This window comes from Cyprinus carpio, chromosome B23 (genome assembly GCF_018340385.1).
Source record: "Cyprinus carpio isolate SPL01 chromosome B23, ASM1834038v1, whole genome shotgun sequence".
Lineage (NCBI taxonomy): Eukaryota > Metazoa > Chordata > Actinopteri > Cypriniformes > Cyprinidae > Cyprinus > Cyprinus carpio.
The window spans coordinates 14,514,067-14,658,245 of record NC_056619.1 but is presented as its reverse complement, the minus strand read 5'-3'; the positions used below and the strand labels follow the sequence as shown (position 1 = coordinate 14,658,245).

Genomic DNA, 144,179 nt, shown 5'->3' with positions numbered 1-144,179 from the left:
CGAACGTGGAACAATACATTTATTAATCTGTGTTAATGTTAGTTAATAAAAAAGACAATCGTTCAGTGTTTGTTCATGTTTTTGTTGCTATTACGTGACGTAGCGGTGTGTCTGATTAGGGCGAGACGTGGGCTGATGACTTCATCATTTCAGAAAATATACGGATTCGCCGTCCAGACGAAAAAACGCAGGCGCGGCATTTTCAAATTTATCCACTCTGGGACCCGGTTTCAAAAAACATCGGTTTCACTCTTCCAAAACGCCGGATATCGTGTGGACGAAACGCCTATCTGATAAAAAAAATTGTGTGCGATGGAAAAAAAAGAAAAATCTCTCGGAAATTTGTTGTTTCCCCTCTCAAACGTGAATGGTGTCCCTCAGAGCTGGTCAGTCAAAAGGGAAATAAACTCACTCCATACAATGTGCTGCCTCAATAAAGGCTTCTTTGTGACTGGAAAGAAGGGTCAGGCGCCACTGATTGGGACACAGCCTATCAGCAATCAGATTCAGCTATCCGCCAAAGACTTCATGACATCTGATTGAATTGAAGTACACTACACACACACAGAGAGAGAGAGAGTTGTCACACATAGATTGTGTGTGTGAGAATGGTGTTATTCAGCTGAAAGTATTTTCTCCCTGCCTTTGCCTGTATGTCTGTGAGAGGAAGGGGCTTAATACTGTCACTCAAATTAGCTGAATTTTATTTTTCCTTCTTTGTACGCTGACCTAAACACAGCTGATTAGCTGATTTTCTTTAATCATTATTATTTTCTCTTCTATGCTGCGTGTATAACACGGTCAGGTTCAGAGGTGTGTCAGAACATTGCTATAATGCCTTCTTTGCTGGTTTAGGTTTATAGATTTGATTGATGAAAAAACTGAAAAACTCACATGTACACACAATTGTTAATTGAATTTTCTTTTCTGATATTACACATTAATGTAAGCTGAGCATTTGCTTTGATGTTCTTGAGTATGCGGTGTGTTTAACACAGTCAGGTTCAAATGTGGGTGCAAAAATTCCATTAAAACTCTAGAAGAGGTTTGTCAGAGCGTTGCCATTGTGCACAAGTGAGAAATGTTAAATAAAGCAACATGGTAAAAAGATGAAAATGACTTGATTTTACTTTCAATTCCTTTTACATTCTCCAAGGTATTAACATTAAAATTTTTCATAACTCCATGTAGGACGTTTCTGTACATAAATGTAAGCACTGTGGCAGTAGTATGCAATATTTAGAAAATGTACTCTTGTACTCTTGATACTCAAGTACTTTTAAAAACAAGTACTTCAGTACTTTTACTTAAGTAGACATCTGACTGTAGTACTTTTACTTGTACTTGAGTAAAATTTAGCAAGGGGTATCTGTACTTTTACTCAAGTAATGAATCTGTCAACCCTGTGTTAGCAACAACTAAACTATATCTTATGATTTAAAATCTGTATTTAACCTCAGAGTGATCTCAAAGTAAGAAGAGGTGTTTATTTATGTTGATGAATAAAATGTGAAAATATGTCAAGCTTGTGTTAGCAACAGACCTTCTATTAGGCATTTAACCAAAACATTTTGGTTGACTAAAGGATGATGGAAAGTGCTAAAATTCTAACTTGTTTCTGGGTTTTGGCCTACAAAAATATATCATCCTCATGTAAGCGCAATAAACAACGCTAACGTTAACATTTTACAAAAAAATACCATAATATTAAATACCAGAGACCCTGATAACAGTACTACCCATCATCATCATCAAAACAACAATAGTCAGATGGCAGGTTATGGAGTTTGACATGATGTGGGAGGCTTCGACTGGAAACAAAATACAAAAGTTGAAACTGTTATAACGAGTTGCTCTCAGAACAGGGAAGAATGTGCAAGGAAAAAGCATCACAGGGATCATTAAAGTAATTGGCTGGAGCTACGCTGTGGAGGCATCCATGCTGTTGTGTTGTGTTGTCTTGGCTGGTCTGTTGGCTCCAATCGGACCTTGTGTCACAATGTTGCTCATAGCCCACAGATCAAGGGTCTGGACCCCGTAGGCTGCCCGCTGGGCTCCAGGTGGGCACACTAATGAGCCAAGGCCCCAGCTCGACTGCAGCCTCCCTGGGCTGGAGAGGCCAGAGGCCGAGGGGTGCGGGGTCAGCCATTCGCAGGGGGCTTGAGCTGGGGGAGAGTCAATGTAGATGACAGAGAGTCCATTTAGATTTGGGATGCAGACTGTAAGGCCACATGGAGGGGGGTGGAGTGACGATTTATCAGCAAAAAGGCTTATTTTGTGCATGTGCCGTCAATAAGTTCTCCAATGCTGATTGTTGATGTGTTTATGGAAATAGTGTTGAATTGTCTTCTTGTCGTCACCCCCACCCCTCAGGCTTTACAGTATTCCCAGTGTAAACACAACAGCAGTGATCTCTGCGCTGAAGCCCCTCAAAAGGAGAGAGGAACGACTAATGGGAGTGTTTGTCTCTTCTATCCAGCCGAGCCTTTGTTGCTCTGATCTTACAGGAGTTTATTTTATCCTATGAGTTCATGGTGTTTTGAAAGAAACAGCCCATCTCCTCCACCACTGTTTGGCCCAAAATAAGATGAAAGGCACTGTAAGACCCCACTTCCAAACCCAGGTACTGTCAATGAAGAATATAAATGCTTAGTCCTTCAATAATGGCTTTATAAGTTCAGTGTCTTCTGCTATCTTGTCTGTCATGGTGTCCTAGAGAGCACCAGATGAGAATGGGTCATGGCCATGGATTTTTTGGTTTGTTTAGCCTGCCTTTCATGGGGGTAAATAGTCCCGGTTTGGCTGAGGCACCAATAACACGTGGTGGGTGTCCCGCAGAGCTGGTCAGTCAAAAGGGAATAAACTCACTCCATACAATGTGCTGCCTCAATAAAGGCTTCTTTGTGACTGGAAAGAAGGGTCAACTCACTCCTCCAGCCAGCTGATAAATGCCCACATTCTCTACCTTTTTGATTTTGATTTGGCAAGTAGGCACAGACAAAAGTAGAAAGACATTTAATTATTCACAGGGAAATAGATAAAAGATTAATTTGCATCGATTTTGCTTTCTGACAAAGAGAGACGTTTTATGGACTCAAGGACCAGAATGCAGGCCATTTTCTCCAGCCAACCGAATGGAACAAAAAGATCAATGGCACTTTTAGCACGGTTATCAATGACCAAAACCTGGAAACGGTCCCTTTAAACAATATTGGTTTTGTGCATTCTGTGCATTGTCCGTGTCCATAGTTTGCGCCAAAACCTTCAGAGAAATGCGTGTGCTTCAGCACAAGAGAAAACCAGATAAATTTAAATAATTCCGTTTGTTATGTTTACAATGCAAGATTTCGGTAAAATCAGAGGATTGATGATCGCATTCAGAATGTTAAAGCAATGACAAATGCTATTTTTTCTGGTCTATTTTAAGCTTTTAGCTCTTCCAAATGCATTAACCAAAGCGTTTCAATGATTTGTCTTGCTTGTTTTTTGTGTGTGTTTTGTGTAGAAGGAAAATAGATTCAACACAATCTTGCTTATTCGCTTACATGAATCATTTGTGCTTGATGGCTTTATGTACAATTTCTATAAGTGAACCATGCAATATTCAGTATATTTATCTAATAACTTTAAAGAGCCATTTTTAGTCCCCCAAAGAAACATTAAAGAATCAGCTATACAGTATATATTTTAATAGAATAGAAATAAAATGTTTTGTTTTATTTTATTTAGTCAGATAAAATAAAATTATAATAATTCAATGTCCACATTCCAGCAAACTTTCAGCTAGACCTTTGAAAAGTGACTCAGCAGCTTTCAGTTTACACAGAACCAATTCTAACAAACCTAAGCTTATCTAAAACTTTAAATACTACTCTTTTGCAGTCTAGAATCCATTATCTTGTTACTTTTTTCTTTTCCTTCAGTGATTACACGTAACATCTCCCTCGTGAGATATTTTAAGCAGTCAAAGTTTATTAGCTTTAAGTTTTTCCATCCTCTTTGATGTATTGTTTTATCTGCGTCACTCCAAGTCTTCTAGGAATTTCCAGATGGGATGGGGAGGTTCCATACAGGGAAGGCCTTATCTGTCATGATGTGAAAGAAGTGTACAAGTGTGTCTCAGCTTAGTGTGCGGGACCCAAATCACAGCTGATTCCTCATAGTGTAATTAAAGTGGCAGGCCTCAAGATCTACGAGCTTGCCGTGTCCCTGTTGTCCCCATTTAAGCAGCATGCCTCCTTATGTAAAGGGAGGCTTCTTAAAACCATATGAAAAGGGCTCTTCTTCTCATTGTGCTCATTGTCTCTAAAGCCTGTTATTTGCAGGGAGTCAAAAAAAGTTGAGCTGCTGATGAGGACATCAGAGAACTTACAGGTGTAAGATCTGTTTTTAATTGGATATCTCCCTACCTTTCATACTGTATGACTGAATGGACGCAGTGGTGGGAGAGAGCAGGACTGTTAGGGGTGTGAGTTGCATCCAGATTTAAAATGAGATGTAATTATAAGCTTCTACTAAAGACACTGTTCTTGAGCTTGTTTAATGCCACCAAAATGACAGTCCTGCTAAAGTGAATAATTATATATGGGTGTGCCGGGTAACACCAGTATTTATCTCAGATCAGTTCTTAACAGAAGGAACAGATCCAAGAGGGCTCACCTAGGCTTTCATGCTCCTAAATTCCTCTATAACTGTAGTAGCGTGAGCTCATGGCAAATGTCCTAAAATAACGTGAGATGATATTCTGCATTCTGTATGTGTGTGTGTGTGTGTGTGTGTGTGTGTGTGTGTGTGTGTGTGTGTGTGTGTGAGTGTTTTTTTACTCAGCAGGGCTACTAATTATTTGATTAAAAATACAGTAAACAGTAATATTGTGAAATATTATTACTATTACAAAACTGTTTTGTTTTGTGGAAACAGTAATACATTTTTTTCAGTCCAAAAGAACAGCATTCATTTATTAAACAGAACCAAATGAAATTTATTAAATTGAATGTTAAATTGAGAAATTGGGGGGGGGGGGGGGGGGTTGTAACAATGTATTTAACGTATTTAATCTTTCTCTTTATCAACTTAATGCATCTTTTCTGAACAAAAGTATTTTTTTAAAAAGTAAAATCTTACTGACCCCAAAGCTTTGAACAGAATATTAGTTAACTAAAATATTAGAATTTTGAAAACCTCAAAAATGTTATCCACCAACCATGTTTATCTACAAGAATTTTTAAAGCATTTCTTGTGTCTTAGTTTCTTCTGCCAGCAATTCTATAACAATTTTAGAATTCTAATCAACCTAAATGAGCTGATAATCAACATCTCACTGTTTAATAGAACATTAGCGGCTTGATTGTAGTCGAACTGAGCTACAAGCAACCATAAAGGCACTGATGCCGTATCATTGTTTTAAAATGAGCGAAGATTGCATTAGCATTGTAGTCCCTGTAAACTCCTCCAAACATTTATTTAGGAATCAAATTAGAGGTTCCAGCGATTCTTAGAATTCAATTTGCCATTTTGTGTTTCCACAATCTGTCTCGGTCCACCCTTTTACATCGACATCAGCTAGAATGATCAAAAGTGTCATTGCACAGCTTTTATGCATTTGGTCCCAGCATTGCAGTGAAGTGACCCATTCCAAGTAACCCATATCAGTCTGGAACTGAGGTTTATGAAAGAGTCTATTGGAACTAGCTCTGAAAAGATTTTGGGGGGGAAGCCACGATGAAAAGTGCTCAAAGAAATAGTATTTGGAGATATCAGCAGGCTCTCTGAGGGAAAACAAACTAAACCGACCAATGTGAGTTGACTTAATCTGATTAGGCTAACCTCATCAACGGCCTCTTAAAAAAGAGAAGAAAGCCATGAATTGGTCAGAAAAGCTAGGGGATGGGGGATGCTCTCGCTTGCGCTAAGAGCACCAAAGAGTCTCAGTGAATACCACACAATGTAAAAGACATGCTGGTCCGCAGATGGTAAAATGACAACGACCCATTTGAAAGGCGAACAAACTGAATTGATCCAAGGTTTTTGCAGGTACTAGAACAATGAAATTGATGGCTACACTTTATATCACACCACTGCTAAAACTTTACTTTGAAGCCCTGAGGATTAAATGCAGCCACGCTGAAACACGCTGGAAGAAATATCTCAATATTTTAATTAATTAATGTGGGATTCCACCTCAAGACTCCCCACAGGGCCAATAATAAAGATGAAAGACTCGGACAACTTTATCCAACACATAGATGTATTAGAGCATTTTAATACAACAATGTTTGGTTTATAGAAATCCTTAGCAACAGTGTGTTTAAAATATCTTCCCTGCCAAGACTAACTCTTTAGATCTTTTGCCAATATTTTCTCTTATTGTGGATATGGTCAACTAAAGAACCCCAGAATACGTTCTGAAACCTATAGCACCAAATAATAAGTGAAGAGAACCTTATTCTATAACTGTATAAACATAAAGTTGAGAGGTTTTCAGTACTGAAAACATGATCTGTTATTGTTGAGCACAAGCCCTGTATGTTTTTTTTTATTATTACGTGATATACATTTCAAATGCTACCTAGAGAGATACAAAGTTCCACCAGAAGAACAACATACAGTAGTAAAACAAGAAGCCATGAGAGGAACTTGAAGCAATGTAGCAATTTTATTTATAAATGTGGATTGTTTCAGGATGTTTCATCAACAGAATGTATTGTAAGCCAGATTTTAAATGCTTCTGTATTTTTTTCTTCTTCTTCTTTTCTAGGCCAATAAACAAAAAACAAACCAAAAAAACTGAACAAAGACAGGTCTCGACTCGGTGGTCCTCCGGTTATTCTCATCATCTTTTTTTTTTTCAGCATCTCAGATTCTGAAAGAATTCATCATGGAAAAACTGAGGTCAGTGTGACTTTGAATTCTTAGATACTGTGTGGCTCATAATATAATAAAAAAAAGGCAAAATATTAAATTGAAGTCAAAAGTTTTTAAAAGGATATTAAAAAATACTCAAGTCAAATGCTCATTTATTTTTATGCTTTAAGCCAGATGCCGACCACGAGACTTTATAATCTAATACACTGTTTTCATCATAACATGATGACAATATTCAGGGGCTATCATTCAGTTCTTTGCATCAAAAATATATAAAGTCTTCCAGTCTGTTTTTAGGACTCTCTGCAAAACTCAAGACCAGAATTGAGCCAAGGGGCAGTGTGATCAAAGAGCATGTAAAGGGATTGGCCTGACAACAGCAGCAATAATTGACTGTTTTCGGGCGTTCTATGAACAGATTTGGATAGGGACTGAGACTCATTACCCAACAACAAATGAACTTTTCTTCAGTCCAAAGAAACTACTGTGCACGCTCTGATCTTGGACAACAGTGTGCTGGTCAGTGTTAAGTCTAATTACAAAACACACAATGCCTTGATCTTTTTCATCTCACTTTCCTTTTTCAGACTAAAAGTTTCTGAAGACAAAACACATCCCACAATTTTGGATTTAATCCAGTGATCTGAATTCCAAGAACAGTATTTTTAATACTTTTACTTTTTTATTTTAGTGTCTTTAGTTTACATACACTACCAGTCAAAAGTTTTTAAACAGTAAGATTTTTGCTCACCAAGCCTGCATTTATTTGATCCAAAATACAGCAAAAGCAGTAATATTGTGGAATATTTTTAATATTTAAATAACTGCTTTCTATTTGAATATGATCCTTCAGAAACCATTCAAAAAATCTAAAATTCCATCAAAAAAACACCATACTACAATGTTACATGATCCTTCAGAAAGTATTCTAATATGTTAATTTGCTGTTCAAGAAACATTTTATTATTATTTTCATTATCATCAATATTTAAAACACTTGAGTACATTTTTTTATGATTCTTTGATGAATAGAAAGATCCAAAGATCAGCATTTATCTTAAATAAAAAGCTTTCGTAACATTATACACTATTATACTATTATACTAGTCAGTATAATTCTTCATTTTTATTTTTATTTTTATTTTATTTTTTATTTATTTTTTATTTCTTATTATTTTTTTTGGGGGGGGGGGGGGTACTGTACTGAATTTCCTATTTATTCTTTAAAGAAGCCTGAAAAATTATGCTCAGCTGTTTTCAACATAATAATAATAATAATAATAATAATCATCATCATCATCATCATCATCATCATCATCATCATAATAATTTTTTTGAGCTGCAAATCAGAATATTAGAATGATTTTTGAAGGGTCATGGGACTGGAGAAATGATGTTAAAAATTCAGCTTTGAAATCACAGGAATAAGTTACATTTTAAAATATATTAAAATTGAAAACAGTTATTTTAAATAGTAAAAACATTTCAAAATGTTACTGTTTTGCTTTACTTTGGATCAAATAAATGCAGGCTTGGTGAGCAGAAGAGACTTCTTTAAAAACATCATATTCAATATATTGTTCAAAAACTTTTGACTGGTCGTGTATAGATTTTAACTCTAAAATATATATGTAAGAAATGTTTGGACAAAGAGTCTATAAAATGTGTGTCCTGGCCATCTAAACAATTCTCTGAGGAGGCATAACACATACAAAAAGCAGGATTAAGGGCTACATAATATACCTCAATCCCAAAGCAAATAGGGCAAATGTGAAGAGGTGAGCGCACAGCTGGCCCCAGACCTCAGGATCCTGGGCAAACAGGCTTCCAGCATGCCCCAGCTAGTCTCGGCAACAAATGACAAGAGTCCCTAAACAATGGTCAACAAGCAGCCAAACAAGACTTAATAAATTCTCATTGCTATGGGATTTCATTGCCTTATTAGATACATAAGTAGAAGACAGACTTAAATTAGATGAGTTTTTGCAGCACTGGTTACACTGGTAGTCCTGTTTTATGTTCACATCAATTGGTGTAATTAGAGAAATGAAATGTATATATCAGTGGTGATATCATTATTATTATTATTATTATTATTATTATATAATGTTTTGGAATGCAAAAATGTCATATTGCAAGAAAAAAAAAATGTTTTTTTTTTATAAATAATGTTTTGGAATGCAAAACTCTGGCAATGTTGTATTTACTCTAGGGAGTATGTCCTCTTTCTCAATATATCGACTCTCCAAAGTGAATAATATGAGATTTCAAAACAAAGTTGTCTGTTACTTACAAATCATTTGATGTGATTTTTAGTCATTTGTATCGAGGTATAGATTGTGTTACCTCTGTGCTCCGCCCCGTGGTCAGATATGATATCGCACTTGACTGTTTAAATTTCTAGTAAATCTTTCGATAGATGGCGCGCGAAACCTATAAATTAGTTCTCCCACTCAGTATCCCGTCAGAAAATATTCATTGCTCTTACACTAATTACACTAAATAATTTAGATTTTATTGTTTGTGTTTAAAGTGGTTGCAATTAATGTGGGCCAGTTACTTTTATCATTTTATTGTTTTGTTTTTTTCATTTTAATAAAAGAACTGAAGAACTCCAAATAATAATAATAATAATAATAATAATAATAATTACTAAAAAAATATTTTATAGAAGCAATTATAGTTGAGGGATGTATTTGGTGTTTCTTGTATTTCGTTCATTGCATTGCTTCTGCAAACATTTTTTTATAGATGCAATTCTAAAACTTTGTTTGTTTGTTTGTTTTTGCATTTTCCTAATCCTTTTGCAGCGCACCCACAAACATTAACAAAACTCCAACAAGTTTAAAAACAGCCCGGCAAAGAAAAACATGAGTTCATAATTCAGAAGCAATAAAAAGAAACTTGCTCTTTAAACCCCGCAGCCTGCGAGTTTAGCAGCGGCACGTGCTCAGGGGACGCAGCAGTGCAGTGAGCGGGCGCGCAGACTGGCTGGCACGCGGACAGATGTAGCAACACCTCCCCCGCGCGCTCTCTGCCTCCTGCACTGCTGGAATGATTGACGCGTAAGATGTTCACCCAGCCAATAAGACGAGACTCCGCTTAATTTGCATAAAGCAGCCGGCTTCCCATTGGTTTCCTGCGTGCTGCTTCGAACCGCCTCGCGTGCCTGTACAGCTGTTTTCTTCTTTGAAGCGCAACCAGATCCTCAAAGTTTTTTCGGTTTTATTTTCTTTCTGAAAGGACAGTTCCTCGTATTTCTTATATAATATGAAAGTATTCTCACGCGCAGATAAACAAATACATATAAAATGCTGATATTGTCAACTTTTATTTGTCATATACGCAATGTTACACGGTGCTACAAAGTCGGTGGAATGTTTTGTCTAATGCGTTTTATAGAGAACAAAAAGAAATATATACAGAACATTAATAAGAGTTTAATATTTAAAGAAGGATCATGCATATAGTAAAGTCCCTAAATAGTAGGCTATAAAAAGTGCAAGATTGTAAGAGTCCGTGTGCAAGTATGTCCAATGCAACTTTCCAGCAGAGCAATTACATATAGTCTTAATGATAGTTTGCAAGATAATATGCATGTAATAGCCTACTGTTAATGCTAGTGAAATGATAGTAATTCGAGGAAAACGCATCCTGATAAAGTACCTTATTTTGTCCCAGTATAAAATGATAGTTTTTGCAATGTTGATAAAATTAGATTATTTGTCAATTGAACCATTCCGAGAGCAAGTGTACAGGAATGTTGGTCGCGCAGCGCGTGAATGCAGAAATACGTGATTCGGCTATGAAAAAAAAAATAGGCGAAAATGAAGCACATATGAACGCATACTTTATAAACCGGTCATGTTGCCATTTTCATTTGAAAATTTAACTTTCAGTATAATACATATTCCAGTGCATGTGTCAAAGAGGTTTGTATACTTCAGCTAAGGAAAGAGGGTTGTACTAGAAATGCAAAAGAGTATTCCCCCAATTCCCCTTATCACTTCACAGCCAGGTCGACTCGACTGCACTCGCCTCTTTGTTGTTTGTCCCTCCAGGGCTGATTGAGCAGCGCGTGACTGACAGCCCGCGGGGGTGTTGTCCAATCAGCAGTCTGCCCGCGCCCAATGGGTGAGTCCTCGCGCCTATTGGCTGAAGCGAGTGTGGGAAAGAATGCAGAGAGGGTTTCACACGAACTGGGAGCATGCGATCTATCTATAAATACCGCTGGCGTGTGGCAGTGGGAGATTCGACTTGCCCTCTGAAGCGCTACGCCACACACGCTCGTGTCCTCATATGACAGCCTGCAGACTATAAGTCATATAACGTAGCTGATAAGAGGGACTCACACTCTCTCTCGTGACCATCCCGAGATCTTGGCTACGCTCCGCATCTAATCCTAACAGCCCGTCTCTGTGTTTTTAAAAATCCACCCACGGAATATAAACACTTTTCTTGGCTTATACCGGACCCAACTTTGGTTTTAACCATGCCAGCCGATAATATGGAGAAGCAGACCGCATCACCTATTGCTGGTGCCCCTGCCAGCGGATCTCATACTCCGGACAAACCAAAGAATGCCAGCGAGCACAGAAAGGTAAATGTCATTTAGTGTTTTGGCACTTTTTGCGTTTGTTGTTCGTTTTAGAGGAATGCCAGTTGTCATTTCCAACTTTATTATTATTATTATTATTATCAAGAAGTGTCTTAATTATATTAATTAATTATCTTTGCATTCCATCTGCAGTCTTCAAAGCCAATCATGGAGAAACGCCGCAGAGCGAGAATAAACGAGAGCCTAGGACAGCTGAAGACCCTGATTCTGGATGCTCTTAAAAAAGATGTAAGTTGTAGCTACAAATCTCTCTATTCTATTAATGTGTCAATAATCTAATAATCTTCATTTTGAAAACAAAATTCCTAATCGGTGCTTCTTATTCACAGAGCTCCAGACACTCTAAATTGGAGAAAGCTGATATTCTTGAGATGACTGTCAAACACCTGCGCAATTTGCAGCGTGTTCAGATGACTGGTAAGTTATAAGCCAGATTTATTAAAATGCGTTACTTTAGACATATAATTGAAAAACGTTAATTAATTTCCTAAATGCACAGTATTAATGAACGTTACCTTTGCTTTGCAGCGGCCCTGTCAGCTGACACAAACGTCCTGAGCAAGTATCGCGCGGGATTCAACGAGTGCATGAACGAGGTGACTCGATTTCTCTCTACCTGCGAAGGGGTGAACACGGAGGTCAGGTCGCGACTTCTCAACCACCTGTCCGGTTGTTTGGGACAGATGATGGCCATGAACTACCCTCAGCCCGTCCCAGCTCAGCAGGCGCATCTGGCTCAGTCTCTTCACGTGCAGCTTCCTTCAACTTTGCCCATCAACAGCGCCTCAATGGGCCCCAAACTCAGTCCATCGGAAGCGGTCTCACCCAAAGTCTTTGGAGGATTCCAGCTGGTGCCAGCCACCGACGGACAGTTTGCTTTTCTCATCCCCAACCCAGCTTTCGCTTCTGCTACAAACCCCGTCATTCCCTTGTACGCAAACGCAGGTGTTCCAATGACTGTCAACGCCAGTCCCGTCCAGACCAGCTCGGCTCCCACGGTGGCATCTCCTGTGCAGGGAATGACCTCCTTCGCGGGGGTTTCACAGGCCGTCAGTCCTGTTGGTGTTAGTGCCGGAGCAGAAAGCAATGAACCGGTGTGGAGACCTTGGTAGACTTGCTCATACCATGCGAACTTCTAAAACAGTTTTTCACGATGAAGAAAATACGTTCAGTTCCGTTTTAAGGGACTTTGTTGACCTGTTGGTCAAGCCGTATGTTTATTAGCTGATTCCGACATTTGGATGTTGTTAATGAATATGCTGTTGTTAATTCAACAGCATAACACTTAATGTTTATAAAGTACTTTTTAAATAAAAGAATTTAGTTTTGTACAAAGTTTGTAAAAGATTGTATTATGCCAAAGCTTTCTTGCTGTTTTTTTCATAAGTGTTTTATGTTTGATGCTGAATAAATCAAAATAGCGAAATATATCGTGTTTAAGACCTTTTTCTTTTAAGATCAGCACTTGATGTAAATCTATAATACCTATAATTGATAGAGTAATATAAGGCATAACATAATTTTTTTATTTTTATTTTTATATTACTTACATTATGATTCTTGCCTTACAATTTAAATGTGACAAGTGACAATATAGACTAGGCCTATACATGAAAATTTGCGATTTTACGCAAGCCTTATTAAACTTTTTTTTTTTTTTTTAACAGATAAGAGAGCAAAGAGTGTTTAAAGGCATAAAAAAAAATTCAATTACATCTGTTCATCTTTTTTAAATTTAAAGTCTCAATAAAGTTTTGTGGCTACCCCTATTGGTACTTCTGGCGGGAAGAGATCACCCTAAAGTGTCACAGGTTGAAATGACAAAGGCAATGAGAGGGTTTTTTCTTTTCTTTTGCAAAAAGGTAATTAAACATCTGAAAAGGGTCTCATCTTGTATGCAGCGGGATCTTTAAGAAGTCCTAAACCCCATTCATTGGTCTGGGAAATACGCTTTGGGTTAATGTCACTAACAGATTGCCTCAGTGAAAAGAGAATATGGAAGAATCCTCTCTTCCTTTTGTGTACCAGTCGCTTTACTTGTAGTGCTGCACCTGAATAGCGCGTGGGGTGTTTTCGCACCTCTATGAAGTAGTAGAAACCCCAGGCCATGTACCATGATGTAGTACGTGTTACAGAAAACCACAGTCACCATGGAGGCAAAGCCGAGTTCTAAAACAAACCGATGAGTTACCTCAACAACAAACATCTTTCTTATTTAAAAATGTGATAGAATTAAAATGAAAAGAAAGAAAAAAGAATGGCCTTTCCCAGGCGAGTAGCTATAACTCCAGCCGAGTCGTTTATGTTATCCCTGGATGTAAACTTATCTTCCCTTTGCGCGCAAGCTCTGGAACTGATAGACGTGTCTGTCGTGCGGACTGTCGGCATGGCTTTTGCGTGTGTCTGCCACTTGCAGTCAGCGGCCCACTTCGTTTTCGGATTAGGTTACACACACCCTGGTGACCGATGGCCACAGGGTTTCCCACTTAACAACTCCATCGTGTTAAACTCAGTGCTGAGACGGGCTTGTAAAGTTATTTATTAACACGTCACTATAATTTCAATATTCTATTAATTGTTCTGCTTTATTTTGTGATTTAGGCTACCTAATTCACTCTAATCCATCGAGTGTTCATACATTTGTCCGTTAAGTGAAAAAATAAATAAATAAATAAATAAAATAAAATAAAATCACGAAATCAAAAAGGACGCCTAAACAGAAAGTTTAGTCTACATCAACCACAAAAGTCGCGTTTGGCCAACAGGTAGACTATAGCTTCGTAGGCTATCTCATATAGACTATCACAAAAATCTTTACACTTAGTTTAAGTCTAAACACAAAATTAGTTAAAGAATTTTTCACAGGAAAAAGAGTAGACCCCCCTGAAAGTCACTGAAAGATTCGTACACTGTTCTAAACCCTCGGGGCTAATCTAAATCGCACAGAAAAGCTTGTTTTCGCACATGTGCATTGCTGAAGCACCAGTTGGCAGTGTGTGGGCTCCGTGGCTTCTCTCTCTGCATGCGTGTCTGAGTTAATAGTTCAGAGATGCCGTTGTGGTGCTGAGGTCGTGAGAACCGAGCGAACTAGACTGCCTGTGGCCGGGCAGAGCGCCAATCCGTAAATCCCCGCTGGCAGGCCGGGTCGTGCTTTGGCCGCACTGCCTCTCTGGAGGTGAAGAGGCGCACACGCGTGACCGCCAAGATGCGCGTTTTGAGCCAGAGTATAATAATTACAAGAGCCACTGGCCAGATCCAAAACACGGAGACTTTTAAAGCAACATGGAGAAGGCTACTCCTCATAGATGCAATTGTTTCATACAAAAAGTGTTATTTGTAAATCCATAAACTTGTTGACACTATCGCTTTTGAATCAAAAACATGATTTGGCTGATTTATTATTATTTAGAATAGCCTATTGAGGACATGTTTTCTGTGGAGTTTAGGGCATTTATTTATATTTGTAGCCTTTTATATAGTCTAAAATATAATCTTTATGTAATATTTTATTATTTTATATAATATTTTAAAGTTTTCCTCTATAGTCACACGTGGTACAGAGGCTGTTCTACTGATATAGAGTTGAGAGTTGAAGATCAGCTTCTGAGTGTTTATATTAACAGCCATAACAAGCATTCCTCTCGGGTCTCAAGATAAAATACCCCAATCTAAAAGAAATAACAATAACCCCCCTCTTTTTAATCAGCTTACCCGGAGAGATACAATCAGCTCTTATATTTCAGGTCCCAAACTCAAACTGGACAGTACCATTCATCAAAGAAAGGAAAGTGAACAAAGAGTGTACTCTGAAAGTATCTGAAAGGATGCACTACAACCATGATAAAAGTGTTAAAAACATGAGTAACACATTTTATAAAGCAGAAAACTGCTATTTTGACCAGTTCCATTCATGGAATGTTTTTGTGGACTGTGAGTTTTTGTTTGATCTGTTCATTCAGAAGAAATTTCTCCAACACCTAACATATTATATACCAACAGAATACTTTAGCATTATGATTCTATGACTAGACAGTACAGGTCAACAAAGTGGTGAATGTAGCGTCCAAATGTACTGTCCGTTTTGACCACAAGGAGGAACATAACGTCTTGTGTTGTCCTACAGATCTACTCACATAATTTAAAGATTTGAAAATTATGTAAGAGATGTTGGGATCACAGAGAACACATTAATTTTTAATCCACATATTCCATCTAGTCTATGTTTTATGCACATGTGTGTGCATATGTTTTTTCAACAAAACCAGCTAGGCCTAACACACATAAGTAACCCTGTCTAAATTTATTCGAGTTCAAAGTCATACTAACACGGACAAGGGGGAAATGCTCAGCATGCTTGGATATGGACGCTGTGGGAGAAAGGTGGGGGGCAAGAAGCACTGTGCTCCAGAAAAGAACCAGATGAGGCTGACATTCCTTCTTTCTCCTTCAGCACCTGTTGCCCAAGAAGTCATGGAAGACACAGTCATCAGCAAAATTGTTCTGGAGACCCAAACTAAGATCCTCATCCCAGAACATCTCCACACATGAATGTCATGAACTCATTTAGAAAGACTTTAAAGGAACAGTTCACCCAAAAACTGTTTTTTGACCATACAATGAAAACCAATAAAATGTTTATGTGTTCTGCAGAGGAAAGAAAGTCATACATGTTTGGAACAACATGAGGTTTAGTAAAACTTTTGGGTGAACTATCCCATTAAAAACATCTCCTGGACCTTTGTCAATCAAGAAATGTTGACAGTTGTGCTTCAATTTTATTTATTTATTTTTTTACAGGGATTATCTGTTCTTCCACTGATATTAATAGCAAGCGGCCCATCTTTCCCTAGTAGCAGGAGTCGTGTGGTGGGGAGGGAGGACACTCGTAGGGACGCATTGCCGGCCCTTATCAGATATCACAGCTCAAGGAGCCACAAGGTCCTTGTCACTTGTCTGCAGGACATATTTCTGAGTCCAGGTTTTGCTTTTCAGCACAATCTATGGTTTCAAGTCATGGTGTCTTGGCAGTCTTTGAAGCCTTTACAAATAGTATAGATGCCAATGGAGAAAGTTAAGGACCACCCCCTGACAGTCAGGAGGTCATTCCAAGTATTTATAATCCCATCTCCTTGGTGGCCTTGAAGAAGACCGACTTTATATTTGGACATGCTTTTTATTTATGTTTTTGCATCTTGAGGACCATTTATTTATGAGGATCTGACTGGTCAGCTGTTGGGCTATTTTAAGTGAAGTTCTTATATTACAAACAGACTTTTTTTATTTATTTTTTTCAAGATTTTATGTAGTTAATGATCACACACACACACACACACACACACACACACACATGCTACTATAGGCTCCTGTGTGTAGGCTCAGTAATTTCACTTTAATGCCAATGAATAGGTTTTTTGATTGCCATTAAAGTGAAATAACATAAACATAGAAGCCTGAGAAAAATGCAAAATGACATTTAGAGGCTTTTGCATTCGAACTCTTCATATATAAAACTGTGGCATATATATAACTGTCTTATGTTTGGAGGTTTGAACATTAAAACTCCCTCTCATTAGTCTTTAAATATGATTGACATGGACTGAATGATCAAATGTAACACTCTTATGGAAATAATATTCTGTATTTATTTAAATCTTACAAAATTTCAAATTGTTTGTTATAAATAAACATCTCAGTGAAAATTTTATTGAGTTTCAAATTAAAGTTTTATTTTATTTTATTTATTTATTATTATTATTATTATTATTTTGGTTCTCAGGAGGATATATTGCATTGAATACTGTGAAATATTATTACACTTTAAAAAAGTTTTCTATTTGAATATATTTTATATGGCAAAGCTAAATCCTTTATATAACACTTTAATATTATAAATTATACAGTGATCATCAACCATTTTCTAAAAAAATTGTTGATATTCGCTGTATAATTAACTGTATTAAAGTGTCAAATAACTATAAGTTACATTCACCTGGCTCTATATTTAATATTTAACAGTTTCAGGTAAAGGATTTGAGGATACAAAAGACCTTTACTTCTTTTATAACATGTTTTGAGTAGATCCTTTGACATTATTTTATTAAAATTCTGGCACAAACCTATACATAACTCTAATTTCTTATTAGTGTGGATGACAAGTGGTTAACTGAAAAGTCAAACAGAGGGCATGATCTGTGGGTTCTCTTGCAATGAGTGCACTGAAGACTTGCATGTCTGTAGGATGTAGTTCTGAGGTAGTGAAATCAGTCCTCTCAGCATGGCATTTCCCGTGCTCGCTGAACTCAGTAATACATTAGGGCAAACTCTTTATTGCAGTTAAGTTTCAGGAAGCCTAGTGAGTCATGTTCACATTAGGTGCTTACGTGCCAAATGATAACCATGGGGTCAAGTTTTTTATTTGCATGTTTGTCCCAGTTGTGCTTTTTGCAAACTTTGTTGACGATTGGGATGTTGCCATACATTTTCACATCCTCTTAATATTTGAGAAAAAAAAGCAGTTCTCATGTTTTTGTCAGGCTGGTAACGTGTCCGTAAGGGTCACAGTGAGGGCACAGTTAGTGGGAGTGGGAAAGCTGCCCACTGCATGGGTGGTGAATCAGCCGCTGTCTCACCACAAGACCAGACATGCCCTAGATAGACACCTGAGAGTAACTGCTCACAGCTCTGACTCATGTCAACCCTTTCAAACCATCTGTGAGAATGTGTGTGTGTGTATGTGCTCATGTCAAACACAGGATCTTCACTGCCCTTTTAATGCACAGCCAAGAAACAAAATGACAAAAAACAGAACAATACGTTAACACAAATGGCATAGTATGTTTCCTCTGGGTGGTTTGATGATGACCTGGAAACAAGATAAATACAACATCAGTCTTCTATTCTGTTTTTTTTGTTTGTTTGTTTGTTTGTTTTTTTCTTCCCTATTTAAAAGTCTTCTGTATTTTTAAGGGTTATATATTTATTTATATATTGAGATGTGTTTTTATTATTTCTTGGTGAGACATTCATTCATTCATTCATTTGTGGGTTTAAGATATGTAGGATTTTTATTTCTTGGTGGGACACATTCATTCATTTATAAGCCTCCTTTTTGGAGAAAGTAATCATTCATGCATTCATTCATTCATCCATCCATCCATTCATTCATTCATTCATTCACTCACTCACTCAAGAGTTTAGGATGTCTGGGTTTTTATTATTATTCCTAGTTGGGATAGATTTATTCATTAATTCATGCATTTATTTATGGGCCACCTTTTTGGAAAAAGTGGCAATCAATTCATTAATATGTTTAATATTTGTGTATTATTATGATTTATTGGTGGGACACAATCATTCATTCATAAGCCTCCTTTTTGGAGAAAGTAATCATTCATTCATTCATTCATTCATTCATTCATTCATTCATTCACTCACTCACTCAAGAGTTTAGGATGTCTGGGTTTTTATTATTATTCCTAGTTGGGATAGATTTATTCATTAATTCATGCATTTATTTATTGGCCACCTTTTTGGAAAAAGTGATCATTCATTCATTCATGGGTTTAAGATGTGTGTTTTTTTATGATTTATTGGTGGGACACAATCATTCATTCATTCATTCATTTGGAAAAAGTAATCATTCATTCATGAAGTTTCATGAAGATGTGTGGGGCACATTCATTATTTCATTTATGGGCCTCCTTTTTGGAAGAAAGTATTTATTTATTTGTTTATTTATTCATACATACATTTTTAAAAAAGCCATTTTTTTGTCTTTTAAAAGTGGTGTTTGCATTTATTGATTTGTTTGTTTGCTATTAAAATATTGTTATAAATATTGTTATTAAATAAATAAAAAATTTTGGGAGCAATAAATTATATATATATATATATAATGTGTGTGTGTGTGTGTGTGTGTGTGTGTGTGTGTGTGTGTGTGTAAAGGTGAAGTGTGCATATAAGTAATACCTTATACAAACCCGTTATTTTCATTATTTTTTATTTATTTTCTTTGAAAGGTGATGCATGTTTCCATTGGTTGTCACTAGTGACACAAAAATGACACACTTCCCTTTTTAAAGACCAATCTGTTGATGTTATCTGTGTTCAGATCAAAAGGAGTAGGTGTGTGTTTATGATAGCTCGCTGACAGGCAGTCTAATCTCTCCACTTATGTATAGCAATACACAATAATGTGCTATATAAATGCCTCATTCATTCACTTATCCAGTCGTGTGGCTCATTGTCCTCATACAGGATGTCCTGGTATCTGGCAGGGCACTATCAGGCGCAGGGTTGCTAGGGTGCGTGTGACAAAGAAAGTAAAAGAGAAACTACAAGACAAATCCCCTCACCAGATGTTACCAGCTTTTCAAAAGGTGCCTGGGAGCTTTCTCGTCCTGCACTTTCCCTCCCCTCATCTTGTCAAAAGATCAAATTGTTTTTCTTCATCTCTTTATCATGCAGCCTCATGTGGGTCTGCCTTTTTAAAGGCTCTTGACTCAGACTGTGACAGGTCTCTGTCCGGATGGGGCTGCTCACAGTTATGAGTGCTTGTCTTCTTTTTTTGATCTCTGTTTTGTCTTTCCTTCTGACGGGAAGGTAAAGTTTACTCGTCTTGTTTGCCTTTCACTTCTTATGGTAAATGCAGAGCAGTGTGCTTCCACTTGGAGATTTTATGGTGTTGATTCTCATGCATGAAACAGTCGAGTCAAGTGTCAATAAGAGAAAGGCTTCACTCCAAACAAAAGCAGCTAGTGAATGGCAGGGTGAAATGAGAGCACAGCTGGGCACACATGCACACAAACAATACAGGGTGATACTCTTCACATAATGTTTCCTTGGTGAATTAATCCTTACTAGTGACCTAGTGAATGTTGATTCAGCTCTTAAGGTTTTTTTTCATATATATTGTAATGCAAATTTTGAGATGTTACATTTATTAAAGAATGCTGGCTAGTGAGTAAAGTTTTTCATATGTACATTAAAAAACTGGTGAATACATTTTTAGTATTTAAAATGCTTTCATGTGCATCAAAAGTCATGTGACTGAATTCAGTCAGATGGTTGGCTACTATTACACACTGTCTCTCTCAGACATTTGTGCTGCATCCAAAAACTGGAAAGTGCTGCCTTAAGGCACATCCGAATTTAAAGTTAGCTTCACTTCCTGTCTCATGATACCTTCATCTGATTGATTTTTGAAGGCAGCATAGATGTATCCTTTGCTGCCTTTGATATCCCACATGCCTGTGTATTCCATCCCGTGATGGTTGAGCTAAAAAAAAAAAGATTAAATATGAAATCTGAAATTGGCGATCTGTTTTCAAATTTAAAATTCAAACTAACAACTAACTTTTTGCACTTCTGATGTTATTTCTAACGAGAAATCAGTATTATGGTAATTAAATATTCCTGTCAGTTATCACCAAAATTTATTCTGTTTTGTTGTAGATCATTAAACAGTTAAGCTGCCTCAGAATCCTGTCCGAAATCAGTTTAATGAGGTGCCTCTGTGCAAAACCGCCATCTGCAAAGTCACTGCGAGGCAGCAAGTCAGCTGCCTAGGTTTTTGGATGCAGCCAAAGATTCTGCCAAGGAGCGTGACCAAATTTCCCCAGCTCCAACTGTATAAATCTGATACGGTGTGCAGCAGCAGTATGTATTAAATACTCACAGCACTGTATCGCTATGTATTGGCAGTAGCAAGTTCCTGTACTTTCTTACATTTACATTTAGTCATTTAGCAGACACTTTTGCAATAATCTACAGCAGCAGCAATTCAGCAGATCTTGCAGATCTATCCCACCTAGACCAAAATACATTGATCTACTTCAGGCATGTTATAATAATCTCTTAACTATTGTGTATCATGATGGACATATATATATATATATATATATATATATATATATATATATATATATATATCTTAACTAGTTGATGATCTACTTCAAGCATGTTATAATAATCTCTTAACTATTGTGTATCTGCCTGAACTTCAATATTGCAATATTATTGGACAAACCCATGACAAATGTAACAAGATTAGTATTAGCAAACATGGCAACATCCATTAATTAAGGCATCTGCATGAGAAGGCAGATCTTTTTAAAGTATCTCATATTTTATATTCAAAGTTTCATATATCATCTCAAATTTACTCCTAGAATAACACAACGTTTAACAAGCTAAAGATGCTTGTTTTCACTTGCAGTCAGTTTCTTCCCCAAAGGGCATGAACTGCATGGTGTTAGTCATAACTAAGAAAAAAAAACAAATCAGAGCATAAGACATGAGTGCAAATGTGAGATTTTGAGGCACGATAGTGCTTTTAGAATTGAAAAAGGCTCATGCGAAAGCTTGTTTGCGTTTGTGGTTAGGAGACAGTTTGTTTGCGTTGCATGGGAGTGGATGTGGGTATGAGAACACAAGTTACCAGGGTTTCCGCTCTGAGCATCAGTATTCGTGTGCTGCTAGTTTGTTCCTGCCTCACTGTATGCTCTGATGACGAGGTCCCTGGAGCACAACCACAGAATTGATTGTTTCACCTATCCTGCAGACTACCACATTGTATCCTCCCTTTTCCCCCCAGCCAATCAATACCTCTTTGTGTCCATCTCTGTCCATTGACAAATCAGGTCAAATGCTTTTTTGTGCTGCTGTCAGTCAAAGCGAAGGTATGACTTCGTCTTTTCCTCATTTGACAATAGCATTGCTTTTAACACGCACTCATTGTTCACGGTCAGGCCACATTTAGGGGTCTTTATCAGCGTAAAGTTGATTTGCCTCTTTCTAAACTACAGTATCTGATCCAATCTTGGGTTTAAATGTAAGATTACTTCCTCTAAGTGCTGTTTTGGAGGTGAACCAGTACATCCACTGTCTGCCTGGCCACACTCTTTCTTAGTAGATCTATGGCTTCCGTCCACTGACATCAGCACTTGTTATATCTTTCACAGGTTCAGCTCTCCAATATCTGTTTATCACATTTAACATCCTATTCTTTTGATGTGGCCACTTGCCACGGCCTCCATGTTTCCATGGCCAGCTCCAAACAAGCTTAGACACAACAGTTCAGCAGAGGAAGACAGCCCTCTGCAGCCTCTCACTTCCTATAATGTCTGAGATGATTCCGATTTAGGGAAAGTTTATTGTTCGCATGCTGCTTTGTACCGCTGGGCCTATCAGTCTGGAATGTCGCACTTCCCATGGAATATTTTTAGACCAGACATTAAATTCAAGACAGTCTTTGATGCACTTTTATTTATACAAAAGGTGTGAGTTGGAAGCAGACAAAAGCGTGTTTGAACAGCCTATTGTCTTCCATGACATTTTATGACAAATCAATACATAAACTGTCAGACTGCAGCATTGGGTCACTTCCTGAGGGACTGTTTGCTCCCAGTGGGGTGTGTGGCAAGGGGACAGTGGGGGCATTTTGGTGTCCCTGACCCTGCTTATTTAGGCTGGTTGAGAGTCGACTGGGACTGGGGCCATTGAGAAGCCATCAATGGAGGCGGCCATCCAGTAGACAGGAGCACTGATAACCAAAGGGATGGAATAGGGTTAACAAGACATATTTAGAGAGCATTGTCATTTCTGGTGAATGAGTGGACTTTAAAAAAAGAAATCTTGGAAGACGCTTCTTTCAGCCTCACACCATGAAACCTAGAAAAACGTTGACTTTCTGTCCAGCAGAGGAAACATCTGGGGATAGACAATAAAGAATGTGTATGTATGAATAAGCAGAAGAGACCACCAGCTATTCTGCTTCACCTCAGTTTTCCGTTCTGGTGTCTGCTAAATTAAGATTTCTTACCCTCACAGGTCTGATTATATTAAAACTTATTTCAGATTTTATTTACATGTATCTTTCTGACATTTAGACAGTTATCTTGCTGTCTAAAGGATTCTTGAGACTCAAAACACAAATTTTTTGAACCATTCGTTAAAAGAACCGACTCACTGGTTCAGAAATCAGATGATTACATATACACTGGAAACTAAAAAGCTGTTTAAGAGCAGAGAGCGGCGTTCACATTACAGTTTTTCTGAATTGCTAAAACACATTTCTTGAAACCATCACTCACTTTCTCAAAACCTTAAACACAGATTCACATACTTAAACTAAATTCAAGAAACCTCTGACTCTTCCATTAAAATCAAACAATCACTGCACAAGCTTGCACTCAAAATCAAACTGTGCTCTCAGATCACAGACACGAGTCAATAAAATAAGCACTACAGAACATCCATTAGACACTACAGAGAAAAAAAAAAAAAAAAAAAAAAAAAAAAAAAAAAAAAAACAAGAGAGCACTGCATCCAGAACATTACAGAAAAAATATTTTAAGCAATTTTGCAAAAAAAAAGCAAAAAAAAAAAAGTATAGTAATTGCAACTGAGTAAGGTGAATATATTGTATAGGCCTACTGAAGAACAGTATTTTGCTGAATATTGAATAGTACTGAGTGTTTGTATATAGTCAGCACTTGGATACTGCAAAAATACTGCAGTCCAACTGCAAAGGCCAAAAAGGTCAAATAAAACTCTTAATGAACAGCATGTTACAGTACACATACAGTTTTTCCCGATTGCTTAAACACATTTGCCCACTCTGACATCACATTTTCAAAACCGTTAACACACAGGATAAAACTGAAGCTCAATGGCCAAAATGACTCATTTTGTTATCAAAAATCTCCAACATTCACTCAAAACATTAAAACCATGCAACAAACAAATATTTCCAAACACCAAGACTTGTGTTCAAATTAATTTATTATTTCAATCAATCATTACACAATGGACAAAAAAATACAAAATGCAGCCATCAATATGAAATATGACACTTTACAAACTCAAATGGATACTGGAAAAAAAAAAAAGCTACCAAAGGAAACTTATGGGTGGAAATACCTTTTTTTAAAAAAAAAAAAAAAATAATATATATATATATATATATATATATATATATATATATATATATATATATATATATATATATATTATATATATATATATATATATATATATATATATATATATATATATATAATACACACACACACATTTTATTTCACATTTAGTCCATTCATTCTTGACGATTATGCCACAGGTTCTCATCAACATCGCACTGAATGTTTTCCCTTGCAATGCACCAAGGGAAATACCTCCTTGCATGGCGTAGCCATCCCTGGCAGTCCTCTGCACCTATTGCCAGGCAACCAGCATTCATTGCCTCCAGGAGGGGCATCTGCTCACATGGCCGGTGATCATACACCTTCCACCTCCAAGCAGAGAAAAAACTCCTCGATTGGGTTTCAGAAAAGGCGAGTATGCAGGGAGGAATTGTATCATAATACGAGGCTGTGCTGCAAACCATTCATTCACAAGGCGAGAGTGGTGGAAAGCCACATTGTCCCAAATTATGACATACAGAGTCATGCCAGGCCTCAACAGCCCTCTCTCTCTTCGGGTGGAATCAGTAATTCTTTCAATGCATCCAGAAATGTGATGAGGCATTCTGTATTGTATGGGCCAATAGTAGGTATGTGGCAAAGGACTCCATCATTGGAGATGGCAGCACACATGGTGATATTGGCACCCCTCTGACCTGGCACTGTGACAGTGGCCCTCTGCCCAATGATGTTCCTCCCGCGTCGCCTCACTTTACAGAGGTTGAAGCCGGCTTCATCCACAAAAATGAATTTGGTGATGTGCCCCTTCAGCTTCAAGCTCCATTATTCTCTAAGAGAAAAGAGCAAATTCATAAAGCAAATTATTCCAGTCGCATGTAACTATGGTAAACAAGATATTACAAAAAAAATCTGTACCTGCACATACTGGAATCGTGCCTCCTTTACAATGTCAGAGTTTCTTTGAAATGGAACTGTACAGCTGCTTCATTCTGACATGGTTTTGTTTAAGGACTCGATCTATAGTTGCCAAACTCACACTGTTTATATTTCTAAATGCTCCCTGATCTGCAATTACTGCTGCCTGGATTTCACGCAGTCTGATTGCATTGTTTGCCACTACCATATCTACAATGGCAGACTCCTGTTCAATACTAAATATCTTTCCTCTGCCACCAGTGTGTGGCAATGTGTGGATTCTATAAAGTAAAAGCAAAAAGCATGTCAAAATTGACATTACTGTATGACAGTCACATAAATGGGATTGATAAAACATCTGCATTACTGTAGACACAGTTTGTTCTGCTAACAGGGCAATACAGTAAAGCTGAAATACACAGTGGGTATACATTACAGTAACACTGTGAATTACCTGTTTTCATTCCGAAAAAGCCTGACAATAGATGCCACAGTGCTCCGACTCAGAATGGGCTGGACCCTTTCTCCAGCCTTTCTAAAGGACAAGCCATGATTGATGACATGGTCAATAATTGTTGCCCGAATTTCATTTGAAACTTGAGCTCGATTTTGTCCTCTTGCTGCTGCTCCTCCACCACGCATACAAACTCCTCTTCCTCGGGCCCCCTCTGCCATGGCCTCTTACTGTCCTTCCATGCCTATGGCCTCTTTGATCCATGCTTGCAAATAGCAACACAGAGGTGGCATCTTTTATAAATGGATGAGGACTGATTGCTGATTGAAGAGTTGTGCAAATGAGTTTCACACAGGTGCATAGAGATTTATAATTATGCAAGTACTTTCTATCAGCTGTGAATAGATTTTTTTCTTTTGTTCAACACAGTGAATCCAATAGAGTTTGCGGCCTTTCAATGAGATCTGTGGTAACTGTTTTTGAAAAAGGGTGTGAAAAATGTGTGAAACAAATGAAAAAGTGTTAAAACATTTGCAAGAGAAGACTTCTGCTGTGCTAATAATGTGATGATGAAGCTCAAGCGGATCCCAGTTTCATTTAGTGTGTCTTAGCAAATGAGAAAAACTGTAAATACTGTAAGTTGTGCAATTGTAAAATCAGGGTCAGTGAGAGATTCATTCTGTCTCAGCATCATGTCTTTGTGCTTGAGTCCTGCCTGAGGACTTTGTCCACATCACAAATAATGTTGCCTTTTTGCTAGACAAAGAGAAAAAACCCTCCGGTCTGACAGGTCCAGCCTTGATAACACTCTCTAAGCCTTACTCTTTCTCTCCTCATCCTCTTCCTCCTCATCTTTCACTTCTTACGTGTACTCTTCCTCCTCTCCTTCTCAGATTGTTTCCATCTATTGTTCGTATCATCATTCTGTCACCTGTGCCACTTTTGCATTGGCTCATATTTTGTAAAGTTTGTTTTGATCAAATCATTAGAAAAAAGTGTGAACAATTTTGAATCGTTGTGTGTAAACAAAGACAATTGTGCTTTAACTTTTGCCTTGTGTTTAGCATTTTGCAGCAGAAATGCATCACAGTGTGATAAGTGTTTAAGTGAAAGAGAATTTGTTTAAGGTTTGGCAGAAAGAGTGCTTTATTCGACAAATTGGTTTTAGTTTGGCTCAGAGAGTCTGGTTCAGAGAATGGGGTTTAGTGTTCTAGCAATTCAGAAAAACTGTAACATAGACTGTGTTACTTTTCTAAACTTAGGCACCGTCGGTAAGATGCTTTCTCCGCACCTTTCCCTTACTTTACTTTGATAATCTCACGCACATGCGCAGTGTTTTAAAACCTGTAAAATTGCCTCGTATGCATTTACATGATCATTATCTGGCAGAAATCGAGGTGTGCTAAATCTCTTTCTCTAAATCCCTTAAAAAAATGGGGACAATGATTTGCGCGTTCACATGTTTCAGAACTTGGCCGATTTGATTCACTAGAAATAATCAACTCATTAGAGTTCTCACTTCACTTCATTTAATTTAATTTATTGGTTTATTAATTAATTTGTGCAATATTAAGTTACTTTGGGTTTAGGAAGATGTACAGAGCAAAAATAGTTAGTCTGCATGCCAGTATTTTTTTTCTTTCCTTTCCTTTCCTTTTCATTCATTCATTTTTTATCCATTGTGTCATGTGGAGTTTAAGAAGAGGGCTCTTATCCCTTTTCAGAGTTCACTCCCAGCCCCCCATGAGACAAAAGTCTGTGATGACATCACCTAGTTTTCTCAATGAGTAATCCACAGGGACAGCTCATGAGATGTCTTATTCAAACTCAGATTATCTCCGCAAATCCAGTTAGCAAAACTGTGCCACTTCCTCACAATACTTTTACTTTTGCTTCATTTCCATCCTTTTTCTTCTTTTCACATGTGTTTTTCTCTAGTTGCTGTTTGTGTCTTTGGGAAAAAAATGTTGCAAAATGCAAATAAGTTTTTGGTCAATAACTATTAACTGTTTGTCTTTGAGCCAGCTAATTTATTCAGACATTGTTGTTTTCCCATTCAGCTCTGGGTGAGTGTGCAACCACAGTTACCTTGTCACTCATTCATTTGCTTGTCCAATTCAGAGGATTAATTATGCTAATCAAAGTTAATGCCACACGTGAGCACTTAAAGGAGCAGTTCACAGAAAAATACTACATAAATTATTTTTAATAAGTCTAATAAGGTAAGTGGTTGCTAAATAGTTCGACAATACTGAAAAGACTAGCAAGTATCAATGAGTGTGAGTATTAATGAGAAAACAAAATTAAATAATCTGTGTGATTTGTTGTTTCAGATTTAATAACTTTCTTTAAAAAATATATATATATTATATATATCTTCTTCCATATATATATATATATATATATATATAGGTCCTTCTAAAAAAATTAGCATTTTGTGATAAAAGTTCATTATTTTCCATAATGTAATGATAAAAAATTAAACTTTCATATATTTTAGATTCATTGCACACCAACTGAAATATTTCAGGTCTTTTTATTGTTTTAATACTGATGATTTTGGCATACAGCTCATGAAAACTGAGCTCATGAAAATTCCTATCTCAAAATGAAAATTCCTATCTCAAAAAAATTAGCATATCATGAAAAGGTTCTCTAAACGAGCTATTAACCTAATCATCTGAATCAACTAATTAACTCTAAACACCTGCAAAAGATTCCTGAGGCTTTTAAAAACTCCCAGCCTAGTTCATTACTCAAAACCGCAATCATGGGTAAGACTGCCGACCTGACTGGTGTCCAGAAGGCCATCATTGACACCCTCAAGCGAGAGGGTAAGACACAGAAAGAAATTTCTGAACGAATAGGCTGTTCCCAGAGTGCTGTATCAAGGCACCTCAGTGGGAAGTCTGTGGGAAGGAAAAAGTGTGGCAAAACGAACGCTGCACAACGAGAAGAGGTGACCGGACCCTGAGGAAGATTGTGGAGAAGGACCGATTCCAGACCTTGGGGGACCTGCGGAAGCAGTGGACTGAGTCTGGACTAGAAACATCCAGAGCCACCGTGCACAGGCGTGTGCTTTTGAACCAGAAACAGCGGCAGAAGCGCCTAACCTGGGCTACAGAGAAGCAGCACTGGACTGTTGCTCAGTGGTCCAAAGTACTTTTTTCGGATGAAAAGCAAATTTTGCATGTCATTCGGAAATCAAGGTGCCAGAGTCTGGAGGAAGACTGGGGAGAAGGAAATGCCAAAATGCCTGAAGTCCAGTGTCAAGTACCCACAGTCAGTGATGGTCTGGGGTGCCATGTCAGCTGCTGGTGTTGGTCCACTGTGTTTTATCAAGGGCAGGGTCAATGCAGCTAGCTATCAGGAGATTTTGGAGCACTTCATGCTTCCATCTGCTGAAAAGCTTTATGGAGATGAAGATTTCGTTTTTCAGCACGACCTGGCACCTGCTCACAGTGCCAAAACCACTGGTAAATGGTTTACTGACCATGGTATTACTGTGCTCAATTGGCCTGCCAGCTCTCCTGACCTGAACCCCATAGAGAATCTGTGGGATATTGTGAAGAGAAAGTTGAGAGACGCAAGACCCAACACTCTGGATGAGCTTAAGGCCGCTATCGAAGCATCCTGGGCCTCCATAACACCTCAGCAGTGCCACAGGCTGATTGCCTCCATGCCACGCCGCATTGAAGCAGTCATTTCTGCAAAAGGATTCCCGACCAAGTATTGAGTGCATAACTGAACATAATTATTTGAAGGTTGACTTTTTTTGTATTAAAAACACTCTTCTTTTATTGGTCGGATTAAATATGCTAATTTTTTGAGATAGGAATTTTAGGTTTTCATGAGCTGTATGCCAAAATCATCAGTATTAAAACAATAAAAGACCTGAAATATTTCAGTTGGTGTGGAATGAATCTAAAATATATGAAAGTTTAATTTTTATCATTACATTATGGAAAATAATGAACTTTTATCACAATATGCTAATTTTTTGAGAAGGACCTGTATATAGTTCAGTAAGTAACCACATCAAACCACGTCCATGTATTAAAATGTATTTTCTAATTTTAGTTGTTGTTATGCTCGTTTCCTTTTACAAATATGTTCACTTTCTCTCTGCGACCATTAAAGTATTGAGTTTCTGCACAAACACCGGGGGGTGAATCGTTCCACTTTAAACATCCGAAGAATTCAGATGCTTGGCACCCACTGCATTTAACTACATTGAAAGGCCCCACTACATTGGTCTCTGAGCATTTGTCTTATCATGCCATGGGAAAGACTGGTATAACTGTGACTGATCTGCACAAGCTGCACTTACTCGTTTAGGACAGAACTGAAACAGAAGAAGACATGTTTCAAGAACCTGAGCAGTTTATTACAGCAACAGAGAGTAGTTTCTTATACGAGAGTAGTTTCTTATTTCTTACATATGCTCGCAGTTTCAGTCAAATGTATGGAAGCTTGCTTCCACCACAGAATAAATAAATAAATAAAAGATTATTGCTACTTTTTATCTCTGACATTTTTCTTATAATTGTAAAATATAAAAACAGAATTACAAGACATAATCTCAGACTTTTTTCTTGCAATTCAAAGTTTACATACAATTCTGAGTATTTATATCACAGTTCCGACTCTTTTCTCTGAATTCTGAATTGTGAGATATAAAAACTGAATTAATCGCAATCCTGAGGGGAAAAAAAATCAGAATTGCGAGATATAAACACAATTGCAAGATATAAGTTCAGAATTCTGACTTTCCCCCTCTGAATTCTGAGTTTAAATCTCACAAATCTGAGTTTGTCTCTTGCAGTTCTGACTTTTTCTCATAATTCTGAGGGGGAAAATGATAAAATATAAACTTGGAATTCTGACTTTTTTGCAATTCTTCATTTACATTTCACAGTTGTCACTTTTTTTCTTAAAATTCTGAGACAAAAGTAAAATTTGTGACATAAAAACAGAATTGCAAGATATAAACTCAGAATTCTGACTTTTCACTTTTCTTTAAATTCAGTGTTTATATCTCACAATTCAAAGTTTATATCTTGGAGTTCTCAGTTTTTATATCTCGCAATTCTAAGTTTATATCTCACAATTCTGAAAAAAAAAATCCAATCTAATGGCTATGTATTCGTAGCATTTCAGACTTTCAATCTTTGCATATAGATAGATAGATAGATAGATAGATAGATAGATAGATAGATAGCATATTCGTAGCATTTCAGACTTTCAATCTTTGCATTGCTATTGCTATATACTCTAGAAAGGAACAAGCTGTCAGTAATGTCCGTATAAATGTAGGAGCAGGTGGTAAAGAAGCCTTTGTTAATCACTTAATGATGAATTCCTCACTTTACATGGTGGCTTTGGGGCCTCTGTTTTACTCCTTGTGCACAGGCTGTAGAAACTTTATAAAAAGTTTATTTTAGCATGAAATGAGTAGGCACAGATAAATGGCCTGCTCGAGGGTTTTGTCACCCAATGCAGTCAGGGCTATTGGGGGTCTTCTGACCAGGCAGGTTGAGACCATATGTCATCATTCCTTGGCTTTGTGTGGGCGTGTCTCTGTGGCAACCGCATCAGCTGTGGCCATTGTGTGGCTGGACTCAATAGCCCATATATTCATTGCTGAGCTATTGCAGGCCCTGCAACAGAAACAAATTGATACATACAAGCTCCTGCCCCAATGGGATCACATGACACATTTGAAATGAACAAAAAAGGAACATTTTGGCCTGTTGAAAATCTTGAGAAAAGATTGGTTTCCATGGAGACCAGGCAGCCGGCCCGCTACGGCCCATTAAACTCGAATCAGATGTAAATTTCCTTTGCCCCGACGTCACTGTCTCGCAGCCCCCTTTGCAGCGCAGAAACAAATTAAACAGTTTGTTTGCCAATTCACGTGTCATTTTAATGGCTTTTTATGCGTCTCCCCTTTGTTTAAATGAACAGAATAACAAACCGCCATTGATTTATAATATCTAGCCACTTATAGGGGTCTGTTCACAATGGCTTTCACACTAACAGGCTAATTAAAGAGGATTAGAGGTGCAAACAGAGCCTTTCATTCAGATACTTGTCATTTATAGATACATTTTACTCCTGAGGCTGAATATAATCATGTATAATTGTCACATAAATGTCAAAATATTTGGGAGGATCATTGCTGATGGTTAAATTTATTTTTGTGTCATTTTGTATTTATCTTCAAAATAAATAAATAAAAATTACATGCATACATAAATAAGCATACTTATAAAATAAAATGTTTAAAATATTTTTTCAATTAATAATTTAAAACAAAGATATATAAAAAAAACATATATATAAAATATTACAGTATTTTGTTAATGTTATAAATAGTCAGTTTGGAAAAGCTTTGAGACAGTAAAATATATAATAATTGTATTACATTTTAACAACCATGCTAACAACCATGGGGAAATGTAATGTCAGACGTTTGGACCATATTGCACACTACTGATTTTAACAAATATTTTTATTAAAAAGTTTATTAAAAATATTTTTATTTTTAAAATAAAATGTGAATATGAACATCTTTTGAAATCATCCACTTTACTTCTAAAATCCAGCCTTTACTTCAAGATGCCATGTGTTTGTGTATGTTAGAATTTATAGTGCTGTTTAGTTTGACACAGATTTCTAGTGCTCCTCTCTGTGCTTCTGTAGAAGGCCATAAATCCTGATCTCTTCAGTGTCTCATTAATGAGTTGGAGTCTGGGCGGCATTTTTTCATCCTCACAGAACTGGCTGATTTTACAGCTGTCTCTGTGCTTGTTTCTCTACTGTTGCTAAAGAGACTATTCCCGTCCCCTGGCTGCCCTGAGACCACTCTCACAATGGGCAGCTTTTCTGTTTCCCCTTTTGTGGACAACTTGTGAAGCTGGATGGCAGTTAGGAAGTTGTGGCATGGAAAACAGGCAGTTCTGAGCCACTGGTCGATGCCTCCTCCAGAACAGGAAGTGATGTGCCAGTCTGATTGAGCAGAGAAAATATTTTGCTTGACTTGTTGGCGGAAGATTTATTCAAGTACGCCGGGCTGTACTGTGTGTCTGTTTGTCTTGGGCCCAGTGCACTTTCTCTTTCCTCTTGTTGTTCTAATCATTAATGTCATTAAACAAGAAGGTTTATCCTGTGATGAGATGAGGTCGCTGGTGTTGCCTCAGCTTACAGGATGGCATACGCTCTTTATATCTGATCTGGCTCTCAAGCTATTAAAATAATCAGTCATAATAATTTTTAGTCAACATGTTTTGACTTTCAAGTTTTCTGCCATTTTGTTATATTTAATAATATATTTTATTTTATTATATGTATAGAAATTAAGCAGGGTTTCTGCCAGTTTCATTAAGGAATGAAGACTTTTAAAACACTTTTTCAAGACTAATTAAAGAGTGTGAATCGAAGGAAACATAATCATGTCAATATGCTCTGTAAAGGTAACTGTCTAAGGAACTAACAACTTAACAAGTTATATTAGTAGCACTTCAAAGTTTGAAAACTCAACTTCCAACTGACCTCCTTTGTTTTTAAATTTATTTGAATTAAAAAAAAAAAAAAATCATTTGGACACACCACAACAAAATGATGTTCTTCCTTAGTATTTTTGTCTTGTTTTACTGTGGAAATATCTAAAATAAATAAATCTAGATAGATGATGATTTAAATATGATAAGAAGTCTTGTTTTCTGAGATATTTATCAAAATATATTGAATTTATGATAAAAATGGGACCTGTATGTACCAGTGGACTCAGAAAAATCAACCTAATTCAAAGGGACAGATATTTGTTTATGTTTTAAGCATTAATTTACTAAATTTGGTTAAATTTCACAGAAAACAAGACTTCATATCTCCATTTTGCCTCTTAAGTAAATGTATCTTTATTGAAAAATGTTTATATATTTGTACACAAGACAAAAATGACAAAGAAATTCCATTTTGCAGTGCATGTAACATTTAATGTCATGACTTTAAGTCTTTCTGCTTCAATTTTAGACCTTTTAAGGCCTTTTTAGGAATTAAAAGTCTTTTTAGGATCCACAGAAACCCCAGATAAATTGAGGTGTGATTTCAAACACTGAGGATAAATCCTCCAATGTCAAAAAGTAATGCAACAAATAAATAACTAAATAAAAATGTAACTATAAACACAAAGATGAAATGTTATATGGTTGAAATCTTGTTTGGAAAGCTCTCACAGGTGTGGTCTGGCGGGTTGCCATGTCCACTGATATCCCACCACGTCTGGCTTGTCCCATATGGAGCTCAACCGATGTAAATTTGACAGTCCGATGACTGATTATAGTAACAGTAGCACCAGCGTTGCTAATTTTCATATTTTATTGTGTTCTGCATCAGCCCTCCCAGTGTGACAGAGGCTTCCATTAACGGATCATCCGTACTGCGGAGAGACAGACACGTAAAGCACAGCGGTAAGGAGGATCCAAGGCTCGCTTGCTCTCTCTGTGTCATCCATTCATGCACTGTGTGATTTAGTTGATAGAAAGGTCACTTTTCAAGTGTAAACAGTGTTGCTTTATCATTCTGTTTTGATCAGATTCATTTATCGATGCTACGGTTTTTAGCATGTGAATGTGACACTGATTCTCAGTCAAATTTTCAGTGAAATTATGAACATAAACACTTCATAGGGTTCGTTATAAATCATCTCTGTGACAGATTTCCCAGAGAGAGAGAGCGAAATGAAGATTTATTAGATGTTTGTGAAGAAGTGTTCATCAAAATGTCATGCATTGTCTGTGACATTTCAAAAGCTCTACAGTCCGTAGGTCATAATAGGAAACATCTCAGGAATGTTGCGACTCTTCAATGCTAATGAGAAGGAATGTGACCGTTTCAGTCATTTAATTGTTTGCGTTTTATTCATGTGAAGAGGAAAGAGAAATGGATTTGGATGGTAGACCATCGGCATGTCTGGTGCTGTTCTTTCACTTGTAGAGTGCTGGTGGCCCAGAAGAAGCCATGTTTACGCCCTCTCAGCCTGACTGACAACCCTCCACAGCCATTGAAAACCCTCTCAACAATTACTGGAAAATTATAATTGCCCATCTGGTTGTTCATTGAGGGTAACAAGGGTGTCCTCTTGGAAATAAGTCAGGGGTATTGAGGGAAAGTTAAGAAAAGGCAGAAGATCTCCAGGGTCCATAGGCTCCAATTATTCAGAGATTATCCTTTCACGTTGACTGATCTCGAATTGAATAAAGTTTGGGCTGCATTACTGACAGCTGGGTGCACCACTAAAGGGGCTGGAGGCGGATCAGGGCCCCGGGTTATGGCGTTAGTGTGGGTCTGACCCTGGAGGTTAGTGAGGTGACATTATGTAGTGACAGCACTGAGGCATCTCCTCTTAGCTTTCTTCAAAGCTGGGGGGATAAATGCAGAGGGCAATCACATTAGGCAACTCTTTCTGTGTCTTTTGCTCACCCTCTTTCGCCCTGAATTTTAAAGCAAAACTACAATATCCTGAAGTGCATGCAGGCTGTTGTCTTTTAAAGTTAGGTTAAGAGATGTGGGTCATGAGGCCGAGCTCAGGCTTCTGATGTCATCTAGCACTGACGTTTTTGCATCTTTTATGTCCATCCTTGCTTGTGAATTCAGATATAAGGTACAAAAATAATCATGTAGCCACAGGCTTTTTTTTTTTTATAAAAAATTAGAATCCTAGAGATATCAGAGCCAAGCTGGCCTTCAGTCAATAATACAGGATTTTTTTTTTTATGTTAATAATAGTCAGTTTGGAAAAGCTTGGAGTCAATAATTTTTTTTGGATTATTATTATTTTTTCTTTTTTTTAATTACTTTACTGAAATTAATACTTTTAATTTAGCAAGAGTGCATTAAATTGATCAAAAGTTCAAAATAATTTCTGATGTGACAGCGAAGACTGGAGTAATGATGCTGAAAATTCCGCTTTGCATTGCAGAAATAAATAATACATTTTAAAATATATTTAAATAGAAACAGTTATTTTAGATTGTAATGATATTTCAGAATATTACAGTTTCTATTATATATACATTTTTATATATATTATAAATAAACACAGCCTTGGTGAGCATAAGACACTGCTTTCATAAACAATAAAAAATCCTACCCTCCCCAAACTTTTCAATGGTAGTATATAAACTAATATCTGATTTATTTTCTGTGCATGCTCATTTTCTCTACTTTTACATGTAGATTACCTTGCTGTCATTTAAAGCTCACTAAAAAGTAATCATAAATTTAGCAGCTTCTCAAAAACAACATATTATTTAAAATTGATCATTGATTTTATTTTGTTTATTCTTTTTAGACAAAATAATTTGTATTTAATATTGACCATTTATGAATCATAACATTAAAATAATAACTGGCTTATCGGTATTTTGCAGAAAAATTTATATTGTTGTATTCCTACAGGGTTCCTGTAAATCTATCTGCTAAAATTGGATGGTCTTTATATAAAATGCTGCAATAAATGCTTCTGGCAACAGATTCCATATATAATAATTGTTGACCCAGGTCCTTAACATGTGGTCATATCTTAGTTAGACACTGATTACTGTGTGATTATGGAGCGTGGAACCAGTGCCCTAACACGCTGCTCCCAGCATTCCTTGGCGGGCACCTCTCCAGGTTGTGAAAAGGTGCTCCTGTGTGTCTCCTCCCGTGCCACCTTCCCTCTGGCTCTACAGTTTCACGCTCCGTTCGGAACGCTTAGATCTGCTGACAAGTGTTGCAGAGGCCTCTCGTTTTTATCATGGAAAAAGGCTGCGGGATTCTCATGCCATCGCACAATGCCTAAACAAGCGGGTATGTCTAATTCAATTAAGTACACGAGGCTGTGCCAAGCCTCTCCACTGCCAGTGTGACAGTAGTAATGAGCCTGGGCTTTGAGCCGTGCTGCTGGTGGGGCGGGGTGTGTGTAGGTGGGGTGGGCTTTGGTTGGGGAGGGGGGCATGCTCTCCTTAATTCAATGCTTCTGGCAGACAGTCTTTGAAATGCTGAAAACAGCTTGGAAACACTTATTTGGGCCTTTTTAAATGGAATATTCCACATTCCTGTACAACTGTATGAGAGAGGATTGAGAAGAGACACAAGCAGGCACTATATATTACACTGTGATTCTCGCTCTCTTTCTTTCCACTGTGTGCCATAACCACAGCTGGCCCCTCATCTTTGCATGCCAGGGGCCACGCTGATTCAGAGCGGATGTGAAAAACAGTGGCTTATAATCTGTGAAGGTTTCTTTGAAGACACATCAATGGAGTACAGAATAGTTATATAGTATGTCACAATCTGAATATAGCACACAATACTTTTAATAAGAAAGATGATATTAAATTGATAATCTGGGAAAATAATAAAATTAAATATAATATTAAATAATTAAAAAATAAAATAATTTAATAAAATGGGAAAAATTCATATATAATAATTAATTGTAAAATAAATCTGGAAAATTGGCATGTTATTGATTAGCACAGACAATAATTTTAACTCATTTAGAGTTCATATGTATGATTATTGATTATTTTAATTGTTACTCATTATCATTAAAGGAATACACAAACACAAAATCCTCCTTTGAAAGCATCTGTGGAATTTGCTGATTGTCAGACAATAATAAAAAAATAAATAATTAAAAAAGAAATGAAAATTGTGCTTTGTGTTGTAATGTAAGTTAACTGGTTTTCATCATCATGATACCTCATGCTTGTAAGGAACTGCCTGTTTTGACTTACACCAACAAAGAGTATTTGGGTAACATCAGGTAGATATATCTCCTAGGGTAAAGGAGATAATGATACCTCATGCTTGTAAGGAACGTTTATTTGAACATACCTCAATCATCAAAGTAACGCATAACATTACATCATGATACCTCATGCTTGTAAGGAACGTTTATTTGTACATCTCTCAATCATCATTGTGTGGCATTACATTATATTTTTCCCCTCAAAAATACAAACCACAGTGCTTTGATCATAAAAACAAGCATTCAAATGTAATCTTAGACATATTATTGGGAGATATAGGTTGATGAACTGATATTTACATGCATTTTATGTAAATAGTCTGTTATACTGTTGTAAAGATCTCATTGATTTACATTACAGGCTATTAGAATTTCATCTTACTTTATGACCATACAAATATCAGCAACTGCACCAAATTGCATATTTTTCACTATATTATTCTCACTATATTATGCTATATATGAGCCATAAATGTATTAAATATGATACTCAACAAAAAACAATTATGCAACTTAAATATATATAGCCTATATATATATATATATATATATATATATATATATATATATATATATATATATATATATATATATATATATATATATATATATATTATAGGCTATATATTTTATATATATATATTTATATATATATATTTTTTACTATTATTTCATATGTCATGCTTTATAGGGTATAGGTAAAAACTGCCCATTTTCAGTTTTTGCAGTACATTTTTAATATTATTTTAAGATTTTATTTTATTAAAGCTGCTGCATGCTGTTGATTACAGGCATTCCTTTAGTGTATAAAAGCAAAAGAGTTGACAGTGATGTGTAGTAAATGTTGTCAGTAAAGCTATTTTTTTTAATTTTACCCAGAATATTCCTTTATTGATAATAATTAATAATGAAATTATATTTATACATATATCATGCCATTGTTTCATGACTGGAGAACAAGACATGCTTTAAAATAAGTTGATAAATACTTTTATATAGATTCAATTAAATAATTCCAACTGGTTTGTCTGAGTGTATAAAATCTCACAAACCAGACTTTTTTCCTCTCTTAGACAGTGATGTTGACGTACTGACACCTCGTTGACTCAACTGATCCATCACTGCGATTAGTCCTCTTTAACCTGACTGTTCTAATTTGTATGTTAGGAACCCTTCGGCATAATTTTAAGAACAATAAATAAACAAACAAGACACTAACACTTCAAGGCAAAAGCAGAGGCCAAAGGAATACTTTGAATGAACACTAAGCGATAAAAGGAAGGAGCGGTCCAGTGCAAAAGTCCTAGAGGACAAACCATTACACATTGCTTAGAATAAACAGCATTCTTATGCATTCCGGCACTTTTGACTCCAGTTAGCAAACATCAGGGACCTGGACAGCCTTTAGTTTCAGGAAAACTCTCAGAAAAGGCCTCCCGCTGCTCCTGTGAAGCACCGATTCTCAGGCGCTTTCAAAAAAGCCTCTTAAACGTTTGACTTTCTCACAGAAACAGCTTGCTAAATGGCATTTCTGTAATGGACTCCTGCTAGGGTTCATATGCGTTGTATACCCACGCTGCCCAAAGTTGTGTCAACACCATTAACATGAGAATGCCCTAAAAGAAAGGCGAGAAAAGTTTTTTTCGGCGTAAAAAAAACTGAAACTATAGAATTCTTTGTTTTCCGGAGAAAAAAAGATTTGAATCAAAGACATTGATGGTCATTTTTTTTCTGCCTCGGATGGAAAAAGTGGTGCTGAATGAATGTCTTATTTACATGCCAATGGAAAGGGGATGTGGTTTTAAAGGATGGGAAAAGCAGGCCCTCTATTATAGAGGGTGCTGGTAGCAGGGGCCGGGGACAGAGCAGGAGCCTCCCTGCCAGGCAGCGGTTAACAAGGCGCTGGCTGAATTAGAGAATGGCAATGAGTTTTTAATTGGTGACACATTATATTTATCAAGCTGACAGCCAGAGTCCTGCACCGGGGCCTTTCTTGTTTTGTCCCATGCTGTGCATTACTTCCCCCTAGGTGCCCCTGCACGATACCCCCTGTCCGGCCGGTTCCCTCACGTGTGAAAAAAAGAATCAAAACATAATAACTGAGCGGCAAGTTGAATGATAACATTGAATTATTCATTAGGGCTGCTTAAAGTGTTGGATAAATCAAGGCCCCCTCAACCCTGACAAAAGCCTGCTCATTGTTATCGACCAAATCAGCACGGCAGTTTAAGGCCTCACATAAAGGCAAATCCTTTTCAGACCTGTTTAGCGAGGCTGACAGAGCTCTTTGCGCCACAGAGGCAAAAGTTATTAACAAGTGTTTAATATTTGTATGGGAGTGGTTTATCATCTTCTGCTGTAAGTCTATGATTGCGAAGCTGGCAAATGATAACTATCAGCAAACACTTTATTGGATGAGCATCAGAAAACTGAATAACTGAGATTTAGTACAGATTTTAAAAATTAAGTATGAATTATTAATAATTATATAAGGATATTATGTTTTTAATTTTTTAATTTTTTTATTTAAGTCAGTCTCTCAAGTTGTCTATAATATTAGTTATTAAAATGATTAATATTTGAGTCATAATAATGTGATTAATTTATTGATATTATGTTTTTAATTTTTTAATTTTTTTATTTTTAAACAGTATAATAATTTATTTTTTATTTTAAGCACAAATAAAGAAGAATTCACATTACAATTGATATTTAATGTTGAAATTAATAGATATAATGTTGCAGTGGATACATATATAAAGTTTTTTTTAGATCAATCCAATTAACTTTTGTCCAAGTCTATGTATTGTTCAAGTCATCTATTAAAAGTTGAAATGTTAATTCAGACATTAATAATCAAACAACAATTGTGAATTTTAAGCAGTTTTGGATCTCAAATTGCAAACTTTAAGTCACAGCTTGATTAAGATCCATCCATATATATTCAGGATATGAACGATCGACGTGAACACATAAAAGAGATCAAAGTAAGTTTAGCTCCTTTTTTCACAGTTTGAAACTTAAACATTGGCATGTTTGAGGAGCAACAGGATTGCATCAGAGCTCAAACAGATTTGGAGCAGTCTTTTGTTGACCCACAGAGGAATGGGTTTCAGGGTAAAGCGCAGTTCGCCTCTTCATAATAGACCTGAAGAATGGGAGCAGGCGAAGGGGGCCTAATGAAATATTTAAGATTTTGGCTAAAAAGGGCCTTGAAAGTCACAACAAAGGATTTGCTGAGGGCTCTCATTGTGCGGCGGACTTGCGGAAGACGCGGCCGGACCACTACAGATGTGATGAGGGCCCATATTGAGCGGGGCTGTGCAGGCTCTGTTCACAGCTGTGTCCTTGCGCTCCCGACTGGGCCACCAGCCCTCTGTCTTTGTGCCCCATTGTGGCCAGCACAGAGCACCAATTTTACACAGAGCTGATTGCACAGCAACGCCTTTGTGTCATGGCTAAAATAGAGCCCCACCCAACCTCACCAACGTTCCCTCCCCCCTTCTGTCCATCTCTGGCATCATTCTGCTCTCATATCTGTGTTCATTTAAAAGATGATAAGGTGATTTTTTGTGTATCATATGAACACTTTAGATAAGCAGAAGTGTCTACAGACTATTCTTGCCATGTCCCTCTTCAAAATCTGCCTATTTAGAGTTTAATGGTTGTTGATTAATGGACCCTCCATTCAATGGAACATATGCCATTTTGGGATTCTATAAGAGCTTTATGTTTGGTGTCATAAGGGTCAAGGCAAGCTTTTTAACACACTACACGTGAAAAGGAGGTGATGCATAATTTACTCAGAATGCAGCTATTCACTGGGTGATTTAAGCTCACAATAACAATTTCCCCCCAAACTAAGGAAGGTTGCAAAACATCATTTTAACCTCTCCAAATGCTTGTCAGGAGCATCTGCCCATGAGCCTGCTGTTCTTTCGAATTAAATTATGCTTTTATCATTGCCTGTTTTGCAGGAATTGCAGAAAAGAGCAATGTGCATTGAAAAAAAAAATCATTGCATGTTTTGTGACAAAGAGAGCTAAACTAAGCTATGGAAGCCTTTTTCTGCTTCAGAGCAGAAAATGCGGTGTACATTAAGACAGAAAACTGTAAATTATTGTGAAAAAAATTAAAGTGGCAATAGTGCGATATAAAGATATAAAGTGAGATATGCAATTTAAAGATGCATTTGTTGGATTTAATGTTGAAAATGAGAGATGTACTGTTGCTAAGGAGATATAGAAAGTTGCAATTGTGAGATCTAACATACAGTAGGGATATATAAAGTTGCTCTTGTGAGATAAAAACTTGCAACTGTCCAGAATAAATTTTCTATTCTGAGATTTAACGTATTTTAAGAGATTGTTGCAAATGAGATGTAAATGTGTAGTTGAAATAAGCAGTAGCGACTGTAATGTAAACATTTGCAAGTGAAATATGCAGCTGTGAAATTTAAATTAGCAATTGTGAAAAATAAAGTTGCAATTTAATTATATAAAGTTGTAAGATTTTACAATAAAATATTTTTTTTTCATCTTGCAAGTGAGATATATTAAGTTGCAATTGAAATAAACGGTTGCATTAATAAGATATATAGTTGCAGCTGTGATATAAAAAGTCACAATTGTGAGATATAAAATTATAATTGTGATACACTATAGTCACAATTATGAGAAATGTGTCAGCTGTGAGTTAAAAAGTCAATTGTGATAAAAAAGTTGCAATTATGAGAAATAGTCACTTGTGCAATATAAAGCTGCAGATGAGTTATTTAAAGTTGTAATTGTGAGATTTAACATTTAAGTGGAATGTTTTAAAGTTGCAACTGAAATTAACAGTTGCAACTGATAGATATACAGTATATATACAGTAGATATACAGCTGAAATAAGTCAACATGGGGCAGTCGCAATTATGAGAAATGTGTCAGTTGTAATAGATAAAAAGTTGCATTTGTGATATGTTGTAAATGAAATATATAAATTCACAACTGTAAGATATAGAACCAATAAAATCATAAAAGTGAATTAAGTTGCATTTATGAGAAACAATTAGTCAGTTCTGGATAAAGCTGGATAAAGCCACAGTTATAACAAATAAAGCTGAAATGAGGAAATTAAGTTGCAATTATGAAGCCGCAATTATTAGAAATATAATTGGGCTCTTATATGAAGTCATAAGCACTTTTCATTTTCATTCAGAAACTTAGCAGAAGAGGAATCATACTGGTTAGTTTTGTTCAAGTATTAATTAGTGATTACTAAGACAATAGTCTCTTGCATTCCACAGGTTAGAACCTACACTGCAACCTCTCAAAAACGCCTACATTACATTCCTCTCTGAAACAGTCCTATCTCCCGCTGGGGAATAACTCGAGTGGGATGAAGGTTTCTAGCAATATCCATAATAACGATAACGCTCACTATGGAGAATGCGACTGGGAAATGTAACCATTATACAGCAATTATGCTCTTTAGCATCCGTCTCGTTCGGGATACGCGTAGAATCGCAGTGTTGGCGGCAGCTGAGCGGGAGCCTATGGCAGACAGAGAATTATTCATGGTAGATATGGAGTGCTCCGTGTGGGCTGAGAGGATTGATGTAAACCAGAGCCTCTCGATGCCCTCCTCATGCACAACGGCCGAGCCTCATCTCTGCCGTGTGTTTCTCCTCTCTCCACAAAGACCTGTCACGTTTAATGGCCTGTTGGCTGAGTGGGCTGCTGTAGCCCTCTCCAAAAGAAAGGCCAGGAAAGAAAAGCTCATAGACAACTAATGCAGCTTAATATTCTTTAAAAAGGTCGAGGGACAATTAAAGGAGTGTTTCCCATGGTTCTCCCCCAGCGGTTTCTGCCCGCCTGCACAGCAGCTCGGCTGTTTGATGGAGTCTGAATACATCTTATTGATGGGGTCAGAGATTAGAGGCGATTGGGCCGGCTCTGAAAGGGGCCGTCCATGGCCTCTGAGAGAGGTTTTTCAGCTAGGCCTCTCCGCCGGCTTCACACACCAGCACATTTGCTCCACTTCTCTGCCTGCAAATGCCTTTCAACAGAGCTGGCCTATTCACAGAGGCAGTTTTTCCGGCTGCTCTGTGCGCTCGGAAATTGTGTGCATTTTTGTACTTTTTCTGTGTACATTCATCTTAAATTTTAAGGTGATCTCAGTCATTTGAATTTCACTTGGGTTACCAAAATCAAATGAGTAAGTAGTATTTGGCTGGTCATGTGATCTTAACATGGTGTCCCCCATGATGCGACCCACTCCATGTAAATAAATAGCTTAAGTGTCATGATATGACTGGACTCTTCATCTCATACACACTATGAATACACACTACAATCTCACTGTGCTGCCATTGCACTGGACTGTTAAACCATTTCCTCTTTCTCTAAAGGAAGTGGCATCCTAAATGTGGATGTGGGCAAAATACAATGTCTTGAAACCCCATTCTAAAGTATAAGAACGTAAAGTATGGTTTCAGTGTGTCCCTTAAAAAAAGGAGGGAAAATACTGAAGAAAGCTGTAAAAAATGTACACTGTAAAAAAAAAAAAAAAACAGTGACATTTATGGTAAAATACCAGCAGCTGTGGTTGCCAGAACGTCACCATAAAAAAATATGGTAGCGACATTTTAGGTTTTACAGGCTTAACTTAAATTCACAATAATAGACCGTATTTCTTTACCTGATGTAATGTTAATATGCCAACTTATTGAAGTACTAATGTTTGTTTTGAACTATTGTAAATACACTGATAACAAACAGCAGGTGATGATGAGAAAGTCACATGATCAGTCAGAGCTTATCACAAACTGATTTTCCACAAGCTGATTAAATGATAAAAAAAATAATGATATATAGCTGTAAAAATTGAACTCACAATTTAGATATTAGTAAAGTTAATATATATTATATATACACACACGTTATATATAATCTGCTGAAAATAGTACTAAAATTATGAACTGATTAAAATCAGGAATACTTGTATAACTAGTATTTTTATATAAAACAAATTGAAACAGAGACTGATAAATATAATAATAAAATATAACTATAATTATAAATAACAACATAAATATTAGCAGTGTTAAATACATTTTGTAACTTTTATAAAGTAATGAATATATTATAAAAATTGCATTGTTATTAATAGAAATGTAATGATAAACATATATAAATATAATAAATATATAAATACTTACAATATAAATATTACCAATGTTGTTATATATAAATATGATTAATGGTCATTTATGAATACAAATCCCTTCTGTAAGGCTGTTGTTCTAAGATGAAATGTTTTTCTCACATTGCAACGGTGTTTTCACTCCAAGACGTTTCAGTGATACTCACTGCCAGGTCACAGCAGACTGATGTGTTCTGTCCGTTCAGTCGCCTGCGAGGCTGGCCATCGTTCTGGCACATGTCTGCAATGTGGCCTGTGGAACAAGTGTGAACATGCAAGTACACTTTCACTGGAGTGCATCCTACAGTCCTTCTCACCCCACAGACCTCTGCACTTGAAAAAAGAACAACAAAATTGCCTTGTAATCAAACAGGCCAAACCATTAAATAATAAAATTGCAATTTTGTATATTGCACAAGCAAAATCTGTTCCTCATTTGTGATCCGAATATCTTGCTCAGATACTGGCCACTCTATTTAATCAGGTCATCTCTGATAGTCGGCTGTGTGCAAACTACCTTCCTGCGCGTCTGGAGAAATGCTTTGAAACGCTCCTCATTTGGGAGTGTGTAGATGCGACCCTAAGGGGAAGGGGCGCACAGCTGTATTATACAAAGCTGCTGTAATTAGGGGAAAGCTTTGGGTCAGTGAAAGCACTGGTTTTGTTTGGCTAGGTCCCTACATTCAATGGCATCTATAGACGCATCAAAGAAAAGAGCCCAATTACTGCACTGAGCGTTTTGATTTTGCTTTCCATTCGCTGTAATTAGGAGGCAGCTTTAAAATATTTAAAGAGTCTACTAGATTAATTTTTTGTTTAATGTATCATTAGGCCAAATGGCATGCCCTGCCCAGGTGCTCTATGGCTTAGTATAATAGAGGAACATTGTATTGCTCAGCGCTTGTTATGTATTGCTAGTGCATTGTTTTACCTTGTTATACGTATAGGTCTAGCTCCTTGGTTCCTGAAGGATTTGAAATTGTAGTTTAAAAAGGCCAGACCTTCTGTTTTGTGTACTTCCTAGTACGTGTAAGGGTCCATAAGATAAATACAAGCTTTTTAGTTTGCCATTTATCCTTCCAACAAAAAATATTCTTTCTTGCTTGCTTGCTTTCTTTATTTATTTATTTTGGAGTTTTATTCAATCATTTTAAATAAGATAGACACATTTCAAAAAACATCCACACTCAAAGAGTAACCTGAACATGTGATACAACACTAATAGGCTACATTATTATGTCTACAAAATCAATTTCTTCATCTATTCTCTTCTTCAACTATAGCCATTTTTGGACCTGTTGACTTTAAGAAAACACATAAAATACATTTTCATACTCTCATTTGTTGAATTTGTCCACAAACAATGTTTGACATTTTTGTCTCATTGGTAGATACACTAAGCACTCAAACTTTAGAGCGTTTCTATAACTTTTGAACAGAATAAAATCGAAATAAAAATGAACCCCTGAGACAAAAGTGTCCAAAGTCTAAAAAAAAATGTATTCCAGTACTAGTCTCCTGTGTCCATAGTAAATCCTGCTTGTTGACACTTGCCATTATCTGTGTAGATGCTCCTGGTGGAGTTTGAGAAGCACAGTTGCTGAGGGCATTTCTGACATTGGCATGAATGGGTGGGAGTTCATGGGAAGGATCTGTGTGAAATGTTAATATCTCACAAGTGGCCGAGGCTGGTGGTCACCACATTAATAATATGCTACTACACTGCTGGCATCCAACCCAAGGATACATTCCTGCTGTAATGGGCAGCAGCTGGGCCGGGGTTCCCGGGAGGACAGCTGAACGCTGGCGGACACAGAGGGACACCCCGACCTTCCCGACCTCCCTACTGACTCATCCAAGTTTTGCAGTTATTGCGGTTAAATTGCACTTTGTTTCATACCCATAACCCTCCGTCTTATAATTGCATGCTATTACGTCCAATATTACACATAATTTCAGAAATTAAAACATATTTTCTTGGCTTATGAACTGCCTTGTGTTGGAAGCAGTGCTTTTAAGTCTTTTGTCAGGTCCTGAAGTAGCAACATATGGTGCCATTATAGTGCACTGAACATACATTTCAACGTGCTGCTTTGCTGCTTAACAGCCCTCTGGGGACACAAAAGGTCACTCAGCTAAAGTCCTGCGATTACACTCTAATGAGTAAACTCTCAATGGGAATGGCTTATTAGGACATTATGGAAAGCTGTCAGCATGCAGCTAAAGAGGGGAAGTGTTTATGTTACTCAAATGGCTTTTTCTTTTCTTTTTTTTTTCTTTCTTTTCTTGTAAGCATAAGTATTAAACGTTTGTGATGAGACAGTGATTGCTAGCAGTGCATCCTTTTTTCTTTTTTTTTTCTTTGCAAGCTTCTTGTTTTTCTTTCACATAAAACTTTGGAAGCTCAATGGAATGTAAAATTAAAAAAATGAATTTAAAATGTTAAAAAATGGGAAGTTTATATTTATGAGTTAGAAAGTCATCAGGCCAGGTACATTCAGATTACTTTTTTTTTTTCAAAATGGCAATGTATGTTTTAAACAAAAAAATACAGCAAGATTTTTCTCTGCTCTACTTCTAAATGATGACTGAAGAATATGCATCAGGCATTTTTCCCCCAAATGTTTTTATTACATTTATTAAAGGTGCCATAAACTGAATCATTTTTCAGTGCATTAACTAATAATGAGCAATACTTTGTTATAGTATTTGTTCATCTTTGTTAAAAAATAGTTAGTAAAAATATGTCTATTAGTTCACGTTAGAGCAATTCCATGAACAGATACAACATTTGTTTTTATCAATTAGTAAATGTTTAAATTAAAAATAAGATTAATAAATGTTTTAGAAGTATATTTAATGTTTGTTCATGTTACTATAATGCAGTTAACTAACGTTAACGAAAAAAAGTATTTAACTGATTTTGCCAAGTTTTGAGATTCTGATTCATAATTACTACTTTGTGGTGGCATAATTATGACTCATAAATATGACTCATCACATTTAGGTGTGATTGCGTTAAGTCAAGCAGCAGTTTCAGAATTCGGTTTGATATGAAATTGCTTGCATTGCATCCTTTTAGGACACAGTGTGCGATTTACATTGAAAAGCCCACATATACAGATGTTTTGATTTGAGCCAGTCAGCAACCCTATAGCAAATGCACAGCAAAAGGCCCCAGCCATGTCTTGGCACTGGAACATTGTGGAAACATAGAACATGGTACAAAAAATCTGGTGATGAGTTTTGCACAGTCAGTTTGACTTGGTCTTGTCCACATTCAGTTACAAGCACGTCTTGTCAAAAGCACCTCTGTGAGCTGCGTTTTTGCAAGGTGACCTTGACATGGCATCACATTGCTGGGAATATATTTTGAAAAAGCACCTTCATTCTGACACATGGACTTCAGTCTTGGCTGGTGACCAGCGGTCGAGCAGCATTGGCAGCGGGACCGTGAGAAACAGGGGGGCGACACCCAAATGTCAGCACAGCTGCAGAACTGCTGAGCATAAAAGCCTAATTACAGAAATATGCAGCCAGAGGCCTCCCGACAGTGAAAACAGGGCTGCGTTTGACTGACCTCTGCCAGAGAGCAGTAGTGTAACGTGTTCTCCGATCAGTGACGTGAGATTTACTGCGTGAGGAGCTCCAGGATTCCTCAGCTGCCGTCTGACATCAACCCGCGCGTGCGTGGGTGTGTTTATAGGCTTCTTTTCTCCAAAACTTAAACATGAGAAGAAAAATAAATAATTTTAGGTATAATTAAAGTTACATAAACTAGCTACTACCTAGACCCTAATGAGTAACAGTGGCAACTGTGAAATGAACATATTCCACATTACATTATATAAATATGTAATCCATTTAGAATTTTATTTAAAATTTATTGCTAGAAAAATTGTTTAAAAAAAATAGATAATAACAAAGCTCATATGAAACCTCCTAAGGCTGACAATCGGCATTTTTAAAGGTTAAGCACCTCCTTTCACCTTTCACCTCCTTTTTTTTCTTCAACATTATTTGATATAATTTTTGTCATTTTATCATTTATCATTTCTTTTCTCTTCCCTTTTTGTTGCAGGCCTTATTTTGTAATCTAATTTTGTATTCTATTAATGTATTTATTTGTTTATTTATTTTTTAAAGGTTAGGCACCTTATTTCACCTTTCACCTCATTTTCTAAAGGTACTTTTGCAATCTAATGTTTGTTTATTCTTCTTTCATATATCTTCCATAACAGAATACTACTTGTGTTACTTATTTTCCATGCATTTCAGTTTAGAATTTCACAACATCTCATGTCTTGTCTTAAAGCAGAAAAATTCCATGGTTTCTCCAATTGTCCTCGCGTGTAAAAATAAATATATGACATTTTAAACCAGAGTCCCTTTTCTACAGAACAAGCCTAAACCATGAATAAATAGTTCTCGGTTATCAGCTGCTTTTCCTGTTAGCCCATATAACCCATTTCACGCCCGCTCCTATCGAATGTTCTACAACATGCTTAGTTGTGTTTTACCACCCAGTTTCTTACTTACCAATCATCAGATTGTCATACTCAGTGCTCTGCATTTTCCCCATAGGGGCCTGGCTTTGAAGCGTGCACATTATGCTTAGGTCATGGCAGCTTCAGATTTCCCCTTATTTATGTACTTTTTAAGCAGGGAGCTGCACTGTTAGTCGTATTCTGTTGTGACTGAAAACAAAACCTGAAATGATTGAACACAAAACAACAGGGTGATGACTAATACTTATTTAGAACCATTAAAAGGATACAAATGTACCAAGTTAATAGACTTCCTTAAAAACAGTTTAACTTGATATACCTTAATTTTGTTTCAAAGCAATATAGGCTATATTTTGTAATTAGTTTAGTTTAGTTTAGTTTAGTTTAGTTTAGTTTAGTTTAGTTTAGTTTAGATGTGTTTTAGTTGCTACCTTCATTTAGTTTTAATGCATTTCATGCAATATTTTGGAATCTACCATTATTATTTAGTTATTTAGATATGTATCAGTTGCTATCTTCATTTAGTTTCATTCCATTTCATGCTATATTTTGGAATCTACCATTATGATTTATTTATTTAGTTAGTTGCTACCTTCATTTAGTTTCGATGCATTTCATGCTATATTTTGAATCTACTTTCATTTTATTTCTATTTCTATTCCTAAAATATCCATATTAAAATATTATTTTTTTTTAAATTATAAGCATATTACATTGCACACTAATATTTGTCTAATAGTTGTTTTATATTTCTTTTTACCCTTTGCTACCTTAATTTTTTAAAAGTTTTATCTAAATTGATATATTCTTTTTTTGAATAATAAGCACAGACACATTACACAGCACTTTGATTTTGTCAAAATTTTCTGCAGCCTCAAAATCACCCTCATATTGTTCCAAACATTTATTTATTTATTTATTTATTTATTTATTTATTTATTTTCCTTTTGATTTTTTGCAGGACACACATAAACAAGATGTTTTGAAAGACTATTTTCATCTAGTTTAATAGACTAGATGGTAGTCTAAAACAACACTGGACCCCATTGACTTTCGTTGCATAATAAATAAATAAATAAATAAAAACACTGCAACATTTTTTAAAACATTTTCTTTTGTGTTCCACAGGGAAAAAACAGTTCATACAGATTTAGAGTATCATGAGGGTGGATAAATGATGATTGAATTTTCATTTAGGGTGAAAAGTCCCTTAAAATGTTCAAAATGATCATGTGTTGCTGTATTTGAGAGACAGAGACCCTCTGTAAGGCAGACTTTGTGATTTGTAGTATGTGTATCCGTGCTTACGTGCACCCGTATGCTAGACTCATGTTTACACGTCATTTCTTTGACAGACAAGTTTAAAGAGAGGCAGGAGGCAGCGTCTGCGGTCGGGAGGTGGTCAGAGGAGAGTTAAACAGTAAGCGAGGGAGAGGTGGGAGAGAGGGAGCGTGTGAGAGAGAATAAGAAAAGGGATAAAGAGCCTGTACTTGTGCCTTTCAAGGTGTGTTATTTGTTCAAGGCTGTCCAAACATTTACAGAGTGCTGGCAGCCTAGGAATGCAGAGGCAGGGCCGAGGCGGGCGAGCTTCAGCCGTGGGAAACCGCTGCTCTCCTCAACCTCTGCCGGCTCCTTCCCCCTCGGGCAGAGTGTCAACATACCCGGTGCCAGAGATTTGTGGGACTGATAGTGACAAGTCCCGTCAGCAGCCTTACACACACACACACACACACCCATAAGCACACGCACACACGCTCCCAGCGGCACACAGGCCAGCTTTCCACCTCCCTCTCACGCTGACACACTTTAACAGTAAGACGAGGAAGCACGAGGCACCCACTGACGAACACACACACACACACACTTAAAAACAACCAATACAAACACCCAAATAAACACACAAATACAAACAACTTTACAATTCAACCATCCTGAAACCATCCGGATTGGTTAACAATACATGTACAATACATGCAAATCACGTATGATCAAGGACAAACTCGAGGGTTGGCGATTTCGGCTATTTTTCATCCACTCCAGCTCATGTCATGGCTGAGGTCATATTAAGGAGATATTATTATAGGACTGAATGCTGCGCGTCCTCTGCTCCCTGTCATTTAGTTAATGGCTGAACGCATTGTGTTTTGTGTGAGGTATATAGTGGGATGGGTGTGGTTGGGACACAGCAGCTGACAGTGAATGGTGATAAAGCTCTTCAGACTGCAGTAAACACTCTCACATGCTGCCAGAGTAGGAGTGTCCACTAGCCGTCTCATGAGTGTTTGTTTGATACTATGTATGTGTGTGATTGTGAACAAAAAACTCATTTAAAACCAGATATGTCTATAAATGGATGGATGGATGGATGGATGGATGGATGGATGGATGGATGGATGGATGGATGGATGGATGGATGGATGGGTGGAATGCTGTATTGGGAATAGTTTTTTCTTCTTCTTTTAAGCATAAACCTCTTTACACTTTATTAGATTAATATTTCTATTTGTTTATAATAAAACATTTTTTCTGTACACTCTTAAAAATTAAAGTTGTCAAAGGGGATTTGCTATGCCACAGAAGAACCATTATTGATTGTCCAAATAACCTTTCAGTGACCAGTAATCCATATTTTAAAAGTTTGAAGAACATTTTAAAAATAAAAAATAAATAATAATAATAATAAAAAAAAACTTTTTCCACTAATTTTTTATTTTTATTTTTTTATGTGTGTATGGATAGATAGTGGAAATCCAATGGAGATAGAATCCAATGGAAAACTAAAAACTAGAAAATGTTTTAAGGATTGTGGACGGACGGACGGACAGACAGACAGACAGACAGACAGATAAATAGATAGATAGATAGATAGATAGATAGATAGATAGATAGATAGATAGATAGATCACGCATACGTCAATGTTACCACATCTGAGGGCTTCAGATGGTCACCACCTCAGATCAAAGTCCATTGCAAAGATAGCCACAGTCAACAGATTCAAAGTATTGCAGTTCAAATGAGTCTTCAAATGGTTAAATATTTGTCTACTACTCGTCATCAAGTTATATGAGCAGCAGCAATTCCATGCGTGCAAATTTTGTTAAGCATGAGAAACATGTCTGGTCGAAACCCAAAGCAGGAAGCCTGTGGTATCTGATGGCTCGGGGCAGGATGAATGTCACGTTGCTGGCTGGAGCAGAGGTGATATCAAAACAGTTTCAATATTATATTGTAATATGAATTTCATTATGAATGGCCAAATCATTATAGGAAAGGGGGTCATTATGGAAGATCTGAAGAGCACATAATAAACTATTGTAGCGTTGGTCTTAGTTGCATTCTATTCAGTATTTACTGGGTCATGTAGTGTTTGTTTTAGAGTGACAGAAGGAACAATATAAGGTGAAACTTGTTTTAACTTTCCCACGTCTCTGTCTGTACGTGTGCGCTGCTCCTCTTGTCTCCAGGCTGCAGACACCTGCCTTCATTGCTGGGTAGGTCAGGTTACAACGATGAGGCAAGATCTGGCCAATCGGCTCCTGTGAGAACGACGAATGAAGGTGGTGGGAACTCTCCTCCCTTCTTTCTCTTTCTCTCGCTCTCTTCCTCTATCTCCACTCTGACGGCTTTACACAGCCTTACCTGGGAAACTCGCACAAGTTAAGGGAGGGGCCAGCAACCTGCCCACCTAATGAATACAAAACAAAACCTTTTACCAACAGGTGAGTTACAGAAGTCAAGTGTGTTCAATTTACTCCTTTTTTTCTTCCCCTTATTTCATTCATGGCATTGGGCTTTACATCAGCCTATCTTGGCACTATTCAGAAAAGAAAGAAAGAAACAAAATAGAGGCAAAGTGTGGGAACTTTTTCTCCTTCCTTTATTCCAATCTGAGTGGTTTCATTGTTGTTAACCCTGTAGATGCTGGTTGGAATGCACCTGTGTCATGTCAGCGCAGCAATATTGTGGCACGTTCTACATGTCTCATGTCTATTTATATGTAAATATCTGTTCAGATTCTTTCTTTCTTTGTTTTATTTTTTAAGGATATTGCTGATTGTGTTTCATATATTGATTGATTCTTGTTTTAAGAATAAACCTCAAAAAACACAAAATAAATAAATAAATAAATGTAACACTTGACAATATGGTTCTATTTATTTACATTATTACATTTGTCATCATGAACTAACAATGAATTTTTTTAATTAATTTATTATATTTTATTGAGTTAATGCAGTAACTAAAAATAACTAGTTGGACCTTATTATAAAATGTTACTAAAAATAAATGTTTTGACAGATAAGAAAAATAAACTCAAACCTAATTTTACATATTGCACAAAAACATGTCTTATGCATTTTCAGCGTTATATTATATATTATTGAAAGTTTATTTTTCAGTTTGATTTTATTTATTATTTATTTGAAGTCTAGATTTTACATCTTGATTTCTCAAGGCATCACAGTTAGAGCTTCATTCATGTGCACTGCAAGAATTCTGGTTTTACACAATCACTGGGGTAGATCCAATACTGCCACCCTTAGGTCATAGAAAGTATTATGATATATGGTGATGTAAAAAAAAAAAAAAAAACCTTTTGGTTCACAGTCAAGGGCTCCAGAATTTTTTTCCCCCTGAGAGACCACAAAACCCATTACATTTTTATTGGTTTGCTGTCTGTGTCTTAAGTGACCTCTGCAATGTCTCGAAGCTAACTGCTACTGATGGACACTACATTATGACAGACATAATTAGATCCAGTATATGCATCAGAATCACAGACATCACATAATATGTCAAATAAATGAAGTTGTGTATGCGTTTGATGTATACGAATGGTTATGGTTTAAAACTGATGTGTGTGTGTGTGTGTGTGTGGATAAGATTATGTCTGTACGTGTATGTGTGCACATACCAACTTGAGTTGAGTATGAATGGAAAAGACAAGTACTGTATCTATCCATAACACCTTAGTGTGAAAATTGCTCCTCATTGCCTACATTTTACAACACTTCTCTCTTTCTGTTGCCCAGATGTATCACACTGCCTGTTAATGTGGAGAGGCTGGACACTGCCTGCACTATTGTGAAGCAGGGCTTTGTTTGAGGGGTCAGTTTTGCCAAGCTAGCTCAGTATAATTCAGTGCATTATTTTGGCCATGACAGTTTTCCCCCCTTTTATTGTTTAGTTAAATGTTTTTAACTTTTAAGCACTTTTTATACCTATATACTACAAACCTCATTACACTTCCTGACTAATGATCTTTGTTTTGCATTGATGCATCTCACACAGTCAGTGAAGGATTGTTAGGAATGTGTAGAGTGTGTTGTTCTGGCGGTTGATTAAGAGCAGGAAGGCTGAAGGTGTGGACAAAAGTGCTGTTGAGAGACTCAGAAAAACACTGAGAGCGTTTACATGCAAAACAATACGCTGATAACCATCAAAAAGCAGCTCATTATAAAAAACCTGACGATGCAAGAAAACAGGACAAAATTTGAAATGATTGTGCTTTTCTCTGGTTTTGACATCAAACCATAAACAAACGTGCACATGTTTAGTTGTTTACATGCATATATATACAGAACATACACACACACACATATATATATACTTATTACGTGCATACATACAGTGCATACATATTACATATGCACTTATAAGAAAAAGCTGTAAAAATATGGCCCAATGTACTGTGATAATATAAAGGAATTTTCTATTCTGATTGTGTTATACAGTCTTTTAAATTATGCATTATGTTATGTTTTTGGATTAACAACTGTTGAAAATTCACAGGAATAAATTACACTGAAAAAAAGCAGTTATTTAAAATTTAACTAACCCCAAACTTTTGAACTGTAGTGTATGTATGTGTATATACACAGAGGTTCTTTTACTGTCATGTTTAACAGTTCAGAGAGACAGACTATGCAAAACACCGCTATGGTTTGATTACAACTGCACATGTAAATATACTAGTGTAGTTAGTCTGTCTGCACCGGCTCCATCTCAGACTGACAAGCACAGCTCAAATCGTTTTTGTGGTCACTGCAAGAACACCCAGACACTTGTCAAACTGGATTTGGCTGACTCATGTCACCTGTAAGTTTCTCTTGAAAAGCACTACCTACACAAAAGGTGTGTCTGCTTTTGACAAACATGCTAATGGTAAAAATTACAGTGATGTAATCTTACAACTATAGTTCATAGATGAATTTCAAAGACACTTATGCATGGCAAACTCAGCACCAAAGCAAACTGTCCAGTCAGCAGAGCAGCAGTCGGGTAAAACAGTCTTCTGTTGAGCTACTAAATAGACAGAAACGCCCCAGACAAATCCAAATTGGGACTTTTTCTCAAACGCACATGTTAGTCACCAAAATCTGTCGTTTCTGATTCCGGTGGGAAACCAGAGCATGAGCTGAATGAACAGTGTCCAGTCACTGAGCCCCGTCCCCAGAGTGCAGCCCAGGATCAATTCCACCAATACGGATCTGTTCTCTCCACACCGCTCCATCCAGACTCATTTACATGTTGTTATTGTCCACCGTCTGCAACGTAATCTGATCCATTCTACAGCACACACAAAACCAACATGAGACACAGGCCCTGCGTCCCATTGTGAGGCCTTATTTCCCATGAACCATGGACAAAGGTGAGAAAGGAAGGCAAGGAGAGAGCAGAATCGACGTGAGAGAGCAGGTGGTGCCAAAACCGACTCTGTGTCTGAAGTTACTGAACCCAAACCTGTAGCCAGAGCAGCAGAGATCAAAGCAATGTATGCTTTAGTATTCTGTATGTCTCTGCCTTGCAATACAATGAATGCTGTAAAATTACCATTGGCGAGAAAATAAAACAACAAAGCCAGTTGGAACTGTAATGGTTTAAATCAAACTGCATGAATGGTTGCTGTTGTTTTGGAAATGGATGGATGGATGGATGGATGGATGCGTGACCTTTCCAACATGACTATGTAATGCGTGAAGTCGAGCTAGTGCAAGACGAGCATTTGTGGTTAAAAAGTGTATTTTGTTGTTGCTGTTGTTTTGGAAAATGACTGATCATTTCCCTACTTGAGATGCTTATTTCTCGGCTGGGACTGTGTAAAGCCCTTTGAAGCTGCATTGAAACTGCAATTTAGACCTTGAGCCTCTTGGCTCCCATTGATGTCCACTATATGGAGAAAAATCCTGCAATGTTTTCCTCAAAAATCTTAATTTATTTTCGACTGAAGAAAGAAAAACATATCTTGGATGACATGGGGGTGAGTAAACTATCAGGAAGTGAACTGATCCTTTAATACATACATTTAAATACAAAGGTAATGTGAATCCGATCATGGATGCCTAAATCAACTCTGTCTCTCTTCTGCTTCCCAACAGATGCAGAGATGTTGCTTTAAGAGTCAGTACAGACCACTGAAGGGAGTATGTGTGGTTAACATGACCTCAGTGGAACGGCTGCCCATGTAAATGTTATTTGTTTGTGGAGGGCCAGTGTGAGTAAACCTTGTAATGCTGATGTATGGTGCAGTTTATACAGAGGCGTCAGCTCGGCCCATGCCCGACACCTGAAGTGTGGGAGACCTAATCGCACATGGCCATAAATAACAACAACGTGTGAACGCAGTCTGAGATGTCAACTCAAGATGTTATTCAATTAAACCATCACAAAATAAACAAGCAAGGCAGGCAGCTAATGTTGTCTTTGGTATAGTTAATGTCTGACTACATCCTACAAAGCTAATACTGATCATTGTAAAAGTAATGTTGTATATAAATGCATATTTTATTTCAAAATACAAAATAACTCAAATGACTATTAGATGTGAGGGTAAGTGTATGCTAGTGTACTTCTAAACAATGACAAAATTTAGCGGATATTTCTATTTTGAAAAGTACATTCTTTCTCTTTCAGGAAAATTAACCAAAATATTGATGACTCATCCTGCACCACACAGATTTTTGTCCAATCATATGCTCTCTAGAAAGAAAAAGGCCCGCCCCCCAAATAGCTTCTGCATCTGACTAAATCATGATCCATGGCTGTCAAAATTCATGTTTCAATACGAAATATGTCAAACCCAAGAAAGAAAACTATGTTATCAGTAAATTTAAGGATTTATTCTTGAGGATATATGAGTCTTTTGTATATCATAACAGATGCTGTCAGTGTTATCAATGTTTTATCGTGTAGCTGTATTTACATCTCACTTCTCTTTAAAATGCAACTGTTTTCTTCCTCATTTCTAAGAAAAAGTCATCTAGATGTGACTAAGGCTACCTGGGCAATAAAAGGCAGAGCAGACAAATAAAAGAGCAGAATGTGATGAAAGCAAATAGAGGAGGAGGTGGAGAGGGAAAAGTTTTACTACTGCGTGTTTAATTGAAGTCATTGAGGGGAGAGTGGCACGTTCCCTCAGGGCCATGAGGAGAAAGGACAGCTCAAAGCGAGAGGAAGGGGCTGGACTGCAGTAAAACAGCTGCTTTCTCACAGTGTCATCCATTTCCAGTAGAAAGTTATATTGCAGAGTCAGATTTTCATGGCAATAAACGGGTCTGTTGGGCATTTTTCAGCCCTGATGTCCGAAACACCATTGTTTATCAGTCTGGAGAATATATACAGAAACATGTCAGATTTTAAACAACATTGTCAATGACCCACTGCAATTCCTTTGCAAAATGTGTAAAACGCCATCTTTAAGCTTTACTTCCATTGGTTTCAAAAGACGATCCTAAATGCAGAAAAACAGATGACCCACAACAAAAATGTTTAAAATCAGTAGGTGATCTAGATTTTCCTTAAGACATATTTATTTCAAATGGAGCCTGGAAGGTTTTGACCAAATCATGGAAAACAGGATTCTTCTGCCAGTTTGCTGCCTATCATAAACAGATTGAAGCTATTTGTCAAAATACCACTTTTGAAGTAGAAGATAAATAAACAAGTAAAATAATGTGATAAATGGAAACTCTGGCTAGCTTGAGAGTTGTTGTTTATGTTGGATTTTTGTGCTTAAACATGTCATTTGGATTGAATGGAAGTAAATTTAATGTTTTAAACATTTCTGTCATTGTGAAGAAGTGCTGGTGGCACCGTTTGGTCATTTGTCCACTCAGTATGTGGGAAGTGGACTCAGAATATAATAAATTACTGCATGTTATATTATACATTGTGGTTCACATTATTTACAGTCTATGTAGTGTCTTAACTATAACCTGCCTGATCATCAGTCTGCAGTCTTGTTCATTTCATTCCAGTGGTCTTTTACTTGTCAAGAAATTATATCATTAGTCATTCAAGTGTTTGGCTTAAGATATAAATGAACTCCAGGCTGTTGTGAAACGAATCTCTCCTGTCCACTGAATGACCTTTCCCACAAAAACATTATCAGATACAGTATACTTAAGTCTTGGAAACTTTTCTCCTTATCACCAAATCCAGACTTTCAATTTTTTAAATATGAAAATCCATTATAAAATATAAATTGTAGATTATGGCTGTCTGACAGGTGACATCATTCCAACAATTTAACACTAATACATTTTTCTCCAAAAATGCTGGTTATGAGTGATAGTTAAGAGAATGTATAGAAAATAATATTATACTGAATGAAATAAAGAGTGTCAGTGAGAGTGTCAAAAGAGCATTTTAAGGTTTAAGAGGGTTTGTTTTTTGCGTCCTCATTTTAAAAGTGCCTATAATTCAAACATCATTCTATTATTTGTGGCTAATTTGTTAAATGTAAATTAATTCATCCTGCATTTCAAACAAAGACTTTCACTTTCCCTCCATTTTCAGAGCCTAATGCTCTCCGACCTCAGACAGGGAGAGTGATTCTAAAGATGCACTGCATTTCATTCACCTGACAGCGGGATGATTACAGTTTGTTTTCTTTATCTCTCTTTTTTGTCATTTTAAGGTCTCTGTAAGTCCTGCTGTTTTGCCATTTTAAGGCCAGACTTTAATCTCTATATCTGTGTTTTGTTCTGTCCCCTCCTGCTGGAGACTGAGCTGTGAGACAAAGCGCTGTTTACACTAATGGCCCACTAGGCCTTTCACTGCAGAAACAAACAGCGCTGGGGAAAGTGAATAGAACTTAACATTTTGACATTTTTCCACATGCTCTCAAAACCAATATTGACCTAGCTCCCCTGCAAGGTGGGCTTTAGTCCAAGGATAAAATCAAACCCATGCATCTCAAGCAGCAGGCAGCAAGTCAAGGCGAGAGCCCAACAATGTCCTGCCCAGGATGGGGTTCTCCTGCTGGGTGGGCAGAGTGGACACTGTCTTGGGCTCAAGCTGGTACACAGAAACAGCCACAATGAAAGGCTTCGTGCCACCCCCCCACTTTAATGATTCCGTCTGCAAAGGCCGATTGTAGCTGAACCGTAGACCTCGCTGGCGCCCGATGCAGACAACAGGAAAGGGACAGCGGGCGACCCCGTAAGTGTAGTACCACCCCGTGGCAGGGAGTGCTTCTCAAAGGCCACATTACAATCAATTAGGGCTCTAATGAGCAGGATTTGGACTTGTAACCTGGGGCTTAGGGTCAGTATTTAGCAGAGTCTCAGCGGCACAGCTGGATGATGTCAATATGCTCCGAAATAGCTTCGGACTGGAAGAGTGACGCAGCAGGGAAGTGCGGCGTGCGTGGATGTGTCTGTTTCTGCTAGGGAAAACACACACACATAGACTCGCTCCTCTAAATGGAGAAGACATTAATGGTAAGGAGAACAAAAGGAACAAATCTCACTCAATAAAATCCATTCGTTTAGCACAGCTCTGGATGAATGTATTATAGATGTCGCAGGCAGTGAGGTGACACATGGGTAATGTGAAGAGAGCAAACAGAGAGCCTCGCAGAGAGCCTCGAGGCCGCAAGTTTACAGCATTTACATACATGGCCAGCAGCCGTTTCAGCAGGTTTGAGCTCACAGGGGGTCTGACAGAGAGAGTGTTGTGTATTTGGGGGTAACGTGGCCCCGGGGCCCTCAGAATGACTGCACAAGAGGGCTCTCAAATCGCAAGGTCCTTCACAGCTGAGGGGGAGGGATATCTGATGGTAAACTGTTGTCAGCAGGGGGAAAGGGCAAAAGGAGCAGGATAAATTGATCCGCGATCTCTAATTATGTTGTTTTTTAAATTATTTTTTGGCCTTTTTTCAACTTCTAATCAGTGTGTTTATTTTACCTCGCATAGATTATGCTTAACAACAAAACATTACAGCTAAAGGTTACACGTGGTTTAAAACTTAATCAGAACACATTTTACTATTGTTTTGGCAACGTATTCAATGTGCACATTTCTGTTCACATTTTGACGTAAAATTAGAAAAAAAAAAGATTTTTGAAATCTTTAAATCTTGCATTGTCAGGTTGTTATAAGAAGCTGATGTTTGGCAGTTATCAGCGCTTTGTTATACGTGTAAACAACACACTCATTCGAGATAGTGGAGAGAGGACAGGAAATGATATGGGAATGGGATCAGGAAAGAGTCTGGCTGCGTGATGTCTGTAATAGATCCGCAGGACCTGACGCAACAGAATGCACCACAGGACAAATTTTGACTTGCTGAGTACAGATATGAGAGGGAAGATATCGATGTGTGCGCAGGATGGAAGTGAGTGAAATAAGTGACCCAGGGGCTCCAGCAAAACATAAATATCTCAAGATAAACTAAAAGCTGCTAATGTATTTGATGTTTAAGGCTACAGAAAGTGTTATTTGTCTATTGAGCAACAAATATAAATGGTTTACATGTGCGTTATTAGATTTTCTCAATGTTTTTTGATTGTATGTAGCTGCAACAACCGATGGCACCGGAGCGAGACAGAATCTGTGGGCAAAATTTGGACCAAATATTTAATATTTGGTTCAAAATCCATTTTGCACACACCACTACTACATGAGTAATAGAGCACATCAATGAACAATATTTAAAGCCTGCAAAACAAAAAGTCTTAGTATCATTAAGCTTCACTGTATCAAACTTGGATTTGCCACCTTTTAACTTTATCGTGAAAGGGGTATTTTACTGTTTTGTCTTATAGAGTGAGAAGAACATCTTCATTTGTTCATCTACATCTAAAAGAACGAACATCTTGAGACAGTAAGATGTTAGTAGGCATTGAACATTAAGTAGCACCAATCAAAAACCACACCATAAAAGTAAAAAAACACCACACATCCACTAAAAAAATTAAAAAATTAGTAGTTACAAACCACTACAACTATTAATTCCAAACCACTTGTCCTATGTAGGGTCACAGGGATATTGTAGGCCAGCCCATCACAGTAAAACAAAATACTATAAAGGTCATTTATGAATGCCACAGTGCATACTGGGAACTTCTAAATATGTATCAAATTAGCAACATCATTCAGTATGACACTGATGTTCGTGATCCATTCTCTGCTGCCCTCAAAACTGATGTGTATATGTACAAATCAGTCTTTTGGGTTCACTACAGTTGTACCTCATATCTTCCCCATCATCTCAAAAGTTAAAAATCAGACATAACCCTGTGGAATGATTTGAATGCCACTAACAAATTATCATTTTCAGAGTCATAAACGGATATTGTGGGGCCTCACACCATCAAAAGTGATCATGAACACCAGACAGTGGAATGGCTATGAAGTTCTGCCTGAGAGTAATAAAAGTATAGCACATGCACCCATGAAGGGAGTTTTTAATCAAATGGAGTGTGCAGAGGAACCCCCGCCCCCCATGTGTTCACCTCAGCAACCCCACCCCAACAGTAAGAATTAAAGTATTTAATGTGATTTCGCTGTGTGAACCTCATAATGCATTAAAGGCCTAAATGTCTTGAAGTCCTGCTCCTGCCTCTCTTATCATATTGGCCTCAGTGGGAGCTTGGAGAGGGAATGAAGGAGCCGAGGTTTATTTTGAGTTTCCCATTGTTTAGGCAGGCCCGTGTTGTTCTTGGTGGCTAGGAGTGAACTTCATTCCCAGCATGCAGCTCACTCTGTTTGATTAAAACTGAGACTATCGTGGAAAGCTAACAGCTTGTGTTTTCGACCGACTGTCGCTCTCATCTCTTTGAAGCTTAAGCAAAGTCATATTTTGAGTTTTATATAAGCGCATTACATTATTTATCACACTTCTAGTAAGAAATCTGAGATGGTTCGGACTGAGGCGATGAAAAGCAAGTTTGTACTTCATCAAAAATCATTACTGGCACCCTTAAAGCTCTTAAAAAATTACTTGTCCAAACAGCAATCTTGAGAGCATCAGACAGACAGCCATCAGTCAGTTTTACACAAAAGCAGCACAGCTCTAAAAGCACCTGTTAATCACAAAGTAGAGGCTGAAAACTTGCAGTGTTTCATGTGACTGCGGTGACATCATGGGGATCGCTGTTGAGGATCTGTGGACCTTGAGAGCTGTTTGCTGTCTGGCAGGTGTTTCTTTCTCTTTATTTTACCTCTTTTTTATTTTTTTCTTCTCATGCGATGAATGAGAGAGTAAATATCACTTCAAAGAGCAGGGCAGCTCCACATTGAGCTGTGGGAGAGAGGGGCAGGGAGCTCCTGCGGAGAGGTATGAAAAAGTTCTTGTCTCTTGTTGGCAAGGTACACCATAGATTAACAGCTCTGAGGGCTATGTGGGCTTTTATTCACCATCATAAGTCTGGAACACCATGGTGTGATAACCTTGAGAAGTTTCGAGACATGTATTGAAGTATATTAAAGTCTCAGAGTGACGTTCGTGGCCTTTAAAGGGCTGAAAAGTGCTTAAAGCCCTGTCTGACCTTTGACCTATCCCCTGTTTGCATGCCTCATTAAACAAGGCAACACATCGGTTGCAACTACTTGTTATCCTACTGTTATGGCAACATTCAAGCGAATAAGCTCCAACCTCTTGCCTCAGAATGTGTCGTCATCTACATAAGGGCTATTACCCTTCAGAGAGCAGCACTTCTCCAGAACAGGGTCCTGTCAGCAGCACTTGCTTGGAATCCACCTCATTGTCCAGACAATGGGGCTGCCCAGACACAAATTCTTCCACACTCTTAATGAGAAAGAAAGAATTGACTCATTGGTTATGTTAATGTAGTTGTTTTCACCTCCAAATCTTATCTACAACCTCGCTGGTCTCATTTAGCTCTGGGTAATTTGACAGCACTGGTGAAGAATGTTGCCATTCAACAAGAGAACTAAACATCAGGACTCTTCAAAATCTTCATTTACACGTACAAACAAACTCACAATAGAAAAAAGTTCTTATAGAAAACAGAACATACGGAGGTGTTTTTTTTTTAATCTTTCAATAGTTACATGCAATAATATATATTTTTATAGGACCTCTTACGGGCTTCTTAATTGAGATGAATAGGTTTGTAGGGCTCAAAGGTTTACTGGGATTTCTACAGAAAGGAAACAAGTCCTTAGTTGTTTCTTCTACACAGCAGCAAATGGAGATTTTGTCTTCTACTTATCAGATGTTTCTCAAGAGAAAAATCCCTGAGTAATCTCAAAACCTGTATCAAAGATTCACAGAATTGTAAGTTAAGGTCCATTCACATCAAGAATAACTATATTAGTGTCCACATCACACAATTGCGTGAAAATTTCTAGTGATTCTGAAGACCTTGATCAGTCAGGTAAGGTGTTTAATTAGCAGGACAACTCGTTATTGTAATCATTATTGTTATAGTTGGTGGTGTGAACAGGCCTTCAGTAGTTATTGAGACTCACATAGTCAGTCAGTGAATCACGCAGAGTTGCTACTTAGCTCACAACTGACTCTCTCACTAACTGAGGTTACATCGAATCATTCATAATACACATTCACAACAGAATATTCTTTCTATTCTTTCAGAATAAATTTTTATTCCTTAAATGTTGCTCTCATATGAAAGAGCAACTTTTAAGTAATACAGCTTTCCACTGGGTTAGGCTGATGTCACCAGTGACTTATTAGCTAGTGATGTTTACCTAAATGGGAGAGAATTGCTTATCCAAATCAGAAGGACACAAACAGACTCCTCCGGAGAAGGAAACATTTGTGCACTCTGGGGCCATTTACCTGAAAAATAAGATAAGCTTTAGCCTTAACTCCTCTGAGACACTGCACTCCTGTAGGTCCCATTCTGAAGACTGAAGTGAGGAGGGTGAGTGTTGGTAATTCAGCGATTTAATTGGATGTTAAACACTCTACCTTCTGTAATGATCCCGACACAGCAATTACAAGTTTGGAAAGTTCTACCTTCTAAATTCCCCCTCGCTCAGGCTCCAGCCGAGGCACATTTTTCAAACAGCATCAGCCGCCAAAAACATTTCAAACCATATAAATGATAAAAGGCGCGTCTAGTATGATTTATTGGAAGCCCACAAGCACAAATAGCATCTCAGATGCTATTCAGGCCCCAGCCTGAAGCCTGGCATACTGCAGGGGGAAGTCCAGGGAAAGCACCGGACCTCACTCCTCTCAGCAGCAGGCTATTACTCTGTCTGTCCAGCCAATCCGTGAGCCACATAGTAAGGGAGTGAACCGAGAGAGGGAGTAGGAGTGAGTCCAGACGTGTCCTCCCCATGCCGAGCCGGGTGTGTTTGCGGTGAGAGAGTGGATGCCCTGTGATTTACTGTCTGATCCTGACTGCACTCCAGCCTTGACGTCATCTGCTCTCTACTCCTGCAGAGCAGAGCACTCAGGCACACAAAACACTCCCTAAAGCAGTAATGTCTCAACGCTCTGCTCGCCTGGCTGCTCTGCCAGGACCCGGCTCTACTGTACACACTCAGTGGGCTGGAGAGAACAGAAGAAGCAGTGTGCGAGCCGTGGAGCGTGGGATGAAGACACACCCAGATGAGTCTAAGAATGGGATTTAACCATCTAAAGACTGTGTGTTTATGGAGGTACATGAAAGAGAATCAGAGATGACGTCAAAAGTGCCAGTCAGAGCATAATGAATTATAAGTGCATGAAAGCACAACAAAAGCTCTATTTCTAAACACTTCACCTCAACAACAGGAAAACACATCAGTGATTTTGTATGTGCACCAATGTGCAAATCTGTCTCACACAGTTGTGAGTAAAAAGCCCTGTACAGACATTAAAAAATGTAGCAGAATACATATATAGTTTGCAGTAGATATCTGATATATCTTATATAAGAATAATATCCTATATTTATTGAAAGCTGTCTTTCAACCTCCAAAGGTATTTGCATAATTTAAAAATTTATTAAAATTATTTCTAACAAACAGAAAAACAAAAAGATAGATAGATAGATTGTGTGTGTGTGTGTGTGGATAGATAGATAGATAGATAGATAGATAGATAGATAGAGTGAGCCACGGTCTAGAGTGAGCCCGGGCCGGCTTGAGGCGGATTCTACGAAGGAGCGTACCTTGTGCGTGCGGCAACTGCATGTGACGACCCCGGGCTGGACGCCGCTTCGTCCACGGTGAAAGCCCATTCTCCAATCCACAGTGCGAAGTTGATGTATTTCCTCAGCGACCAGCACGGATCAGCTCCAGGATATCATCCTCTGGAAGGCCAAACAAAGTAGTCTCGCTTTCACAGTGAAACACACAGTGTCTATACGACATGGCGGCAGTGGCAACAACAAATACTGCAACGAGAATAAAAGCCTACGCCTTCTTTCTTTGCGTGAACATCTGGGTGGCGTTATGCAAATCTTTCCACATATTAACGTAGTTATGTGGGGGGCGTGGACTAGTGTTAACTTTTATAAAGAATATCTCTTTGGATTTGAGACTTTAGTATTTGCAACTTTACAGATCTTCTTTATTCACCAAGAGCTTGTAACACTCCAAAGAGAAAGGAAAATTTGAAATCGCTTTAATAAATAAAGTATTCCAAAATATTCAACACTGTTCCAACACAATCAGTCCTGAAAATGCTAAACAATCTTCATCTGCAAAATCAAGGCCTGGTTATAAGTACATACTTTGCTAATCTTGAGTAATATATAAGTAATATCTTTCATCAGTGCTATTCAGCACTTACAGAGGTTATTGTTGCTCTGCCCAGAGCTGATTGGGCTGTGTGGAGTAATAGCTGCAGACCTGAGAGGTCAGAGGGCAATTCTCAGTCCAATTACGGTGTGGCTAAATGAATGAGTAGTGACAGCCATGCTCTTGTTATCAGCCATGATGAGTGAAGAGGGCTGTGTGTCCAATGCTGGTTTGTATAGGTCTGTAGGCATGCAGCCTGTCAATGCTAGAGCTGGCCAGTGCCTGGCCCCTCCGGTTCCCATTGTTTCATGGCCACTGATAACCCGGGTGACCTCAGGGAAACAGGTTGAGCCATCAGTCTGTGTGTGGTAGAGGGCCTGTCAGACCTTTGTCATCAGATCACTCATTAACAAACACTTCCACAAACGGAGAATAGATCTGTGATCAGTCCTGGTATGTTTAACGCAGAGCAAACACACAAGCCATGAGGTTGAGAGGATGCAGTGCGTCTGTCTGGAAGGATTTTAATCACATTTCCTGTCACCCCCCTACCTGGGCTTGCCTGATATTAATGCATCCTACTTTCTGTACATTTATAATAACTTACCGCTCTGTAAAAAATGCTTTGTGGGATCTCCTAATAATTAATTTTGTTCAGTAACATCTGCATTAACTGGTTTTATTAAAGCAAAAAATATTATCAGAACCTGAGTGAATCATCCTGACCTCACACCAAAGTAATTTTAAGGGTTAAAAATGACTGTGTGTGTTGTTAACTTTACTAACTGACAAGCTTCCATACAGTGTGTGACATATGGAGGCCACATGTCTGTCTGAAAAGCTGATAAGGGACTAAACTGGTGTGTGAAGCCAAAAAAAGAGACACAGCCTTTCAGACAGACATAATGTAGTGTTTATTCAACACTAATCCTAAACTGCTGTGAAATTTCCATAAGTACTTTATCCAAAAGCATAATTTGTAGTAAAAGCTGAGTCCCTGATAAGAATAAATGGGATCATATTACACAGTCATCCAAAATCTTTGTAACAGGATAGGACAATGGAGGTGGGTTATTAAACTAAAAATAACACTCATCCTATTCCTGCCTGTATGACCTTTAATGCTTCAGAAATGACTCATTGTGAAGAGGAAGGCTGTGGTCTGAGACCCTTCCCTGATGATCCCTCCCAGGCTGCCCTCTGCTGAGTGAGATACATTGTGGACCACAGCCAGACTTATGAGTCAGAAAAAGTCAGCTGGATTTATCTTTTGTATTGTATACTTAACAGAGCTTTGTGTAAAAACACAAAATTAATGCTTAGACTAGACTTATACTGTAGGTAACTAGACTCTGTGTGGAGAGTTTTGCAAGACTGATGCCATAGGCCTAAACTTAAAATAAAAAAAAAAAAAAAAAAAAAAAAAAAACATCAACTGATATGTAACAACTCAGGCCTGCTGGCAATAAAATATAAAATTAGTTTATTTAATGTAATAATATATAATGTAATTCAGTGTATTTGGAATTAAAGTAGCAAACTAAAAGTAAATGGTAAATGTCTACACGAAATGCATAACTTTATAAAAACAAATAATTATTATATGTAGCCAACAAATACATTTTACACGATGAATGTTAACTGGGAACAGAAAACGCTAAACTTTGTGAACATTAAGCAATATTCTCTTCTGCTGTAATATTAATCTCGACTGCCACCTTGTGGCCAACAGTGGACAACATTTACAGAGCTATTTATTAAATGTTTAATTATTCAAGGAAAAAAAAAAACAAAATTTCCCAATTAAGACTGTTGAAGGACCTGAAAAATATGTTTTAAGTGTTCGCTTTAAGACTGTTGAAGGACCTGACTTGAAAAATTAAACAGAAAAAGCTACCAATTTTTTACATTAATAATAGTAATTGATTTATTTTGTTTCTTTGAGTGGCCTGTGTGTGCGTTTAGTTGGAACCTGACACTCGTGTCGCAAATCCAGTCAATCAACAAGTAAGCCTATAACTGAAACCCTCTGAGAATCTGGAATGAGCAGTTCCTATCCTCCTTAAAGGACATTCAAGCTTTTGTAAATAATGGGATTGAGTAATGGCTGAGGTCCTGGTGACCGCTATCGCAGCGCGCTCAGGTGCTTTCACGAGACAATGCGCATTTGTTGTTATCTGCTCCCGCGTGCAGCGATGAGCTCCGAGCACCAGCCCGTCATTGTCTGCAGTCAGTAAATGCTTTTTAGTGACTCCGGCTCACAGGTAAAGATAACGACAGGACAGAGTGGGGCGCATTCTCACAATACAGTACCTATGTTGACAGAATCTGTCGAACATGTAGCCTACGCTAACTTTTTAGGTCAGCTAACTGAGGATTAGTATTGGCCCACCTGAGGTAACTTGTCTCGTTGGTTGTGTAAATTAGGTTTTACCCACGCAACTGATGTGATGGCATCAGTTTGTTAATAAAATTTTCATTTAATGTTATTTATCAACTCTAAAAGAAAAAGAAACAAATTTAAAAGCAAAATATATTTAAAAAATGGCGTAAGATTGATTAAAAATACAAACAACATACAAACAATAATTTGTGGTTTTAGATTACAAACAATTTATCTAGCAGTTTGGGATTGATGACAAATTCGATCTCCATTCAACCATTAATTCATTCAGAGAGTGAAGCATTGCGAAACAAACTCTATATTCCATGTGGCAACAAATTTTTAGACCAGTGGTTGTCTCAACAAATTATATAAATTTAAACAGTGTTGGGGAAAGTTACTTTTAAAAGTAATGCATTACAATAATTCAAAATATCCAAAAAAAGTAACTGAAAGTAAAGTTAGTGATCGTTAGTGAAAGTTACATTACTACTGCGTTACATGTTACATGTTTGCTTGTAATATAAATGGCGTCTGTAAAGTAGAATGCAGAAGAAAAAAAACACAAAAATCCACAAACAGAAGGAAATATAAATTCATGTCTGTATAGTAGAACACAGAGGAAGAAAGTTCAACACTCTTTAGCAATAAAAAAAGAAGAAATGTTAGTTTATCTTGTGTAATGTTTTGCTTATTAGTATGGTTGAATTGGATCATCGAAGGTCAGCAGCAAATTGGTTAATAAAATGGGATTAAATACATGAAGGATATTTGTATTATTTAACATATTTAATTATTCCAGCTTTGAGTCATATTCTTAGTTGCTTTTAACTGTTTTTATTAATTTTGTGGAAAACTAAATCAGATTTTTTTTTTTTTTTGTGAGTGCATGGGATGAATTAATGCATGTTCACTTTTATTCTAGAACTAAAGTAACATCTTACTCCTGATTTTTCTCAACAAGGGGACAGGAGATCTTTCAATCAATAAATGGCAGAAAAAAAAAGTAACTGGCGTTACTTATTTGAAAAAGTAACTCAGATATTTTTGTAAATTAAAAAGTAATGCGTTACTTTACTAGTTACTTGACATAAGTAATCTGATTATGTTACTTGCGTTACCCCAACACTGAATTTAAATGATTTAAATGATTTAAATGTATTTATATTAAAATAATGTTGATTAAAATGCAAAGGAAAACTTTTATCATATATTGAATTGAATATTGTCATGAACAAAGGGGAGTAAAAAAAAGGTTGAGAACTACTTTTTTATTATATGCAGAGATGGAACAAGGATCTATAGCCTACTATAAACATTGATTTTTTTTATACTAATTAGTGTCTTAAATAGCCATTTTTACATTGCAAAGACACTATTGAACAACTCAAACAAAAATAAAATTGCTATAACATGAGTCCTGTGTACAAACTTCAGATGAGATTATTTATTTTTTCAATAAACTATTGGGAATACAGACTATGATGCCCAAATATTTCATTTAAACTCAAGACATTTTAGCTTTTGTAGCAATAATGGCACCCTTCTTTAAAACTTAACAAGGTTTCAGAGCAGGCAAGCATGAATTTTATTATCTTTTTCTCAAAGAAATACTGTAACAGTGTCTTTTGTTACATGCACAACTGAAAAGTAGATGCCATGCCATGCTTTGTTGAAAAACTGTCTCTTGACCTGGGTGTTTCTATTTACAAGGAATTGAAAAGTCAGGCAATGAATAGTTGCAGCTGAAACAGCAGTACAATTAGAAAAGAAACACCACTGTATTAGCAACTGCTAAGTAGTCCAAACAGATCCCAATCTTAATCCCAGAAACGGATTTATTGGGCTTAATCCTGTTGATGAAAACAGAATCCCACCTGCGTTCAGACAGCCCACCGCCCCAGGTGCAGTAAACTCACTAGACAAGGCCTTTCCCCCTCTGTCTCAGTAAAGCTCTGATGAATTGATAGTGTAGGACCTCTCTGGGCAACGTGCCCGGTCTGTGGTTGGTTAATTGGTGGGGGGAATGTTTTCCCACAGAAGCCAGAATCAAATGTATAAAGGTCATGAATAATTAAAAGAGTGAATGCAAAGTGGGTTTTGTTGGTCTGAATGTCAAGCAAACTTCTCACTTCAGAAAGACTTAAATAACATTCCTTCTGTGAAAGAAAAGGGACTCAAAGTGGTACTGACATGTTATTTGATACATAGTCTTTGGTTCTCACATTTAATATTTTTCAAATATTACATGTATGATAAACCTGCTACAGTTTGTCCTCTGATTCTCTATGGAGTTCACACACTTGTAAAGGAAGGAAGAGCAGAAGGCACAAGACACAGTTTAGATCTCTGTAAATGGTGGGATAAAGAGAGATCTATTATCTTAATATCATAATGATTTAATGGCAATTCGCAAATTGGCCAGATTAGGTAATCCTACTGTCTCCATTTATAATCTTGATGCCTCTAAACATGTCCTCGGACCCCATTTGCCATTCAGCCTTTTGCTGGACAGGAGCCAACATGAGCAACTTTGTACAAATGATACATGTGGTATTTGCTGAGTTTGAAATCAAAAAAATATGTAAGTTATTTATGAATTTGTTGCAAAATTACAGTTATGCATTTGCCAGATACCATCCAAAGCAACTAACATGGTATACTTACAAGTTGACATTTACATTGTCATTTCTTGCTTTCTTTGGGAATCGAACCCATGACCTTGACTACTGCCAAGCACTACTGTTTGAGTTTCAGTTCAGGAAAGCTACAATATAGCTTTTAAAATTATAATTCATGATCTGGTTTCCTAGCATCTCTGTCTTTAGATGTCCTTGTATAATATGCAGCATGTGTTTTAAGCACTGTGCTGAAGAGACCTGTCAGACCATCACGGCTGTGTCAAATGACCAAAATGTGAATGTGTTCTGACTGCGACATTAATACCTTGAGCGGCATTCACCATGACTTGTTTCTAAGCAGCTCGAAAGAACACCCTACATATGTTCACATGATATCACAGCAGAAATCTGGCAACAGACACAATCATATGACCTTTAGTTAGAGAGTCCTCCACTGTGTCAGCTGATGGAATCTTTTCGACTGCAGGCAATACAATTCTTTGCCTTCCTCACTAAACCTGCGCCGAAACATAGCTGCCAAATGGTATGTCATTGGAAGCTGAAATAAAAGTCTACAATATACCTACAGTATATACTGTAAAAGTTTTGTACAGTCTATATAATGTATGTGTTTTGTATGTCTGATGGTTTCTTTTTTTTTTTTTTTGGTATTGTACAATTGAATGTTTTGTTAGAACTTGCAGTGTAATTGGAAAATGAAAAGAAAGGCTTTCAAGGAACTATAACGTATGTGTATACATGCATTTCTTTTATAAAGAAAATACTGTAAAATGCTGTTTGTCAATGTACCACCTACAGTAATTATGGTATTTGGTTGCAGATGTCCTTCTTGTGATGACTGTGATTACAATGTGTTTTAATTCTCTTTTCATTTCTTTTCTTTTTAGCTGTAAGTGGTTCAAAGCTGAGAAGGGTGATGTTCTATAAAATAAAAAAATTAAGAATTTTTTTTTTTAAATAAAATGTAAAAAGAAAAATACATTAAAATTTATAATATTTTGAGAGGAATATTCTATTGCAGTATATTTTAAAATTTAATTTTTCAGTAATGACAAAGCAATTTTTTAGCAACCATTAATCCGATCTTCTGGTCTGTCACATGATCTTTCACCCTAGGTGCAATGTTGCTAAATTAAAAGTAATAAAATATTCACTTTTTCCAATATGTGAACATACATATTTTTGTTGTAAAAAAATGTATTTTTTAAAAATCATATAATTTTTTACAATGTAAACACTAATAAGACCTTCATTTTAAAGCTGCCACATCACTCATTAACTTTTTGTCACTAATATGTAATTTATATGCAACTGAAGCATGGTTTTTCATGGCCAGTCATTCTTCTGGAAGACTCTGCTGTGACTTCTGCAGTTTTGCAAACCATAATAATAAATTAACTAAGAGGCTATGGTGTTCACTTTGTACACATTTGTGTGGGGGGCTGGTGGAAGATGTCAGAGAGTGAGAGAGAAAGTGCTGCGTGTATTACGTGATGTGTAACACCGTTCTATTCATAGCAAATCATAGGGCCTGTGGTGTACCGGTCTTACTCGGAAGGACACACTTCAGAGGGCATTTACTATGCCTCAGCCTACTGAAGTGGTGTGCTGCTCTTGGACTTTTGCACTTTCACGCCATTGAACAGGTACTGTACAGATTTCTGTGAGTTTAATATTAGATTTATATCATTGTTCACACCCAACAAAAATAAATGTGAACAAAAGCAGTGGTTTCTGCATACTTGGTTCCCCATGCAGTTTTTCTCAAAGACTTCTGTTTGATTGTATGCATGATTTATTTTGATACTAAAAAAAGATGGATTCATTGAAAAGATAACTTTAGTAATATTTTGTAATGCAACATATTTAAAGCTTGAAATAATTGCAATTGTAGTTTATTCAATGTTTTTGAGCTCCTTGCTTCTAAAAAAATAAGTACAGTATGTTGTTTCCCAATTTGTGGTTGAAACGTGTTTATCAGAATAAGTTTAGATTAATTAGGTGTCAAATGATACTGGTTGTGCCATTCCTATGATGGCAATAAAAACATCTAAATTTTTTGCATTCTCTCTTTTTTTGTGTATTTTTTTCACAGACTATTTATTCATGTAATTCATTGATTAATTCTTATTTTATTTGTAGATTCAGAATATCCTGCTTATCGTCCATTCACGATGGACGACTTTGAATACAGTGTGCACATCTCCGACCAAGACTGGGACTGTTTTTTTCAGGAGTGTGAGGACTGTGACCTGCTCTCTCCAGTGCTCGCTAGCCGAGAGGACTCAGGTATGAGTGACATTGATGAGATGGGCTGCCTCCTTCTAAGCAGGACCCCGGCCATGGGTACAGCATCTATAGACCCTGATCCAGACCTTCAGATTGATGACCCGCCAGACTGTGAGGCTTCACCTGTCTGTAATTACCTCAGCAAGTATGGAATATGTAGTCCAGAGCAGGTTCTCTCTGGCAGTGAGGAGGACTTGCACATTCAGACTGTCAATCTATTCTTTGAGCAGTTAAAAAGTGTCACAGAAAATCAACAGCCCTCGGAACAAAGCCACGTTATCATCCGTGGAAGTGAGAAGACAGGCCACCTAGAGGGTTTGATTGATAAGCAGGATATTCTGTCTGCAGAAACAGGCCCATCTGGTCGAAATGAGGCCAATCTTAGAGGAGAAATAACTAAACAGGGTGTAGCTCATACCTGGGGCGATATAGTCTCAGAAAAGTTATTAGAGATTACACCTGCTAATGCACAAGAAGGTGCATCAAAGTCTGACACAGAGCTAGTCATTGGAAGAAAGCTATTGACAACACCCCTAATTACAGTAAGAATGAAGCAAGAGAAACAGGGAAGATGTAGCGGTCTCAGCAAAGATCTAGAGCTTACACCTGGAACAAAGCCACCTGACAAAGAGAAGATGATAGGGGTTAATAGAAAAGATGTGATTTACCCATATCCAGCGAGACAAAACATTGATCAACTGGATGCTATAAGTAGTTCTGACTCGAAAGGTTCAACAAACGGTCAGATCCCAGTGTCACCTTCCAGAAGAAAGAGGAGGAAGAAAAAGAGAATGAGTGTTGAACCAGTAGAACAAGGACATGAGGCTCATATCCACTACCAGCAAAGTGAATCAGAGGAAGAGAGATTTATTCAGCGGGAAGAGATAAGCAACGTTCCTGCAAATGTCTGGAAGACCGAGCAACTATCATTTCAAAGATTTAAAACACCTTCAACTGCACGTAATACTGATCATTTACAGCTAAGAAACACATTTGACTTGGAGGCCTCAGATGATTTTAAGTTTTCAAAAAGCTTGCCAGTATCTTTTACCAGTAATATAGGCACCGAACTTCCAAAGCCGGAAGTTGGACGCATAAGCTTTAATACTATCTCCAAAAGCATGCATGATACATCCCTTGTAAACAATGGACAATTGAAAGCAAAGATTTGTGAGCTGTCATTATTACCCCAGATAGATAAAGTTCTAAACGTAAAAGAAAGTGGATTAAATATAAACGAATCCCTTCAATTTGATCCTGCCGTGCACTTAAGAGAGAGCAGGAATGTTATTAGAGAGACCTTATCAGCACATCTAAGTGATAATTCTGATGCGGGATGTCAAAGGAAATCCTTATTATCTCCTAGCGTTTCTATTGCTGGTGATTTAACAGAGCCTCCTTCCTCTACAGTATCTTTTAAATTGACCGAGGACAAAGATTTACCCTGTTTAGGAAATGAAATTGACTGTTCTCCGTTAAAAAATGAACAAACAATTCCAAGCAATAGTTATATAGTAGAGATTTCAGCTACTGAAGAAAGAAGCTTGTCTTTTGACAACGTTGATAGAGCAGAATCTTCTTAAAACATAAAAGTTCCATAAAACACAACTCAACACCAGGAAGAATCTCAAAAATTGAAGGCATGTATTCACGAGAACATTTCAGAATTCCAAAGCCATTTGACTTCTGAAACCATTGAAATAAACACGAATATGCCTGTAAGTGAGACAAATTATCATGTGTCTGATCATATTAATCATGGAGCAGGTGAAGGTCTTATCAAAAGTGGAAATAAAACTAGTGAGGTATTAATTGCGAATGCCTCATCCATAAAGTCAATGAATTTAGATGAATCAGAAGATAAGAGAGACATTAGTGATAATGAAGTTGCTGTTTCAGCCAGGAATGGTAGTGAACAACATTTTTGTGGAAAGTCCATCATATCTAGCAGTCCTACAGAAGGAATGCTCACTGAAGATCCTACTCAGGATGTTTCAGATTTGCCTCAAAATATGGTTGCTGAAATTAAGGACACTTCCTCCAGTGAGTTGAAAAGTGGAACCAAAGATCTAGAGAGTGTTTCCCTTGATGCTTCAAATCAACTTCCATGTCCTGTGTTTGCTATCTCCTCCTTTTGGAATGAAATGGAGAAGCTAACCATCAATGACATACTGCGTCTGCGGTTGATCAGTAATGCTCAGCACCCCAGCATTTTGACCCAGCCCGAGGATGGTAGCATAGCAGACACTACAGATGCTGCAGACTCAGGCTACTTTACACAACCTGATGACTCTAAGCTGGACCGCTTAAGTGGAGACATGTCTTACATATCTGATCTGGAAGAAGACCTGCCACAGCTTCAAAACCCATTTCCTTCTAAGCAAGAAGACGAGTTGAGTGAGTTCCCTAGCTCTTGTGGTCTGATGTGGGAGAACGATCCAGATCCAGTGATTGTGGGTGATGAAATGGTGCACATAAGTTCTGAAACCGCTCTTCCTGAACATCTCTACCCAGCAAATGCTCAGCAGTGCTTCAGAAGAATGTGTAAAAACATGTCTGTGCAGAATCTGCAAGCTTTAGATACTCAACCAATCAGACAAATCCTGAGAAATGCCTCGATGCATTCAATCCATTCAGAGGTAGAAGATGATTTTATGGATCCTTTTTACCATGTGAACACTTCAGGCTCAAAGATCTTTTCTGATGATGAAGAAGAAATAGAAAGCAGTGGTATAGCGTTTTCTGAAATAATCCAGTATTTCTTTGGTGAGGATGAGCCTGAACGTTGTGCGTCTCGTGCAGATAATATAGCTGCCTCGTACCTTGATGGTACCGGCACCTCATTGCCTGAGACCTATGACCATTTTTTCTCTGAGTTTGATTCTGGAAGTTTTTTTTTTCCAATTGTGGAAGACTCAGGTGCTGATAAAATGGTTCCCATATTTTACTGCTCCCGCTCGGCTAACAGAAACCTTCAGTTCCCAGAAGCATACGACTATTTCTTCCCTGATTCCTCTGGGAATTCAGATGAAGATGATGAGAATGACACTGCAGCTATCAAGGTAGTGACACGGTATGACTATAAGTCTCCCAACCATGATCCTGTTGACATGTACGAGCACTTCTTGTCTGAAGATGAGGGTGACTTCCTCTGGACGAACCCTCTTTCACTTAGAAAAGTTAGACGCACAGGTTTTACTGTCCCAAAAGGGAACGCATGTTCCGGGGAACTTGTCCCTGTGAGGACATTTCCCAAAGGAATCATTCAACCTATTAATGCTATGAGCCCTGATGGGAGCCCCTTTCCAGATTCCTTGCTCCTCAAGCTGGAGAACCGTATCTTCCAGCAGCTGGCTGAACAACAGAAGAACTGTATGGAGATGCAGACAGTTGTTGCTGATCCAAGTAAGAACTTCTACCATGCAGTATTTTGCGGATACACACTGAAACTGCAAATTGCACACTAACACTTTCTTGAAGGGCATAAAATAAGAAAATACATTGGTTTATCAAAATTTTCTGGAAATATTTTTTGTATTAATCAGCTCTCACCTCCTTTCTCTCAATAGCTGTTGACTAAGAGTATCTAGTCACATGTAGAGCCATGCCCTGGCTGATGGAATGGTAGTACGTGCAAATTAGTCTTCACTCTTGCTGGGCAGCTTCTCAAATCGGCCATGTGCCAGAATTTAAGAACATGTTTCACTTTAAAGTACAAGTAAAAATAGAGAAAACTCCAGGAACATCAGGACACTTACTATCATCACTTCATCAATCACTTATCATTGGGGATTCAGCGATAGATTATCATTCAATGTCGAATCACTAACTGCCTACCGATATATTATTCTATTAAATTATATTAGAATTGAACAAATGTTTTTGTTAACACTTATTGATATATAAGAATTAATACTCAGCAAGGATACATTAAATTGATCAAAAGTGTCACTAAAGACTCTTACAAATGTCTCAAGTAAATGCTTTTCTTTTGCACTTTCTATTCATCATAGAATTCAAAGAAAAATATATATTAGTTTCCACAAAAATATTAAGCAGCACAGCTGTTTTCAGCACTGATAATAATTACAAATGTTTCTTGAGTATCAAATCAGCACATTAGAATGATTTCTGAAGGATCATGTGACACTAGACTGGAATAATGGCTGCTGAAAATTCAGCTTGGCCATAAAAACAAAAAATCACATTAAAAAATAAATAAAAATACAAAATATCAATGTTTTAAAATTTTAATAATAAAAAAAAAAATTAAAAATTATATCATATCTCAAAAAAAAAATGTTGAAATTATAGTATATCTCAGAGTGAGCTGGTTTCATTTATATTGATTTCATTGATTATATATTTGAATATGTTATTGTGTACAGTTAGTTGCTTGTTTTTTTTTTTTTTTTTTTTTTTGTTTTTTTTGACCATTAAATGATGCTGAACTGTTGTTCTGATTTTGGTGCTTCTTTTCTAGGGTTGGATGCTCCATTCTTGCCTCTTAAACAGGCAGACATGTGCTTGGTTTGTATTGCTTTTGCCTCGTGGGTGCTAAAATCAACTGGTTCAGGAGCAGACACCTGGAAAGCTGGTATGTGTTTTTATTTTCCTGGTTAGGGTTAATAAAGTGAGTCATTAATTTAGTCATTTGGTTACATTTTGACAGTATTTCTTTCAAATGTTATGCTTTTCAAAGAAGAAATAGGCAGGCTAAACCTTTTCCCTGGTAATAAGCTCTCCGTCACATCAAATTTAGCAAAATTTTTATTTAAACGAAAGTTTGATTAAGTAATACAAATTATAGTAATCCATAATGACGTATATCTGTTGTTGTTGTTTTTTTATTCAGCTCTTCTCGCAAACGTCAGTGCACTCTCTGCCATACGATATCTGCGCAGATACAAGAGGGAGGAGGTCTCTGGAAAAACTCCTTTACGTCAGATAGAGCCAGCATAACTCTGTAGCACAGCACAGCCCTCAGATCTGATTTCAGTCACATCTTCCTTTTTCCATGTAATCCAAAAGGGTGATTGTGAATGTCAGACATGTGCATGCATGACTTTTTCCACCATTCTCAGTACATATTATTATGATTAACACTCTGATGTGTGTTTAATTTGCTGATGAACTCAGTTGATATACAATAGATGTTGCAAAATATCAGAAACAACTGACTTCAGGCCAGTGGCATTTCAATAACCTGCATGTAGTTTGCAATGTAGTTTGTTTATGAAATGACCAAAGCTCTTTTTCTGATTCTGAGATATTGTGGATTCACTGTTTGCAGTGAATGCTGTTGTGCGTTGTGAGGAAAGCAGCAGTATGTTGATTAAAATTTGATAATGAGATGCTTATGAAGGTGTTATGATGGAAGATGGACATGTGTGTCTAAATAAGTGTAACTGTGGAGAGATTTTAATGGAAGAGCTGATGTCTATGCACAAATAGACAGTTTATCTTGATACTATGGGGATACTGGAATTTTTGCTGGGCCAAATTATTTTGGTGTATTTATAGACCATCTAAATATTCAATCATAAGCCCATGATAATGTCACTTCATATCTGAAAACACTATTTGATTCATTCAAATTCATTCATTCAAATGTCAAGCATATGGTGCTCCCAGTTTTCAATATCATGCTGGATAAATAAATCTTATGTTTATTTGAAAGCATTTAAACGAGTTTAAAGTGTGTTTTATTTATCAGTACACCTGTATGTTAATAGTAATGATTATTTTGGCCACTAGAGGGGACTATGCAGCCAATCGTACTATGATCCAGTCTAAGGTAAGAAACCTGATTTCTTTTTTACAAATTGTAAAATTAAACATTTATTATAATTGAGGGGGATTTATATACATTTTTTTATGGAAATAGAAACTGAGATTTGTTCTAATATGCTTTTTACCCCACTGAGACATTTAACGTATATTTCTAATAGTTACCAGCAGATGGCAACAGAAGACTGAGGTGAAGGTCTCCATAAAGGCCGCGCGGACAGTCTCTCTGACGTTCATTATTCAAATTCATAATTTCCAGCACACTGTTGAAGGTTAAATTTATTAACGTTTACAGCATTTGTCACCGTCCACCTTTACTGGATTAGGGTTAAGCGGGGTAAGAAGACCCACCCACTTAAGCCTACTTTTTCTCTTGACCATAGATGGCACAACATATCATCTCAACAATAATGCTGTTTTTAATCTTGTCATTTAATTTGAAAGCAACATGCGTTATTTATTCGGTCAATTGAAACAGTTTTGACGTTGTGTAATGTTTAAATAAAAATTTTAAATAAATGAGGGATCTGTGGACACATCAGTGTTATTATTTGTGGGGTAAAAGTTATATTTATTATTTTGAAATAAAAAGTTTTGGGGTAAGATGGGCCCACGATAATTGGTACAGAAGGCTCGAATGGCATGTTATTACTAGTGTTATTTACAAAAAAAGAAAAAAAAAAACCGGAATACTTATTACAATTAATGGGGTTATTGTGTAATATTTCCATGAATTAGATGTAGATTTCAGACACCTTCACTTTCTTTAAAACAAATAGGTCAAAACTGAGTTAAATCATTAAATTTGCATTCAAATAGCAATTAACATATCTTTAAATAAAATATTGGCAATTAAATATGTACATTTTCACTGGCCTGTATATAAGTCTTAGAATAATTTTATCTTTCAAAAACTAAATTGTCAAAATAACATTTTAAATAGAATAGCAGCTTTGGTATTTTATATTAATGACATTTTTAAAAATGTATTTAAATATTAGAATAAGAATTATATCAAAAGTCATTCATACATTCTGTAAATGTTTATCCAGGGGGCTTCTTACTGCAATAGGTGACAATAACTAATATAATAATAACTCATCCTGCACATGCAAACCTTACATCTAAATATGTTACAATTTAAAAGTATAAATTTTACACTCAAAAATGTAAAAATTTCCAACACATTCATATTTAAAGTAAACAGCTGAAGCGGTGTTACAATTGTTTTATCACTGTTTATTTTTCACCAAAAAAAATGTGAAAACAGTACAGACGTCTTTTCTAATGAATAACTTTGACCTCCACAGAACAAATAGATTTTTTTAACAAAAAGTAGAAGGCCATGATGAAAGAAGTATAAATAAAATGAAAATAATAATAATCAACAATAATACAAACTTACATTTAAAACTTAAATAGAAAAAATAACATATTTACACTTGGTATGTATTAAAAAAATATGCATATAATCAATTTCCAATAGTTTGTTGGACTCACAAACTAAATGCAAAAACTCCCAAATGCTACTTTTCTTATATTCATATATACATAAATGCATCGATCATTGTAATACACTTGTTCGTACCGAAAACATACAGCAGTCTGAAACCATCACCACAAAATTAAAGGGTATTACATGTGCAAAACATGTCATAGAGCCACTGAATAAACAAACTGGAATATCCAGATACTCGGGCATGCCAGCCCTCGGTGAAAACATGCCCAGTGTGCATGTGTGGCTTAGATTAGTCTGCTATGTGTGCAAGTCCGGACGGGCATAAGCCCATTGTTCTCTTTTATGACCATCTCTGCTGTGTTGTCATAGTGCCTTGAGCTCCAAAGTAAGCTGGTGTCCGGTGTGGTAAAGGTCCAGGCAGGGACTGAATCATCCCATTATCCGGGTCAAATTCCCATATGTTATCATAGTCCATTTCCTGGTCATCTGGATCCACTGGCTGAAGGTAAGAGTCATCTGTGAGAAGCAAAAGACGATGATTAATGTCTGCAAATACTTAAAATATTTAGTTTAAATCCATGAGAATTATCATGCCTGGAAATCACAGCTGTAAATTTCCGTTTTCAAGGATTGAAAGGTACCCTATTCTTATGAAATGAACTTCCGAAACTGGGATTTAGTATGTAAAAATGTATTATTTAAATCAAAATCCACATGCCAAGTTTAAGAAGTTCGTAAACTGAGCCATCTAAATGCTTCATGCCCTAATTTAAGATCTGACATATCGTTTGCTGTGTTCTTTTCCACAGAAGGGATCTAAATGTCTTGCAGGACATTTTGTCTTGTCTTGCACTTGTGAGCTTTAAATCACCCTCGGTGGTAATTCTGTCCATTCGCTGGTCTTTCCTTCATGTGCCACCTGCAGTGCTATCATTTAAAATACCCTGGGCCTGAGCCGTCTTACACACATAAACATACACACACATGCCCCTTCATCTGCACTCTTATTTCCACTGTCATGTGCAACCATACCCCATCAAACCCGGTGTGTGTGTGTTTGTGTGTGCTGCAGAAGGTCATTCTAAAACCATCCTATTAGCTGTGCCGTGAGAGTCTGCTCTATGCACGTGTCACCATGGATTATTTCCTCCTTATGGTGTTGTGTTTAAACCTGACAAGTGAGTGTGTATACATGTGGCCTAATTAGACAATTAAGCTATTCATATATATATTTTTTTTTCGATCAGCTGATCCAGTCTATAAAACATACTGATGATCTAGGTCACCATTTCACACGCTAAACAAAACCTGTCTCCACAAAACTGGTCGTGCAACTCGCTGTGTATATCTTGCGTTTCTATTTATCTATCTACATCTGTGAAACGTACATAACATCGTGCCATTGTGGTGCAGCAACTGCCTCATAACTTTATCATGTCAAAAATTCTCACCTGGCGAGTGACTGTAAGATATCTGCTGTGCCTCCATGACAGTGTGACCTGAGAAACCTCTCTGTAAAAGACAGGAGAACAGAAGATCACATACTGTTTTGAAGCTACATACATGTAGAGCAATATTTCTGTTTTTCCTAATTATTTTTTGTCCTATTAATTCATTACAATAAACATTTTGTATATTTTTTTAAAAGTTTGAGGACAGTACGATTTTTTTATTCAGCATAGGGGGAAATAAGCAAAAACATTAAGAAATCTTACCAACCACAAACTTTTGAACAGTAGTGTACATTGAAAAATACAATTCAAATGTACAATGACTTAACAAAAATTAATTTTGATATTTTTTGGGGGGGGATAAAGTCAAAAATGTCTGGGTGATACAACTATCCTGATATCATAATATAGCAAAAAGCCTCATTTAAAAAAATAAAAGTCTTGAAATCTACTACCATCCCATTACCTGAGAGACGGGTTTGTGTTCTGGCTGTCGGTTTGGGGTAGGTAGTAACTTCAGTTTGGAAACGGCCTGGGCTCTGGGACTGCTGACCAGCTCGTGCTCCAAGTCCTGGCCGTGTCTGATTTTCCGCCCAAGAGGAGGAGTGCGGAGTTGGAAGGAGGGAGGAAGGAGAGGAGGATACGACTGCTCCATGGAGCCCCGAGAAGAGTGCTGTGTAGCAGAAAAATATACACTTCATGAGATTTGCACTCACTCAAAAGGGTGATTAAAAAAATAGCATTGTGAACTAAACCTGATGCACTCTGCTGATTAAAGGATTTAGACCTAAACCAGTTATGTAATCCAGGTTTGAAAAACCAACAAGTGTAAACCTGCATTCCATGTAGAAATATTGTCTCAAATGTGCAAGTTAGAAGGGATCACACTTTGTCTCATTCGCTCAGCAGCCTTTTTCATTATGCATCTGGATGGATCAATAAGTAATGTAGGCTATGGGGACTTTCCATGGCCTTAGCTCGTCAAATCAGCGCCCCTGCTTTCGGGGGTGTTTGGTCACCACGGTGTCAAGTGTGAGAGCGGATCTGATATCCTGACCCACTTACCGACGCATGTGCAGAGCTCTCCTCCAGAGGGTACATACTGGGGGTGCTGGGGTCGTCATAAAGGGGCGAGAGAGGTTTGCTGTGGCCGATCAATTCTGAGTGGCGGTGTGAGACTAAGAGATGGTGTTTGACGTTTGTCTGCGGCGTGCTCCAGCTGTTTGACTGAATAGAGACAGATGGAAAAATATAAGTGATACTTGTTTTTATGCATTCCATTTCCCCCAGAAACCAAAATTCAAAACTGATGCAAATAATGCAAATGTCACCTGTCTTCAAAGTGAAAAAAACTGTTCTAAGTAGGGCATCAGATTATAGTCATGCTCTGCTACCTTGACTAGCGGGGCCTTCTTGATGCGTTGAACAGGGCCATTGCAGTGCACCGAACTGTACGGCGTGCTGTAAACCGGTGACATGGGCCCCTCTGAAGCGAGATAGGATGTCTGTGGAGGGGGGGAGTAGTGGAGTGAAACAGGATGGTGGTCAGGGACCGGTCGAACACGAGAGGAGAAGCTGCTGCTCCTGCTGCCCAGGTGAGCTGAGTACTGTGTGTCTGAAGAGTTAGGCCTGCTGGAAATGAACTGTACCAACACAACACAGAAACGGATTAACTGGACTGTTTTCACATTCAAACTTTGTACTCTGTTCGACAACTTTCTACTATCCAATCAATAAAATCTAGTGCTAAAAATTTAAATTTTTCTGTTTCAGTCAAAAATATTTAGCTTTAAAACAATGTGCTGCGAATCGCAGTTCATATTGACTAAGAGGAGTAAAAATGTTGTTGCAGCTTGTCACATTGTGGTTGAACATCAACACATGCTTCTATTAAGTAAATTGTTGGGTTGTGTTTGTGTAAGTCTCAAATGTGATTTACTCTCAGATGTGAGGTTTTTTTTAAGTTCTTTTAAAGCGTTTTTAAGAGTTTGAATAACTAGAATAAAGAAAATTTTATGGATACTTTAGGAGGATACTTGATAAATAGTGTTTAGTACTAATCCACAAGAATCTTGTAGGTGGTAACATGAAGGAAATGGATTGCACACGTTAATTATTAACAGCCCAACTGAAACACTGCTGATCTTGTTCACAACCACATGTGCTTCTCCTCCAAAATAAACATGAAAGTCATTCTTATGAATAATGCCCCATATTTTCAATCTGTGGATAACCACTGCATAACCCAATTTCATACTAGATATGAAATCAAACTGTGCAAGAGCAGTTCACCTGGAAACATAGGAAAACCTATTGCGGATGGGCAAATATGTTCACAGCTTGATGTTAATTGGTTTGGGTTGTTGAGATAGACACTTACACAGAGAGGCTCAGCATAACCAGGGGAAATAGTGTTGTCATCCGCACTGGGTAGCTGGAGCTCATGGGATCTGCGTTTGTCCTGGGACTGTCTTAGTGGGTCGGTAGCTCCATGGCTGGTGCCGCTCCACCTGTCAAACTCTGGAGCCTGAGAGTAATGGAGGAGAAAGTGAATATCTCAAAGCATTTACACTCAGTATCTAAGATATTCAACACCATGTCCAAGATGGAAGTGATCGCTCACCTGTTTCTGTGTTGGAGTGTAAATGATGTCATAGATAGGGGCAGGAGGGCTGAGAATGGGGACGTCAGCACTTTTGAAATTCTGGATCCAGTCATTGAACTCGCTCTTGTCCAGACAGGACACGATGATGGGGTTTATCAACTTCCCTAACAACAAAACCCACAAGAGTTAGAGTCACATGCATCTGTGCAGAAACAGGGCACAGCATGATAGGAAACCAGTCAGAGTTTACACTCATCTTTATGGCACATATCAGATCTTTGCCAAGAACTATAACATCCGGCAACTGAAGTTTGACTTGTTAACTCACCCTCAATCATAAATGTGTTGGGCTTGATGTCCTGGCAGGGAGTTGTAACTGTGATCATGTTCAGAGGAAGTTTGCCCTGCAATTGCAAAAACATTCAAGATTATTTTCCTCACTGGATTATGTAATGTTACAGCTGTATTCATTTGTGCAGATGAAATTATTTTGAGATACCTTGTAAAAGAGGCCATCACTCTCTTCTGACAGAATTATGAGATAGTTGGGATACAACACCAGCAGACGGTCATACTGCTCCTGCAGCCAAACAGAGGAATTGAATCAAATTCACTATTGCTTATATAGGCATACACTACAGTAAAATAGGCAATAAGCTAATATTGAGTAACTTGTTTTAGTCACTTTATGGTCCACCAACAAACTATTTCCAAATAAGCAGAGCTGGTGTGGTTCTGTAAGCAAGTTGTGTCCCCAAACGTTTCAGAGTTTTTGAACAAATCGATCGAAAGACCAATTAAATGACTCACTCATTAACTTGCTTCCTTCCCAAGTAAATCAGTGTTTGAACAAATCATGAGAGTGAATGATTCATAGCGATGGGAGAAATTAAGCTCTTCGAAAATCTGAATCAAAATGATTCTTTTGATTTGAAGCGCTGAAAAAATGCAACCTAGCATTACCTGCTGGTCAAAACGGTGTAAATGCAACAAGCTCAACCTTTTACAAACCAATTATAACTGCTTTTATGAAAGTGCAATCTATTAAATGTAATCTACAAATCATTAAATATCATTATATATGAAGTGTATGTACAATGTGTGTTCATTTATTAAAGGGCTTGGTTACTTGGCTAATTAGACCAATTAAAAACACTGTTCCTTTTTTAATCATAAGCATTTTATGGAAATTCAGTAAAACTGAACTAATATTATATAACTAACAAGAGATTAAATTAAAATCATAGACCCTATAGTTTACCAGTAATAGCCCTTTAGCTGAACCATAAGATTTCTAACAGTTTCGAAACAGTATGACTCGAAACAGAATGATTCGAAACAAAAGACTGACAAAGGCTTTGAAGAATTGTTTCGAAAGTGCTAATCACGCACAGCTTGTCTGGAACACGCAAATACGGACAAGCGGAGTGAAACAAACAGTGCTATTGGAGCAGAATATCTAAGAGGCTGACCAGAACTTTGCATAGCAGTGTGTGAAGCACAAATTTCCCAGAGGTCTTGCTCCGACCACGAGTGTGTGTTTTAACTCAGGGTGTGTTCAAAGACAGCTGTTGGGTGAGTCAAGTCAAGTGTGTGAGGCAAGCAACTGGTTTACACACCCTTTTTCACAAGCAGATCCTCTCCGCTCTCACAGTACACTTAAGAAGGACTATCAGTTGCTCACTCTCCGGGAAAGTTTTAGATATTTAGCCACAAGTACACCGGATATTGGGTTACACTACAGTCCCCATAGTATGAACTGGCGTGCTTTGTGTTTGTATGCTGTCAGTTCAAGGAGACTTGCAGAAACCAGGCAGACTCTGACTAATGAGGGTAGTGTGAAAGTGGCCAAGCCAAAACAGACCCTAAGTGTAAACTGAGGTTGCTTTGCACCTCTTAAGAAAGCATGGGAGTGAATTTAGACCCTCCTCATGCTAAGACCAAACAATTAATTCAAAGGCTTCTCAGAGTGAACGTCATTCTCAGTTGCGTAATGCTAATGCGCAAGTGTTCAAGTGAACTTCACTGTAACTGTATTTCCTTATATTTTGAGTAATAAATAAAATTTCATCTTTGGTGTATAATGTATGCTATTGTTTTATGCCATTATATTTATGCAAATATATTTATATATTTTTTTGTTTCCCATTTTTTTAAGGTTGTATAGATAATCAAACCAAAACAAAGGGCAAGATGATGAGAACATCCTGGAGAGCTCTTACCTGACAAGGCATGTGTTGCAGCCTGACTTTCGTGACGTAAGTGATAGACCCTAGACTCTCTCGTTGCGAGCCCTCCCACTCATAAATGGGCTCTTTACTGATGGAGTTCCTCAACTCCTCCTTTCCCACTTTGGTCTCTTCTGAGCACTGCACCTTTGGAGGCAATATTGGGTTTAAATCCATGTTCAAAAGTAAAAACTGACATGACATGTCTTATGATATGGGAAAGATAAGGGAGTGTCATCCGCATTGGGGATTTCAAAGAAATCCATTGCTTCTCGATTGCTAGTCCCTGCCAATTATGGGATGCGGATGTTTGGCTCAGTGAGCTCACTTGCTGCAATAGCATGTGTCAGAACAGGAAAGAAAACATGTCTTTTATAAAATCCAGCTAAGGTGACCACAAAAGAAACCACTCCCTTATTCAATCCCAGAGGACAATGGCCAACATTAGTCACTCTGACCTGAATTAACACTTTTTTTTTTTTACATGTTTATTGTCTTATACTTCAGTTTGGCAGCTAGCAAATACAGGTAATTCTGATTAAATGTAGATTTTCCAGTACCTTAATTCTTGTGTATGTCTCTGGTACAATTGCACTGCCACCATTGGCCTCAATTTGTTCTTTCAAAAGCCCAAACCAGTTGTTCATCTCCTCTTCTGTCGAGCAGTACACGATGATAGGATTTAAGCTGACCCCTACAAAGGCCAAAGACAAGGGGTCAGAGGTTAGGTCAGATGACTACAACCAGTGACCATCTGGATCTCTTTAAAACCTGCAACAGGTTGCTGAATATTTTGGTGAATCTCTTGTTTTTAAGTATAGATGCATTCGTCCAGATACTGTTGCCCTGTTTCATGTCACTGTTGACACTTCTGACCCTGAGAGCAAATAATCTGTTTCAAGCGCTCTTAACATTACAACATGCCATGCATTTGCAGTAAACCAGTCGTCCCTTCTTGAAAACAGCTATTCTGAAAGTATGCATCAAACCTGGAATCTCCCTTTTATCAGACCCACATTCCAACCATTATCAGTGTAGATATCAGCCACTCTGACCTGCCCTGTACAGTCATTTCCAGTTAGGTGTGATGTGTTTTTAGTAGAGGCACGTGTTCATGTGCAAGACTTGGTCATTTTTCCCCCCAGAATACATATTTAGTCAGGACTGGAAATGCTGCTGTGTGCCTCATAGATTTCCAAATCTCACCACCAACATAAAACAAAAACATCACAATCCAAAAATAAAAAAACAGTAGTGAGTCCTGTCTGATATAATGTTGTGGCAAATAAGAAGATTTATTCACTAATTTGAAGAGTGGGAATTAACATCACATAACGGTTAAGCTTTAATTATTTTTCAATCAATCACGGCCACATTGACTCATCTTCCGAGAACATTAATCATAGTTTGAAGCTTTTCGTTGATTGCTCAGTGTGACAAAGCAATAAAGTCAATATTTTCTTATGTGGTATATTCTCATAAAAATTTTATGAGCAAACTTGTGTGTTCAGGTCCAGTGCTCTGGAATGTGGAGTACTTTAACTGTGAAGGAGAGGTGAAGAGGGAAAGGGCCCTCGTAGCTCCACAGCTGAGCGAGTTCAGGCGCACCTGTCGTATAACAAGTGGGGGTCGAGGACAATTTATCTCTCTTCTGACTAGTGGCAAATGGAGGAGGGTTTGCTTTGTGTTAGTGCTTTTGAACCTCTGGAATGTCCAGATATGGGAAGTGGTTTTGCGCCTGCATAGTGCGGCTTTACAATGTATGCCTCACCCGTCTTTTGTTTTCTGGTTATTTTAGAGTCACAAATTCCACTCTTAAATATATCACTGAGAATGGGTTTAGAATTAAAGAAAGACCTAGAGAAACACAAAACTTTGTATTGGGCAATTTTATGTATAACTAAATCTCCCCATCACTTTATCTTTTTGTTTCATGCCTACCTTTTCCTGTTTGTTCAACCCTAGATTATCAAGCACACTCACCGTTTATCTGGAATGCAAATTCCTGCAGATCACCAAAGCTGTTTCTGTTCTCCACCTTGCAAATTGTGAGCTCTTTGAGAGGAAGCGTTCCCTGTATAACAAAAATAAATCATAGTGAGTTTAGTAGTCTGACTTTATAGTGAATTAAATAAACATCTTAATATAGAGAGCCATTAGAAAATCTACATTGGAAATATGGGATTCAAAATTATTTATATACTTATTTAATTTTTAAAACAGTAAAAAAATAAAAAAATAAAACTATTTGACAATAAAATTACATTTTATATTATATAATAACATTTTATATATATGAATAATTTTAATTTAAAACTTGGAAAGATTAGAAAGTTTTAGGATTTTATTTTAATTTAATTAAAAAAATAAATGTTACATTGTTATGAAAATTATGACACTTTAGATGTCTGTCACTTTGACACATTCAGTATTGCACAATACTCTTTACCGTCGCCTTCCAGTGACTCAAGTTAATGAATACAGACATAATAATACAGGTCATAACAGATAGAGCAAATTTTATGATTGAAGACAACTTAGTGTGGCACTTTTGGCATGGAGAGGTGACACATTTTACATTATCATAAAGCTTAGAAAATCTGTGATATCCGTTTCCGTTACTGCATGACTCAAACGACAGTTCGTGCCTAAGGCAGTGACACAAGCATGGACATTGTATAAGTATATGGAGCTCCTTTACATTTCGGCCTGTGGAATGCATTGTTTATTGTGTGTAACAAAATAAGTACAGTAGGTGCATCTTTTACCTGGTATGTGAGTCCAGTTGTGTTGTTGGAGACAAAATGAAGATGGGTTTGGAACAGGTCCAGATAGCAGTCATGCACATCCTGAAAGAACAGACACATTCCATCAGCTCAGCATCGACACAATCAGAGGATCATTCTGGGTAATGCTGCTTTATAGGTTTGAATTCAACAACACAGGCGGATTAAAAGATCTCACTCTCCCATAGTCTGAATAGCAAGATTTTCAAAGGTCATGTTGAAGGCAAACTCCAAACAAGATGCAACATTTCACCCAGACAATATACATTTTTTTTTTTTTTTTTTTAAATAGACATGGCATTAATATGTGGTAAATGTAGCAATCTTGTTCACAATCCCAGGAATGAATGGTTAAATCATCCTGTGTAAATCAAGTCTCTGTGAATACTTTCTGAGAAGTGTTTGTTTGCTTTAAAGACTTATCCCGAACAGCTGATTTCCTTTCATCTGATCTAGGTCTTTACCACATGTTACAGAATATGCCATTATCACAAATACTGTTAGGTAACATTTCCTTTCAACCGCTGTACAGTATGTTCCCCTTTGACCTCACCCTGTGTTGGGTTATTTTTCTTCCCTCACCTTCACACTCTTTTTTTTTCCCAGTATGACTACATGTTATCAAACCAAAGAGATTCCCACGCTTCAGAGCCAATGTGTAATATATCAGTAGTTTGATCAGTGCGCTCTGCCCCAGGTAAACTCTGCAACTCTGAGCCATTTCACAACACCTCACATCCTTGCGTGTTCCGACACGGCCTAAACTCCCCAAACCGAGTTGCATCAATTAATCAGTAAATGCACGTACGTCATTCCCACAGTGCTTCATACAACCACCATGTGACATCTTGTATTTTCCACCTGTTTGTTATGCATTACCTCATAGAGAGTGAGTAAGTGACAGTCACGGCTGCTTAGACCACCTTAATCATCATTTGAAAGTCTGTTTTGAAAGGTTTATTGAATGATTATTCTTGACGACTGCGTGTTTGTTTTGGAGTTTGATTGGATATGTGTTTTAGATGCGAGTTGGTGTGTCTTACCTGGCAGTGCAGGAAGCGGAAGCGGACTTTGGAGCTGTGGATCATTCTGCCGTAGTTCTTTACGTTGATGCTGCTCTTTTTCCATCCACTAGCTGGGTCGTAGGGGAACGGAGGGTCCCATTTGATGTTCTCGATCGCCTCAAGATCTTTGGGTGACATTTCCTATGTCAACACAGTGTTAAAAGTTAGTTCCTTTTCTCAGTAACATCTGATATGCAAATATGTACTCCTTAAATGTGAAAGCCTAGCTAATAGGGAATGTTTTCAAAACTTTGTCTAATGTTCTTTAACGGTTTTCTCAAAGTTGCAAGCAAAATATGTACTTAGAATGTTTTTAAGTTAACAGCTTGAAAAATATTCACAAAATGTTAGCATCAATATATTATCTATATGTTTACATTCTAAGATTGTTGTCGTAAGTTATGACAACACTATTTTCAAATATTCTGTGAACATTCAAAGCTTCCAATTTTGAATAAAGACTCTTAGAACATAGACTTGTTTTCTGGTAACATTCTACAAACATTTTTATGTTACTTTTTTCATTCTACAAACATGTTTACATTTTGTTAACCGTTAGTATAACAAAAGAAAACTTTCTTAAAACAAAAAAATGACGTTTTGAACCTTTTGGAAGCAATATTTTCATAAATTAAGCAAATTTTAGGAAAACGTTCTTAGAACAATGTCTGCTAATGTTTTCCGAAATGTTAGTATAACAAAAGAAAAACTTTTTTAAAACACAAGAAATTGACGTTTTGAAACTTCGCAACTTTTGGAAAATTTAAGAACTTTTTGTAATTTAAGAAAAATCTTAGTAAAAGAATCTTAGAACATTATCTGGTAACATTTCCAAAGTGTTAGCACAACCAAGGAAAAATTGTCTCAAAACATACAAAAAAATGTGATGTTTTGAACATTCACAGAACTTTTCATTTATTGATTTATTGAGAAGGTTAGAAAATCATTCGCTAGAAGGTTCCTCACCTTTCTTGGTGTTACGGTGCAGAGAATGTTGATGATGCTATTAGACTTCTCCTGACCCTCCTGTGGGTACTTTTTCCGGAACAAACGGCTGCTGCTCAGAAAACAGTGCACAGAAAAAGACCCTAGTTAGTCAAGTATAGGGTTGTGCAATAAGAAAAAATGAATGCAACCCCACACGGGGTTATCTTGACTCAGGATGATCAGTTAATCATGCTGAGTCAGGGTCAGTCTGTCTGTGAAGACTCTGGTGCTCAGTGTCCCACACGAAGGATTGCATCACCATTACACATGCCCATTCTTCCTTAGCTTGCACTAGTCAACATATCAGTTTTACATTTCTGTCTGCACCATTTAAAGAGAAAAAACAATAAAGCTTGTGTTACAAACCACAATGCCCCACTCATGAAATGTCTTTTGTTACCCATGACCCCCATTTATAATCATTAGCGTCAGATCTATATAATCAAGTCCTTCCTGCCCAACGATAAGCTAAGGAAGTCAAAGTCAGCGAGGAGATCATCCTCAGCAAGAGACACATCCTCAGTGACTCCCATGTTTTTCTTCTCTCTCTTTGTCAATCTGTCTCTGCTTTGAATGCAATTAGCATAACAACACTGTGCTCATTCATGCAGACAATAATGGGAAGTATCAGTGATTTACTAGGGCTCAGTGATGAACGTGTTTGGCATCCGGAGAATTCATCTGGGAGAAGAATGCAGGTTGTAGGCAGTTACACAGAACATGCTTGTAAAAGTGATGAAGGTTTGACAGCGACAACTTTGTAAATTTACGTAACTATTTCCAGCGGATCACCTTTTGTTTTCATCAAAAATGCAACCATTCAGTGGAGATATTTTAAATCTGATAGGGGTCCTGGGTTTTAAAGGGTCCGGGGTCCCGCTACACTGCACTCTGATCTGATATGTTCACAGTAAAAATACAAAGACTTTTTATGCTCTCAGACTCTGAACACTAACTGAACCCAGTAACTTACATTCAGAGCACATGCAAACCAGACATAACTGACAAACAGTCTGATTTTAAATAGGCCAACTGTCTATTTTATTGACAGGAAGTCAGAAGAGTTGTCCGAATTGGACAGCAGTAAATTACATGGATCGCTGTCGCTAGCAGTGCAAGCACAATAGGATTACTTTCTATGCAGGATAAACCCAATTCTCTCAAAAAAAACACAAAACCTGAGAAGTCTACCCTTCCCTGAAGGCTGCACTGGAAACAGAAATAGATCTAACTTCATTACACTAGTGAATTCTGTCAGCAGATGAATGTATCAGTCAGTGTGAAGTGAGATCCTGACGCTGAGCTAATGAGATTTACAGACAGCATCATTACACCGCTAAATTCAAATCACTAACCCATGTTCATCATTTTTCAATTAGTATTTTTGCCTTGTTTTCCATTCAAATATCATCATATATTAATAAACCTTTTAAGCAGCAAAATGGCAAAAGCTGTTTTTACCCGACTGGCAAATTTTCCTTCTTTTATATTAAAAAAATATACAATTTAAATAATATTTTAAGTAAATTAAAATAATAATAATAACTGTAATAATAAATATTTCCAAATTAAGAATGCTAGTGGGGAGAGGAGAAAAAAATTCAAAATATATTTTTTGAAAGCAAACCTTATAAATTAATATCTTATACATTTTAAAATAAAATGTTGTTGTTGTTGTTGTAAATAAAACATTAAATAGAATAGATACTATTTAGGGTTTTTTTCTGGTTTAAAATGTAATGTTTCATTAAATGCGTTATGTCCAGTTTGTGTGTATTTGTGAAATTTATCAGACAATAGTTTCTACGATTGTTTTAAATGTACACAAGTTTGCTTCTCAAGTAAATGTATCTGGTTTTAATGATGATTAGACATTTCTACTATAAATATATATATATATATATATTGATGTTTGAGCTAATATTCTTATTTATTTTCCAAACCTCTGGCATTTCAATTTAATCCAACCTCAAAACATTTCATGACATCCCTCTTGTTTGCATGACATGTCTTCATACTTTTAAAGCTTGATAGTTTTAAGGTAGTTTCTCGTGGTTCTTACCTGTTCCTCCGTATGAAGCTCTTGCTGGAGAACCTGAAGTTGTGTTGGGGGACGCATGACATACTACTCCCCATGTTGCTCCTGGGACAGTGTGTGTATCTCCTTGATGAGAGAGTGCTGGTGTATCTGCCTGCAAGATCAATATAGTTTAGTGATCCCTGTTGTAATCCAACCTCCCTGGAGTGAGTGAGTGTGTGTCTGTTCACCGGAGAGACGAGACTGATACTGAAGCAGCAGACAGGCGAGAGGGGAGTGTATGAGAGAGGGAGTGTGTCAGTGGGTGGAGAGAAAGTGAGGTGTGTGTGGGCAGAGTGAAGGAGGGGGACGAAGACGGGGGGACCAGAGCAATGAAGTTCACACCTTCTGCGTGAGATCCCTTCACTAAATAAAGCCTAAATGACAAAGGGGAACGTGTAGTTTTTCACACCTTTTAGTGGGCAAATGGCACTGATTTGAATGTTTGTACACTCTGATGAAAGAGTATTAAAGTCTGAATGGAGCCTGCTGGTGTCACTTAAGAGGTCACCACAAACATGTCTGGACAAGGGCATGCTCTGAATACTACAGCCTGATTATATTATTCACCAAAATAATTAATATATTTAAGATGTCTGGAAATCTGCATAATGAAAAAGTTCTAGAACACTTAAAAATCACTTAATGTCCACAATTTTCTTGTATTTGATTTGTGTTTATTATTGATATTTTTTTCTTACTCTTCCTGTCAGTGTTTTTGTTTTATAACAATAATATTAATAATTAAAAAAATTAGTGAGGTTAAAAAATGCTAATTGGGTAAGAAAAAAATGAAACGTAACAGAAATATTCTCTGCCATCTTATAATGTCTTAAACAATTTTTTTTTTCTCATTCTTGTTTTAAAGATGTTTAGACAGAAATATGTTATGCTCAGTTTTCTTATATTTTTTTTTTTTTTGTATATTGTTGTGTGTGTTTATGGTTTTATTACCATTCCTGCCAGTATTTTATTTTGTTAATAATATTTTTTATATTTAATATTTTTATATAATAATAATGATATTATAATTTATTATTTATAAGTATTTATAGTTTATTATTAATATGATTTTATTGCTATTACTGTATTTAGGTTTTATTTTATTATGTATAAGTATGTATGTATATATATATATATATATATATATATATATATATATATATATATATATATATATATATATATATATATATATACAAAATAAAAGTTTTTATTTGCATAATATATGTATATTTATGTATATATAAATACACACACACATACAACACACATACAGATATTTTTATATACATAAAATTACATGTATTTACATGTCTACATTTATATTCATATAATTTATATTATAAATAAATATATTTAATATATATGCATAACATATTTTTCTGAAATGTATAGATGCATGTGTGTATTTATATATACATAATAAATATACAAAGGACACATACATATATTATGTAAACAAAAACTTTTATTTTGGATGTGATTAATCGTTTGACAGCACTAATATATATATATATATATATATATATTATACATTTTCACAACTTTTTCATAACAAAGTATTGTTTTGTTGTTATTTACTTTTTCCGTTTTGTTGAAAATGGAGGTTACTGGCTTCTTTCTTTCTTTCATATATTTTTTAAATGCTATATCAGCATCAAAAGCTACATTAATGGCAAAAATATAATATCAAATAATAAAACATAAATAAAAAACTTTCTAACATTACAAAATCAACTATATCAAAGTAAATCTACTAAAATGTGATCATTTTAGGATCTATTTTTTAAGCAGGTTTTCACACTACACTCTTCTGTACTTGCTGTGACCATGGCGCTCGTGACTGCATGGTCTCTGCATGTTTGCAAATGTGTGAGATATGATCTAATCAAATTAAAAGTGCAACACTCCCCGTATGCAATCAAGGAAGCACAAGTAAATAATCTCATCCTGGTCAGGGTTTGGATCCCTGATATCTTCCAGCTGTCAGACATGCAGATTGCCTCAAGAATATTACATTATAACAAATGTAATTACGAGTTCTAGCCTCCCTCTTTGTATGTGTCTTAATGCTGATTAGCTATTGTACGAAGCATTCTGTGTTTGAATGCATTCTCTAAATGGTTCTTCTAATGACGTGTAAATGTATGTGTACATAAACTCCATGTATGCATTTCAGCTCTTGCCATTTATGGTTTCATTCCCATAGCATATTTTCAAACAAACCCTCAGAAATCAAATTTAAGAGGTTATTGTTCTAGTGTGGGTGGTTGCTGATTCAAACCAGCTGAACCAGGAAATGTAAGTGAGGCCACACCGGAGGCACTAAACTGACACATTCCAACTCAAGCATTCCTCAATTCACTATATTAAACAGCTCCAGCACGTTTATACTCTTATCATATACTATGCCATTGTTTATAGCTTACTGAGAAGTTTCATGGTTCAGACTAATAATAGCGGAATTTTGGAGTAATAAAAAACAAATCATAAAAAGCATTGCACAAATATGAGGACAGCATTACTCTGTTTTATTAACTCACAAAGTTTTTGAAATAATAAATATGGTGAAGGCAGTGGGTTATAAAAGAAATATTTTCTTGAAAGAGCTCTTTCATAGAGCTGTCATGGAAAAACAGAGATGATGTATCATTCCCCCGTTCCCGGTCTGAACACTGAAGAGCTACACTATGAGTCATGAGGTGCTCACTTTGTTTCAAGCTCGGAGTCTCCTAAAGGAAATTACAACGTAAGAAATAACTGGGAAACATCTGACATAGTCTGGGAAAATCTCACTTCCAGTCATATGGGTTTCTGTCTGCTCATTTGAGTTTCTGTTGCTTTTTAGAATACAGGTCAGATGTTAGGGAAGGGTTGGATCCAGGATTTTCAAACTTTACAAATCCCTCCATTCCAACTCTCAGTCAACTTACAGACCCCCTATAATTATAAGATCTTACACTTAAAATCATTTTCATTAATAACATTAACAAAAATTATTACTTTTTATTTTGCTTAATATTTAATTAGCACATTAACAAATATGTTTTGTATTTATTATTATTATTTTACATTTTATTTATTTATTTATTCATTTAAATTATATTTGTTTGTTTTTTGTTTTTTTGCACATTATTTGTCAGGGGGTGAGTGAGCATTTTTGAAAGAAATTAATACTTATAATCAGCAAGGGTGCATTACATCAAAGGATGATTTTTTTATGTTGTTACCACAAATATCAGTTTCTACAAAAATATTAAGGAGCACAACTGCTCTCAACACTGATAAATAAAAAGATATATTATTAATATAGCATTTTAGAATGATTTCTGAAGGATAATGTTTCAGAAATATTTTTTAAAAAGTTATTTTAAATTGTAAAATATTTAACAATATTGCTTTTTACTGTATTTTTGTTTTAATAAATGCAGACTTTCAAAAACATTAAAAAGGGAGATTTAAACATTTTTTTAAAAAGCTCTCAAACCTTTGACAAAATAAACTCCTGGGTTTTAGTACAAATAAGTTTTCTTATATTTATGGCATTATAAAGTAGTTGTATACTATGATGAACCACTATAATTATGATAATTTAACTAAATGATTTGTTTACACTAATGTTCTGTATGTAGAATAATCATTGTCTAGTAACAACAGCATACTACTGTGAATTTATATAATCCATAAAAACAGAAGGTTTACATTAGGCCCGTGTTTTTGAAAGTTGTCACAAAGGAGAAAAGACGGATGTGGAAGGAAGTGGAAAACCAAGCCAAACACAACAGTGTATCTGACTGCCCACAACATTTTATGTGCTTTTCTTCCGATCTTATTCAAAACAATCAGTGTTTCCTCATCTGAAAGAGATTTTCTGTTTGGATCCTATATGGGGTTAAATGCTTAGCCTGTGTGTGGATTATATCTGCAAACAAATGGAGGAAAAATATGTAATTCTCAGTCACCATTTACTTATGATTCATATCCCTAATATTCATTTTGACCACACTTTGACCTGCGTATTACACGCCTAATACTATGACAGTATCTATTACATAAATTCAAATAGACCGCTATTTGAAATAAAGATGTTTTAAAATAAGTTTACAGGAAAAATGATCTCAAACATCGTGATAAGATCGACTTTAGTTCGCAATGTACTATCAAAGCCATGAATCCTTCAGACAAAATCTCCCACACAAGTATCAGAGCTGTGCATTGAGCAAGGCTATCAGCACGAGCCTGTCTGGGAAGTACCTCTGCAATGTTTTTTCAGACTCTCTGGGTGCGTTAGAGGTGCTAACTTCACACCTCTGGCTGTTTTCAGTGGACCACGTGTGCAAGAGAGAACCATGGGTGTCAGAGCTCTCACAGTACAAAAAAAACAGGGTGTAATAGTTGGAATAAACAAGGCTTTGAAGGGCCACATCAAACAGGTGAAAGTGTTTTTGCTGAAATGCCTTTGTGAATTTTTTTGTAACATGTTCAACAGAAATGACTGATAAAGATGATGTTGAGATATATATAATGTGCTATAATGTTTTTTTTATTTCTTTTATTGCTGACAGAATTCAGTTGGAGAAAAAGGAGAAAGTAGAACTATGAGAAACCAAACCCTTCCTTGTTTCCTGGAATTCATGCAGGTGTTGAATAAATTTTCGAAGGATTGCTCAATATCCAACAACGTTTGTCTTTAAATATAGTCATAATTCTAGGGAATAGAACGTAGTACTTTTATATAAAGGTTTGGGGGCAGTGTGATTTTTCAACAGGGACACATTACATGACATTGCTCAAAAGTGACAGTAAAGACATTCATTTTAGAACAGATAAATGTATAAATGTTATTTTGAACTTTCTGTTTATCAAAGAATCCTGAAAATCAACCAGTTATGATAAACCTGTCATTTATGCTACTTTGAAAAAAAAAAAAACAGAAAAAAATCAAAAAAAAAAAAAAAAAAACAGTTACCACAAAAATATTAAGCAGCACAGTTGTATTCAATATTGATCATTTATTTATTTAACCAAATCAGCATATTAGAATGATTTCTGGAGGATCATGTGACACTGAAGATTGGAGTAAAGTCTGCTTGCCATCACAGGAATACAATATTAAAATACAAAAAAAAAAAAAAATAAAAATAAAATTCAAAAAAATAAACATAACAAAAAAAAAAACAAATAAATAAATAAATTCAAAAAAATAAACATAACATTTCACATCATAAATAAATATATAATTTGTAATAGTTATCATATTTAAGCTCACCATGCATTTATTTGCACAAAACTACAGTAAAACAGTAATACTCTGAAATATCACAATTTAAAATAACTTGTTTTTAAAAAGCTGTATTTTCAACAGCCATTACTCCAAAAAAAAATAATTTGCATTTATTGATCAATTTAATGCATGCTTGCTGAATAAAGTATTAATTTCTCAGGGGAAAAAACAACCTAACCCCAAACTTTTGAATGGTAATGAAAATTAAAAAAGTAAGAATTCTTATATAGTGTGTATCTAAAAAGTTAGCAGAGGTTGGTTTACGGTGACTGGGTAGCCGCTGGACAGACACTGGGGCCGTGTTAGCGTCTCCTCTGCTGTACAGCTATGCCTGCAGCTGCTTTTCCAGGCTGTAAACTCATCATGGTCCCTCATATCAGTGCGCTCCAGGGCTCGGGACATGCGCAGTGGCTTGCGACAGAGCCCCCAGCCCCCTACCCTCATTAACAGAGCTGCCTAACAACAGACGGCTACGAGGGGAATACACAAACACAGATGCTAAAATAACAGAGGACAATACTGCAGTCCTGAAATGAATCTTCTCCATGTACATCATATCAGATGTACTGCCCAAATGTGTCCGTACGTGTGCGTAAGCGTACAGCACAGGTGTTCGTGCCCTGAAGCTGAGGTCACAGTGGGTAAAGCGAGAGTGCTCAGCTGTTTGCTTACATCAGTCAGAGAGCAAAACTCTAATGGGCTCAGCTTTGAAGGGTCTTGCTCTTAATCCAAAAATCATTTTGTTTATTAAAGGGACAGATCACTTAGTAATTCAATTCTGTCATTATTTACTCACCCTCTTGTCGTCTTTATGATGTTTAAGCTAAAAAGATGTTTAGCATAATGTCCAAGCTGCTCTTTTCCATACAGTAAGTGGATGGCAACCAGAGATTAAGCAACATTAAACTACTCCATACAACTCATGCACTCCTGAAACCATTTGAGAACAAAACAAAACATTGAGAAAAAAAAAAAAATCCTGCTTGACAGCTTTGGTCACCATTCACTTTCATTGAAAGCAGCTTGAATATTCTGGTATGAATCCTTTACTTTCTACTGAAGTAAGTCATTCAGGTTTTATAACACATGAGGGTGAGTAAACAATGACAGAATTTTATTCTTTTAACTCTTTGCACCATTACGTGAAGTTTTTTAACATGTAACTTGCACAAATGCTAATAAATAAACCCTGTCTTCTAATATCTTCTGATATTAGCTTGTTCAAAAATGAAAATTATATCATAATTTACTCACGGTTGTTTCAAAACTTGTATTATTATTTATTTGTTTCATTTTTTTTTCTCCTGTGGAACATGAAATTATATTTTGAGAAACATCTCGGTATTTTTGTTTTTTCTTTTGTAAATGGGCACAAAAATTTTGGTTACCAACATTCTTCAAAATATCTTCTTTGTGTTCTGCCGAAGAAAGTCAGTCATACAGCTCTGGAATAGCATGAGGGCAACAGAATCTTTATTTTTGGATGAACGATTTCTTTATTAACGTGTCAAAATAATTGTTCAAATGAGATTTAACTCACATTCCACCTGAAAACAGCTTTATTTCATTTACAGTATATTGCTCCATTTGACATTAGTGCAAAAAATTCATGTTTGTTCTTAAATATAGCAAAACATAACCGGCACAATATAAATAACACATCCAACAACATTACAATCCAAAAAGAAAGCCACAGTTACATTGACATTGCACAAAGTTTCAGGATATTTGGTTATATACATATACTGTAATTCCTTTCTGTGGGCTTGTGGTCCTGTGGTGTTATGTATGTATGTATGGTCAAAGTGCAGGATGCTTCACCTCTACAGAAACACACATACACAGCACTCTGATTCCCTAGACACAAACTTATACTGTCCTTAAACAAGTTTCTCTGAATTAACAAAGTCCTTTAAAAAAAAAAAAAGGAAACAAAATCCTAACTTCTCAGAAGTTTTGAAATCATATACTACGACGCTACATTTTAAAACCTACATAAAATGGCAGAGAGCAGGACTGACTTATAGATTTATAGTTCCCCCAAAATTAAAATCATTTACTCACCCTTATGTAATTTCAAAACTTGTCTTCCAAAAGAAGATATTTAGCAGAATGTCCAAGCTGCTCTTTTCTCATACAAGTGTCTTCATTCCCATCTACTTAAAATTGTACAGACAAATCCTCTAAATATATTCCTTTGTGTTCTACCTTATAAAGAACGTCATACATGTTTGGGGTGATCTGTGCTCTCATCAGATAAACTAATTACTCAAAAAACTCACCCGTCTGAGGTAAGATGCATTGGTAGTGGCCGTTACCAAAGACATCACAACACAACACATACTAGCGATATCTATCAAGCTGTCAAATCTGACAGCCCTGGCAAATAAACAAAGTTTCGAAAATGCAATACACAATGACATGGTTTACAAACTAAAGACTTGCAACAAAATACAAATAAATGTGACATACAACATATAGGAGCTTATAATAGCTGAGTTACTCACATTGAAGGGCTTGATATTGAAGTGTCATTGTTACTGATTCCCCGTTGAATCAGAATTAGTTCTGAGCACCTTTCACCCTTTCAAAAACACGAGAAATGAGAAAGTGCAGCTTTAATGTCACAGCTAGTTTTAGGTATGGCTATTGTCTTTATTAAAAAAGACATTTCTCCTGGTTAGTGATATAGACTTGTCATATTAGTAAAGTCTGTACTCATGTAGAGCGCACGCTCTCAAAGGCTTGTAATACATGACTGTAGAAAACAAACCAAATATGTCCGTTAGATAAAACACTAAATAGCTGTTCTTCCTAAATCTCAACATTTCATACCAAACACCAGTGCTTCTATGATATGTAGTTACTATGTCCATTTGTACGTTAAAACTATATTTTTTCTCTTTAAGTCAGAGGTGGTCCTTCAAACATCTCTGAAATAGTGTCATGTGTTTTTATATTACATTTGATAAATAAATAGGAAAATAAGTGAAACATATATTATGTTGTCAACACGATCTGACACACTCAGGTGTATGTGGTGTAGAATCCAGCCACCGTTTTGTGTGAATTTTCTGCTTCTAAATGTCCATGCGCATCTGTGGTGAGACAGGGCAGCATTGCACATTACTGCCACCTAGTGTGGCACAGCAGCACTACAATATTATTTTCTGCCAGGACGAAATTTCTGTAAACATGCGTGGCAGAATCTGTCAAGAGCTACATTCCTAAAGTTTTTCATTCTTTTTTGTTTAATATATTATTTCTTTATATTTAAAAAAAAAACCGTAAACATAAATATACATTTAGATATACATCATACACAAAGTGACCGCAAAATGGCAGAGCAACATTATTTTGCACTTTTTTAAGCACTGGGGTTTATATGGTGAGAGTTGTGGAGGCCTAGAGTGTGTGAGAGTATGTGTTTTTTCTTTTCATCCTTTTTTTACCCTCATGATCTGCAGAATGCTGCAGTGTTCCTCCAGGCAGAAGGAGGGCACTGTGGCCCACGAAACACTCCTCGTCTGATGCTCAAACCGAACAGTTGCGCCTCTTGGCCACACAGGGCAGGCCGCTGGAGCTAAGCCTGAACTTTACCCTTTGTCAAAGACTGGTGGAGGAGACGGAAAGAGTGGGAGAGGACGGAGGAGGAAAGTTGAGGAGCTCCAGAACAGCGACTCCCACGCTGCTCCGGCGCGTGAACATACACGACGCCGCCACCCATTTGTTGCTACGAGGGTTGTACTTTTCTATGGAGTTGAGACTAGAGCTGCCATCATTGCCTCCAACCGCATATAGCCAGCCATCCATGGCGACCAGGTCATGGGTGCTCCTGAAGATCAAGAGAAGAGATGGTCCATTAGGAACCAAATGATTTTTTGCATTTAAAATGGTAGTTTCTTTCTTTAAAGGGATAGTTCACCCAAAAATTCTGTCATTAGTTACTCACCCTCATGTTGTTGCAAACCTGTTAAGACCTTTGTTCATCTTCTGAACACAAATTAAGGTATTTTTGATGAAATTCAAGAGCTTTCTAACCTTGCATAGACAGCAACACAAATACCACGTTCAAGGCCCAGAAAGGTAGTAAGGACATTGTTAAAACAGTCCATATGACATCAGTGATTTAACCATAATGTTATGAAGCTACTAGAATACTTTTTGCCAATTCAACAGTTTCTTCTCTTAGGTGTTAGTCTTCGAAGCTTATCGTAGCCTTATAACATTACAGCTGAACCACTGATGTAACATGGACTATTTTAACAATGTCCTTAGTACCTTTCTGGGCCTTGAATGTGGTGGTTGTGTTGCTGTCTATAAGATCAGAAAGCTCTTGGATTTCATCAAAAATATATAGTGTTCTGTAAATGAAGGGTCTTATGGGTTTGGAATGACATGAGGGTGAGTAATTAATGACATAATTTTCATTTTTGGGTGAACTGTCCGTTAAACAAACGCTTGAAGGTCACTGTCAAACCTGCGGATGTTCATGGGGGCCACTCCCTCCCAGGTGTTGGTTTTCGGATTATATCGTTCCACTGAATTTAGGCAGCTGGTACCATCATTGCCCCCCGCAACATAAAGCATGCCCTCCAACACAGCAACTCCTGCACTGCTCCTCCTGCTCAGCATGTTGGCAATGGCAGTCCAGGCATTACTCTAAAAATAAAATAACATCCTTCAACATTTATTTAACCATGGACAGAAAACATAAAACACACCCCAGAGATTTTTTCGACATGTCAGAGAGATGTATAACCTACCTGAGGGTCGTACTTTTCTACCGTTGCTAAGTGTGAAGAGCTGTCATACCCACCAACCGCGTACAAACTGCCATCTAATAAAAGAAATGGGAGAAATGGGTTCATGCTTGCTGTTCAATTTCAACTGCTTAAGATATAGAGGAAGTGCTTGCAGCTGAACTGATGACAATCCTTTTAGATTTATTAGTACATTTGCATTACATATTTCTACCTAATGTGGCCACTCTAACGTATCTCCTCCTGGTACTCATGGCAGCAATGGAAGTCCAGGTACTGGTCAGAGGGTCATACCTCTCTGCACTGCAGACAAAATCAAAAAGAGAGAGACTTATCAAAGAGATTTTTTTTTATAACAATAAAACCTTTTATTTTTAATATATACAAATATATTGTAGAAACTTTTTATTATTAAATTATATTTAATTTCACAGACATTTTAGATAACTTTCTCTATTATTACTTTTTACATTTGTTTGTCTAGATGGTACACCTGTTGAGACAAGAAGCACCATCGTATCCTCCTGCAGCATACAGCAGCCCATGCAGGACCGCCACACCTAAACAGCTCCTCCTGGTTCCCATAGACACCTCAGGTTGCCACGCATTAGTTACAGGGTCATACGACTCTACAGTAGCCAAATCAGAAGTGCCATCATATTGTTTGGGAAAAGCAAAGGAGAGACAAAGATGAATAATAATTTTTCCACTTTTTTGTATATATTGCATTTTTATTAAGCAAGTATAGACAAGACCGTCATCATTCACAGAAATGCATTAGTCAACAAGCTGACACATTTCCTAACTAATCTTAGGTAACTTCTTGATTGCTTCAGCAAGGTAATCTTAAGAAAATAAAGGGGTTTTCTGAACATTCTGTTCCTTTTGTAATGTAATAAATCAAATCTGGATGTGTGGCCTTGGCTGCTTTGTTGCATCTTGCTGTTTTTTCAGCATTGTGCATTATGGGTGCTGCATTTTAAAGATTCTGTATCAAGTTAAAGACTGTTCAACTTCTATGGAAGCCCATTTCTGCCACGTAAGAAAAAAACAAAACAGGTAAATGCCAAGTTTGACCATTTTTATGCTAAAGCAGGTAAGACACACACTTTGATGCCTCAAAACATAAAGGTCTGCAATACAAGGGTCTCTACCATTTTAGTTTGCTGGTATAAAAGGAAAAAACTGTTGATTCTCCAACAAAGATGAGGCTTTTGGGTCTGCGTACCCTCCAACAGCGTAGAGCTTGTTTCCAATAGCAGCCACTCCGACTCGTGCCCGCCGCGTCGACATGGATGCAACCATGTGCCAGCGATCTGTCCTAGTGTCATAGGCCTCACAGTCTCCGTGAATGGCAAAAAGACTGCCCCCACCTGAAAGACATTTAGCATTTAAATCAACCCACCAACCCACTGGCATATGTGCATGTGTTTTATGTGCTCTAGTCCTGATTTACAGACCTACAGCAAAGAGCACCGGACTGGCTCCCTCGCAGCGGCGCGGTCGGGTGCGGCTGTTACTGAGAACACCCCTCTGCTCGGGCATCAAGTGATACTTCAGTGCCTCGATCAGCAGGTCTTTGCACTCGGAGTGGTGACGCACCAGCAGCTCCGTATCCACATTACTCATCAGGAAGTCTCGTGTCAGCAGTGGCAGACGCACACACTTCATCAGCTGAACACATGGATGGAAAGAGTGAGAGGTAAGACGTGTGTGTAAAAAGGATTAAAGAAACCAAAGGGAGGGAATAGAGAACATGTATCGATTTGCAGAGGCATAATCCTTTATAAGCATTAATCATTGGGTTACTGGGATGTTGACAGGAGGAATCATACCCACCCGGGGCACATGCTGCCTCCGCCCATCAATATCATGCTTGACCCAGCTCAGCACAGCCCTGTACACCTCCTCCTCTGATATTAAATTCATCACAACAAAACAAATCAAACACATCAAAAAAAATAAAAAATAAAAATAAAAAATAAAAAAAATAAAAATCACAAGAAAGGGTTCAAACCGATCTTAAACCTAAAGAAGTGGTATGGTTTCAGATGGACTAAAGCGTTTGCACAACTAAAAGACAAATTGCTGTTTTAATCTGAATGACGAGCATTTAAACATCTTATGTAATATATTGTACAGGACAGATGTGCTCAGTTTGAGTCTGAGCGCATCGTGTTCTGCACAGAATGTCAAAAAAACAGATCTCTGTTTGAAAAAGAGCTTGTTTAATGTCATTATTACACAGATCAACACTGGATATACATGTTAAACGATTAATCCAAAATAAAAGTTCTTGTTTACATAATATGTGTGTGTACTGTGTATATTTATGTATATATAAATAGACACACATGTATGTATATATTTAAGAATTTTTTTTATACATTTAAAACATTAATATATAATATCAATTATATTAATATAAATATATACATGGTAATATTTTAAAAATATATACTATATGTGTGTGTATTTATATATACATAATAAATATACTATATATATATATATGTTAGCACACACACACACACATATATATATATATTAGTGCTGTCAAACGATTTATCGCATCCAAAATAAAAGTTTTTATTTATATGTGTGTATACTGTTTATATTTATTATGTATACTGCCTAGTTATAGTAAGACTTCTTTTCAAAACATTGCTGTGTTTGCTTGTGTTTACTTTACGCTAAGATGTCAACTTCTGGGTTAACCAATAGTGCTGAGTGAATGTTTAGATTAAGCAATGGCAGACGGGGAGGTGGGGGAGGAAAGGCCGCTGATAAAAGTGTTTGGGAAACAGTTATCACTGTTTTTCCAATTTCATTTACTGCTGTTAGTGATGCAAAAAATTGCACACATTAGCTTTGTTTTCTTTGTGTTGTGATATAAGACTTTAGCTTACCATCACACTATCATCTAATCTACACTTGCAAAAGCACTACAGTCACAGACTGCTTGTTTATTTGGGGCAAAGGCCACAGTTAACATGGCTACAAGAATTTCCCAGGTCTACTGGGTTAAATACGGGGCCAATGGGAGCGTCCAGCCTGCAACAGCTGTTAAGAGAGTCAGAGTCAGAGAGAGAGAGAGAGAGAGAGAGAGAGAGAACGGTGGTCTATGTCATCAGCAACCTCTTCCTAATGGTTCGCTCCAATCAGTGTCTAAACAGCAGGGGGATTTCATAGAATCACGCAACCTTTGAAAGCACAGACATACTAATACCAGCGGCACTCCATTTATTCAAAAGTTTTTTCTGCGAAGAGAGCAGTTTAGGGCTGATGAAATTAGTGTGGTATGAGAGCAGGAGCTGCTTTCTGCTGATTAGCTGTCTCAGCTTCTCACTGACGTACTGTTTTGGCCGTGTATTTGAGCGGATGATTGACACTGTATTGAAGGTGCTGATGCAGAGAGCACTTATATCAGTGTCACCATGGGGCAATGCGTTCTGACATTTTAGCTTTTGCGAGTCGAAGAAGAGGTCAAGGTTTGGCTGATTAGCATGGTCCAGTTAGCTCCTGCTGATAGATGCTATAACTATATTATCTGGGGCCAAAAACATCTCTTTGTTTTCACAGCCATGTTCCTGTGTATGCTGACTGAGTACATATTTTTTTTCCTCGAGCAATATGTAAAATGCTAATATTTCATTATGCTACTGTAATACTTATAATTTTGAGATATGTAATTATATATAAAATATGTACAGACACTACAGTTCAAAGATTTTTATGTTTTTGAAAGCTTATTATGCTGCATCTATTTGATCAAAAGACAGTAAAGACAGTAAAATTCTGAAATAATATTACAATTTAAATTTTTTTATTCCTGTGATGGCAAAGCTGAAATTACAGTAGCCATTACTCCAGTCGTCAGTCTCACATGATCCTTCAGAATTCATTTTAATATGATGATTTGGTGCTCATGAAACATTTCTGATTAATGTTTTTAATGTTCAAAACATTAATGTTTTTCAGGATTCCTAGGTTAATGAGAAATTCAAAAGAAAAAGAAATGTATGTTGTTAATATCCCTAAATAATATACTACAATTCAAATGTTTGGGGTTTGTTTTTTTATAATGTTACAATTTTTTTCTATTTCAAATAGAAACAAACAAACCCCAGATTTGTAGTATGTATTGTAATATGTTATTTAGGGACATTAATGAATTTCCTTTTCTGCCGCCTTTCACGTCACAGTTTCTGGTCACGTGGCTTTTACAGCTCTGATGATTAAAAACATCTGTTCCCAGAGCGCCTGTGAGAAAAGATGGCAGAATTTGAACAACATAATTCTGAGAGACACTGCACCAGCTGAGCAACTGACATTGAAATGAATGGAAATTCCATCTGACAGCTTTCTCCAAACCTTGGGAGGTTTTTTTTTCTTTCTTTTTTTTAAAGAGGGTGAGGGGTGTTTTAAAAGCCAGGATGTGACCAGCCTTTCCTGCACTGAAGGTCAAAATAGTACAGATCCTTTTTTTTCTCAGACCAAGTCAAAAGAATCAAGACTTCCCAGACGACAGGGAGGAGGATCAAGAGATTCTGTTTTTAAAAAGCTCAAGGCCAATGTGACAGGAAGTGGTGTCAGTGACATATATATAATTAGACATCCGTAGCCAAAACCGTTTTTCCTCTTAGGATTGTTATGGCTCAGCTCCCCAGCGCTCTCCATGCATCATTTAATGGATACACTTTACACCTCTCTTTTTACATCCTGAATAAATCTATTCTTGAATACCCTCTAGGATCAGAGTTTCTTCGTCAATAATTACGTTTGAATTTCTGATTACCCTGGGCATTTCATTTTTTTTTTAAACAGCATCAGTTGTGCTTCACATTTATTTAAGTGCTCAGGTTGTTAGCTAAATTTCAGTAATTAAAAATTAAAAATAAAACATATTCCGTGAATTTATATTATAAATATTACATATAAAATGTAAAACAAACTTACCTTAAAAATTAGACTAAAATAAATAATTTTAAGCACATATGTACTGAAATACTAAAATTGAAAAAAAAAAAAAAAATTGGAGCTAAGTAAAAATATTTTTTTAAATATCTAATAAAGATATAATAACACTGAAAAGGATGACAATGATTTTTTATTTTTGTGTGAACTATGCATTTAACTACATTACTGTCCTAAAGCAGATGGCTCACCTGTTTGAGAGGTAGCAGCATAAACTCCTCAGTCTTCGATACCTCTACAAAGTGCTGCAGGACATACTTATGGGCCGACTTGAGAAGGTCGCTGCAGGAGTGAGTGTCTGCAAAGCCACGGATGCCCAGGCAGTTCGAGGGGTCCAGCTGGCTGAGAAGGAATTTGCAGCAGGCATCTCTCACTCCGTTGAGCTGCAGGAGACTAGCTGCAGGTAACAGGGTCTGCTCGAGGTTTAGACAAGATACAGTGGGTGAAATGAAGGTAAACTAGAATAAAGTAAGTGAATCTTTATCATCATTAGGCTTTCTTAAGGTGCGGCGTTTCCTTACAAAATTTTGGCATTTCAATAATATCCCACACAATCGGGAGTTTCGCATGAGTGCAAAAATGTCCCTCATGCAGATTTCACAGATGCATTAACCAAGAGAAAGCTGCTTGATTCAAAAGTGACTTTTTTACATTGCTACACTACTGACAACAGACAACAGACTTTTTCACAAATTTTTATTGAACATTTTGCTTTTGTGACCACACCATAAGGTCAATTTCCTGTCAAATAACTGTCACATACACTACCAGTCAAAAGTTTTTAAACAGTAAGATTTTTGCTCACCAAGCCTGCATTTATTTGATCCAAAATACAGCAAAAGCAGTAATATTGTGAAACATTTTTACTATTTAAAATAACTGCTTTCTATTTGAATATATTTTAAAATGTAATTTATTCTTGTGATCAAAGCTCAATTTTTTGTATCATTACTCGTCTCTTAAGTGTTACATAATCCTTCAGAAATCTTTCTAATATGCTTATTTGATATTCAAGAAAAATTTTTTATTATTATTATCAATATTTTAAAACAGTTGAGTACATTTTTTCAGGATTCTTTGATGAATAGAAAGATCCAAAGATCAGCATTTATCTGAAATTAATATAGAAATTAATACTTTTATTTAGCAAGGATGCTTTAAATAGATCAAAAGTGATGATAAAGACATTTATAATACTGTTCTTCTGAACTTTTTATCCATCAAAGAAACCTGAAAAATTCAACTCAGCTGTTTTCAACGTAAGAATAATAATGATACATTTTTGAGTAGCAAATCAGAATATTAGAATGATTTCTGAAAGATTATGTGACTGGAGTAATGATGCTAAAAATTCAGCTTTGAAATCACAGGCATAAATGACATTTTAAATATATTCAAATAGAAAACAGTTATTTTAAATAGTAAAAAATATTTCAAAATTTGCTGTACTTTGGACCAAATAAATGCAGACTTGGTAAGCAGAAGAGACTTCTTTAAAAAAACATTAAAAGCCATAGTGTTTAAAATCTTTTGACTTGTAGTGTATGCGCATGCTCTTTTGAAACAGAACAAGTATCAGAAGATCTTCATTTGCAAAGATGCAAATTATAAGTTTGCACAAACCGTCTGAACATCCCATCCTGGTAGTACCTCACAAAGCAAACAGGATAACCCCACACAGGGTAATTCTGATTGTGATAAATACCTAACGCACTTCAAAAGACACTAAAGGTGACATACCTGCACATTCCCCTCTCCTACTACAATTTCGGCAGTGTAGGCGTACTGCACCAGCTGCTCCAGAGCCTGAGGGTCAATGTCATGCAGGGTCACATGGGTCTGACGGCTCTCCGACATCTCATCTGCACAGTCACAACACAAAGCAGTTTTTCTCAAACGGAGGCTTCTGCAGAACACTAGTAGATTTAGGCAGTTTCCGGGGGGTTCGACGATACCCTTATGGCCCATTCACACATACAGCTGAACTATGCAAAGCAGGTGCCCTAAAGTTATAATTTTGCATGAGCATTACTTGATTTTGATATGTTGCCAAAGACTGTTGTTAATCTACCTAAATGAAAAACAGAAATGTTGCCATGGCTACTAATTGAACTATTAAGTACTAAACTACATACACAACACAACACAAAAAACTTCCCAATAACTAACCAAATACAAACTCAATTTAAAAAAATAAAAAAAAATAAAATAGATCTACTCAATACACAACAATACACAATATTACCCACTTATTTTTCATCATTCTCTTGGCACACATGTAATGTTTTTACACAAATGTAAAAAAAAAAAAAAAAAAAAAAAAAAAACAGCATACCCTAGAAGAAGAATGTACAAACTGTGTGAGAACAGATTAGTCCAGAGGTTGTGATGTTAAGCAAGTAAGTTTCGATATGTATAATGGTGTTTAAATCAGTGTGTTGTTATTAGGTCTAGTGCATTGTAAGTTCAGAATAGTTCATGGCTCTGAAGAGCCCACACTGTCCTGACTCGTACCATCACACTCTAGTCTGAGGTTCAGTGGGACACACGAGCAGTAGGAAAAACCAGGCACCTGCTGATCTGAGACCAGGACAGGGAAGAAAATAAAGCATGGAAAAAACATTAGGCGATGACAAACAGCTGGAAGGAAGGAAAGGCTTGAAAAGGAAGCTGAGGTTATGTACACATCAGAAATAAACAATACACAATACACCTTAAAGACCATGTGAAGTCAAGATTTGTTTTTTGTGACTTTTAGTTCATGTGTGTTAGCTCTGAAACCATCTTAATGGTAACATGCTCCAAAAAATTGTAAAAAATTATCTTTAATAATTAAATGCTTTAAAAAAAAGACTTATAGTAAAATAGAATAAGACATACTTGTAAACATGGCATGGAAGTATGGACTGCAGGAGGCCAGCACCACCTTGTGTGCCTTGATCTCCTTGTTGGCCACATGGAGCACAATGTCGCAGAGCAGGCCACGCTGCCGCATGCGGTTCATGGACACAAAGGAGTCATGGTAGTGGCGCTTGGAGTTGTGCGAAATGCTGTGGCCATCCCGGTTCAGCAGCTGCATACCCCCCTCCATCATGCCGGTGCCCACCGAGGCCTGCTGCTGGAGCCTAGGCCTCACACTAAGACACTAAAGGAAGACAGAAACACATCCTATAAAACCGAGCATAGAGTTTTGTGGCTTTCAGTATACTTTGTCTATATGCTAATGCACTAGAACTTGACAATATTTTTTTAACAGATATACAAATTTGAAATCTACACTCTACAAAGAAAAACTAAACGTATTAATGACTCATCCTGCACTATTCAGATTTTTGTCCAATCAAATGCTCTCTAAAACTGACAATGCCACACCCCCTAATCGAATGTAACAGTGCTCAACTACTTTTCAGGGTGGCCTTGGTTCTTTAAGTATTTTCCCTATAAGGATTTTAATGGTCTATAAGCAATGAACCAAAATATAATATTACAAAATTTGATTTGCGGCAAAGGGATATTTAAAAATTAGACAAAAAAACACAACAGTGTACTTCCCTACACAACTATAGTCCCATGAAGCATTGTGAATGACATACAGTATACTATTTATTAACAACCTCACTCACAGTAAATTCCTCTATGGAGAAAATAAAATCGAAACCAGGCTGTTTTTCAATAGGAAATAAGTCAAGACTAAGTCAAGGAAATAAAAAATGATTTTACAAGGGTTTTTAAGAACTCTAATTCAAACTCAAGCTAATTATTAATTAGCTGTTAGACATGTTTACCGTCTGTGCATTACCTCTAACAATCTTCTATTCGCTCAGGCTGTAAATCCATCTTAATTTGTGCTTTCTTGGTTCACGTTTCTTTTCCATTCAGCATAATGTTTACTTCAAGGCATTTTGAACGACGAGTACAGAATCATAATGGGAGAAGCGATCCAGGCCGAAGCGCTCAAGCATTAAATATCATGAAAATGATCACTTCACAAATTCCCATTCATTTTACAGCTTATAGCTACATATGGTTTGCTCCTCGATAGTCAGTGGCCTTTTCTCACTGGCCCGAGGCCTTGAAAGCTTTTTAAATTTGGTCTCTTGTGCACAAAGACTCCTGCACACTCACTGAATAAATAAACCGGCTGGTTGATTATAAAAATGAAAGCGTGTTCCAGCTGAAAGGAGCAGTGGTATGGAAAGGTTGGGCCAGGACACGTCGTGATGAGGTGGCCAGCCATCTGCACACATTCAACTCTCCATCAAAAGCAACACTATAGAAACCAAGGTGCCCATAGTAGCATGTGCTGGTATCTGTCATACACTTCACTTTGAGTGGGATGGAGCTGCGTGAAACATTTTAAACAAGGGTGATAAATAGCATTCCAGTTGACAAAGGTGGGATGGCGAGATGCCACTTCTTCTATATTAGTTTTGAGGTGGATACTGTATTATAGAAAATCAAATACAGCACCCAGCAATGGGCTGTTCTGGTGAATAGAACGATTAAAAGGCACTGTTTTCCTAACAATACCACTCCAACTACAAAGCATTACTCATGTTACTCCAAATAACAGCCAACAAGTGAAAGAGCATGAAAAGTGCATGGAGTAATAGGCTCAGTATTACAGCCAGCAGTCATGTGGCTGCCCACAGAATGGCTGTGGGGTTTCAGATGTATAAATCCTTTAGTTATACAAAGCAAACACTGCGGTCTGAAACCCGAGGTCACTAATAAACTGTTTAAACATGCAGATGAGATAAAACTGTTGACAATAGCTTTTGGTAGGCACTCGGCATAGGGTTTCTAGTGTGGGCCTTAAAAACAGTAACAAATTGAGATACTCCAGCATTGCTGCTGAATAAAAGTTGTATTATGATGGTTCATTTCAGGCAATGATGCTTTAATCAAAAGATTATCTCCATTAAAACTAAACTCCCTTAACTGAAAATGACCGTTGTAACCATAGTGAGACCATTGCTACTAGAATAAAACTGTACTGTGTAAAATAAAAACAAAAGAAGAATAAAATAAATATATGACTATGATAATATGAGAAAGTTTTTGAAAGCTTCGTACACTGTTAGGAAAAGAAAGTATACTCATATTTTAAGATTTTACAGTAACTTAGTGGCTTTAGCTGTAGTAACTGGTATTTAGCAGAAATGTAAGGACCAGATTGCACTATACATATAGAAAATGCACCTTTCTTCCTACATTCTAGACAAGCTGTCCCTACAAACATCCCCAGTGTCATTAAATCTGACTCAGCACACAGTGTGCCATCCAGACAGAGCATCTCCCCTCCTCCTCTGTTCTACACAAGTCATGCAGCACAATAACTCTGAGTATAACCAGCACTACCTGATCCGATGGACGCCCTGTCCTTTAGTTTCGTTTCTCTGCTTTATGAAGAATATTTCGGATTGAATCCTAGAGTGCAGCAGATGAGTATCAAGAGTACATATGAAAAATGCATAAAGCCTCAGTTTGGGAGCTTGTGTGCTGTTGACGTAAATGAAAGCCGCATGAGTGCTGGAGGCTGACGTCACTTTTTAAGGTCGCGCAGGATGTTCGTTTTTTCTAATTATTTGGCTCTTAAATTGGGTTCTGATAAAACTGCTCACATCCAAACAGAACTGAACAAGGTGTCGTCGAGCAATTTGATAACGCCCCCTCTATAATCTGTAAAAGCTACAACACATTGCTTAAATCACACCTCCTTAACCACAGTTAGCTAGAGATGGAAAGCCCGAATCATTTTCACGAATCGGCTCCTTCTAACAGTTCGTTTCAAAGAACCGGTTCTTAAATAATTCAGCAGTTATTTTACGTCATGAACTTAGTAGGTTTATACAAGGTCGCTTTTAGGTTTTATGAACACATGTCTTCTCTAATTTATTTATTTATTTTGAATGCTTAATAAACTTCACTCATCATTTAACTAAAAAGGGGATTCGAGTTTCTGACGCGATTCGAATCGTTCAGAGCGGATTTGTCAATACGGTTGAACCGATTCATTAAAAAGATTCAAAACGTGGTCTCAAAACAACGATTCGTTCACGAATGGGAAATTGCTAAAACTCATTGTGCATGTATAGAAAATAAATGTTTGCTGTCCACGTATATACACTAACTACACGCAAAATCTTACAATAGAGGAATATGTTGCCTTATATAGCAGTATAATAAGAATCGCTTAGCTGATCCCATATTTTCTTTGTTCAAAGGGGACACAGTGCAGACGTATAGAGATCAGTTGCACTGACAGCTGACAAATGAAAAGCATCGTTGAGCCCTTATAACATTTCAAACGCTTTATTAAACTACAGCACCAGACACAGAGAAGTCAATGCATGAGCTTTAAACATGATCAACAGACAAACTGATGTCTGAAAAAAGAGCACAACAATACCATTGAGAAATGTCATAACACTGCAGCTTTGACACGATGAGCATGTGTTTGCATGACGTATATCTTTTAAACTATTTAATGATAATTAAATGTTGCTTAATTGTCAGCTGTCTGGATGAGATCAGAATGTACACTCACCTGCCGTCTGTGTCTGATTGACAAGACTCGTTTCTTTCTGTGTAGCGCTCTCTCCAGTTTTGTCCGCGTGTGATGATTAATTTTGATGCATATAGTGATTTATTTAGCCATGTGTGGTAATTGACATGCTACATCACATGTCGCATCAAAGCAGACGTCTGTCTCATCTCTGATCGGCATTACTAAAAATTTTAATGTTCTGTTGAATATGTCACGCCCACCACAAATTTGTCTGGCCTTTGTTGTTACAATGGTGCTAGTATGTGTGCTTTGTCTACCAACCTTTGTGGTGGGAGACCTGTATCGGTGGATTTTAGATATTTAGTGAGGTATTTTATATAATTTTTATGAATTTTATATATTTTATATAAGCTGGAAACCTTCTGTAATTGGCAAAATTCATCTATATGTAGAAACAAATAAAATCTGTTTATAATAATGTTACCAAAAACATAAGAAATAAAAAAAGTAGACATTATGACCTTTAGTTAAAACGACTGTAGGCTTTCGTTTTTGTTCTGTGTTTAACACAACGTCAACCAAGAGATCAACACGGTTTAGCTGCCGAAAGCGGTGCATTGTGGGTATTGCGTCCCTTGCACGTTTCTTATCCAGCATGGCAGGGAAAAACAAGAGGTATGTGCCATTCTTAGCTATTTAACCTCACATAAATCATCGTATATAGTTAAAGTACAGTGATCTTGACTGTATATGGAGGTGTCAGAACTCAATTCACTTCATATAATACTTATCTGATTGTATATTTGACGATAGCTAGCTAGCTTTAGCCACCGGTGAACTAAAATTCAGCTGTCTTTGGGAGATCAACATATATATTACTTAACATTAATTAACATAACATGGTCAAAAACACCGTAAAAATAAACTAAAAAATATATAAATTAAGTCTAAATTGATTTTTGCATTTTTCACCGTAATCAGCTCCAAAATGAGTTTAGGAAAAGTAATTTTCTGGTGTACTAAAACTACATGTGCTTATTAAGAGTTGGATGAATATTATTCTAATCTTGAGAAAATAAACTTTTGCTTTTTTTGTAACTTAAGTATTCAGTAACCTTCCAAATGAAAAAAAAAAAAAAAAAATGGAAGTTGTCTAACCATGCTATCTTCACTAAAAAACTTAAGTAATCTAACAACTATTAAAATAACAACAAACTTTAATAAATATTAAACTAATAAAAAACTCTAACTTTTGAGTGATATTACAGTCATGTTGAAGTTTTCTAGAACGGGTTTTCTGTCTTTTAGATGTCATGGATGGACCCCCAATTAAGATCATTTACATGCTAGGAACCCCCGTCCTAAATTTTAAAAGGCAGCTATATACTTTCATATATAAAGGTCATGTTAATATGTATTATTTCGAAATATTTAGTTTTTTATTACATCATAAAAAAAAAAAACTCACACTAACTGCAATTACTTTAAATTCATATACTTAAATTAAAATAAAATTTATAATAAGCATATCATTTCAAATTATTGATTATTTTTATCATCATGAATAAAAATAACTAAATTTGATTAAAACAAAAATAGATTAAAATAAATATATAAAATTGAATTTCATATATTTATTTTAGTCTATTTTTAAATTTAGTTATTTCAGTTTAGTTATTTTTATTGATGATGATATTTCTTATTATTTATTTTTTACGCTGTTTTTCTATAAACTTTTCCACAGACCCCCTAGCACTTTTTTGTGGCCCTTGGGGTCCCTGGACCCCAGTTTAAAATCCCCAGTTTATTTTTTTTACTAAAAGGGTGCTTTGTAAAGCATTATTGTACAAATAAATGTTAACAAAACAAACACAAAATACATACTTGGGACGCAACTAGCTGAACACGTAGTAAACAAAAACGTACCGAATGCTTTAGTGATGTGCCATCTATGTGCAGGAAACTGGAGGATCTCAGCGTGGATGAGTTCATGTTATCTGGGTTTGATTCTGGTGAGGAAGATGATTGTGAGGATGAGGAATCAACACAACAGAAAGGCAAGATGAAGAAACCTGCACCTCAGAAGACGTAAGTATGGCCATCGCATTTTAATAGTAATTCCACTGTCCCATTTTTATTCTCAATCTCTGATACATTCTACAAATGTTTGCTGAGTGAATGCTTTTGTTAGCACTAGAGGAAGCCTGTGAGATAATGTGATCTAACTCTAATCAACTGTGTCACAGGTCTGTCAAAAAGCAGGGCAAGGCATCTGAGCACAAGGACCACCTGTCAGCCCTCAAGAGCAAAGACCCAGAATTCTATGAGTTCTTACAAGAAAATGACCAGAAGCTCCTGAATTTTGATGACTCTGATAGCCTTGAAGATGAGGAGGAGGATGAAGAGGAGAGGATGTACCACAGACTCCCTTCTCAGCTGGAGGTCAGTCATTTAGTTCTTCCAATACAACAAATTATTAATTACTTTTTATACTATAAATCAGAAGTTTACAATTAGCGTGAATATGTGTGTTTTCCTTGGAATATGAAAAAGAGTTTTTATGTAACAATAGGAAGCTGATGATGACAATGATGAGGTGGAAACAGGAAAAAAGGATTTGAAAAAGCCTAAAGAAGGTACCAAAGTCACAGAAGCAATGATTGAGAACTGGAGAACTGGACTCAGGGTAACATGTTTATATTATCTTTTATTCACTCTGTTTTAGTTAGGAACTTTCAGATGATCAGTATGAGCTCTCATTCATTGTCAGAAGAGGATGAATAACTATACTGGATGTGTTTTTTCCTTTTCTTTCAAGCTGTTATATGGATTTATTTTTTATAGTAAATGAGTCATCCTAAATTTACACCAAAAAACCCTGAAATGTAAATTTTCCAGTGACATGGTTAGCTGTAGATTTTGAAACTGACACAAGGGGGAGATATTGGTATTTCTGGTAAAGAAGCACTAATCAGTGAAATGAATGTTGAGGTAAAGGTGTAGGACCCCATCACTACTGTTTAAAAGTTTAGGCTCAGTCATTTTTTGTTTGAATATGTTGTTACTTTTATTTAGCAAGGATGCATTAAATTGATCAAACATTACAGTATAGACATTTATAATGTAAAAAAAGCTTCAATTTTTAAATAAATACTGTTCATTTGAACATTCATCAAAGAATCCTAAATAGAACCACAAAACATTAAGTACAACTGTTTTCAACATTGATGAGAAATGTTATCTGAGCAGCAAATCAGCATATTAGAATGATTTCTTAAGGATCATGTGACACTGATAACTGGAGAAATGACTGCTGAAAATTTAGCTTAAACAATTAAATAAAAAAACTGCTTTTTAATTCTGAACAAATAAAAAAACCCTTATTTATCATAAAAAACCAAAAATAAAAACAAAAAACTTTAAAAAAATTTTTTTTGGAAAATAAGGTTTAAAAAAAAAAAAAAGTATAACTTTGGAGATTGAATAAATAAATAAGCTTTCCATTGATGTATGGTTTTGTTAGGATAGGACAATATTTGGCTGAGGAACATAATCATGGAACATAATCTTTACTTAATATCCTAATGATTTTTGGCATAAAAATAAAAATAATAATTTTGACCCATACAGTGTATTTTTGGATATTGCTACAAATATGCCCGCACTACTCAAGAATGGTTTTGTGGTCCAGGGTCATATATATTCTTTTTGTTTTCCTTCAAATCAAAGTTTGTAATGTTTGCGATGTAATCTGGAAGATTCATGGTTTAGAACTCTTTATTGAATGTTTCTCTTTCCAGAAAGAGCCCACGGCAAAGTTGATTAGGGACATCACACAAGCCTTCAAGGCTGCCGTGGCTACAACGAAGGGAGACTCCGAGGAGCTGTGTCGATATACCATCTCAGACAGCGCTGGTAACTAACCGGCTTTTTTAGAACACTTTAGAAACCCAAGCTGTTGAATGTGTTCACTGACAGCCTGTTTCCAATTACAGTGTTCAATTCCCTCATCCTGTTCTGCATAAAGGACATGCATGCAGCTCTGAACAAAATGCTGAAGCTGAAAGATCCAGAGAAAGGCCAGAAAAAGTAACAGCTCTGTTCCTCTTGCTGTATAGATAGATGCTTGAATCAGTCCGATTTCTTCACATAATATTGTGTTAATCTGTATTTTCAGATTAATACTTCCATCTTCAAGTCCCAGGTGGCAGAAAAATCAGATTGATATTAAGATGTATATTGCCGGTGTTGTTCAGGTAGATTTTTTTATTATTATTATTTCTTTTTAGCCAGTTCATGAATCCCAGTTTTAACATGATACTTTTCTTTTCAGCTCCTCTCCAGTTTAACCCAGTCCACAGTAGTAGCTGCAGTTCTCCGTCATGCCAACCAGATGGTGCCATACTACCTGTGTCTGCCAAAACAGTGCAGGCATTTTCTCAAAGTAAGCACTGTGAATCAATGACACTAACTTAAAGACAGAAATGGTGCTCAATGTTCAGTTTTTAATCAAACAACAAAAAAGGTCAGCATCCGTGGTGTTTTTTGTTTGTGACACTAGAGTCTCATCAAACACTGGAGCACAGGAGAGGAGACTGTGAGGGTCCTTGCCTTCCTGGCTCTCAACAAAATCTGCCGAAACAAACAGGACATCTACCTAAACCCTGTTCTGAGGGTAAGTTATCACAAGTTTATTTCCCATTTGATGAGATTTACACTAAATATTCCTGTCATATATTGTTGTTTTCTCAAATAAAATAAACAGCAAGAGAATATGAGTTGATAAAAATAATTGCTTGCATACTAAATTGAGTTGAATATTGCAATTGGTAACATTTTAAAAATGTTTTTAAAGCCTCTTATGCTCACCAAGGCTGCGTTTATTTGATCAGCAACAACATCATCATTACTCCAGTCTTCAGTGTCACATGATCTTTCAGAAATCATTCTAATATAACATTTATTATTACTATCAGTGTTGAATCAACTGTTTAATGTTTTGTAAAAGCAGTGATACTTTTTCAGGATTTTTTTGATTAATACAAAAGAATGAAATATAAATCTTTTGAATAATTCTAAATGGATTTGCTGTTACTTGTGGTCTATTTCATGTATATTTGCTGGATAAAATATAAAGAAATGCAAAATATGATGAAATACTAGTGAAGATATTCATTATTAACAGTGAGTTTTCTGTTTGCAGCAAATGTACATCGCCTACGTAAAGAACTGCAAGTTCACGTCACCCAACACTCTTCCCATGATTAATTTCATGCAGCGGACTCTTGCTGAGATGTACTCACTGGACACACAGGTGTCCTACCAGCATGCCTTTATTTATATCCGTCAGTTAGCCATCCACCTCAGGAACGCCATGAATTTGAAGAAGAAGGTAATTAGAAGTCTTGACCTGTATTCTTCTGCGTAAAAAAAAAAAAAAAAAAAAAAATGCTATTTGAAGTTAAAGTAAAAAAATACAATTGACCACATTTGTTTTCTTTATCCTGATCTTATTGTGAATGATTCATCTTTGCTTGTTATTACAAAGAAAATCTTCACTTTTAAATTTGTTTTTTTAAGAATTGTTTGGCATTGTTGCAACAAACTCTCATTCACACACTTTTCACAATCCAATCAATTCTTGATTAAAAAAAGACATATATTTTTCTTCTTTTGGAGATACTCTATCACTAAGAAATACGTCCAATATATTTTTTGCAGATGTCAGCTTATCTTGATCCATGTTTTTCTGTTTTGTGCATCTTCAGGAGACATATCAGTCGGTGTATAACTGGCAGTATATGCACTGTCTGTATCTGTGGTGTCGGGTGTTGAGCACCATATACCCCAGTGAGGTTTTGGAGCCGTTGATCTACCCACTGTGTCAAGTCATCATCGGCTGCATCAAGTATGACTGATTGTATTTTTTGTTTATTTGTTTGTTGTTGAAGTTTTTGCGTACTCGGCATCTTTAAAGAGATATTTCACCCACTTTGAGTATATTAATCGAGTAAAATGGGCCAGTGTGGTGCTTTTTTGTCATTTTTGGAGAGAAAGTCGTTAATGTAGGGCTGTATGATTAATCAAAATAAAATCAAAATTGCGATATAGTTTGGTGTGATTATCAAATAGAGTAAAGTGTGGCACTGTGTTCTTTAAGTACAATTATATTTCTCTCAAGTACTCTAATTTACAGTGAATAATACAATAGTGTTTATTTTTTTTGTAATTTTTAATTGTTTACTTGTAGTAATAATAATAATAGTAATTTTTTTTTTAGTCATTTTTAATTATTTATTTAGTAATGATAATAATAGTAATTATTATTATTATTTTATAGTTTTAAAGTATAGTAACAAAAATGGTGTAGCCCTACAAACAAAAACAGCAAGCTGAGATTTTTTTTTATCATTTTGAATCGCTATCACAATTTTTATTTATATCAGAAAAAATCACAATTTTATTTTTTTGGGGGTGAGCTACTCTTTACCAGCAAGTGGCGCCATTAACCACATTTAAATTTACAATTCTCAGCCTGTCGATTTGAGCTCAGAACTTCAGCTTTGAATATTGCATTACTTTTCTGCCTGCAAAAGTGAAGACCTAACAAAAGATCAATTCGGATATTAAAAAAATGATGCAAAAAAATCCACATTATTTGTTCGCTTACAGAACTTCTGTTTTCAGTTCATCTCTATCAAGTCATTGATGGCTCCATTATGTGTTTGTGTGTGTATTTTAGGCTTGTGCCCATCTCTCGGTATTACCCTCTGCGACTGCATTGTGTCCGAGCGATCATCCTGCTGTCTGCCAACACCAAGACATACGTGCCCGCCTTGCCCTTCCTGCTTGAGGTGAGACTGGCATATCATGCCGTCATCAACTGTTCTGATGTCTCCCAGGCTGCCTTGAATAAAGAGAAGTACCTGTAGAGTAGTATTGCATCTTTCATATCTCCAAATATGAAGTTTTATCAGATTTATAAAAGACAGGTAAAGCTGTAGTCGAGCTTTTTTTTTTTAGCATGAGAATGAGAGACGAGTCCTGTAAATAAATGCAACTGTCATTTTTAGCATGAGAATCTTGCTCTTTAGCAGTGTAAATAACTGGCATTAGAAATTAAGAAATGGCATTAGACATCCACTGTAAATAAATGCTGTTGTTTTTAATTGTGAAAAAATGTGTTACGATTTCCGCAAAAATATTGAGCAGCACAACTGTTTTTAATATTAGTAATAAAAATTGTTTCTTGAGCAACAAATCAACATATTAGAATGATTTCTGAAGGGTCATGTGACACTGAAGAATGAAGTAATGATTCAGAAAATGTAGCTTTGTCAGCACATAAATTACTTTTATACAGTACAGTGTGTGTGTGTGTGTGTGTGTGTGTGTGTGTGTGTGTGTGTGTGTGTGTGTACTGGCGTTCAAAAGTTTGGGATCAGTAAGACTTGTAACGTTTTTTAAAGAAGTCTCTTGTGCTTATCACGGCTGCATTTATTTGATAAAAAATACAGGGAAAAAAAACAGTAATCTTGCAAAATGTTATTACAATATAAAATAATGGTTTCTCTTTTAATAAACTTTAAAATATCATTTTCTGTGATGCAAAGCTGAATTTCCATCAGCCATTACTCCAGTAAAAAGTGTCACATGATCCTTCAGAAATCATTCTAATATGCTGAATTATTATTAGAATTATCAGTGTTGGCAACATTGATAATTCTTTTTTCAGGATTCTTTGATGAATAAAAAGTTCAAAAGAACAGCATTTATTCAAAATATAAATCTTTTCTAACAATATAAATCTTTATCACTTATCAGTTTAGCACATCCTTGCTGAATAAAAGTTTTAATTTCTTTAAAAGAATGAAAAGATAAAACATTAACTGACCCCAAAGTTTTGAATGGTAGTGTATATTGTTAGAAAATAATTCTATTTTAAATAAATGGTCTTCTTTTTAACTTTTTATTCATCAAAGAATCCAGAAAAAAGTGTCACAGGTTCCATAAAAATATTAAGCAGCACAACAGTTTCCAGCACTTATAATAAATCAGCATATTAGAATGATTTCTGAAGATCATGTGACACTGAAGACTGGAGTAATGATGCTGAAAATTCAGTTTTGCATCACCAGAATAAATTAGATTTTAATGTATATTAAAATAGAAAAATGTTATTTTAAATTGTAATAATATTTCACAATATAATTTTTTTTCCTGTATTTTTGATCAAATAACTGCAGCCTTGATGAGAATAAGAAACTCCTTTAAAAAACATAAAAAATCGTTTTGATCCCAAAACATTTGAACGGTAGTGTTTGTGTGTGTGTGTGTGTGTGTGTGTGTGTCTGTGTCTATATATATATATATATATATATATATTTGTGTGTGTGTATTTATATAATATTGTTTTGCTGTATTTTTAATCAAATTAAAGCAGCCCTCGTGAGCAAATACTTTTTATAAAAAAAATACTTCTTTCAAAAACATAAAATAAAACTTACTGGCCCCACACTTTTAAACAGTAGTTCAGCTATTTATGAAAACTCACATTTAACCACATTTCACAATCCAATTCATTCTTAATGGACAAAACCTCAAACTTGTAAATCTCTCAGGGGACAGTACTATCGTAGGTTTTTAAAAGGAATCTGAATTCATATGGTTTTTGAACATGAGAACTTGTACAATACAGGCGCTCCCTAACATCACATCTGCCTGGGGTCTGCTGGAGCCTAATTATACAGATTAGTCGTTCCGAAAACCCACCAACTAGTCACCATTGGAAAATTAAAAACCAAAAAGTAAGACGCGACAAGCTATCTAAACGGTCGACAAGCTTTGAATTAAAGACTAAAAGATAAAAGACACCAGAGATCAGAGTATGCGGTCTGCATGAATGCGCATCCTAATGTGTGCGAACGCTGCGCGTCTTCGTTTTTGGGAGAAGTAGAGGTCACAAACTGTCAACATTTTCCACAGTGTGAGGCGGGTGACAAAACGTGTGTGTTTGTGTGTGGCTGGCGTGGGCCCCTGCGGTGACAGCTGCTGTGAGAATAGAAGCGTGGAGGCGACAGCAGCCGAGTGGGGACAGGGGGACAGGATGGGTCCGGAGCTCGGCCTGTGCTCACACGTAGGGGGGGACGGGGGGAGGGGGTGGTCACTGCTTGGCTGCGATCTCCCACCAGTCCTGACCATACTGTGATAAAGCCTTGGGGGGGAAAGCGTACGTGTGTCCGTGTGTGTGTGTGTGTATGAAGGAGGTCTGTGGTTTTCACTCAGCTCTCAAACGTGTTGCGCAGACCACATCCTCTGTCAGTGTGGCGACTCCCACCGACCCCCTTCTTGCTCCCTGTGTTTATTTGTGATGCAGGCCACTTCCTGTTTTCGCGCTCATGTTAAAAAGTAGGCGTGCAGTGAAGTAGAGTAGGACATGTCTCTCTCTTTTATTTTTCTCTTTTCCCGCTCTTTCTCCCTCTCTCTCTTTATCTGTGCTCTATGATTTCAAGCTTCCTGTTGCAATAGCCCCTGAGCGTATCAGGTTGGGACCATGCGCCACCACTTCCTCCTGTGTCCCGCAGGCCGACACCACATCCGTTGTTTGCACAGACCGGCCGTCCATGAGCGCACACACACACACACACCTCACTGGTTCTAGATGACCTCGTCAGGCACTTTCAGCTGCTCTCAAATGCGGAAGCTCAGAGAGAGTTATGGGAGATTAGTTATGGAGAAAGTAAGTAATGTAGTAGTTATAATATCTAGTTATTTATGTAAATAGTTATGGTGAAATGCATTCATTCTCAAGGTCTTTGCACACTTAGTCCGAAATTCTTGTATGAAATTATTGCACATTAAAAAATAAATACAACCTCACGTTCTGTTAATCACGTTTACACACTGCCTCCGAAACTTTTGTTTGTCATAAAGAAAATAAATAAATTGGATCAGGTTTGATTCTCTGCTTTTCCACGTCCGTAGCAAGCATTTTGGTAGGAAAGGATGACGAATACAAGAAAAAAAAACGCATACGAAAATTTCGGACTCAGTGTTAAAAAAAACCTTTATAGGTTGCCGGCAAAAATGTGGATTATGAGAATTTTTTTTTATTATTAAAATCCGCCAAGTTACTTTTACTACACTGCGTATTTTTCATCATATAGTTTTGCACTTACAGCTTTAATAAAGTTAATAAACTGGGAAATGGGAAATATGATTCATTTTAATCAATGAATGAAGTTAATCAATTTTTTACAGTAAATCTCAAGAATAATCATTTATTTAATTATAAATACAGGAAAGACAGCAATATTGTGAGATACTGCTACAATTAAAGAGAACTATTTTCTGTTTCAGTATATTTAAAAGTAGAATCATTCCTGTGATGGCAAAGCTGAATTTTCAAGGAGCCATTACTCCAGTCTTCAGTGTCACATGATCTGTCATAAATCATTCTTACATGCCGATTTGGTGCTCAAGAAACATTTCTTATAATTATCAATGTTGAAAACAGTTGTGCTACTTATAATTTCTAGAAAGTTCAAGAGAACAGCATTTGTTTGAAATATACATTTTTGTAACTTTATAAATGGTTTTACTGTCACTTTTGATCAATTTAATGTCCTTGCTGAAAAAAGGTACTAATTTCTTTAAAACTGAATATATATATATATATATATATATATAAAACATTTCAATTGAACAGTACTATAAATCTAAAATAATTAAAAAAAACACAAAAAAAACAAATAAAAGATCGCCCCTCCTCCTGACCACAAACAGAATGGTAGTGTAAATTAAAAAAATAAAAAATAATTTAATATAAAAAAATCATTTCAGACTCTTTGTAGCAAACCATTTAAATCTTCCTCTCAGGTTTTTGATTTGGTTCTATAAATTTTAATATAGTGATATAGTTACCCAATTTGATAAATTGTACCCTATTTGTTTTAGGGCCATATAATATAGTTACCCAATTTGATAAATTGTACCCTATTTGTTTTAGGGCCATATAAATGCTGCTCATCTGATTTTATTTTATTAAAAATAAAAACATTTTGGCCCCCTGAAATAGATTCAGTTGTGGCTAAATTGATACAATCATATATATATATATATATATATATACTATGAAGAAGTATGTCATCTGTATGTTTCGTGTTATAGTTATCCTCAATACGATGGAAAAAGGGGTTAACTATTTGAGTGACTTGCATGGGAAGCTACAGTTTAAGAGAAGCTTCCCCAACACTTGTCTGTACACCTGAGTTAAAGTTACTATAAGCCCTTGAGTTATTCTCTGGTTTTTGTTTGTCTGAATAATCAGTGGGCTACTGCTGTAGTCTTATTGGTTTTATTTGTGTGTTTCTGTGCACGTATGTCTGTGATGTGGTGCTCTGATGTATCTGTTTGTTCACTCTGCTCCTCAGATCCTGCAGCAGGAAGACTTCAATAAGAAACCAGGCCGCATGAGTATAAAGCCCATCAATTTTGCAGTGATCCTCAAACTCAGCAAGACCAATCTCCAAGAGAAGGCTTATAAGGTGACACATCCTGTACTTCTTTGAGACCTTCATAAATTCTTCACGTTCTTTTGTTTATGACTATGTATGTGTAGTAAGCCTCCCAGAATTAATGCGTTACCACATGAGGTTAATTGAAAATAATTTAATGCATTTAAGACTTTAAACGGGTAGTATACCCAAAAATGTTAATTTTTTTATAAGCATTGGATTTTATTCCTTCATTCTTCTGAAGTTGTATGATAGCTTTATGTCACAAACTGACTAAAATATTACAGATTTTCTCAAAAAAAAAAAATCTTTACTTTCGTACTTGCTTTCTTGGTGCTTTCATGGGAGTTCATGAGAAAAGTGACAATGTATAATTTGCAGTAATTTAAAAATTGAAAAAGCTTTAAAAAATAAAAAGCTTAAATAACAGTCCTAAATCATACAAATCAATTTCAGATTTATAATATAAAAAATTTTCACCATCAAACTGTTTTGGAGCATGATTGAACTTTATTGTTGATTTATATTTTTAATAAGGTATACTAAAAATTTTTAATGTTAATCCAAAATAATCCCACACACATAGCATGCATTTTATTAAAAAAAAAATCCAGTAAAAAAAGTAACATTTTGAAATTACAATTCAAAATAACAATAATATTTTAAAATATAATTTATTCCTGTGATGGCAAACATGAATTTTCAGCAGGCATCACTCCAGTATTCAGTGTAATATGATCCTTCAGAAATCCTTCTAATATGCTGATTTGCTGCTCAAGAAACATTATTGTTACATTATTATTACTTCTTACTACAGATGTTGGAAACTGTTGTGCTGGTTAATATTTTTGTAGAAAACATTTTCATTCTTTGATGAATATAATGTTCAAAAGTTTTTTGTAACATTAGATATATTTTTACTGTAGCTGTTGATCAATTTAATGAGTCCTATCTGAATAAAACTGTTATTTCCTTAAAAAAAAAAAAAAAAACGTACTGACCCCAAGCTTTTGACAGGTAGTGCAAATCCAAAATAATGAGCAAAGAGTCGTATTAAAATGAAACAAAAGACAATCACTTAAATGCATCAGATAAAGTACTTGATAAAGATCAGCCCTCCTCCTGGGCCAGGAGCCTGTCGTGTCTTCATGCTGACTGGCTGTAACTGGATTGAGGTTAGGAGATGAAAGCCCGAACACGCTGCTACACAGGCTAAAGCGCCGCGCGCCTTGACGCTGCCAAGAGGATTGCCACACAAGCTGCAGGGATTATCCTGCTCTCCTGGTTGGCACGGGGAAGCATCCCACCATTATCACCACACAGGCCAAGACACCGCAGCCACAGGCCCCCCGAGACGCCGCTCCACCCTTGCTGTCTGGGATCTCTGTCTGTCTTACTAAATCTTAAATATTTCCTGACTAGTAAGGGCAGTTACGAGCAGGGTTTTCCCGTTTCCATTGCGGAGGAATGTGTTTGCGAAAGCTGCGGCTGTGAATTTTAGGTAGGGCAGAGGATTTAGGTCCGATCCCTGCACTAAACCGGGTCAGGATTAGTATGAATGCTTGAATGCCAGGTGTTGAGTAGAGATGTGAATACTCTGTGGGGGGCTGGGCAGCCATTTCTGTGTAGGGCATAAACTGATTGACTGCTGTTTTTTTCCATGTATGTTACCTCAGGAACAGGTGTCATTTGTAATGGACATTAGTGCTACTAGGACTCGCTTTTCTTTTTTATTTTTGTGTTAGACTGACACAAAAGTTTACTTGCAGGCTGTGAGTCAGAAGCGGCAGACTGTCCTTGCAAAGCTGGAACTGCCTCACTTTATAGAACAGGCTTTGAGCACAGACCCATTGTAGGCTACTCTGCAGGTTCAGGAAGCAGATTAAACGAAGGACACATGTGCAGTCATCGATAAAAAGCGTCACACACTGCGAGCTTGAGTGCCGATCCGGTGATTCACTAAACGAAGGACACATGTGATGACCCCGGGCAGGACTCCGCTTCGTCCACGATGAAAGCCGATCCGGTGATTCACGGCGCGAAGTTGATGTATTTCCTCAGCGACCAGCACGGATCAGCTCTATGCATGATGAAGCGGATATCATCCTCTTTTGGAAGGCCAAACAAAGTAGTTTTGCTTTCACAATGAAACATTGTCTCCACAACATTGTGGCAACAACAATACTACAGCAAGAATAAAAGTTAAGCCTTCTTTCTTTGCGTGAACGTTTTGGCGGTGTTATGCAAATCTCTTCATTTATAAACTTAAACAAGAATATCTATTTTTGAATGAGACATCTTATAAAAGAATATACAATTCTAAACTATAATAAAGAATATCCAACTTGAATTGACCTGATCTACTCACCAACATTAAAGATCTTCTTTATGCACTTTTAACACTCCAAAGAGAAAGAAAAAATTTAAATCACATCATATGACCCCTTTAATAACAATTTCCTTGAAATCTGCATTAACACATCCAGTTCTGTGGTGTAGAAATTTGAAGGTAACTCATCATTACATTTACATTTATGCATTTAGCAGATGCTTTTATCCAAAGCGACATAAACCCCATACAGCCTACGAACAAACCTTTTAACCAGTATATAACCGGGAATTGAACCCATTGCCTTTTGCGCTGCTAACTCAATGATCTACCACTGAGCCACAGGACCATCGTCCCCTGTTCACGTAGTATGTTTCTGGGCCGTGAATGCATCATATGTGCTGATTTGTGAATGTTTGTGTTTTCACTGTTTCAGGATGGTCTAGTGGAACAGTTGTATGACCTCATTCTGGAGTACTTCCACACACAGGCCTGCTCCATTGGCTTCCCTGAGCTGGCTTTGCCCACCATTGTTCAGGTACTGTTCTCACTCTTTCTGGAACAAGCTTTGACTTATTGACTTACCTTCCTAACATTTACTACATCGCCAACAGGTCATAATAAGTGGAAGTTATGGAGCGTGCTCAACAGTTGTATTTAATGGCTCCTTTTAGTCATCACACCTCAACATACACATCCCGACACTTACCCTAGCAACACAGCACACACATACACCACAATGTTCACACTAACAGAGCATGCAAACACACAGGCTATAGGGAAAAAGACAGTTTCTTTCACCATCACTTCTTTCAGCCCTGTCTCACACACACACTCTGGCCACATCCTCTGTTCTGGCCAAAACCGAGCTTTCCTCACTGCTGTTTAAAAATCCGGTTTTGAATATTTATTCTTTTGGCCCAGTCAGGTTTATTTATAATATCCACTCCCGTTTCTTCTGTACTTTTCATTGGCGGAATTAAAAAAAAATGGAAATTGAATCTGCACAGAGAGTTTCTAGAGATATATTAATGTTTCTCTTTGAGGATGGTTAAAAAAATGATTCCTGCATGTGGCTCTGTGTTCACATAATTTTTGTGATGTTCCATTTGTTTGCTCTTTCCTCTACTGTCTCTCATGCATGCTCTCTCATGTTGGTCTCCTCAGCTGAAAGCCTTCTTGAAGGAATGCAAAGTGGCCAATTACTGCAAGCAGATGCGCCAGCTGCTGGAGAAGATACAGGAGAACTGCAGCTACATCACAGGGCGAAGGCAGAAAGCTGCTTTTGGCGTGGGTGATGTCACAGCTGTGGTGAGTACATGAAATTGACTAGGTATTTTTTTTTTTTTTATAATATTTTTATTTATCTTATCTTTTATCAAAATGTAGGCCTTGTATTAAAAAGCCACACAGACACAGAACAATAACAATAACAATTAACAAAAAATACAACAAAAAACAAAAACAATCAAAACCAACCCCAACCACATCCACCCCATCTCCTATCTCAGTTTTATAATTCATGATGTTATATATAAATTTAATATTATTATTTATTGATTTTTATATGTATTTATAAATGTTTTTAAATGTCTTATATTTAATAAAACCAGTACAATTAATTCATACTTTCCATTCAAATAATTAAAATATTGTTATATATTATTTAAATTTATTTCTGCATTTGTAATTTTTGTACATTCACGCCATCTCTGTGCGTTTTTTTTGTTTTTTTTTTAGTGATTGGTCACGGTATCTCTTACAAATTAAAAAAACATACACACAGGTCACGGTAGCTCTTACATTGTTTGTCTTATTTGTAGCTCTTGTCTGAGTACAGCTGATGTGTTAACTGCTTTAGCACTCATTGAATGAGTTCTAACATTTTTATCTGTTTGTTTTGAGTCATTCCGTCAACCCAATGATGTTTTTTTTTTTTTCCTCTCTCCACTCTGAGTTTTTTTCCAATTACACAGTGACCATAACAGCACCTCTAGTCAGACACTTGTGAGCTTTGGGACCAGACATGGCAGTCAGATGTTTATTTTTGCTGTAAAGCAGACTGAAATCCCTGCAGTTCTCTCTTTCCACCCACCTCAAACACCACCCTGCCTTCCGTCCCCTCGCAGGTGACTGCTGGTCACCCACAGTCTTCGTCTGTGTTTGTGTGTTCAGAGCCCTGTGTGTTTACGTGTGAACACATCTGAGTGTGTGTTCCTGTGGTCAGTGTAAAACAGCATGTGGCGGTTGGCCTGGAGCCTAGTTGACCACACCACCTGCAGGTCAGGAAGTGCAGTCACAGGTCCTCAGACAGATACACATGGCCATCGTGGCACAGAACGCTATTACGACCGTAGCCTGACGCAGGGTCGGTGGCGGATGTGAGAGCAGATGAAAGTAATGGAGCGGAAAGCTTTCTAATGCTGTTTCTCTCAGCGAGAGACTCAGAGGAGGATGAGCAGACGTTAAGTGCTTCGTCTGCGAGCGTCTGGTAACATCAATCCAGTAGCAGACTGGACTGAAGCAGACTTTGTGCTTGCTGAACAGGATTATTGTAATTACAGAAAATCATCACCCATTTTCATTACCTTTGTTTTCATTTTAGTTTACTTTTAATTAGAGTTGGTGTAAATGTTTTAATATATATATATATATATATATATATATATTTAGAATTTATTTTACATTTATTTAAAAAAATTACGTTTTGATATATGAGTTTTGATATATGAGGAAATTTACAAAATATCTTCAAGGAACATGATTTTAATATCTTAATATCCTAATGATTTTTGGCATAAAAGAAAATTCCATAATTTTGACCCATACAATGTATATTATTACAAATATACTCATGCTACTTATGACTTGTTTTTGGTCCAGGGTCACATTTAGTTTAATTTAATTTAATTCAAAATGTATATTGGACTTTATATATGAATAATTATATAAATATGTAATTAATGTTTTATATATATATATATGTGTGTGTGTGTGTGTGTGTGTGTGTGTGTGTGTGTGTATATATATATATATATATATATATATTATATATATATATATATATATATATGCATTCATTTTATAATCAGTTTTCATCGTTTATTACTACTACTACTAATAAATATTAATACTAATATTAATACTAATTATTATTATTATTGTCACCCATTTCGAAATTCTAGAATTAAGATTTCTAAACATTGTATACAGAAAGTGAACTGTGTTGGTTGTTTTCTGTATCAATCAAAAAGGCCTCCCTTCTGTTTGATTGTGCATCTTTTTTTGGCAAAATAGCTTAAAATATATGTTAGTTTAATTAAAAATATATTATTAATTTTCTTTATAATTCTGCTTAGTTGTTGACCATATTGTAATGCACATTTATAATTCATTTTCTTTCTTTTTTTTAATGCAAATTTTGTCTTTATGGCAGTTTCAGTTAACAGTAATAACACTGGTGCTGACTGCGCTGATGATGAAATTAGTAGGAAGAAAAAAAATGAGGGAATGGCAGGGGTGAAGGTTGTGAGAGAAGGTGAGAAGTTGCTTCCTCTCTGGGGCGAGATCTCGGATCCATTCATCTCCATCTCCGCTCTCATTTGTCACCCCTGCCGACGCACAGCCCGTTCATCTCTGCTTCCCGCCCCTCGCTGTCTCTGGACCGACTTGAGCTTCTGATAAATATTTAAGGCAGTTTAAGACTGAAATGAAGGAGGGGTGGAAGGGTCTGTGTCTCTCCTCTGTGTAATGTTGAGCCGTAGGGAGAGATGCAGCAGGGCAGAGCATGCAGACAGCATGGCACCACGCCGGGGTGCGTCTGTCACTGGGCTCCGGCCAGCGGGAAAGATGTCCTTTAGTAACGAGGGTGGCATGGCAAACCTCTCACCCGGCACTGCTGCCAGCACAGCTGCATAAAGCCACATGCTCCAAGGATCAGTCCAACAAACAAATATCTGTCTCTGTGGGTTGTACCAGTGCCTCCATCAGCTCTTATACTAACCCTAACACTTCACACAGAGGGTAAATAAATATATTCCTAACTACCTAGTGTTGTTGTTTTTAATTAATATTTTGAATTAACTTTTATTTTTAGGTTTTAAATGTAATTTTTTTTGTAACAATTTCTTGTATTTTTTTTAATTTACATATTTCTAAATAGTTATAATTTATTTTATTTCCATTTTAATTCAAGTTTCATTTAATTTCATTTAGTTTAAATTTTAGTTTTATTTCAATTAAAAATATTTCTTAATAATAATAGTTTTAGTTTTAATCTATCTCTCTTTTTCTCTTTATATATTTACATATATTTACATAATACTTATATAAAAGTAAATAAAGTAAATAAACCAACCAATGCAATATTTATTATTTGCTTATAAGTTATTTATAGTAATTATATTGGTTATATGAAAAAATCAGCACTCTTCAACTTGAAATTCTGTCTCACCTGCTTGACAAGAAAGCCCAAATATGCATGTATACCAACCAATGCAATGGCTTAAACATTGAGTTGTAATTTCTTGCGGTTTATTTTAGCCTCAGCACCATAGTGCTGAGTGATCGCATCATGATTTCTTCCAGAATGTGCACAGCCGTAGTTGAACAGATGCTTCAAAGGATGAAGCCCCCAGTTTGCCAGGAAGCTCATCCTCGCTGGTCATGTACACATCTGTTAGCTTTGTTTGGTTCTATTGCATCAAGGAAGGAGCATATTGCGCCCTTTTCTAGCTTTGATCATTTTCACTATCCTACAAACCACTGCAAATTGTTATAAATAAGTTTAGCTAACTGTAGACTGAAGTTGAGATTTATTACGTCTATTGAATTTGGAGGTCAACTAATCTCATTTTACCTGATCAATATCATCCACAAAGACCTTTAAGGAAAGACTGGCAAAAATTCACTCACTTACACCTTCCCCTGCCCCTTTATCCTTCTGTTAGCCACTTATTTTTGCTGTTTCAGAGAAAAGGTGTGCACAAGAGGTTGCTTCTTGGTCCGCTACGATTGGCCTGATACTTCATTAATACACTTTAGAGTATAGTGATAGACCTTACAATCTTGTTGTTGATGTTCCAGACTTGCTTTGTATATGTGTGTGTGTGTGTGTGTGTGTGTGTGTGTGTGTGTGTGTGTGTGGTGTGTGTGTTTTTTTTTTTTTTTTTTGTGGGGGGGGGTATTGATTCATGATAACAGAGCAGGCCTGTGTGTGCACATGATGTCGAACAATTGTACTTTTTCAAGTAACTTTATGGCTTTATTTTGTTGAGAATGTGTAGCTTTTGTTTAGCTCTCCTATGGGTGAACATGCAGTAGCATTCGTTGTGTGTTTATTTTGGTGTGTTTACAGGCGGCCTGGGAGAAGCAAGTAGCAGAGGAAGGCACTCCACTCACTAAATATTACAGCCAGTGGAAGAAACTTCGTGAAAAGGAGATTCAGCTGGAGATCTCTGGAAAAGAAAGGGTAAACATGCCAAAACCACATCCACGATTACCATTAGACCCAAATAATCCAAACCACACCTTTCAGAGGAAGTTGGATTTAGACAGGTCCTTCATTTTTTTCCATTGGAAGTGTCATTACAATGCTATGGTTTGATCTTCAGAAAGAATCTTATTTTTTAGATTTTATATATATATACACATATGTGATCATCTTTGTAGTGCTGGTTCTGTGAAATATATATATATATCTCAAGATGGCTGTTAATCCAAATGTTATTTTAATGCCAGTCTTATATTAAATGCACATAATCTATCAACTTCTTATTCCTTGAAATCACAAACTGTGTGTGTTCGTGTATGTGTGTGGAGTTGGAGCGTGTCCATAGGGAGATAATGGAGATGACACCAGGCGGAGTGTTGGCGTCTAGGAAGCGGCAGATTGGCGGTTCGCATTGGCGGTACCACCACTGGAGGCGGCAAGGCCTAGTGCTACAGGAAGAGTATTATAGCGCTCAGGGCTGCGTCCCCACGCTTTGATCCACTGAGTCCCCACGCTCGGATCTGATTACCACTGGCCTCCCTCCTGCCTCTACTGTGCCTCTGCCACTTCCTACATAAATCACACACACACACAAACTTCCCAAATTATTTTAGTTTTGTATTATGTTATGTTATGTTATGTTATATGTTATGTTATGTTATGTTATGTTATGTTATTGAATATTATATTATATTATATATAGTATATTATATTATATTATATTATATTATATTATATTATATTATATTATATTATATTTATATTCTATATTACTATTAATATTATTGAAGCCTTTGTAATATTAAGGTGTATAAAAAAAAAAAAAAAAAATTGAACAAAAATCAAACAAGTGACTAAATTTTTGACATCTGATGTTAATGAGATGGAAGAAAACTCAAAGAAAAGCACATTGTACATCAACTAGACAAAAAAAAAACAAACACTTGCACTTCCATTCAACCAGATTTAGTCTACAACTAAATCTGAAATGAAAACAGAAGCATTTCACCAGCATTCTATTCTCATTAATGTTATGGCTGAAGTGTTTTGTTCATGTTTTTGCCAGTTTTGATTAATGACAGTATTTTTTTCTTTCCCATCACATTTTAATTTAGATGGAGGACTTGAATCTCCCTGAGATCAAACGTAAGAAGGCTGAAGAAAAGAAAGCAGACAAGAAGGAGTTCAAGGGGCTCTTTGAATCAGATAGTGACGATGATGATGATGATGACGATGACCTGTTCAAATCCAAAGGTAAGGCTTTATGTTAATATATTACCCAGTCCCTGTATTGCAAGTAATGCATATACCATACAAATACATGTTTAATGTGCAATGGGAAAGATTCCTAGAGTTTTGTTTTCTTGTAATGCCTTTCTTTGTCACTGGGAGGCTGTAGTCCATTGCACTGCGCTGTCAGAGATGAGTTCTGAAACACAGAAATTTTTAAACCCAACAGATCTATTGAAGTACACCTTTATTCTTCATTATGTTTTGTTGTAATGCTTAAAGGAATAGTCCACCCAAAAAGGAAATTTGTTGGAAATTTCCTCTCATGCTAAATGAGTTTGTTTCTTCATCTGAACAGATTTGGTCAAATTTAGAATTATGTCACTTGCTCACCAATGAATCCTCTACAGTGAATGGGTGCCGTCAGAATGAGAGTCCAAACAGCTGGTAAAAACATTACAATAATGCACAAGTAATTCCCACAACACCAGTCTATCAATTAACTCATTGTGAAGTGAAAAGCTTTGTGTTTGTAAGAAATAAATCTGCCATTAAGACATTTTAACTTTAACCTGTCACCTATGGGCATGAGTCCATGATAATGCTCCCTCCAGTGAAAAAGTCCATCCCCTGTTGTCCTCTCATGTCAAAATCAACTGAAATATTTGTTTAGAACTGTTTTGGCTTGTAAGTGGTGCTTGATCCATGCATTTTTCTCTCCTGATTCAGACAAGTGGACTTTTACAATGGAAAAAATATATATTTTGGATAGAGGACTCCTATTTTAGTTTAAAAAAATCTTAATTTGTTTATTGATTTGTTACAAACATGCAGCTTGTGAATTACATGCATTACTTGTGGATTATTGTGACATTTTTATCAGCTGTTTTAACTTATTCTGACGGCACCCATTCACTGCAAAGGATCCACTGATGGGCAAGTGGTGTAATGCTAAACTTTTCCAAATCTGTTCTAATAAAAAAAACTCATATGCCTTAGGATGAGTAAATTAAGCACATTTTATGGGAACATTTTTAAAGGACTTTATTCAGCTGATTGTAAAAGTGGTCTCTATATGACAGCATTAGAGGGGAGGAGCTGAAAAATTAAGAGGGCTTGATGTCAACTGAAGGGAAAGTTTTTTTTTTTTTTTTTTTTTTTTTTTAGATGTGGAGCAAGGTTAAACATTTTGTTGAAAGATTATAAAGATAAATATTCATTAAATATTCCAATTATATGTGCAAATAATTTTGGTTTCATGTTGGCTTTGAAAGTTTTTAATTTTAATAAAACAATCTTTACAGTTGATATTGAATATTTAAAAGCATTTCCATTGAAGCAGGAAACTGTATTACATATTTCAAAAACAAAGAACAATTATATAGCAATTAACTAACACAAAAAAAAATACATTTCAGATGTGTGAACCCAATATCGCTCGCTCATGTTCTCTCTCTCTCTCTCTGTGAATGGATCTCAGTGGAGGGCAGGTCAGCTGTCAGACGTGCACTTGCCTCTCCTCTTTAACTCTATATCTGGAGTTGTGTGCTGGGTCATGTGTCGGACACATGCCACACTCTCCCACTCGTCCCACCCATGAGCCGATAGGCCGACAGCCGCAAAAAAAAGTCCCATGTAGGTGGGAGGCGAGAGGAAGGGCTTAATTTTTTTTTTTTTTTTTTACATCTGGTGCTCATTGTGTGGAGTCCCTACAAATCTCTCTCTCATTCTGTTTGTCTCGCGCTCTCTCTTACTCTGTTCTCTCTTACAGGAAGCTTTTTTTTTTGCATACTTGGATCCCAGTGGGGGTTTGTAATTCAAAACATTCACTTGGAAAGATGTTAGTGGCCGCTCCTTCACCACACGGCTTAACTGGCCCCATACCTCCAGCGCTTAGACCCGAGGAATACAGTCACATGACCTCTAATATATTAATTTGTGGTCTCGGTTCTCATATTGTCAAACAGAAAGCCCTTTTTTGTTGTTGATTTGTTGTTCTGTTTTACTCCTTTACCAAACCAACAAATATATTTCCCTTTTCGACACTTTTGATAAAGACATTTTTGCTTCTGCAGTTGGTTTTATGGTGGTCACATGGCAGAGATTTAGTGTAAGCGGATGGTGTGATCCTAGGAGTTGTCGCTGTAGTGAGAAAGAGGGTAGGAAAGGATGAGGGTGGAAGTGGAAGAGACTGTTATTTATAAAGTCATTGTGCATTCACATGACATAACAATATTTACATATCCGTACCCTGAACTGGCTATTACAGGATCTGACTGTGACTGGTTGTGCTGGAGTTTGAGGATATATATAATAATAATATTATTTATTGCAGTTTTTTATTATTATTATTATTATTTTTAATTAATATATATGTATATATATTTTTATTTATTTATTTATTTATTTATTTAGACATGTGCCGATATTCGGTAATTCGGTAATGAATATGCACGGTATTGTTATCGTGGGCACTTCTAAATACCGAGAATAATTATATATTATAAATTATTCAGAATTTGGGATGCATTTTAAGAATACTTTTCCCATCAACTGGTCAAAATGCACAACACCGCTGTATGCTGCTTTAAAGACCCTGTGAGCTCTGATGTAAACAAGCACGCATGAGAAGCACATGGGGGAACACGTGAGAGACGTGCTGATGAAAGCACATTCACTCTCTTACAGCAGATGGCGCTAAACTGCAGAAAATGCAGCCCTTACTCTGGAAACCCCATAAATAAAAGCAACTGGTACTTTCTAAACATTTAAATAATATAAAATAATATTTATATATTTCCATAAAATTTTTCAACATTTTTCAACTACAACATGCCCTAGATATTGTTTGAAAGTGTTTTTATTCTTTATTGTTCATTAACACTTTACATTAGGGCTTCATTAGTTAACAAACTGCCAATGAAAAATTCTTCTGAACATTCATTTATCTTAGGTATTCCAATATTTAATAACACATTGTTAAAATCGAAAGTTGCAACTGTGTTATTTATGAGCTAACATGAACTAAGACTTGCATTTTTTTAACAAAGATTAATAACTTCTGTAGCAAATGTAGCTATTGCTCATTGTGAATGTTAATGCATTAACTAAGGTTAACTAATGAGGTCTTATTGTAAAGTGATACCTATGGGTCTTTAAAGTTCTTTTGCACTTTAATCTGTGTAAAACTTTTAACTTTATATTTTTTGTATTGCTTTATTGTATTTAAATGTTCAGTTATTTTTGTTATAAGAAAAAAGTTATTTAACCTGTTATACTGTATTATGACCACTTTCTTCAAACCAAAATAAAACATTATCAATTAATCGCAACAGGAAAATCTGATACCGGAATATCCCTTATATATATTTTGCTGTTCTTTTAAAAATTGTATTCATCAATTAGTCAGTAAGGGCACACAATGATCAAACATACAGTAAATAAACAATGTTATAAAAAACATTTCAAGAAATTGCTGTTCTTTTAAAAATTGTATTCATCAATTAGTCCTGAAAATTTTTCATCATGGTTTTCAGAAAAAATATTTATCAGCACAACTGTTTTCAACATTGATAATAATAAGAAATATTTCTTGTGCACCAAATCAGCATATTAGAATGATTTCTGAAGGATTTTGTAAACTTTTTTTATTTTTTATTTTTTGTCAATCTTAGGGAGACTGAAGACTGGAAAAAGACAGCTTTGCCATCACATTAATACATTTTAATATATAAAAATTATTTGAATAATTATTAAAATTAAAAGATTCATTTGGATATCTTAACAAAATCAGTTTTTCTTTGATCAAATAAATATTGCCGATGTGAGCATAATAGACTAATATTTAAAAATCTCACGGACCCCGTTCATTGATTCTGTTCACTTTTAAAATGAATAGTTTAACCACCACAGTTGAATCCACACGGAGACGTGTTTCACTGTATACACATACATTTCTTTTTTTATTTTTTATTTTTTGTCAATCTTAGGCCCCATCCACACGGAGACGTGTTTCACTGTATACACATACATTTTGTATTGTATAGGCGTTTCGTCCACACGGATCCGGCGTTTTGGGAGAGTAAAACCGATATATTTTTAAAAAAGGGGCCCAGAGTGAATAAATTTGAAAACGCCGCCCTTCCGTTTTCGGCTGGAGAGCAAATCCGTATATTTTCTGAAATTATGACTTCATCAGCCCACGTCTCGCCCGTAGTCAGAAACCACTACGTCACGTAATAGAAACAAAAACATGAACAAACACTGAACGATTGTCTTTTAACATTAACACAGAATAATAAATGTATTGTTCCATGTTCGTTTGTATACCGCGCGCAGGGTTTATGTGCATAGTCCAAGTCTTCTTCTCCGTTTTTAGTGGCAGAATTACAGCGCCACATGCTGGTCAGGCATGTGTACTACATCGTTTTGTGTCGGTTTTTTAGGTTTCGTGTGGACGTAGATATTTCTTGAGACGAGGATAAAAAAGATCGGATAGGGAAAGATCTGGCTTCATGTGGACGTAGCCTTAATCTAAAATTTCCATCATTTGAATTATTGACAAGTTGGTATTCTCATTGGAATAAACGCAGGTTGGCCCAGTAGTGTCCAATTAATGTGCTGTATTCGTTTGTCACTATTTTGAGGTAGTCTGAGGACTTTTCCCAACTTCTAGTTTGTTTGTCTCTTAAGTTTTGGTGTGTTTCACTACCTGATGGGATGGTCTGCTTTTGGCCCGTTAATATTCTTGAGTTGTGTTTGTTATTTTGTTGTTGCTGCAGTGTGCCAGATCGTTTAATGCCTTCCACATTCTCAAAGACTTGGCTTGAGCTTTCTCCATCTTAAAGTGGAGATTTTGTAAACACCCTCATCTTCAGTGTTTCTGTGTCATGGCTGTCTTCAGAGCTGAGAGCAACATGTAGATTGCTTACATTTACACAAAAATGCATGAGGCTAAAGCCTTTGCCTCGTGCTCCTGGTGGACTTTCTGTACCCTCTCTGAACTCTCCGTTATATTAAGATGCATGAGGCTCGTCTCAGCAGCAAGGTGTGCGCCTGGTGTTAAGCTCGGTTCCCCCCTCTGGCTGGCTCCAGTGTGTGCTGGGTAATTAGGGTGGAGGGTGCCTGGCTGGGGAGGTGTCTATGCTGCCATTCACCTCCCAGGCAGCATCTAATCAAACCCCACTTCAAAGCTCAGGGATTTCAAACCCGTCCTCTTCAGAGAGCACGAGACACTCCCACACACACCTCTGGATTAGTGAGGCTAAATTGCCGTCAGAAGCTAGCCTCTACTTTTGTCATGTAAATAGTAACCTATGCGTGAGCAGCATGGGTAGGTCAGCTGTGGTGTAGTCTAGTCTCTAGACGAACGCTTCCACCAGAATCAAGCACACTCTTTCTGTTGACTGTTTAATGGGAGTTCATGTGTATAGAATGTCTTAAAAGTTAAATGTTATGTTATAACTATGAGTATTCACTTACAAAGTGAAAAGTAAATATAACAAGTCGTGGGAAGTCGTGTCCTAATGGTTAGAGAGTTTGACTTCTAACCCTCAGGTTGTGGGTTTGAGTCTCGGGCCGGCAATACCACGACTGAGGTTCTCTTGAGCAAGGCACCGAACCCCCAACTGCTCCCCGGGTGCCGCAGCATAAACGGCTGCCCACTGCTCCGGGTGTGTATGTGTCACCATACTTGGCTGTATGTAAAATAAATTTAATTCAAAAAAAGACATTTTATTCAAAACAAATTCTGAGTATGGGTCACCATACTTGGCTGTATGTCACGTCACTTTACTTTTAAAAAAGACATTTGAGGCAGACCAAGTCTTTGTATTTTAAATAGAGGCACAAAACTAAAACAACATAAACAACATAATTAAACAAAAAATAAAATAACAGATTAATAGTTTAATATTATATAATAGTTTACATATTCAATAAAAAAAAAAAATCAACACTCAAATAAAAACAGAGTGGAATGCAAACATTTACATAACAAATAAAGGCAGTTTTTAATGTTCTTATTTTTTTAATGATGTAATTGTTTCTACTTAAATTTGCTGTTGAAATATAAACATTTGAACAGTGTTTAACCGTGTAATAACATGACAGATTTAGTTAAACATACATTTAATAATAATGACCTCTCTAACAGGTAAAGTATAAATATAATGAATATGTAAAATAGTGCATCTATTTAGCAGAATGCTCTGAGTTTTTAACTCTCAAACTATCTCTCTAACTAACTATCAAACTTATGGACTTTAAACGGCTTTCCTGAGGTAAATGTGACATTTATTTACAAGCTGTTTTATTGACATCTTTCCATGGTTGAAATACTGGTTGAGTGATTACATCACCCATGATTCATTTCAGTAAGTTGTTCTGTATCTTTTCTAAATGTTTTTTCTCTTATTTTATTTTTTATTTGTTCATTCATGTTTATTTTGTGCTACAACTTGGAATGAAGAGAAAGAGATGATCAGTTCATGTGCCACTTAAACTGACTTTAACACAGCTTTAAAGAGTGTCAGAATAGCATTTATTATTATTTGAATTCTTATAAAACTGAATTTTGTAATTATTACCAGCTGTAGTTCATATGTTGTGTGTATATGAAAGACCCTGACAGTCAAATGCACCATCGGAGAAGCACCAATTAAACCTCACCATTTCTGTCAGTAATCTCGATTGTTAGGCCATCACTAATTTTGTAGGTTTAAAATTATGAAGTCAAACGTATTTCTTTGGATTAACATGGACCAATGAATTTTGATGTTGACTTTAAAATGCCAATTTAATCAACCTATTCACCTTACCTCTGTATCAGTAAGATCACTTGTAAGACCATTTGGATTAGAAAATAACTTTTTTTTTTTTTTTTTACAGAGGGAAAGGGTGACTCTGATGAGGATGATGAAGGCCTTGAGGACCTTTCAGACCTGAGCGATGATGATGATGAAGAGAATGTAGATGACTTGGAGGAGGATGATTCAGGTGATTTATATGTTTCTGTAAAGAGCTAGGATTGGCTTTGTTTAGGGTTAGATATTCACTATGTCTGAGAAATCTTCTGTATGTTTTCAACATAATTCTGCTCATTATATTTTTCAACCATCTTAACTGTAGGTAGCATGCCATTTATCTTTTCCCCATTTTTGTCATTGTCTCAGATGGTGACCAGAAGAAGCCCTCATCTTCTAAAGGCAAAGCACCAAAGAAGATGTTGAGCACAGAACTGAAGGAGGTGGCTGATGGAGATGAAGATATGGTTGAGGACCTGGAGCTCTCTGATCAGGACTAAAGTCACAGTGTTACATCAGAGGGACATTTCTATTTCACATCCAAACATGATTTATACTGTTATTAAAGCAATAGCTCACCAAGAAATTAAATATTTTTCGGGGGAACTGTTCCTATAAGAGCCATGTACAGCCCCTGTTGTAGTAATTACGTTTACCTTATTAAAACTCTGAACTTTGTTTTAAGACTGCTAAAGGCTATCTTTTTCAGCTCAGTATTTGGAGATGCTTCATTGTGCCGAGGGCACTGCTTGTGTTTAGAGGTGGTGAATGGGTAGTCCAGAGGCGGGAGGTGGAGGCACGGGGTCGGCCCTGAGCACCAGGCTGCCAAATGCTCGTATCATCCACTGCCAGGCTGTGCTGCCCAGGTGGGGAGAGAGGAAGAGATGAAAACAGAGAGCAGCCTGTTCTCTCGTCAAAACATCTCTCCCCTTCAGTGCTTTCACGTCACTTTCTGAAACCGCTTGGCTTTTTCTAAGTGTTTTAAAGCAGCGTTTAAGCTGCCAGCACTCCACACAGCTCTAATGGTGCTGTAGGAAATTGGTTAAGAACGACTACTCTACTAGAACAGTCAAAAAATATAATTTGTCCTCATTTACTTTTAACAATTTTTTTTTTTTTTTTGGCAGTTCACAAGTCTGAACGATTTGTTTAGGAATTAGCCTGATCTCATTCTTGAGATCAATTGATATGGTACGGTTCACTTAAGAGAAAGACTATTCACAGATGATGACTAATTTAGGTCTGTCTCAAACCTAACCTAACATAAGACATCAGAAGACTCCGAATTAGAG

General features: G+C 36.6%; 5 protein-coding genes across 5 annotated transcripts; 3 read left to right on the top strand and 2 right to left on the bottom strand.

Annotated features, from left to right (window-relative positions):
* Positions 1–11,058: 11,058 nt before the first annotated feature.
* On the top strand, positions 11,059–12,908 carry LOC109060072 (transcription factor HES-4-B-like). Its single transcript, XM_042750755.1, has 4 exons — positions 11,059–11,464; positions 11,615–11,710; positions 11,812–11,899; positions 12,011–12,908. Exons 1-4 carry the CDS (start codon positions 11,357–11,359, stop codon positions 12,592–12,594), a joined length of 876 nt encoding a protein of 291 aa, XP_042606689.1. The 5' UTR covers positions 11,059–11,356; the 3' UTR covers positions 12,595–12,908.
* A 59,829-nt stretch (positions 12,909–72,737) lies between these two features.
* LOC109070409 lies at positions 72,738–79,213 on the top strand. Its single transcript, XM_019086976.2, has 4 exons — positions 72,738–72,890; positions 73,387–76,938; positions 78,017–78,130; positions 78,389–79,213. Exons 2-4 carry the CDS (start codon positions 75,246–75,248, stop codon positions 78,493–78,495), a joined length of 1,914 nt encoding a protein of 637 aa, XP_018942521.2. The 5' UTR covers positions 72,738–72,890; positions 73,387–75,245; the 3' UTR covers positions 78,496–79,213.
* A 1,328-nt stretch (positions 79,214–80,541) lies between these two features.
* On the bottom strand, positions 80,542–94,236 carry LOC109070411 (probable pleckstrin homology domain-containing family N member 1). Its single transcript, XM_019086979.2, has 16 exons — positions 93,966–94,236; positions 91,883–91,973; positions 90,896–91,057; positions 89,835–89,915; positions 89,050–89,140; positions 87,627–87,760; positions 87,061–87,213; positions 85,338–85,418; positions 85,167–85,242; positions 84,857–85,002; positions 84,614–84,760; positions 83,628–83,876; positions 83,299–83,460; positions 82,700–82,906; positions 82,234–82,294; positions 80,542–81,298 (listed from the first exon to the last, which is right to left on the bottom strand). Exons 1-16 carry the CDS (start codon positions 94,037–94,039, stop codon positions 81,123–81,125), a joined length of 2,091 nt encoding a protein of 696 aa, XP_018942524.1. The 5' UTR covers positions 94,040–94,236; the 3' UTR covers positions 80,542–81,122.
* Positions 94,237–102,433: 8,197 nt separating this feature from the next.
* Positions 102,434–115,177, bottom strand: klhl17 (kelch-like family member 17). Its single transcript, XM_042751318.1, is given in 12 exon segments — positions 102,434–103,102; positions 103,748–103,929; positions 104,034–104,107; positions 104,245–104,333; positions 104,524–104,691; positions 105,259–105,403; positions 105,491–105,704; positions 105,870–105,959; positions 109,172–109,420; positions 110,748–110,869; positions 111,888–112,152; positions 114,369–115,177. Coding segments are annotated over 11 exon segments (1,776 nt in total). The 5' UTR covers positions 112,102–112,152; positions 114,369–115,177; the 3' UTR covers positions 102,434–102,873.
* An 871-nt stretch (positions 115,178–116,048) lies between these two features.
* On the top strand, positions 116,049–143,571 carry LOC109050907 (nucleolar complex protein 2 homolog). The gene is made up of 19 exons (XM_042751316.1): positions 116,049–116,193; positions 117,478–117,606; positions 117,765–117,960; positions 118,091–118,204; positions 119,319–119,433; positions 119,514–119,607; positions 119,696–119,774; positions 119,852–119,962; positions 120,080–120,193; positions 120,722–120,910; positions 121,287–121,426; positions 122,261–122,372; positions 126,951–127,064; positions 129,800–129,901; positions 130,531–130,674; positions 134,720–134,833; positions 135,970–136,108; positions 142,973–143,080; positions 143,257–143,571. Exons 1-19 carry the CDS (start codon positions 116,174–116,176, stop codon positions 143,385–143,387), a joined length of 2,265 nt encoding a protein of 754 aa, XP_042607250.1. The 5' UTR covers positions 116,049–116,173; the 3' UTR covers positions 143,388–143,571.
* Positions 143,572–144,179: the final 608 nt, after the last annotated feature.

What these genes read in the sequence shown, in the direction of transcription:
- LOC109060072 (XM_042750755.1), top strand. Translation starts at nt 11,357, where the DNA reads ATGCCAGCCGATAATATGGAGAAGCAGACCGCATCACCTATTGCTGGT. An exon ending in TGGATGCTCTTAAAAAAGAT is followed by an intron (nt 11,711 to 11,811) that starts GTAAGTTGTAGC and finishes TCTTATTCACAG; the next exon opens with AGCTCCAGACACTCTAAATT. An exon ending in GCAGCGTGTTCAGATGACTG is followed by an intron (nt 11,900 to 12,010) that starts GTAAGTTATAAG and finishes TTTGCTTTGCAG; the next exon opens with CGGCCCTGTCAGCTGACACA.
- LOC109070411 (XM_019086979.2), bottom strand. Translation starts at nt 94,039, where the DNA reads ATGGGGAGTAGTATGTCATGCGTCCCCCAACACAACTTCAGGTTCTCC. An exon ending in ACACTCCAACACAGAAACAG is followed by an intron (nt 84,761 to 84,856) that starts GTGAGCGATCAC and finishes CATTACTCTCAG; the next exon opens with GCTCCAGAGTTTGACAGGTG. An exon ending in AGAGCTCTGCACATGCGTCG is followed by an intron (nt 82,907 to 83,298) that starts GTAAGTGGGTCA and finishes TCTGCTACACAG; the next exon opens with CACTCTTCTCGGGGCTCCAT.
- LOC109050907 (XM_042751316.1), top strand. Translation starts at nt 116,174, where the DNA reads ATGGCAGGGAAAAACAAGAG. An exon ending in TCCAAGAGAAGGCTTATAAG is followed by an intron (nt 127,065 to 129,799) that starts GTGACACATCCT and finishes TCACTGTTTCAG; the next exon opens with GATGGTCTAGTGGAACAGTT. An exon ending in TGACCTGTTCAAATCCAAAG is followed by an intron (nt 136,109 to 142,972) that starts GTAAGGCTTTAT and finishes TTTTTTTTACAG; the next exon opens with AGGGAAAGGGTGACTCTGAT.
- LOC109070409 (XM_019086976.2), top strand. Translation starts at nt 75,246, where the DNA reads ATGCCTGTAAGTGAGACAAATTATCATGTGTCTGATCATATTAATCAT. An exon ending in GACAGTTGTTGCTGATCCAA is followed by an intron (nt 76,939 to 78,016) that starts GTAAGAACTTCT and finishes CTTCTTTTCTAG; the next exon opens with GGTTGGATGCTCCATTCTTG. An exon ending in AGCAGACACCTGGAAAGCTG is followed by an intron (nt 78,131 to 78,388) that starts GTATGTGTTTTT and finishes TTTTTTATTCAG; the next exon opens with CTCTTCTCGCAAACGTCAGT.